This window comes from Cupressus sempervirens, chromosome 10 (assembly GCF_028749045.1).
Source record: "Cupressus sempervirens isolate cs-2001-9-10 chromosome 10, ASM2874904v1, whole genome shotgun sequence".
In the NCBI taxonomy this organism is placed as follows: Eukaryota; Viridiplantae; Streptophyta; class Pinopsida; order Cupressales; family Cupressaceae; genus Cupressus; species Cupressus sempervirens.
In genome coordinates, this window is record NC_143127.1 from 381,914,106 (window position 1) to 382,058,284 (window position 144,179).

General features: G+C 34.7%; 1 protein-coding gene across 6 annotated transcripts; it reads left to right on the forward strand.

Annotated features, from left to right (window-relative positions):
• Positions 1-17,924: 17,924 nt before the first annotated feature.
• On the forward strand, positions 17,925-118,681 carry LOC149534269 (uncharacterized). 6 transcript variants are annotated; one of them, XM_089806793.1, is made up of 9 exons: positions 17,925-18,108; positions 21,160-21,310; positions 44,549-44,617; positions 44,902-44,931; positions 65,146-65,178; positions 117,212-117,282; positions 117,668-117,749; positions 117,884-117,962; positions 118,076-118,681. In XM_089806793.1, the coding sequence occupies exons 2-9, from the start codon at positions 21,209-21,211 to the stop codon at positions 118,360-118,362; spliced, it is 753 nt and encodes a 250-aa protein (XP_089662919.1). In that variant the 5' UTR covers positions 17,925-18,108; positions 21,160-21,208; the 3' UTR covers positions 118,363-118,681. The 6 variants fall into 6 exon arrangements, with proteins under 6 accessions (XP_089662919.1, XP_089662922.1, XP_089662924.1 ...); XM_089806796.1 differs by having other exon boundaries at positions 117,884-117,935; positions 118,073-118,681; XM_089806798.1 differs by having other exon boundaries at positions 117,884-117,976; positions 118,076-118,231.
• The last annotated feature ends 25,498 nt before the right edge of the window (positions 118,682-144,179 follow it).

The window sequence follows — 144,179 nt, forward strand, 5'->3', positions numbered from 1 at the left end:
CTTACAACTTCTCTTGTAGCTTATAGATATCTGTTCAGTCCTTAATTCTGCTTGGCCTTCATACTTTTCAGCTCTAATAGCTTGTTCACCCTTCAAGCATTCATCACCTTAAGCCTTCTTGCTTAACATGCCATTGTAGACTCCTTTCTTAGGTCACTTGATGAAGCAAAACCCTTGACTCCTTGTATCCCTTAGGTTATCGCACATGAAAACCTTACTTCATGACCAACCATTCCTATAAATAGGAAATTGAGATATTTTGCCACTCATTCTCCATCATCCAATTTAGGGTTCAGATGGATTAGGTAGGATACAATGTATCTACCCCATATCTCATATCTCTTCTAGAAACTTCTCCTAAAATCCACTTTGAATTCACCTAAAAATGGTTTACCTTAAATTTTGTGCTACCAACTCATCAACCTTATTTTCCACTTGGTTCAGAATCCAAGAAAATAAACTTATCGGTTTAGATTCATCGAATCTTCAATCTTTTGAATAATTTAACAACTATACATTATCAACCTTCTGATGTTTTGCACATACTGTGTTGCTCGACATCCACTGTAAAATTACTTGGCATGAACTAAAGTTTACTTGTGCTTGGCATTAACTAAACTTTACTTGGCATCAAATATTTTTGTCGGCATACACTAGAATTAACTTTTACTTGGCTCCAACTAATTTTTTGCTCAGCTTGTATTGACATTGCTTGGCACCTACTATCCACTCAGTCAAGCTCGACAAACAAACTTTGTGTAACTTGTTCTTCTAAACTTTCTAAGTGTAACCAACATTTGTGACCTTAAGTATATTATCAATACATCATATCATCACTGTCTTAATTGATCCTTGTACTTCATTACATAATCATAACTCAACCTTTCCTCTAGGTGCTATTGTTACATCTTTTGATCAAATCCTCTTCATCAATCAACTAAGTGATAGTACTTGAATCTTATAAGTAGTTGTCTTACCAACAAATAACAGGTTTGACATCAGTGACAAAACAATGGTTGAACACATAGTCTTCTTCAACAATCTCCCTCTTTCAATAATCTCTCTTAACAATGATCTTTTCAATCAGATCTCAACAATCTCCATCTTTGGCATTGATGGCAAACCAAACTAATCAACCAAATCAACCACAAGATAAACACCTTTATTCAACCAAACTGACTACGTTAAAATAGTAAGACAATACCAAAAATAAAACTTGTATTGATATCTCTCCCTCTATCAGCAACTTCCATCTTCTGAGTAGGTTACAATTTTTTTCTTATAGCTCCCTCTTATTATATCTCCCTCTTACTAGGTAGATTAGGATTTCTCCCTCTGTGATTATATTCTTCTTTGTCTCTTTGACAACAATCTCTTGATATCTCTGATATCTCTCTCTCAACATTTATACTGGCTTGATCTATCTTCCTCTTGATCAGTAAATCTCTCCCTTTGTCATTATGCATATTGGTTTGATCAATAGAATATATCCCTCTTTGACAACAATGCCAAAGACATATGCCAAAAACTTGTCATCTTAAACATGCAGATATAAGCTTTTTTAGTTTCTTCAGTTTCTACCTTTGTCACCTTGCTTGTGACCAATTTGAAATTTCAACTCTGTGATTACTTTAGGCAGCTCCTAAAGTAAGGTCCTCTGCATCGATGTGTAACATATGAACATTAGCTTGTTTGATGCAAGGCACTCCTCTTATTACTTATATAGCCTTTGATAGGGGTATCGCCCCTAGTTTAACTCTTAGATATCATGAGCATCCTTAGGTAATGCTTTTGTGAAGATATCAACAATTTGCTTCTTTGTGTCAACATATTCCATCTTCACCTCTTTATCTTGAACTAACTCTCTCAAGTAATGATACTTGATTGCACTGTGCTTAGTCTTTGCATGCATCACTGGATTCTTTGATATATTGATAGCACTTGTATTATCACAATAAAGTATCATTGGTTCGATGATCTCTTCCTTCATTCCATTGAGTAGTTGTTTGATCCATACAATGTTTGTGCAATTTATAACAACAACAATATATTCAACTTCAGCAGTAGATTGTGAAGTATAATTTTGCTTCTTACTAGTCCATGTAACTAATCTCTTGCCTAAGAAAAATGCTCCTCCACTAGTGCTCTTTCTGTCATCAATGTTTCCAGCCCAATCAACATTAGTATATGCTCTCAATTCAAAATTTTCATTCTTCTTGTAGTATAGATCAAATTCTTTCGTTCCTTTCAGATATCTCATTATTCTCTTCATAGCCATTAAATCATTCTCCCTGGGATTAGTAGAGAATCTTGCAACTATCTCTACAGATAATACAATATCAGGTATGCTATGTACTACATATTGCAATTTTCCAATCATAGACCTGTACAATGTTTGATTCACGTCAGCAGAATCATCATTCTTTGACAACTTGTGTCCTGTCACCATAGGTATACTTACTAGTTTGGAATCCTCTAATCCAAAAGTTCTCAATATTTCCTTGATATACTTTGACTGAGTGATGTATATACAATATTTCATTTGATTTTCTTGCAAACCCCCAAAAAAATTGATCTCTCCAAACATAGACATTTCAAATTCTTGCTTCATCTTATTTGCAAAATCCTTACATAAAACATCTTGACCTCCAAATATGATATCATCAACAAATATTTCAGATAACAAAATACCTTTGTCTTTCTCTACCTTCATGTACAAATTTTTTCTATCATCAGTCCTTTCAAATCCAATCTTCACAAGATAATTATGAAGTCTCTCATACCATATTATTGGTGCTTGTTTCAAACCATTTAGAGCTTTGTGTAATTTACATACCATGTTCTTAATGTTGACATCAAAAAAACCTTCTGGTTGTTCTATGAAATCTTCTTCCTCTAATATGCCATTCAGAAATGCAAATTTAACATCCATCTGATAAACTTTGAAACATTTGTATGCAGAATAAGCAAGTAGAGTTCTTACTCCTTCTGATCTAGCAATAGGGGCAAATGTCTCTCCATAGTCAATTCCTTCTTCTTGTGCATATCCCTTGCAAACTAATTTTGCTTTGTTCCTTGTGACTTCATCATTTTCATCTAGCTTGTTTCTAAATACCCAGTTGGTACCAATCACATTTTTGTCTTCTGATCTAGAAATTAGACTCTATGTTTTGTTTTTCTCTATTTGTTCAATCTCTTCTTCCATGGCTTTGTACTAGTCAACATCTTCTAATGCATCTTTTATTGATTTGGGTTCCTTCATGCTCAACAAACATGTTTCACTTCTCAATCTGTTTCTTGTCATTGGTCTAGCATCTTTATCTCCAATGATTTGATCAGCAGGATGATGTCTTTTGACATGCTTGGACAATCTTAGTTTAGCTCTTGTTTCTTCATTTTGTCTTTCAAATTCAGAATAATTGTGCATGTATCTGTTAGGTATCTCAGCTTCTCTTTCATGTGTACTGATATTAGAATTAGAATGAGCCTCCACTTCATTCTGTAACTCATCATCTAAATGTAGCTCGGTTCCTGAATGCAACTTGACATTCATAAGGTGTGACTCGATAGTCACTGTAACTTGCTATTGATTTGTAACTTGATTTGCAACATCTTCTTCAATAGGCATAACTTCATAAAAGTATACAAATGATTCGTATTCTTTTGGTTCTTTCATAAGTTTAGCCTTATACACTTCTGTATATTCATCAAAATTCACATTTTCACTTTCCACAATTTTGTTAGTGTTAATATTCAAACACTTATAAGCTTTACTTCTTGTGGAGTATCCTAGGAATATACCTTCTTCACTTTTGGCATCAAGCTTACCATTCCTAACATCTTTATGAATGTAACACTTGCTTCCAAATACCTTAAACTATTTCACATTGGGTGAGTATCCATACCATAATTCAAAAGGTGTTAAATGAGTACCTTTCTTGATTTGCACACAATTCAAGGTATAGATAGTTGTACTTATAGCTTTTCTCTAGTATTTCAAAACAACATTCTTCTCCATCACGAGTGTTCTAACACAGTCCATTATAGATCTATTCCATTTTGTGGTGGGGTTCTAGGGGCAAATGTTTATCTTTTGATTCCTTTGTCATATCTCAAACACTTCAAACTTTTACCTGTTTCCTTTTCAACTATTGCTAAGTACCACTTAAACATTTGGAAAGCATCGAATTTCTATTTCAGAAACATAACTGTCATTATCCTAGAATAGTCATCAAAAAATAACATTATGTACTTATCTCCCTTGTAGCTTTGCACATCAATTGGTCCACACAAGACATCATGAACAATCTCTAGTATTCCTTTAGAGGTATATGCTTTACTCTTAAAACTTGACTTTGTCATTTTGTCTAACTGACATTGTTTACACATTGCATTATCAGACTTCTTCAACTTAGGCAAACCTCTTACTTTCTTCATGTTACTAATGCTAACCAAGTTATCAAAATTAACATGACATAACCTCTTGTACCATAGCCATACATCATAAAATTTTACAACAAGACAAGTAGCATCCTCTATATCAAGATAGAATAGATTACTTCTAGTTTGATCACCCTTTCTAATCAGTTTCTCATTTGTGTCATATATCTTAGCAATCTTATTTTCAAACTCAACCTTACATCCCAGATTATTCAGTTGTCACACACTCAACAAATTATAGTTAAGTCCTACAACATAGTAAGCATTGTCACATAAAATATTATCTGTGAGTTTGATAGAACCTTTTCCTTTTATCAAACATGGTGCATCATTACCAAATCTTACACTATTTCCATCATAAAAATTCAAGGTAATGAACTTACTTTTGTCTCTAGTCATGTGATGTGAACATTCACTATCAATGATCCATCTACCGTTCTTGTTTACACAAGTGACACAAGTGCAGTTGCATCATCTTCATCAAATTTGTCCTTCATTGCAACATACACCACTTCATCATCATGTTCATCAAAATCATCCCTTGTTTCCTCTTCAACAATGTAGCAAGACTTCTTGCCTTTGTCTTTGTAATCTTTGTTGTCTTCATCTCTTCTGCTCTTGTACTTGTCACCACCTCTGTAATTATTTTTTGGACATCTAGCAGCAATATGACTAACCTCATTGCAATTGAAACAAATGATGGGTAACTTACCTTTGAACTTGCCTTTACCTTTATGGAATCTTCTTGCCAGTAGTGCTTCAAGTTGTTCAACATCCTCCTTATATGTATCATTGTCACTGGACATATACTTCTTTTTCTTCTTCTTCTTCTCATTAGGTTCCTTTAATGACACCTTAGCTTTGAAAGAAGATTCAATCTTTTCAGGTTTGTAATTATCAAAGTTAGATAGCTCAAAAGCAATGAGTCTACCTACCAAACCTTCAAGTGATAACTTGTTCCTTGGAATATATCTTAGTTCTTGAATTGTAGAAACTCTAATAGCATATATAGGTAACAGTGTTCTCAAAACTTTGCTTAAAATAGTATCATCATCTAGTTTACCATTTTCTCCTCTTATTGCATTAACTACATCTTTTATCCTGTCAACATATTGAGCAATATTCTCACCTTCTTCCATTCTCATATCATCAAACTTACCTCTGAGACTTTCAGCTTTGGCTCTAAGAACATTGGTGTCTCCTCCATAAATGGTAGTTAGGGCATCCCACATTTTCTTTGCACTGTCAAGACCTTTGATATCATCAAATTTGACATAACTTAGGGCAGAGGCAATCTCTACCATTGCCTGGTTGTGTTCTTTCTTCTTCCTCATATCTTTAGTAGTTGGGGCACCACCAGGATCAACATGCTCCACATAAATGGTAGATTGTGCATGATCTCCAAGTCCTCCAAGGTGTAGCTTCATCAAACTTTGCCATGTAGGAAGGTTATCTCCATTAAGCATGGGTACTTCTCTTTTTATCATCTCAATCTTTATGCTTCTAGTACTTTCGAACTAGTTCTCTTAAGCAGATGACTCTGATACCAATTGTTGGAATACTTTATAATAACTGAGAGTGGGGGGTGAATCAATTATCCAAGGTCTAGATGTATAAATAAAACTTTTCATAGCTTAGTGAACCCATAAAACATTTATACTCATGCATGCATCCATAAGATTATGCAATCACTAAAACTTGTAGGATACTGTCAAATCAACTTGTAGAAATGTAAAGCATGAAACATAATAGATTCATCAACACACTTGACATAATGATTTATGTGGAAACCCAATTTGGAAAAAACTATTAGTAACATGCTACTCTTTTCACTCTTCTGAAGTGATGCCCTGTGAAAGGCCAACCCTGTTAAAGGTTACAATACACACTGTTAAATGTGACCCTGTTAAAGGATTTCAATCACCCTATTAGAAGTGATCCTTCTTAGAGGACTTTAGACCATTCACTTGGAATGTCACCCAGTTAAAGGATTTATAAATGACCGTTAGGTCAACTTTAATCCAAAGGATTTTCCCTAAACTGAAACAATTGTTAGAGAGTAATAATAAGGCTTTGATCTGATACAACTTACAACTTCTCTTGTAGATTACAGATCTTTGTTCAATCCTCAATTCTACTTGGCCTTTATACTTTGTAGCTTTGATAGCTTGTTCACCCTTCAAGCATTCATCTCCTTAAGCCTTCTTGTTTAACATGCCATTGCAAACTCCTTTCTTAGGTCACTTGATGAAGCAAAACCCTTGAATCCTTGTCTCCCTTAGGTTCTTGCACATGACAACCTTGCTTCATGACCAACCATTCCTATAAATAGGAAATTAAGATATTTTACCACTCATTCTCCATCGTCCAATTTAGTGTTCAGATGGATTAGGTAGGATACAATGTATCTACCCCATATCTCATATCTCTTCTAGAAACTTCTCCTAGAGTCCACTTTGAATTTGCCTAAAAATGGTTTACCTTAAATTCTGTGCCACCAGCTCATCAACCTTATCTTCCACCTGGTTCACAAAATCCAAGAAAACAAACTTGTCAGCTTAGATTCATCAAATCTTCAATCTTTTAAATAATGCAGTAGCTCAACATTATCAACCTTCTAATGCTCGACACATACTACGTTGCTCAACATCCACTATGAAATTACTTGGCACGAACTAAAGTTTATTGGTGCTCGACATTAACTAAACTTTAGTCAAAATCAACTATTTTGCTTGGTATACACTAGAATGAACTTTTACTTGGCTCCAACTAATCTTCTACTTGGCTTGTACTAACTTTGCTCGACACCTACTATCCACTCAATCAAGCTTGACAGACAAAATTTGCGTAACTTGTTCTTCTAAACTTTATAAGTGTAACTAGCCTTTGTAACCTTAAGTACATTATCAATACATCACATCATCATTGTCTTAACCGATCCTTGTACTTCATTACATAATCATAACTCAACCTTTCCTCTAGGTGCTATTGTTACATCTTTTGATCAAATCCTCTTCATCAATAAACTAAGTTATAGTACTTGAATCTTATAAACAGTTGTCTTACTAGCAAATAACAAGTTTGACATCAGTGACAAAACAATGATTAAAACATATAGTCTTCTTCAACAATCTCCCTCTTTCAATATTCTCTCTTAACAATGATCTTTTCAATAAGATCTCAACAGAATCTGTCCAATTTCTCAGCGATCTATGAGAAATCTTTCCTTCTATTATTCCAAGTGTACTTACCATTATTAATGGGGATATCAACTAGGTTATTAAGGTCTATCCATTTTATGAATTTCAAAGATGCTTGGGGAATTTGCTAGATACCTCCAAATTTTTCATCTATATTCGTGATAGTATTGAAATCTCCACCTATAAGAATCAGTTCATTGCTGCGATTTTTTATAAGTATACTTTTTTTCTTCCCATTACAATTTTTTATCTCTGTTACGGATTGGGCCATAGATTTTTATTAGGATTAACTATAAGTTAGTCTTTATGCTTTTAATTCTGCTACTCATCCATGAATTGTTTGAATTTATAATATTTATATTTACTTTTCTAGGATTCCAAATCATTCCTAATCCCCCTGATGCTCCTCTAGATTCCTGTAAGTTGATGTTCTAGCTACCTAACTTCTTTCCTAGTTTAATTCCTTCTTCCTTATTCAATTATGTTTCTTGTAACATTATAATTTCATACTGGAATTGTTTTAAATTATGCTTTAGTAAACATTTCTTGCTAAATTCATTTAAGCCCCTAGCATTCCAGGTAGTGATCTTCATGCTGCTATGGGAAGGTTTTTCCCCTTCCCAAGTTTAAGTAACTGACTTATCTTTTGTTGTTCTTTTGCCTTCTCATCTGCTTCTCTTAGTTCTTTTAGAGATTTCCTTCCTTTTTTAGCTTTCCGACTGCCATATTTAGGGGTGCTTATCCCTTCTTGATTCATCAGAATACCTAAATGTTCTATGTTCTCTTGTGCATTTACTACACTTTTCGATTGCTTACCTTGTTTCATGTCTATCTCTTTGTTTTCTAATTCTATCATTATCTGATCAACAAGATTTTTCTGATCATCTGAACTCATATTAACTGCTAAATCTTGTTTATTCCTTTTTCGGCCCACATCTGTAACATCTCCTTGTCCTAAGCGTATTCTATCTTTGGTTAACTATTCCACTTTACTATTCTTATCTTCACCATCAATGATTAACAAATCTCTTATTAAATCTTCAAAAGTGTAATTATCTCCTCCTAGTTTCAAAACTCGCTGAAATAGTTCCTCTTTTTGTACATCATTGCTTTTATCAATATTATCGTGGTAAAAAACTTTTATCAATTCATTTGTTAATCTTTCCAAGTTTTCTTTCTGAGCTTCATCTGACATTGACATTTCCAGATTATCATTTTCTGACAACTCATTATTCAAGAAGTCATTAAAATCTTGTATTGGTATTCCTTTTATCTTACTTTGATCATTCTTTCTTGCAATGTGGCCACTAAGATTACTATTTGTAGATTCTTGTGTTGTATTTGGTGTCTACCAAAATTTGGTACACTTCTTGACTACCTCTTTGTTGGCTTCTATGTTTTCCTTTATAGACTCTACTTTCTGTAGCAACGGGGTCTCTAATACTTCTTTTGTGTGTATATCCTTACTACTCTTAGGTGAAACAATAGATAAGAGACCTTCATTTTCAATTTCTTCAATAGTGTTGGTAAAGTTATCCAAAATAAATTTTTTTGGGACATGGGTTCTTTCCCTGATGCTTTCTCATTCCAACCAATTTCTTCTGTCACCTTTGCTTTATGAGCTTTTTTTGGTTTCTTGTTTTTCCTTCTATATCTGTTTTTTGTCTTTTGCGTCCTAATATAGCCTATCTTAAGTTCTATTTTTACTCCATATCTCTTGTTGATACCTTTATTGCTTTGATCTTCATAGGTTGGTTCATTTCCCCACTGTGGATTAGTGCCTTGATTTTGTTTTATATCTGACATATCAATCACTTCTTTACTATTATTTGATATTGAAGACTTTTCCTTTTCTTTATTTTACGCTTTGTTTTCTTCTGTTTCTTGTAGATTTTCTGTAATTTCTTTCTGATCTTTGTCTCTGATATTATGATTTTAGTTATCATTGTTGTTTTTTCTTTACTTATTTTACCAACTTCCAACTCTACACCTATTTTCCTTGTTGTAAAATGACTGCACTTCCCTTGAAATTCTTTTTTATTTCTTATACACATCATAGGGAAGATGTCTTTAAGCTCAGAGGTTGGTTGCATAGTTTTAAAAGTGATATTTCTTTCATTATTTAATCTGATTATTTCAACGATTTTGCCTTCAAATCTATGAGGATTTAAGTTATAGATAGATCTGTTGGTTATCACCTTAATAGGTTGGAATTCAAGAGTATTAAGGTTGCAGTTAATAAAAAATTTAATGTTATTACAGTATTTGAATGAAGTGTCTATTCCTATCAAGTTTCCCATTGATGAACCTATATTCATGAGAATCTCTACATGTAAAAGTTTCAATGGGAGCGAATGAATTGAAACTTAAGTTGGAATGGAAAAGTTTAACAATTCTTCCTTAAAATCTGGTATCCATTCTAAAAAATTAACAGAATAACCATTAGAATAGCAAATAGAGGTAAAGAGAAAATCTTTTTTGACATTTTAATCCCTACACTGAATGAACATAACTCTTTCAGAATGGTGACATATACTTACCTAGTTTTGACCAAAATCCTGCAGCCAATTGATTAGATTGATCATATCTTGTTTTGGCCCATTCCATAGTGCAAAAACACTGAGATTCTTGCATTCATGCCACTGCTCTTCATTGTCTGGATTACTGATGATCAATATCTATTCTTTAGCTTTAGTATTGGATTGAGCAATCTTTTGAAGTTGACCAGGGTATTGAGAGGGAGAATTGGGCAAAATATTCTTGTGATGAGGGGGAATATATGTTCTTGGAAGGTTATGCAAGGGTTTGAACTTTGACGATTTGGGCTTGCAAAGATGTGATTCAAGGGTTTTGGGGAAATTCTCATATAGATTCTCAACGGGATCTGCCTGCTGGGAATACAGAGGCAATCTCTTGTGGGAAGCATATTTTGTCTGATTAAAAAATTGTAATTGATTGTCAAGGTTATCAATCGAAAAAATGATATTAGATTGATAGCTTGCTTGTGCCAAAGAATTTTCGACTTTATGAAGATCATTACTATTATCTGTTTGCTGATTACCCATAATCTTACTTGCCTTATTCACAATCAGGGCATTTTGGTTCAAAAATCTGTGAACTATGCTGATATACCCATTTGGATTTATCCCTGACCAAACCCCTATCTTCTCTGTCTATTTCTTTAGATAATTTTGATTAGTGGCACCCGGTGTATTATTTCTAATCTTGTGATTGAGATTCTTGTCCTGTACATTCACATGGTCTAGCTCATTTGGCTCAGCTAGAGCTAAAAACACATTATTTGTCTTTACTGCATATCTTAAATTTATAGACATAGAGCTGATGTAGGGGCTATTTTCGTCATGTTGACACCTATTTTCATTTATTCAATGTTGGCATAGAAGGATGAATTGACTATTTTTTATGCACATGCGCTCTAGGGTTTTGGCCATTCCTTCGAAATCTTGGATTAGACTACTTGCCTCTGCAACTATGTTTATTATTAAGTGCATAATTCATATTATTAACCTCTACTCTGCTTGCCATATTCACTAGATAATCTGTAATATGATTCATTTGAGCATCTAAAGAATAAATATTAAAACCCTAGCTGTCAATTTAAACCCTGTAAGTCACGAATTCAAAACCCTAGCTGTCAAATCATATTCTTCCGAAGATGCAAGATGCATGAATTTCAGATTTCAAAAAGAATCCATGGATAATACTTGCCGAGTCTAGTGGGAAAAAGCTTCAAACCTTGATGCTTGCAAGGAAATTTAGCTCTTGAGCATTGTATTTGGGCGGGAAGGTGCACAACAAGACTGCATAGTGGCTAAACACAACTCCTCGCAGCCCTGACTGTATAAAGCTTTCATTGGAGACAAACCTAATTTTTTCTACTATGTTAATCGCATGTGAAATTTGTTCACATTATTATTTGCTATTTTGAATCCAAGAAGAAGTTGATATAAATTTAAAATTTAATTTCCAATTTTTTATTATTATTAATGTTTTTTGTTTTCTTTATTTTCAAAGCTTCCCTAAATCATTGCAAGTATATGTTAGATAGATATATTAAAAATTATTCTGATTCAAAGCTTATTAAGGAAAGAATTGGGGAAGAAATCCTAAATCATTGCAAGTATATGTTAAGTGTAAAACCTTTGTCATTTTAAGCTATCAGTACAAATCCTTTGCCTTGGCATTCTATCAACTTAATATATTGAGCCACACATGTGATTTTCTCCACCATCTCCCCTTTCTCACTATCCTCAACTTTCAAAATCTACAAGTTTCTCATCACATAATATGATAAAATTAATGATTTCAGAAATTAAATACCTTGGCTTTGAAAAATCCAAAACATTAATTCTGTGCCTTATATCTATGGGTTAAGTCCCCTCTAAGAATATGGCTTAGTGGGAATTTAATTAACGAGGAAGAGATTTTAGCTCAATATCTACTTTCTTTATTTTATTTTCCTTTTCATGTCAAATTTTATACATTGGGATGTACATAAATGATATTTGAATAGTATCCGAAAATAATAGTAAATTGTGATTCTTGGAAAAATATTATTTAACAGGTCAATTCATTTAATGACCATATATAGTAAATATTTGACCAAATGAATGGGTCAACCCCAACTTTATCTAAGATTTTGACTTCTTTCAAATTTAATTTAGGAACTAGTTGATAGTTAAGAGTTTTTAGCTTGATATATATATTATTTTCTTAAAATTTTAGAACTTTTAGCTTTAAATCAAATTTGATTTGTGAACACTTTTTTCCTTATTCATAATAGTGGTGAAAGATATAAAAAGAGATTTGACATTAAAAGTAAACTACTTTGTGATGAGAACTTTTTTTTTGTTGCTCTAGAAGCCGTATAGTTATATGAATGGGTCAACCCCAACTTTATCTAAGATTTTGACTTCTTTCAAATTTAATTTAGGAACTAGTTGATAGTTAAGAGTTTTTAGCTTGATATATATATTATTTTCTTGATTTTATTTTTTATATTAGATTTTATATTTGATATTTGTTGACATGATATTTTAGAACTTTTAGCTTTAAATCAAATTTGATTTGTGAACACTTTTTTCCTTATTGTACTTGTCGTAGACAATATACTATTGCATTTAGTTGTTTCGATTTTTCAATTAATTTGCACCAATCACAAATGACAATTTTTATGTAACTGAAATATTTTTAAAGTTTTTTAATTTATTGATGAATTTTATATATTCTAAAAATTAATTTTCACCACTATGATTGGTTGTTTTGATTTTGTCTTATAGGACTCCTTTATTCAAAGGTAGCTCCATTACTCATTTCCATTACTCATTTTCATCGGCACAATTTTAGGAATGAATTGATAAACTATATTATGTTGACAACAATATTAAGTATTTAATTTTTTTATTTAAGATTTATTCATTTAGTTTTTACAAATACAACCATAATCTTTTTAAAATTTAATTTTCATTTTAAGACACATTTAATTTTTTTATTTAACATTTATCCATCTTGAATTTCAGAAACTGAATTTTATATTGAAACCTGCTCAAATATTTTTATATTGAATTTTATATATTTACCTAAAATATTTTTTTCTATCCAAATATTATTCTAGAAATCTTATAATTACAAATTATTAAATGAAAAGTAAATTTTTAAATAAACCTTTAGATATTGATATCTGTAAGAGAAAAGAAAATCTATTTTTAAGTAAAAGTGAAATTAATCACATATTTCATCTAAAAGTAAGATTTTAAATCTAGTTCTTTTTAAGTTGTTTGATTGGAAAATATATGTAAAGTGAATTTAAATATAAATTTAAAATTCTATATTGAAATAAGTTTTTTTAAGATTTTCAAGTTCTAAAACTAAGATAGAGTAATATATATTGAAGGAAACAAATAAACTTAAAGATTGTTTCCCTATTTAGTTTGAATAATTTTTTTTTAGAGAAGATGGTGTAAGATAAAACTCCTAGGCTTAGTTTTCCACTTCCACCAAGAGATTTCTCTTATCTCCTAGTATCCTATGCTTCTATAGGATCTCCTAATAGGATTAGATCATTAACTAAATCCTATTCACTCTTTACTACAAGAGTCACACCTTGAAAACTCCACCTTGGATGATCCACACCTTAATTTTGGTTCTCTTTCTCACTTTCACTTAGATGGATCTAAGTGCCAAATCCACTAAAACATCACAAATTTCAAACTTCATATTGGGGACCTTCTTCACATTGAATTCATTCATATTCCATCCCATTTTACTGATTTGGGAAGGTTCTTGGCTCTTAGGTTTATCATATTCAAGATTTCATCCAAAAGAGATCTTAAAAATAGGCCTATTTCTAGTAGCCGTCACCAATTAGTTTTTCCCCTTTTTAGAAATATTTTCCCAAACAACTCAGAAAAATAAAACCTGATTTGGATACCATTTTGGAAGTTTTAAAACTTTCATTAAGGTTTTTGGGTCTCAAAGTGACTGTACACCTCCTTCCTAATATCAAGGAGAAACAGGGCTAAGAGGCCTAGTTTCCAAGACAGCTTGTCTAGGATTGATGAAAAATTCTCAAAACCTATCCTAATGGACTGGTACGACTTCCCAATTCTTAGGATGGATAACTAACATGAAAAACTACCATAAAAATTCCTGGGGTGCTGTACTTCCCATTCCCCACATGAAATGATTTGATTTCTCACTGTCAAGCCTCTAACCGGGTATGTCAAACTCGCCTAGGGCCTGATCATAAAGCTAGCTTCCTTTCTCATGATGCTTCCTAAATTTAGATACAATACGTACAGAGGCCCCACTTGAAGATTCAACCACTTATTTAGTGTTTCCATGGTTGAAACTCATGTGGGAGCCATTTTTACAAAATCTATCACAGTGTGACCAAAAGAAAGTCCTGAACTAAAACAACTTGAAAACTATGATAAAACTACTCTATTAAACCCTTAACACATAAAATGAAAAAGTCTTCAAAATGACTATAGAACACGTCTCAACCACTGTATCAACACGTTTTTGGCTTCAAGTATGATTGTTCCTTCAAAAACCGAAATATCACTTCAAAAATAGAGTTTTCCAGCCACTTCATTAACTCAAACTTTTTTACAATATGCAACCAATGCTTGGAGATTCAAGACATCACTCCATTAGGTGTCTTCTCCACCATTCTAGGGCCTATTTGGTCGAAAATAACCTCCCACAATCAAAGGAATCTAAGGCTATCCATGTTGCATGGAATATTTGCAATAAGTGCAAAATGTTGTTATGACAACATTCTTACAACACTTGGCAACTTTGATAGATGCCTAAATCCTATATTATAGGCTTCTTATCCTCACATATTTTGAGGATCCAAGATCATTCATGATCATCATATTTATTTAATAACCATTAACCATTCTTAAGCCTAAGACATATTAATGACTCAATCTCACTAACTCCTAACATTAAGAATTTAAATAACAACTAACAAAGGCTATTTGTGTGACCTTAGTCTTAGTGACTAATTCACCTAGCCAACATAAAACAATACCTTCTAAGGTCCTCAACCAAATTACACTAACTTCTTGACTTGGCTAGAGTAAAGTACAAGCCAAAATTGACTAACTAGTAGAGGTTAGCCTAGGTGCTCCTGCACCAGAAGAGTGGAACTCAAATGAAATAGTGGAAAATTAAGAGCACTCTTTTTTAGCTATTTTGTATTTAAAAATTAATAGAATCTTGTAACAATTCAAATTTATTAGCAATTCCACACTTTCTTTATCCAATGAGATTAGCTTTCTACTAGCATTGATTAGAATGTAGATATAATTCAATGATGCTAGGAGTTTGTCCTGAAATGAACTACCACTTCATTAATTCCATTGACTTCCAAGGTAGTTTTGAACTTATTACTAGATTATTGTTTGGTTTTAACTTCCACAAATAAAAGTGAGGATTTTGGTGAGATTTATAAATTTATTATTTATTTAACTACTTTTCAATATTGAAATTAGATTAATTGATTTGAAATACTTATTTCAATAATAATTTTATCGTACATCTAATTTTTAATAATACATTTATTCTATTGATTAATTGTTATAATATTTAATTACTATTTCTATTACAATACATTCTCCGGCAAGTACATGCCACTACGTGGCACTTGTTCATAATAGTGGTGAAAAATAAAAAGAGATTTGATATTAAAAGTAAACTACTTTGTAATGAGAACTTTTTTTTTGTTGCTAGGGAAGCCCTATAGTTATATGAATGAATAAATATTTTGTAATGAGGACTTATTTGTTAAGCATATATTTAGTTTAGTTAATGGCTATTAGTTTTAATAATAATATTTATTTTCTTTCAATATTAAAAAAATTAAATCAATTTTATAATTGTAAATTAATAGATAACTTATTTTTTGTATTTTACAATAGATAAATTGATGGATCAACCACAATTGTTATGTTGTGTATAATAAATACTTGTTCTATATTGGGTTGCATAATGAATTAGTAATTGGATATTAGTAGTTGATGGACCAACCCAAAAATGACTTGAGTGAAATTTAATTTATTATAAAGAGATTTTAGCGTACTATTTCTTTAGAAAAAATAAAATCAACAATAGCACGAGGATAGTGTACATGAAATATTTAAAAATAACTTTAAAGTTAATATTTACTCACATAAATTATTGAGACTTATTTAACTATTATTAACAATTTAATTGATTGTTTATTCTAAATCTAAAAATTATTAGAAGTGTGATAATTTTTTCAAATTGTATAAGAGTTCATATAATGTTATATATATATATATATATATATATATATATATATATATATATGTATATATATATATATATATATGTATATGTATATATATATATATATATATATGTATATGTATATATATATATATATATGTATATGTATATATATATATGTATATGTATATGTATATATATATATATATATGTATATGTATATATATATATATATATGTATATGTATATATATATATATATATATATATATATATATATATGTATATATATATATATATATATATATATATATGTATATATATATATATTTTAATTATAAGATAATTATTTTGTTTGTTTGTATTATAAATTTGGTGGAGAAAAATGCAATATGGAGAACCTCTAGAAAAAAGGTTATAGATTACCTAATCATATAATTTGTATGATATGTAAAAATTGTAAATAAATTACTAACTTTCAATTATGTAAAAATAATTAGTTGTGATTGGTCCAAACCAATTCAACAATAGGACAAAAGCAATGACAAGTACAACAAGAGCTCTTTGAGAGCTGAGTCCTTGTCTCTAAGGAAACAAATTGGACGTAATATTTAAAATTATGGTTTTGAAAAGAGAAGTTATAAATTTTAGCAAATTTAATTTAGATTTTTAATTAATATTTTAAATTTTAGTTTTATAGAATAATGTGGCAACTAGCCATTGTCTGAAAATATACAACTTAATGTAATGCATTGTAAAATCACAAGATTTGAATTAATAGATTTTTAACTAAGAAATTATTTTTTTTAGAATTTTATTACATAAGTTAAATTTAGAAATTAATTTTTTAAATTTTTTTAATTAATATATACTAAAGTCTATATATATAAAGCAATACAATTCTTAATAGCAATAATATATTTTAATAAAAAAAAAATTAATAATTATTGATTTATATAAAACTAATTTTTAAAATAATTTAAAATATATTAACATTTTTAAAAATATTTTGAAAAATAAAAATTGTGATATTAATATTGACAAGACATTATTTTTGTTGTGGAAGATAAAAACATGACTTTTTGAGAAAGAACTTGTGACAAATATGCAAAAAATAAAGTTGTAAAGTTGTAATCATTTTATAAATATAATGAACTTGTGACAAATATGCAAAAGAGAAAGTTGTAATTAATAATCAACTTGTCACAAATATGAAAAAAATAGAATTATGATTAATGAATTCATTAATGCATGTTAGAAACTATTGTATTTTTTGAAATGGGAAAATAAAATAAACCCCACAAAAAATACAATAGATCAGTTAGAAAAAGGTAATAAATCAATATAAATTAATTTAAAAATATAAAATTTATTGAACTTTAGAACTTGATTTTTTTTGGGTTGCACAAATTAGAAGGGGTCAAACAAAAACATTAAAACACTAGTACTCTGCCTATAAGACTAATAATATATATTTCTCATACATACATGTTATACAATAGATTAGTAATAAATGTACGGGTTCTCTGCAAATTTAGGGAGTAGATTTGAGAATTAAAGTAGGAGAAGATAAATGACAGATTTGATGAGAAACGACACTGAACAGTTGATTGAGATTTGAGAAGAAAAATCAACTCAGCTGTCAGCGATAGGCAGTCAAGACAGGGCGGAATACGAAGGAAGTACAGGTAACTTTCAGCACTCATAAGTTTTGAATAATTTCAAAAAGCAGGGGCTACAGTAAGCCCGTGGTATACAGCCACGAAAATGCACTTTCTTACGAAGGAGAGGATTTAGAATTTTTTTTGAGAAGTTGAGAAAAGCAATGTAAAAGAAGTGCATTTTCGTGGCTGTATAGACGTTGCCCTATAGTAAGGACATTCTATCTCCTATTTCAGCGTTTTCATCTACCATAATATCTTGGAGAACAGCCTTGGAAATTTTGTAACTCAAATTGCATACAGTGTTAAGTCATGTCTTGTTCGATGAATCGAGTATCATTCCTACAGTGATTAATAGGTTACCACAGGAATAGGTGGAGTAGATACTGTTTTTGATATTGGCATTCCAGATATATAGGAAAAATAGATAGAGTGGATTTATATGTGAGTTCCATTGTCTGGGTTCAGTCCTTGGGTTATTTCTATTTTATGCCTTGCAAATAAGGAAAAGGCTCTAACGACCCTTGTAGATTATTGACTTAAAATGTCATAGATTTTAACTTATTTTAATACCATATTGCCTATTTCTCAAAAGGGCAAAATGTTTTATTTTGTCCTCCCTTAGTGCTGCTATCATCTATATGGCCCCGTTTGGTTGCTGGAAGATGAGGGCCAAAATTGGGTTATCAGGGTTAAAATCAGGTTTTGCAAAAAAAATATGGACGTTTGGTTGGTTAAAATTATACCCTGGTTTTCAATTTCATTTTCCAATTTTGGCCAAAACTGGAAGATGTTTTTTCCAATAAAAAGGTGGAATTCGAAATCAAAACTAAGTTTTGAATTTCATGACAGTTTTTTAATAATATTGTGGGGTCCACAGTATATTCATCTTCTGTGTCAACCAAACGGACCATTGTCTTTCCAAACCACAAAACCAGGCTGGTTATAAGATAACCTGGTTATGCGACAAATTCATCTTCCTAAACCAAACGGAGCCTATATGTATATGACACTGGAAGAAGAATAGCCCCTGTTAGATTTAATCAGGAAAACTGAGTATGCCTTGCATTATCAAGCACTTGTAGAACATTTTGAAATACATTGCAGGTATCAAGGAATGCCATGGAAGGAGATTATCAAGCTTGAGTGCTACAATGATGACAATCCTCAGACCTCTGTTTTAGATTGGAGGTCACAATCTCATGCTGACATTTATCTTTGCCATTGCATCCACTACTCACTTCACTATCTCGTAAAAATCCACGTGTATCAAAATTTCTTGAAGAAAATGAGTTCCGCCATTGAATTTATTATCTGCATATGATCATCATCAGGACTCACAATTGTTTTTTTTTTTCTTCTTTTTAAAGTGTTCCGTTATCATTAAAGTTCGGATAAATTACATCTCCATAGGCGGGTGTATAAGCCACTTCTTTGAACTTCATATTTTTGCATTGTAAAATTTGCTTTAGGTGTTTTGTAATTAATTAGCATCTCATCATCTTATTCAAATTCCTTTTTTATTCTTTGTAACAAGCTCGATTTTACATATAATGATGTGTGTATTCTGTTCTTCTGTTTAAGATAGTATGGTCCTGTAATTCACTAACTTTAATGTCTGATTCCTGTTACTATGATTTAATTTCACACTTGGTTATTGACATAAATTAAAGCAAACCTGTATATATTTCTATTGGCACAACCCATGGAGCTTCATCCTCATATCAGTGATTCTTTAGCAAGCTAGACCTTATGAGAATTACAATGTTATAATAAGCATAAATTCTAGAAGCATGGGTAGCAAAAAGGCGAGAATATATATTTCATTTAGCAGCTGGAAAAGTAGTGGATATTATAGATTTTTGGTCCGCTGCAATGAAGTTGCAGGAGTTGCACAATAACAAGCAATGACCTTGAAATGGAGCCATTATTATCCCATGAAATCTATTGTGGCTATTTTCTCCTACAAACAGATAATCACTTCACAACCACTGTTTGTGCTACAATCTGGGTGGATGATTAAGAAACGCTAAACTTGTTTGCATGGGATTTCTTGCATTTAAGAGGGCTGTTGTTGGGATGCTAAGGTTGGTCTGTGACTTTGTGTCTGTTCTGTTCCCTCGTCATTGGCTCCAATCCAAGTCATCCTAGTCATTTTTCAGCTGTAATTGGCATCTTTTATTGGGGGAAAAATAATAGGGTCTTAGATAGGTGCTTGAAGCTATCTCCCTTAGGGGCCACCCAACATAATATTCTGCCTCGACCTAAGGTTGTTGCTTAAGATTGGTCATGGATTCAAGAATTGCTCCGAGGATTATGTTTTTTGTTTAACAATGTAAGGATTCTATCTTCAATCCCAAGTGGTTTCAGGTAGCTCAGTTAGAGCAAATCAAGCATTGTACTAGATGATTCTTTTCCAGTGTAATTTATCTCATAGTTGTAGTAAGTATAGTGGAAAATCTATTTTCACATGCATCTCCCTCTTATAGAGGTCCACGTGATAGCACAATCTCTGTTGCAGAAACTGGGAAAATCTGTGATGAGTTTTATTATTGACACTTAGCTGTGATGCCAGTATGTTTTTTAGTCACTCTTTTTTTCTTAGGTTAAAATATGCAATTCTGTTTTTCTTTTCTCTAACTCCAACGCTTACTCTAATTTGGTTTTTATCAATTAAATAAAAATCTTGAATTTGTTGTTTGTTAATAATTTTAGACAAGTATATTTTGCTAGTAGCATAATTCTTTATTTTACCACCGATCTCTTTGTAGTAGTCTAATGGATATTGTTATTGTCTTAGCAATCTGTATGCCTGCGTTTCTTTAACACATCTTTTTCAGAGTAGCTTTTTTTGGCTGCAATGCTGTTTGCTACTTGTTACCCGAGGATCCACATCAATATCTATCTGCTGCTTGAAGTTTTTAGCTAGAATCCATATATTATTTTTTTGATGTATTCTTGACATTAATTAAAAAGTATTTTGCAGCATTCCTTTTTTTGAGGTAATAATTTTGGCCACGAGTTTCTTCTCCATCATTACTTTTTTCCTCTGCACTAATAGCAGATGTAATGCTGCAGATAGGGTGTATCCTCTTGTCAGCATTTAAGGCTTCAGCTACATAGCATCATGGAGGAGGACAAACAACAAATTCCAAGTTTAAGAGTTTCAAGACTAAGGCAGTCATATGCATTTGCAACACATTCACTCTTGAAAGCCTGTTCCAAGGAGGTCCTTATCTTCTATCTGCAATAATTGATTGTTTGCTTTGTTAAGATCAATTTTTATACATATGTTTTGAAGTTTTAATAAGTTAATGGGCTGAAATCTCATGATAAAATATATCATGTCAATTGTTTATTGTTGCTTGATGTTAATTGATAATTCTATAGAGTTCCTTTTGTAATCATAAGTAAGGTGATGGCATCCTCGTAGTAACGAGCCTAGCATGCCAATATGATCTATCCCATTTGGTAATTCAAATATTTGTATTAATAGAGAAAACAATAAATATAGATTTCAAGCCAACTTGTGGCCATAGCAATGCCACCCAAAAAAATTGCCTACTACCACTACCTATCTGGTACTTGTTACATGGAATTACATCAGATTATATCATTTGAACTATCCGGCAGCCTCCTTGCAGGAAAATTTGGGGATACCATCATTTCCACCCATTATAGAAGCAGAGGCACCACCTTTTCCATCCACGTCACCAATCACACCTCCAGGCTGTTGTTGGTTCCCAAAACCACAGATTGGAAATCCAAGAGCTTTGCCAATTCTCCAATAGGATCGCCCAATCAGTTCTAGCCAATGAATGAGAATAATTCAAATTCTCCTGCATTTCAGGCTTCGCTACACCTAGGCGGGTAGACCTTCACTTCAAATCTGATCACCTGGTTCAAAACTTTTCTATAATGAATTTAAACCTTTGCAAATTCTTAGGCTGACAAGGTCCTCGAAAAATGAAGTTAAATGAATGCTTGAAATGATTGAATGTTTGTGTAAGGTTATCAATAGTTTATTTGATGCTTGGAAGAAGGAAGTGTATAGATTTCTGACTTCAACTATAAATCCAAATAATTGAACTTCAATGATTTAAAAGACTAGTGTTTCTTCTTATTCGGGCAATAGAATCAACTATTGTGCAGATTATTACGTACAACTCAATGAGACAATATTTCATCAAAAATATCTTCAATTACAACTAAGCTTTGCAAAAGATACTTTTTATATGCAATTCTATGCTAGCCAAAGGAATTTAACTTCTTAGATAGGAAGTCCGATTAGCCAGAAATGCAGAAACTTTATGTGTTTCACACTATTCCCTGTTTATTGAATGCAGAAAATATCCAATGCAAAAAATAAAGCCTTGTAGGAAAAATTCAATAATCTTTTATTGATCATAAGAGATGAATCAACATTCCAATTGTAATATATTTGCCTTGAAAATAAACAAAAGGGACTCTTATTATTTTTATTTATTACTGAAATATAATATAAAAATCAATATTAAAGTCATGCTTTAATATTTACATTCCTCATTACAGATAATTATATCTCTTACAAATGCTTCTCAAGTAATGTCTTGTTGCCTATTATTATTATTTATATCAAATGATACAATCCTTATTTATATTTGATTGTATAAAGTGACGTCTCTTTTCAACATTAAAAGTCACATCCTGTTTATTGAACAAACTAAAGGTTTTGTAATTTAATTACAATAGACATAGTCATACTCTTCCCCTATAATAAATATTATTTTCTTAGTGATTCTTCGTGGATGATCTTCCCATGCTTTTCTATGGCCAAAGACATGGCAGTGCTCACATCCTCCTCCTATTTCCCTTTGACCTGTGTCTGTTACAATGAATCTATATTGATCGCTGTCGAAATGGGAAGCCAGGCTGGGAATGGTTTTTGTTACATTGAACTTTTGGCATAAGAAACTTTTGAAATTTTAAAACTCCTCCATCACCCACGAGTGTCGCCATGGATTTCCCTTTCTCAAGAATTAGAATATTTCAAAATACTAACAATGATGGTAGTCACTTGCTGACTGGGCAAATTTTCAGAACTATCGTATATCTTCCTTGTCAACGGGCTTCAATTCTGTGTTGGCAGCTGAATATCACCACTGCCCAATACATTTAATTCTTAGCAAATCTTTGTCTTCCATGTCATCGTTATTAGGTGATATGCAACTGAGACTCTTCACCGTCTACATCTGTATCATATCGCTGTGTATATTCGTGTTTCTCCATTTGCATCATGTCACTAAATTAATGACACCCAGTGGCACCTTCAGAAACCCGATACATTTGTTTACTCCTTTTGTGCAAATAAGACCCTTGATGTGGAGGATCACAGCATACACCCCATCCTGTTCAAACACGACATAGTTTATTTTGGCGTTGAATATAGTTAAAGATGATTTTGGGATAATTCTTTCCTCCGCTTTCACCATTTAAGGAATATTTGATTTAGCTTCATTGTTTTATGAACTTTCTCTTTCATTCGAATATTGTTGTTCATTACCGTCAAGAGTTCATACGATGTTCATTGATGTTATGTGACCTGTGCAATCCTTACTCCAGCAAATTCTATAATTTACATCATATATGAAAATCAAATCCTCTAAGTAAGGTTGATTCTAAGGGCTGCACAATTCTGGACTGTCATCTGTATGTGGAGTGACTTTAGGCGATCCCGTGTTTTCTAAGTCCTTATATCTTCATTGGTTTGATACCTGTTGTGCCACTTATCCATACAGAGTTGGGTAAGGTGCAACTTCTGCAAAACACAGAAGGCTATCGGACTCTTTATCTGCAGATGGTGAAGTTTTTTAGGTCACGGACACCTCTGATCACAGAGTTATGGCTGCTCCTACCACATAAGCATGAACACAAATATAGACAGTAGAATATAGGAAGCTCAAACAGCAACTCTAACTGCAGTAGCAATGTCTAGAATCTGTTGAAGAGGAACCGACGAAGATAACATGAAAATAGGAATAAATCACCAAAATCGATCTGAGAAAACTTGATAACAAATTCAAATCAACAAAGGAATGTAACATGCCCATTTCAGGTATGAATGATGTCTCCTGCTGCTGCAAAGTATTAAAAAAAGGTGGGTTTCATATAGAGTGTATTATAATGATATGTATTTAGGAGAAGATAGCAAAGAGAGTGTAGGAATACAGAGAAATTACTTGACAAAGGTGGGAGGAACGAATGAATATGCTAAACATATAAGGTGGATATATATTATGTAAGAGATAAGTGACGTGGGAGATAGAGGTACATCCAATAAGTAGCAGGAAGTGAAATAAACCAATGTAGGATATAATGGGAAAAGAGCACTAAAGGCTCTGCTGGGATCTAGTTGATCCTAGTAAAAAGATATGAGATGTTTTTGTGAATCTAGGCTCATCATCCTCCATCTTATTTAATGTTTTCTCTATTTATGTACTAAAATTGAGGCTTCTCACACCTTATATATTGCTTTAAATATGTACTGGTATTGTTGTGGCAGATAAAAGCAAGGCTTTGCAAATCTTCTTTAGTTTGTTAAGATTGTGATAATGGTAGTTTCAATGACTATATTCTCATCATGAATCTCCAACACTTTCTCAAATGGAGGCTCTAATCCTTTGCAAAAATTAGAGCTCCATCAGGTCCACCAACAAGGACACATCCACACCCGACACAACACCACCACCACCCGATGCAGAACCACTGCAGTCCTTAACTACTCTCTGATGCCGTTTTGCTTGAAGCTGTCGTTACCACCATCACCAATTGGATTTGAGGACTTAACAAGAGTAACCTTTCGCTTCCTTTTAACATCAACTCCTAAAGCATGAGCCTGTGCATGGGACTGCATATAGAACAACTTGCTCCACCCCATTCGAGCCATTGGTAAATGTACCTTTGCTGGTGTATCGGAAGACCAAACTAATAGGGGCTGTAGTTCGCCCAACCCACCACGAATGAGATGCCACGAGCATTGCCCCATGTGCAACCCAACCTCAATTTCGGCCCTGCTCACAATATCCTCCATACCCACACCCCATTTCGACTCTAGACACTCTTACTAGAGCTTCAACCTTTGAGTCCATCACCATTAAAGCTAATGCCAAGAACAGGGATGATATATCTAGATTTGATCAGGGTCTCCAGTCATGTACCAAATGTTCCTCTCTGAAAATTTGTTTCTTTGCCTCCTAGAAGACATCATCATCATTATACTTGAACACATTGAGGAGGCACTTCACAGTAATCGACCCTTCAAAAGTAGGGATCTGTCCCATTGTGTGCAGTGAGAAATTAGCCTCCATGCTGCTAGACCTAATCTCTGCAAACATCCGTATCTAATACTTGCTTTGCGGATGCAAAATGTGCGACCAATGCCAATTAAAACGAATCCAGTAAAGCTTCCAGAAGGACCACTTTCCAATAATCACTCCATCATTACTCGGACTTGCCTACGGGCAACTCACATGCCAACTTCACATTTCAGCCTGAAACCTTTGTCAAATCTGCCTCCATTTGATTATGGAGGGTGTACTATGAACTTTAATGTATTTGTAAATCAAGATTAGATGGGATGATATTCCCGTAGTCTTCAAAAAGTTCAAATTTGTCATTCAAGGAACCTTTTACTCCCACATTCGACAATTTGTCTGCCAAAGCATTTGCCTTTTTAGGCACATGAGAATCCTAAATTCTTCCACATTCTCCAATAAGCATCAAATCTGTCTGATATGCTTCAAGTACCAAGTGCCCATCTCCCCTTTAGCAATGCGATTAACCACCAATTGTAAGGCCCTCTCGAGGTGGATCTTGTGGGCCCTCAACTTCAGACCAAACAATGCTGCTTCAACAATAGTAAGACATTCGGCCTGGTTGTTGGTACTTTTTGCTACTCTCTTTGCCACCAAAGCCATGATACTACTATCCTTGCTCCTTGCAACGACTTTGACTCCCGAAGGGCAAGGATTCCCTTTTTTTACACCATTGAAGTTGATCTTAATCCATCTTGGGTGTGTCAGGCCCCACTGAATATTTTCCTTACCAGCTGGAAGAGGATTATCCCTCAAAAGCCCATTAACGGGCTCTAATTAAGTTTTTTCCCCCTTTTAAAAATAAATAAATAATTAGTATACTAATAGCTATTAGCTATAAAATTATATTTATAAGACATTACAAGTATTAAAGTATTTAGTATTAGTTAACTCATTCTACTACATACTTATGCTAAATTTTGTAAACATCTCTAATTAATCATATAAATGATAAATACTACACTAATACTATTGCTCAATATATATATATATATATTCGATTGGTAATGTATGTATATCTTACTAAATCAAAAAATTGATTACATAGCATTTGACAACAAGCCACTTCAAATGGAAGATTAAGCACACCACCCCGCAAGCCCACTCGAATCAACTATACTTTGAGACAACATCCCACAAAAAATAAACATCGTAGTCCACCAATTTTATGACAACCTATAGAAAGAGCATACAACACAACCAACAACAATCAATACTAACAAAATTGGGCATGCCAATGAACGAGAGTCAACAAACAAAACTTCAACAAGACAACCCTGCTCAGTCTTCAACACTCGCCTCTCCAACTCTATTTTTAGTAGGAGCTTCCGAAGATCCCGCCACCCCTTCGGAATGTGCACCATATGCATTGCCATTAGCCTAGGAGACGACCAAATGACTAGGGGCGGCGTGTTCTCATAATCGCCACTGATGAGCTGCCAAGGGCTACGGTTCATGTGAAGACCCACACCCACCTTCTTATTGGCAACAATCTTGGCAAGGCCACCAACTCATTTGGGTTCCAAATATGCATGAGAAACTCTCAAAGCCTTGTCTTTAGACAAACCAACCAACAAATCCAACTCTAGGAAGAAGAAATTTCCAAGTTAGTCCTGGGTTGCAAGTTGGATTTAAGAAACTCCTCCCCAAACATTAGACACATCACCTCCCAAAACTCCACATGGTCAAATTTAAACACATTCCTCATCCGCTCCACAAAAATTGCCCCTGTAAAACCAAGCAATTGGCCTTGTGATTCCAAGGAAAAAATTACTTCCATGAGAGCCCACACACTAGCAACAACCCCAACTACAAGACAAAATAATGGCTAAATGCCCTGCACAAATTCCCCAATTCCACCTAAAATGGTAGTCGAAGCGTACAAAAACACTTTCCAACACCATGAATGATGTCAAAACATCACATTACTCGGCACCAATATAGATGCATATTAGAGGAAATCCTGCTCCTGACATTACACATGCAACCACCTTATCCAAGAGTGTACTCATTGCCTAAAAGGCCAGCTAAAAGGTACAACTTCAACCTCTAGACTCATAAATCCTTGATGTTACAAGACTGATTTAAAAGTCCTATACCTCCATTGGAAGGCCATTGTTCCCCCAAAACCTCAAGTCTTCAGAAAGCGCAAAAATGTTCACTAATGACCCATTTGCCCCTACATTAGACAATTTTTCTGCAATTGAGTTGCCCTCCCGAAGGATATGGGATACTTGGAATTCGACAAAATCCCCCAAAGGTCTCAAATGCTTCGAATGTTTTTGTTGAGGCTCCATGTATCCATGTCCCCTTTGACTATGCCATTCACAAGTTGTCAGTCATCTTCAAGATGGAGCCTCTACACTCCTAGTCTTTTGGCAATTAGGATTGCCCCAACCATTGCCAAACATTCTGCTTCATTGTTTGTACCATCCCCCAACCTTTTTGTGCCTAGAGTGAGGGTTCTACCATTCTCATCCTAGGCCACAAAGCTAGTTGCCAAACTGTAATGACCCCTACCAATAGGCCACTAAAAACCTCTAATGCTAAACTGAGAAATTTTGTCAAACACTTGGCATGCAACTGAAGACTACTACTAAAAGTAATTGCTGAACATAGGAAATTGCTTAAAACCATATGCCATTCATATATCAACAATTTGCAACAATGCCATACATATTTCAGCCAATAATATGATCATCAAACCCTAGGTTGGCAATATAGATAATCTGAAAATTACAATACTCTTTCTCTTGCAAAATCCTAGCCTTCTTTTGATTCCAATAATGCCAAATGGCAAACAAAGACAAGTACAATGTAAAATAGTAAAGTGCTGAAGCTATATTTTGTACTCAGCTGAAAACATACATTTCTTAGAAAATATGCCAAATGCCAAATGAGAAGTGAAGAACCTGATTGTAGATGGCTGTAATAATTTTTACCAATGCTGAAGTTGCCAACACCCAAGCCAAAGTCACCCCAAATCTGAAAATGTACCTCCTTCCAAATTTTCGAAAATGTTTAGGAGTTTTGAAAAATTCCTTAAAAATAAATCATGGCATTTTGGAACTCCAAAATGCACCTATCTTTATCTCCTTGACAATAGAATTCCGATGCAAAAATACCTAGAATGATATGCTGAGTAATGAGGAAGATATGAACAAAAATGTGGTTCCAAAGCCCTATCCTGGAATTCTGAAAATTGGATCAGACTTGTAGCAAAAACGAATCAGCAGCTATAACTCCATGACTGAAAATGAATAGTCCTCAGAAAAAACCCTCATTCTATAATTTCGGGTTTGCTGAAAGAAGCCTCCTAAAATTTCGGATCTGCTAAAAATGGCTTCCTATAATTTTGGACCTGCTAAAAACGGCCTCCTATAATTTCGGCCCTGCTAAAAATGCCTCCTGAAATGCTGAAATGCTGAAAATGGCCTTAGGCCCAATGATGCCCTAGCTAAAGTGACTGTAGTATCACCTCCAAATGTGTAACCCTTCAGAGGATATCTCACCCCCTCAGTTATGTGAATCCAAGGGAGACTCCGTTCCCAAAGATCTGAAACCACTTGGCTCCATAATAGACTAGGTGATTGAATCACAATCTGATGTCAAGGGAGAAAATACAAACTAGATGATCAAATGCAAAACCCATAGGGTCTATTTATTCACTTTTCAGTAGCTTCCTCTAGAAGTCAGTTAAACATTCTAGAAGCATCCAAATATTCTTATGAAATAAAGTGAACTTTTATAAAATATTACTTTATAATAAAAAGTGCATCTCAACATCAAATTATAAAACTGGGCCCGAATAAAGTAACTTTACTTTATAACAAACGTAGGCCCACATCACTAATCAACTGTAATGACAAAATACTGCCAAATAGTGGCTGGTCGACTCTCTCCACATCACCACCAATCTACGAGAGCCTGTGATAGATTGATTCAGGACGCTAAACGATGTCAGCAAAAATGGGGACATGACAGTCCGCCCTTCCTGAAATTGCTTGTCCCCAAGCAATGACTGAACAATAAACCAATCAACCCACCTGGATCCCAAATATAGTCATGTACTATATTGCTGTCAATCAATGCAGGGTCTTGCGATATCCTCTACAATATAACCAAGAAGAATCCATGAATGAAGCTTGAATCACTACTCAATTGAACTTCAAATCCACTACTGCCATAGTCAGGAACCCACGAGACACAAACTCCCAAAATATCAGAACCCAAGTAGAGTGGACATCCCAAATTGCCGACACAGTAAATACCATCGACACATCCCACTGGCCTATGCGGAATGTACAATCCAACTCTGACACAATGGTGGACACCCTCAAATCAAACTGTACCAAGTACGGAGAATCCACACACTGTACACCTACTGCAATCAGCACAACTTTGCAAATCACTGACCATTGTCTCATAACCATAACTCCCATGCACCATTGATGGTGAGTAGACATCACAAGATAAACAGCAAGAAATAAAACCCAAACCAAGTCTACCTGCCATCAACTCCTCAGCACATGGATCAAATGCAAACTGATGAACATGCCCCGCAGTATAATGCTGATCAAAAGAACCAGCCTCAGTCAACAGCTCGCCATGCAGAGGTGATACAACCCACCGCAACTGATCACCAGCTAAGTCAGAAGATGACATAGCCAAAGGAGTCGAATCAATAACAACCGTTGAAGCATCACTCCCAAACTCCTGCTCTAAGTCATGTACTATCAAGCTGTCAATTGTAGAACCTATCGCCATGTCATGCCCATCACAACTCTCATCTCGTGGCGTCAAACTGTCCCATAACTGATGACAAGCACTAGGAACCAAAGTACATCTCCGTATCATCATCTCATCAACATGGTCATCAAAGGTAAATTTATGAGCATACCTCACAGTGTAATGCCGATAGAATGCACCAATCTCAGTCAGTGGCTTAGATTGCAATCCAGATGAAACTAATTGCAGTCCGAAGACATCGCCAAGGGAGTAGTATCACTAGCAGGAACCATGCCAACTACTAGCATGATCTCTGACACAACATCCCTAGTCTCCATGCCATCAGTAGTAGAGGCCATCACCATTTCAGGCATACCACAACAATCTGCTGCAGCACCCAACTCAATTGAACCTGACTCTAGTGGAAATGAACCCGATATGCCAATGCTAGTATCAAGGATGGATGCATCCCCATCTCCACTGTCTCTGACAATCTCGACCATGGACATCCTCAGATCACCAGACACCACAGCCTGTGACCTTACAGAATCTGGTAAAGATTGCAGTCGCTCTAACTCCATGGTCACTTCAGCCAAATGAAACTGTGACTCCTCAAAAGCCAATTGTGTACTCTCAAGAATCTCAGAAGTCACCTTGAGCTGCTGAGTAAGCTCACTCACTGCATCTTCCTTGGCTAATAATGCATCGTATGCTGTACACCCCCACTCCATAAGATAATCTCTGTCAGCTACCAACTGCATATAATTCTGTCTCAGAATTCGGATAGCCTCCCATAAAGAGTGGATCCTTGTCAAGGAAAGATAACTGCCTCCCTGCTCATCACTAGTAGGAGAACCCCATCCATAAACTGCTAACAACTGCAGAGCAACATCGAAATGCTGGCAAGCGATAGCAATGTCTCGCTCACTAACTCTCAGTTGACTAGACACATGATGGCACTGGCTAGACTGTCTCTTACAAACCTCCTCTGATGCACTGTCCAAAGGAGTATTCTCAAAGTTACTAGTCTCTAGAGTATCAACATCCACATCTTGCGAATCAACTCCAAAGCTCATATCAACATACGAAGTGTCAAAAACTGTAGCACCGCTATCCAATTCCTTTGTACCAAAAGAAACTGTCGAGGAAACTAAGTCCTCAAAACTGCCCATTGCATCCTCCTGGATGTCATCAATGCCAATATGATCCTAGGACTCATCTGTAAACACTGCCAAATATGAAAGATCATCAACACATTCCAGCAAGAATGGTTGACTGGATATATGAACAAAGCCCAACACTGGTGTATAAAAACTAATACCAATATCAGACAAGCTGCGGGCACAAGAAAGGACAACACCGTGCAATCTGCTAATCAAATCCATGATAGCACCCAAACAATCACTGCTACCAAAAAGTGATAAAGATCTCTAGTCAACTGAATCCCAAACACCAATATAACAATTTCGAGTCCATATCCGTAAACTAGAATCAGCTGGTAACTCAAGCAAACTCCTCACTTGAGTAATATGACTAATACCAACTAACTCCACATACCTGTCTGACACTGTCCCTGTATCCTGGATGTGAATGCAAGATGAACTCACAACATTATCAACGACCACATATGATCCGCCTACCGCAGGAAGCTGAGTATCAGGTGTGCAAGATGGTACTAAACTCAACTCTACGCCATGCTCATTCCCATGTCTTTCCAAGTCTTGTAATGCCAATGGAGTATTCACCAAGGAAGCTCGAGTGTCCTCAAGCTTGGGAGAAAGCTTGTCAACTTCCTTCTCCTTCCTCCTCAAGGCATCTGAATAGTCACCGGCAAGGCTAAGAAGATGGTCACGATCTGATAGAAGATGTAAATAACTCAACTTCATCGTTCCCATTCCTTTCCTAATCGCTTGTAAGTCAACACAAGAAGACTATGCCTGAACTCCCTTATGTCTGCCCTGTAACTGAATCATCCAGATGTGATCCTCTATCATATCCCGCATCCTGTCATGATGAGATAATGAAGTCACAATACTGTCTTTGCTCACCTTCAGCTGGCTGGACAAATCATGCAAAGTACTACCAACCTCAACCTCATGTGACAAAGCATCCAAATGTGCTTGGTACTCCCTCTCAGCAAAGCCATGAATACTCAATGTCTGCTCATCTCTACTAGGTATCTCACCATCGTGCACAACAACATCCTCAAAATCATCATCTAAACCCTCTACGCTGTAGTCACTGCCTGTTGTAACTAAACTATCTCGAGTACCTGTGACATCACCCTCTGACGACCTGTATACAACTGTCTCAACTGGAGTATCAAGTTGACCGTTACTATCAATCTACGTAATATCCTTTCCCACTACCTCCTGTGGCAAAGTAGAATTTGAGACCTTTGCGTGGCTGTAAGCTAGTTTCTCGAACTCCTCATGCAAGTTCTTGGTAATTGTGTCATCTGCCTTGTGAGAAGATTTGCCAAATAGAAATCCAGTCAACTTATCCACCTTAGCTGGGTTGGACAGCATGTCATTCATCAAACGGTGGTGCTTAACCAACTGTTCAGACATGTCATGGCTTATTTTCCTAAGTTCATCTCGAATGTCTAAATAACCATCCTTTCTACTGTTCCGACTCTGGATACTTTGTCTATCAATTGTCCAAGATCGTGTCCTCTAAGACTCTATACTATACTTGTCCATTTTGGATAAAGTATAGTGCTGATCACTCATACAAGACGGCTCTTACCCAACAGGATGGTAAGAAAACCGCTTTGATACCACTGTAATGACCCCTACCAATAGGCCACTAAAAACCTCTAATGCTAAACTAAGAAATTTTGTCAAACACTTGGCATGCAACTGAAGACTACTACTGAAAGTAAATGTTGAACATAGGAAATTGCTCAAAACCATATGCCCTTCATTTATCAACAATTTGCAACAATGCCATACATATTTCAGCCAATAATATGATCATCAAACCCTAGTTTGGCAATATAGATAATCTAAAAATTACAATACTCTTTCTCTTGCAAAATCCTAGCCTTCCTTTGATTCCAATAATGCTAAATGGCAAACAAAGACAAGTACAATCTAAAATAGTAAAGTGCTGAAGCTATATTTTGTACTCAGCTGAAAACATACATTTATCAGAAAATATGCCAAATGTCAAATGAGAAGTGAAGAACCTGATTGTAGATGGCTGTAATAATTTTTACCAATGCTGAAGTTGCCAACACCCACGCCAAAGTCACCCCAAATCTGAAAATGTACTTCCTTGCAAATTTTCGAAAATGTCTAGGAGTTTTGAAAAATTCCTTAAAAATAAATCATGGCATTTTGGAACTCTTAAATGCACCTATCTTTATCTCCTCGACGATAGAAATCCAATGCAAAAATACCCAGAATGATATGCTGAGTAATGAGGAAGATATGAACAAAAATGTGGTTCCAAAGCCCTATCCTGGTATTCTGAAAATTGGATCAGACTTGTAGCAAAAACGAACCAGCAGCTATAAATCTTTCCTCCACCACAATTAAGCCTTCTAAAGATGTCCTACAATCACTCCATGACTGAAAATGAATAGTCCTCAGAAAAAGCCCTCATTCTATAATTTTGGGTTTGCTGAAAGAAGCCTCCTAAAATTTCGGATCTGCTAAAAATGGCTTCCTATAATTTCAGACTTGCTAAAAACGGCCTCCTATAATTTCGGCCCTCTTAAAAATGCCTCCTGAAATGTTGAAAATGGCCTTAGGCCCAATGATGCCCTAACTAAAGTGACTGTAGTATCACCTCCAAATGTGCAACCCTTCAGAGGATATCTCACCCCCTCAGTTATGCAAATCCAAGGGAGACTCCGTTCCCAAAGACCTGAAACTACTTGGCTCCATAATAGACTGTGACTGAATCACAATCTGATGTCAAGGGAGAAAATACAAACTGGATGATCAAATGCAAAACCCATAGGGTCTATTTATTCACTTTTCAGTAGCTTCCTCTAGAAGTCACTTAAACATTCTAGAAGCATCCAAATATTCTTATGAAATAAAGCGCACTTTTATAAAATATTACTTTATAATAAAAAGTGCATCTCAACATCAAATTATAAAACTGGGCCCGAATAAAGTAACTTTACTTTATAACAAACGTAGGCCCACATCACTAATCAACTGTAAGGACAAAATATTGCCAAATAGTCGTTGGTCGATTCTCTCCACATCAGCACCAGTCTATGAGAACTTGTGATAGACTGATCTGACACGCTAAACGATGTCATAAAAAATGGGGACATGACACAAACATTCTGCTTCATTGTTTGTACCACCCCCCAACCTTTTTGTGTCTAGAGTGAGGATTCTACCATTCTCATCCCGGGCCACAAAACTGGACCTTGATGGTCCAGGGTTGTCTTTAGAGGTGCCATCAATATTAATCTTATTCAACCCCTTCTTAGGTGGATGCCACTTAATTTTATCCACTCTTGCCCACAGAGGTTTAACCCTCGAAGGCCCATTAATAAACCGTTTAGTACACACACGTGTATATATATATATAGTTTTATCAGTTTAATAATCTTTAAATAATATGTATTCAAATTCCACGTAAATATACCAAACATTCACATATGGATGAATCATGTATGATGATTAAAGCTAGAATCATTTATTTGATGTCTTTTAAATAAATAATATATAAATATATAATGCTTGTTAATGGGTTTTCTAGGGTTAATCCCACTACAAAAGATGTGATGTTCAATGGATGAAACTAGAGATGGGATGGATCAAGGTCAATTTTGATGGGTTTTCCAATGGTAACCTTGCTCCATTAGGGGCTGGATGCATGGCTTGGGATTTAGATTGAAATAGTTTGGTGATCAAAACAAAAAAATTGGCAAATGACATGAATAATAATGTTGTAGTTCAAGCAACTTTGTTAGCGGTGGATTTGGCATCAAGAATCAAGGTGGAGCAAGTACATTGAGAAGGTGACTCAGAGATCATTGTCAACACCATTGCCATTGGGCGTGCTCATTTATGGTGGATTGACAAAACCATTCAAACTATAAGGATGAAATTAGAAAGTTCTAAGAATTTGAAAGTATCACATATTTTCATGAGGGCAACAAATTGGATGCTTTACTATCTAAAATGACAATCCTATTTGTTGACAAAGTTGTCTTCAATATAGATGAAAATTTAGTGGAGTCGATTGTTGGTTTTACATTGATGACTTCACAAGGTGGTGTACGATTGATGTGAGTGGGTTTTTTGAGCACTTACCATGCATGTTTGAGAGGATGTTTGGATAGTGCATAGACAAAGATATCATAAATTGTGTAGTTTTTAAGAGTTTTTCATATTTGTCAAGTTGTTTTTGATTTTGATAAATGGTATTGGCAAAGTACGGTGGAGGTTGGCAAACTCAAGGTGAATATGGAGGTAAACTTCAAGGTTTAGAGCTTCAAAACAACGATTGTCCTTTCGGGGGCAATTTTCTGAAGGGTAGTTCAAAATCATTTTCTCTACAAATGACCCTTTCATTCTGATGTTGGTGCGGGTGTTGCTGGGTATGGATTTTATTGTTTCAAAATTCAAGTATTGTACAGACGCTGATGTTTCCTCAATGTTTAGTGCATGGGGTTTGGATATGGGCACTCATGTTGAAGTGAGACCCATTGTGGAGAGGTGGGAAGCTAGAGTAACAAGTTGGTTTGGAGCCAATTGTGAACTTGGCCAAGTTAGGTGTTGTCAGGTAATTTAAGTGTTATTAGTACTTATTAGTTGAAGGGTAGATAGTTGGGAATGGTCATGACGGTTGGTGCTCGCATCCCTTCGACCTTTATTGTCATGCCCAAAACTCTGGGCAAAAACACAACAATTTTTTTAAAAAGATAATAAACACATGTTCAGCACATACTAAATTGAATAAGTTATGGAAAGTTAAAATGAGATCGAAGTGAGTTTTCAGTTGTAATTCATAATGATGCAAAGTTGACATCTCAACCCTACCGCACCATGACGAAACCTTAGGTTTTAGTGCTACAGGAACACCTAGTTCGGGTTACATAATTTGGTTTGATAAAACTCTAGATTAAAGTGTGACATCATATTCAAGGGGACATTAGGGTTTCATAGTTCTTGGTTTAAAGTTGAATCAATATGTTTGACTCTACCTAAGACACATTAGGTTTGCCAAGATTCTATATATTCATTTTACAAGTTAAAACTATAGGTGTGCTGAATTGCATTTATACGTTGTTCTAGTAATATCTTAACACTGTCCCGATTTATAACCTAACTATTTAGAATTAAATCCATACATCTAAATATTCGTTATTAAATCGATTTCAATATCCATTTACCTTACAATAAAAAAACTATACCAATATCACTTATAAAATGCAACCCTTTAATACTTTTTAAATTTATCATTACATACTACTATCCTCACCTAATTTCTATCACCGAATTCTATTAAAATAAAAGCCAAACACAATTCTAAAAAAAAATCATTAAAATATTAACTATCCACATGAAGACAATTACTAACTAAAATAAGTTAATAACCTTACATGCCTAAGCATCTAGCCTCGTCACTACAAATTTAAAATACCTAATTTCAAACATCACCTTTATATTTAGACCTTTTTTGTAAGTACTAACCAAAATTACCAAATAAATTAAATCCAACTAAATTTAAACTAACCAACTATAATAATATTTACCAATTAAAGATTACTAACAAATCTAAACTTTACTAACCCAAAGTAATTTCCTAACATAACCCTAACTAACTAACTAATCCTAATAATTAAGCCTAACACACACCTACTCTACTTTCCCCCCCACATGGCAACTTGTCAAACTTTTTCCCCAAAGTCTTGGGGTGGTCCCCAATGCCTTTTCACTCTATCCCAAACCTGCATTTTTGCAGCCCAAGGTAATCATTGCCCTCCCCCCCTTGGTAAATGCATGAGTATGGAAAGAAATACTAGTAAGTTTGAATAACAAAAGAGTTTGTATTTAATATTTCAAAATTCTTTCCGACCTTTCACCAAAAGCTACGTCCAACATGGGGAGAGGAGAGGTGAGGTGGAGGTTAGGTGGGGTGTGACCTCATCCAAGTATATGAGGATTCATAAGTAAAAAGGTGAAGTTAGATAAAGAGAGGGGAGGCATTAAAGGTAAGAATGATGTTTTTTTTTGAAGTTTAAAAATTTGCCAAACCTTTTCCAACATCCACTTGTCCTACCAAGTCAAGTCCATGGTGGATACAAATCCACACATGACAAGGATGATGTTAGCACAATGGAGAGTAATTGAGTGCTTAGTTAAGGGTAAAGTTTTATAGGTGAGAGCTATTTGGAGAAAAAAGGTGGTCAACTGTAGATATTTTTGAAGGTTGATTTCAATTTCTTTATCTATTTCAATTTCTTTATTCAGTTATCTAATTTATTTAGGAAGCATCTTCAGAGAATATTCTCTGTTACAATGAGAATTAAAATTCTTTCCATACATTTTCTAGAGAGCATTTTAGCTCTCTTAAATAGATGAAATTTATAAGTTCTCTTTTCTCCTTTAAAGTGCTAGTTTTCCCATAGGAATTTTTAAATGGCATAGTGTTTTAATGTTTAGTCATTTTATTGAGTGGATTTGAAAATGCAATATTGATATAAATTTTATATCCAAGGTAGGAGTGAGTTTAGATGGTTTATATATATTACAACAGAAGGTAAAATTTGTTGGTATAATTAAATTTATACAAGCTAAGGTTTTAAGATGCGAGTAAGATGATCATATCTAAACCGAACATTGATTGTATCACATGAATTTATGGATGAATTATTACATCTATCCATTAAATAAATCATATATCCATATTCTATAATAAGAACTTTTGAATACAATGAATTAAAATGAAGATTTCATGGAAACAATAGAGAGTTTTCAACTTGAACTTTTGCAAGCAATATAATTGAAAGTAAGGTATGATTTACAATTTAATAACACTTGATCACATAACTTGCTTATTCCATACAATAACTGAATTTTTGATTTATCAATATTGAAATTACAACATTTAGACCATCTCTTTCATGATCATTCTCAATATGGATATACAATACAATAGGTGGTATAACAATGGAGAAACCTCCAATAACATGACATCAAGAACATTATTAGTGCTCCAAGAAAATCGGGATTGCTCCATCACGAGAACCTATCTAGACAATCTGCAAAACACAAAAGAACAACCATGGAGAGCTCACCTCCCATCCTATGCCCCGAAAGGCCACCTACCGGACTAGGAGTACTAGTAACCGACCGGGTGACATTCAAAATCCAAACACAATGACATGACACAACATATAATTTCCATCCAAGGTATGTGCAATAGGTTTCATAATGAACCTACGACTAGGGAGAAGGTGGATTTTTCTAGGTTGGAGATGTCAATCAAAAACACAAATCATATGCCTCTTCCAAGGCTACCAAATCACAAACTTCCATTTCTTTCTCTCCTTATTTCCCCAAAACAAACTCAGTTTTGCAAACTCAGTTTTGCAATGACAAGCAAGGGCCCATAACACCTTGCTTCCTCCCGCTTCTCATCATGAGAAGAAAATCTTCATTGACCTGGAGTTCAACTAAGCTCTTCTCCCATACATGGCCACTTCTACCTTATCCGAGGGTGAGTAATGCTAACACTCCCTTCATAGTTTCCCCAACAAAAAAAGGAAAAAAAAATGAAAAGAAAGCAAATAAAATCCACAATACTCATCCCTCACATGATACAACACACAAATACTACAATATGCAAGAATTTAACACATACAAGCAATGAACAAAGAGCACAACCATGGCAATGGAAAACCTACCTTCACAAAGGTTATGTCAATGAAATTTGAGATGAGCTAAATCCTCTTTTTCCTTTCGATTCCAAATTTAACTTCTCTAAATGTAGAAAATGGGTGAACACCTTCCAACTCTTCCTAGGGACTCTAAATAGCCTCTAAACTTATCTACCCAAAATAGCAATAACTCTAATCTTGACTTTAAGCCTCCTATGGTCTTCCCACTTGCCCCTATCATAAAGGAACCTCTTAACAAGAGTGTAAACTTGGTTAACCTCATGGAGATGGTCTATTTTCACAACAAAGGGAAATTGACATATTTTAGGGGTCATAAATGTTGCTAGGAAGTTCTAGAAGGGTGGAAAAGGTTCCCAACCCATACACATACCACTTGGACACTTGAATTACATTAATTTTAGCTTCTAGGATCAATTTATGACCTATACAAGTGGCTTGAAATATTTGATCTTCAAAATCCCTAAGGATGTAACCTTTCCACTAACCCTAATTAAGGGGAACTAATTCAGGTTACTAACTAATCAGTCTTAGATTAACGGGTTACTCTGCTAACCCTACATTGACATGTCGACACACATATGCATATAATGAGTGTCAAATGACACCATAATATTTACTTTTACATAACATTCGACACGTTACAAATTACAGAATGATACACATACGTTCAAATTACGATACAAATTAAACACTAGACAACAAGGTTCGAATCACTTTATTGGATTCAACCTTAGTCTTATAGTTTGCACATAGGGTCAATTACCAATTCTCTGATTAATTCCATGGTTAAGTACTCTGCACACTCAGTTTGAATATCAATAGTTCGATAACATCACATTCATATATTTAAACCATATTCGCATAATCACATTGATCAAAATATTAAAACATCCATTTAAATAACCTGTCTCATTTCTACAAACATATTTAATCATCACAAATCTCATAATTGAATCATCATAACATATTCATCAATTCGAATTAAAATACAGAAATAATCATCATAATGATACGTATACCCAAAACATCATAAACATCATCAATAAATCATACTAAACCATTTGAATGCATATATCCTAATCATCAAGGTACCGAAATTAACATCATCATCATAAGGTGAAACACCTCATATCATCGCTAGTACAAATCAATGTTTAAACAGTCAAACAATGTAATAAGTCTCGAATCACGGAGTATCAAAACATGAATGTATCAACTGATCTCAATTTCCATTAGGACACCTAAACCATAAAATGTTAATTCATATCCATCATTATAATTATTATACATAAGATAGCCATAATTTATCATGATGTCCTCTACATGGTTGCTAACAAGAACAACGACATTTCCCCATACCATTGCCTTGTTGTGCTCATATATCCATTCAAATCTCTTATAAAGGATTTAACAGAGAAGTTCATATTTAAATAAGTACATATGACGAGGGGTCTTACATTTATATATGTCAAATACTTGCATCCGATAGACATCATTATGATGGTTGGCATTGTCTTGTTTTTAATGAGTACTTTGTTGTGAAATAAATACAAGAATACTAAAAAATGTAACATAAAATAGTATATCAGAGAACTCACAGTTCCTTTATAGTAATCCCATCAATTGCTTTACAATGTATAACAACAAAGGTTTCAACAACAACACAACAATACCAACCACCATAGTGATGTCTATTAGATGCAAGTACATGACATATATAAAGGTCAAAGGGAAATGAGCTACTAATAACACTTAATTAACGACAACATCAAGGGTTGGATCCATTGATACCAGAGGAGACCGGATTGGCATCCTAGAATACGCTCACCATGTTCATCCTTTCTTTTTGTGGGGGGTAGTGGAGAACAAAGATCAAAGAAGAATCGAGGCAAAAAGGTAAAGTTAACAAAAACCTTCTCAAGTTCAAAATGGTAGATTTTTGGAGGCAAATTCTAGTTGTTGGCTAAGGCAGAGCTATGATGCTAGAGTGGGCCAAGGTGGTAGATGATGTGGGCATGGTCGTGGGAGGAATAATCCTTGAAGAATGAATGCTGGTGGGTGGTTTTGCACAGTGTGGTGGTCTCAACTTTGACATTCCGGTTGCTTGTGTGCGGTTTGACATTGTGTTAAGTGGTCAAGCAACATTTTGGTTCAATCTTGTTCTTTTGCTTTGATTATATACCATTTGCATTGTATATGTGTATAGGTAAATGATATGGGCATGGTCGTGGGAGGAATAAGCCTTGAAGAATGAATGTTGGTGGGTAGTTTTACACAGTGTGGTGGTCTCAACTTTGACGTGTTGGTTGCTTGTGTGCGGTTTGACATTGTGCTCGTTCCCCAATTGGTCGAGCAACATTTTGGTTCAATCTTGTTTTTTGTTTTGATTATATTCCATTTGCATTGTAATGTGTATTGGTAAATGATGTGGGCGTGGTCGTGGGAGGAATAATCCTTGAAGAGTGAATGCTGGTGGGTAGTTTTGCACATTGTGGTGGTCTCAACTTTGACGTTCTAGTTGCTTGTGTGCAGTTTGACATTGTGTTTGTTCTCCAAGTGGTTGAGCAACATTTTGGTTCAATCTTGTTTTTTGTTTTGATTATATTTTATTTGCATTGTATTTGTGTATAGGTGAATTTGGATAGTGAATTGCTACATTGTATGCATTGGATGATATGTCCTTGATGTTGAGGGCTTGTAGCTTCTAGGGTTTTGAAAATGGATGCCATATGTGCAATATGTATGTAATTGAGGACAGCGTGGCTGGTTAGGGTAGCAGCTGATGCTCTATTCTGTTTTGTAAGTTGAACACTTTGTACTATTTTAATAATAAACAAAATATTTTGCTGACCAATATACATACATACATACATATATATATATATATATATATATATATATATATATATATAATATAATTAAATAGCAAGTAATAATAATCTAGTCTTAGTAAATCTTTTACTTTTAGCAAAAGTTTAATCATGAGGTCCATTCTGCCCTTAGCCCAGATGGTATTGGAGGATGTGTCGCACTAGTGTATAAGCCACGTTAAAAAGTTGACCTAGTGCATTGCGGTTTATAGTGGGTGCTATACCTGATTCCTACAAACTAAAAAAATGAAAAAATACTTTGGTACTAGAAGTTTATTGCTTTTCTGAAGGGTTTAATGGAAATACAATTTTTTCATAATAGGAATATTGTAATACATAATAAGATAATCATATCTTAATAATATTTTAATTTGGATTACAATATAATTTTTTTAAAGTGGAATAATGAACAAATATGATATCTTTCAGTGTACTTGTAACTTTACCTATACTCCTCTCAAGATGGGTATGCTAGTTATAATATTTGATTGTTATTGTAGATAATGCAAAGATTTAAATCTAGATATCTAATGACACATGTTCTTTGGAGTGTCAAAGAAAGGGCCAGGTCTCAGGAACAAGGGTGCAAATATAAAATAAAATTAATTTTGAGAACTCAATTACATTGCAAGAATGAAATCTATGGTTTAACTCTTAAACCATATGTTATTATACATGAGCACAAGACACAAGGATTTCCTGTCTTATTCTTTTCTTGTTTTAGGTTACACAGAGAAGCAAAGGACACACATAAAGGAGTCCTTATTCTTTAAACATCATGAAACAAGGATTTCATTTTTGTAGTATTTATTTTAGGTCACATGAAGTATAGGGGTGAATGGTAGGCAAAAGATGAAATCTTAATTTGACCATTATTAATTTGCTATTTATGCAAGTTTGCATATAAACAATAAAAAAAGTTGATATATACATTTAGAACTTGAAGGACATTTTGTGATAAATGTGAAATTAAATACCAATATGCTGTTTTTAGGGTTGTCTAAATGCCATTAGCTTCTTTGGAATTTTTTTTATATGTGTAACTGAACCAAAACGTAAAATTATCACATAATAATATTTATCAGATTTAGCCATTTGGAAGTGAACAGTTAAATAAAAAATGCAAATCCCTTAAGATGAAATGTCATTGCTCACCTTGAAGGCTCGAAGGCTTCTGGCTTGATGAATGTTTTAAAAACTGTCTTGTCACTTGCTCTACCTTTTGCTATTGCTCTTCCTCTTGCTAATGCTCTCACAGTCTCACTTTTGTTGCCTTGCATGCACTCATCTTGTTATGCAATTGTTGCATTTGTAGCCTTCCTCCATGCTTCCAAGTTTTGATAGTGAGCTGGAATGAGTGTAAGTTGAATTTGTAGTTTTTATGGTATTGCTTAGGGTCTGTCTTGTACAATAAGAAAAATGTTTTTTTTGAACTGCATTTTGGATGTGATTTAAACAAGGGATGGTTGACCATCTCAAAAAAATTTGAGGGACTTTGGGGAGTTTCCTCGAACTCTCAATTGTGTCCTGATTTCCCCCAATATCTTCATTAGGAGATGTATCTTGGGGACATCTACTTGGTTGCACTAGTAACAATTGAATTATAAAATGTATGCTCTAAAATCTATAAGTTTATCATACTACTATTACGTAAGTTAAACAAACAAATTAAATTTCAAATATATTGCAATGGCATGGACTAGTCATTATACAACACTTGTTTGATTTATTGTTTTTGAGTCTTTCTTGTTTGCCTTATCTCTTGAAAGTATTTTTGATTATATGAGTTAAAGCATTCAAAGCACAGAGATATTCTTAACTACAGTTGACATAGAAGCATCGTAAGATAGACACTTCCATTAATGTCCATGGTACATAGTGGCTTTGAATAAGAATTAGTTTGTAGTTATCACTATAAAACACTTGTTTGACCTATCGTTTTGAGTCTTGCTAGTTTTCTTCATCACTTTAAAGTATTTTGATAACCTAAGTCAAGAATTTAAAGCACAGAGATATTCTTAACTAGATTTGATGTAGAAGCATGGAACGATAGACTCTTGCATTTACTTTGTTTCAGTGTCTATACATGTTGCATTAATGTCCATGCTATATAGTGGTTTCAAATCTGTATTGGTTTGAAAAATTATTAGAAGCTATCCCATTCAATGACCAGGTTGGCCTTGGTGCACTTGGGAATAGAAAATAGCATAGCTTTGTGACTCTAAATGCACAACACTCAAAATATAATGCATCTGTTTATCTTAACATTGGAAATAGAAAAGAGCTGAGGTTGTTCTCAGTACACTAGGCCTTGTGTAATGATAATTGGCCTGAGTAATATAAAGTATCACAAATCAAAGAATATTATAGATACCCATATTGCTTAGGGAGTTTTAACTGAGTCGCTTTTCTCTTGAAGCATAGGTGTACTTTGTTTACTTGTGTCAAAGATTACCATGTACTTTTTGATTATTCTTGTAGTAGAGCATTAATACGAGTCAATTGCTGTTGGTTAAAGATATTTGAGTGCCTAATTTTGCACGCAATTGAACAAGTTCAGTTATTTTCCATGTGATCTGTATGATACCATGTGCTAGTAGACTGAATGTTTTTTCTATAATACATTTGTATTATTGTAGGACTTCCTGAAAATTGTCTCATCATTCAAACAGTCTTACCAAGAAACGCTTTACCAGCTTTATTTGAAGGTGAGTTGTGTATGCTACCTGAACTATTTAGAAATAATCTGAAACATCATTTTTTTTGATTCACTACTTCTATTCGTTTGACAGAGAAGTGTTGATTCTTCTTTAAAATGAAATATATGGTACATTCTGTAGACAGTTTTGCATGCAATGGCATTATGGTTCTAGTTTGTATTTGACTGCTAATCTACAAAACTGTAAAAAAAGAAATCAACAATTTGTGGCTTATGTGACTTCTACAATTTATTTTCTAACCAGACATATCTCTTTTTGTTCTTAAACTACAGATAATTGCTTCTATGCATGAGAATATACAGGTATGCTTATGCATCACATTATTTTTATTGTTCTCGTTTCTTTTGTGCTCTATAGTATACGTTTATTCAATGGAATCAAGATGCTTGTACTTTCTTAATCACATTTCATAAAACTAGTAATCTTGAGCCATTTGTACAATTCAATTAATGGTTGGAACATGTTGTTCAACTTTTTACATCTCATGGCATCAATAGAGATTATCATATATCTCCTGTGTTATAGGCTAGTTAGAATTCACCGATGGCATGTCATCAATTCTTGTGAGCCACACATCCATTATGAGCATAATTATATTCAATGATGACAACAAAGAGCCAATAGGGGCTGTGGGTCCCCTGTCCAAAGTTGATCTAGCAAAGACCATTCAAGGTCGTAAACCACCAGATATTAACCCATAAATCCTTCTATATAGCCATATCAGGAATTAGACTGTTCATTGCATTTTAACTAAAGTAATATTGCTACTTAAATCTGCCACAGTAGATTAATGCATGAACTTTGGCTATCTGTTGTCAACTGTCTAAAGTTGCATATTCTTTATAGCCACCTCATGTTCTACAATTACTTTTCAAAAATAATCAAAGTGAGATTTCAGGGGCCAGAAATCCCCTGTGCAGTTAAAGTCGACAAAAAGTTGATATTATCAATAAATATAGCCAGAAATAAGGGAATCACTGCATTTTTGGTAAAGTTCTATATCTTATTTGTTAGTATTAAATATCATTGGAAACTATTTTCTTATACTTTGAAGTTAGCATAGTAATAAGTGTTATCAAAATTTTCAGATTTCATCAGCAGAATAAACAGTCCAGCAAGCAGCAGAAAAGAATAGGTGATATTGTTTTATTAAATATCAGACGTATAAATTAGGAAGATTGCAGTTTCTTGCAAACATATCATTCCTGTAATGTCCCCCACTTAAGTCGAAATTTAATAAAATAAAATAAAATAATAGTAAATAAAAATTATAAAAACAATTTATCACTAATTATATTATCATCAAATTAATGAAATATAATTAAGTAATAAAATATTAAAATATAAATAGATCTATACAATTCGATTGCATATTGACATTGTACGCCAACACTTAGTAAGGGTTAAATTGCTCGAGGACAAGCAATCTGAGGAAGGGTGGACTGTCATGTCCCCTACTTTCTTATAGTAGAATTTAATGAATAAATTGATAAAATATATCAGTAATAAATTTTATATTCAAAATAATAAGAGAAAGATAAGATATAAAATAGTAATGAACATAATAATATTGTTACATCAGTCATTATTGATATAATATATTATATTATAATAATAATATAATATATTACAATAATATGATTAGAACATCAAATATATGATTATATCTGAATTTTTATTATAATAAAAGAAAATATGTTATCAAATAATATTATTAATAAATAAACATAATGAAATATATATGAATGATATAATTAGAAAACACAAATATTAACCAATAATCAAGGTATTAATATAATAATATCAGTTAATAATTAATCTATATTATAAGTGACTCTAAGAATAGTCACGACTGTTCAGGAAAAGATGAATATTTGTAGGGAAGAAGAAAAGATAAGTGGGGGCGGGTTTCATGGAATTTTCAATAACAAAAGGTCAGACATATTAACTACGGAGCACCCTAGTAAGAGGATGGAGCACAATCTGCAAATCAGCCACATATAAGGAAAGACCAGATAATCTGATTTACTACCTCATGATCTACTCCATGTTGGCATTCAACTCTGCAAGATATAGACCTGATTGGGCACAAGGACAATAAGAAACAATACAAGGCATCAACAATGCAGGAATAGAATACGCAGGATTACTTGCCATACAGTCATGGCAGAAATTACAGACCAATCATTAGAATGAAGACACCGCAAGAGAGAGTCGGAAAGGATATGGAGGATCTAATCAGCAGATACAAGGAGATGGGAAGATATGATGTGGAGAATGGCCACAAAGAGACGTTTGAACAAGGAGGAGATTACAGGCAGCAAAGAGCATACAAGGAGCAGTTGACACATAAGCAACCTGATAGCTCTATATGCTATGCTCAGCAAGTGCAGTAGTACGCGAATAGAACAAAGAACTTACAGACATAGAACAATATAATAGACACTTTTATTGCTAAACATGATATGTGTGATAAATGACAGAGTCGTCTGCAATAGGAAGTCTATGGTAGAAATTTTTAGAACTGCCTGAACATACTACGGAGCTCGTAATTACATATGGAAGTCAGAGGAATAGATTGGTAACGAGAAGAGTAGAGGGCAGTGTTGAATAGATGGTTTTCATCAGCCACTTTCATTGAGCGAAGATGAAAATCAGAGACAACATCATTCATAAAATATAATCAGGGAAGACGGGGGAAATTTTAGGAAGCAGAGAATAGATTCTGAGCGTTGACAGTAGCAGCGAACAGCACTCAGTCCCAAACAAAGATGTACTGTATATATTCTGTGTAAAATTCAGTGAAGTTTATATATCTTCAGTAGTTTATAGTGTACACCCATGTGTATAGATAGTCAAACACTGTCAGAAATAATCAGATAAATATGAGGAGAAAATAAACTGAACATGGGAGATGACATAGATAAAAAAAAAAAAATATATATATATATATATATATTACAAAGACAGTGATGTAATACGATGGAGAGATATGAAGTAGAGAAAATAGCGATCAAAGTTGACCCTTTTGCAGTCCGTAGATAAAGAAAAATAGGAAAGACATTCCCAGTCAGCGACAAAGAAGCAGTAGCTAGCCTGAACAATTCAGCGAAGAGAAGACATTATTTATTATTGATTCAATTTCTTCCTATGTGCATCATCCTATCTGAATAAATCAGTTGCGAAGGTGTAAGTCTATATACAAGATGGTACATTTAGTTAAAAGCAATAGTATATAGAAGAGACAACGTCAGATGCTTTATCAAAGTTTTTAAATAAAGGAAAAGAGATCATGTATTTCATCATTTAAGGAAGTTAGTTTATTCGAGAGTGTTGAACTATATGATGAGGATTATAAATATTGGATGATTATAAATTAGAAGATATCAAGGATTACCAACACAAATGCATACATACTTGGTCATCTCATTTTTGGTTGCACTAGAAATATCAGTCTTAGCTATTCAGTGTGTCATACACAAGTAATATCATACAGTTTTAACAAAATTAGTAAACTATAACTGGTTTTGTAAGGGAACTGTCTAAAGTTCTTAAACAACCGGTCAAGGGACATCATAATTCCACAGAAATTAAAAACTCAAGTTGATCAAATAATACAAAATATTCCCAGACATGATAGTGATGCATGTCCGTGGAAGTTGAAATGAACAGCTGGATAAGGGCAAACTTACAGGAAAACTGAAAAAGTTCGTTGGATTTATTTGATTTTGGTATCCCTGCTTGTTACAGTCATAACTTCTAGCCCGTTTTTTGAAGTTCAAAGTGCATATATGTATAGAAAAGCTAGTTTATAAACTAAACAATTAGGGTTGAACTGTTGCATAAGCAAGGTACAATAGTGGCATTGCCAAAGTTCATTTTATAGAGCCTAAAAATGCAAAATACAATATGTAGAATGTACACAAAAAAATGTTCTGTCCAAAACTTGCACCTGGATGTTTGAGATGCCAGATCAAGTTTGTTAATGGACACCCCAATATTAAAATATGGTGTTTCTTTCCTTATATACCAAATAGATCATCGCTGGTTCAAACTCCTACAGGGATCTTAGAAAGCTGCTTTTTCCTTTATGTGGCTTACAGTGATCAAGGACAGGTGGACTGTGGAAGTGATGCAAGAGAAGTTAAGCTTTTTGAGAATCCAGATCCAAGCTTTTGTGTTGAAATCACATTTTCAGAAGTAAATATTATGATGAGTGAATTTTTCTTGTCCATGACAGAGAATATACCTGTTAGGATCTTTATCTCTCAAAATTCCAGCTTGTTTTGCATTAAGTTTTATTTTGATGTGAACCCAAGGGAAGAACTAGCGTTTGATAAGCCTGGTGGAGTCCAAAATATACTGGCCGCAAAGTCTCCACTTTGTAGAGGCAATGTTTATGTGCTGCTCTATGATGTTGGAGTCATACCAGAAATGAAGATAAAAAACAAACAAAATAAATGAACAAAAAAGTCAGCAAATTATCCTGGGAAAACTCTCCTACTTGAGGGAGAAAAACTGAACCACAAATGTGTCACTTACATATTAATGAAAGAGCAGAATACTGTTTTGCAATGCCTAAAACTGAAGAAATGATCATCGTCCTATGATCTGCGGACAATAGATGAAATACCCATTGGATACAATCACTCAGCAAAGAATATTGAATCAGCAACTTGAGTGCTCCTACATATAGATCGCCATACATCAAAGAACATCTATCTATGTATATCTATACGAATCCCTACAGGAAGAGTATATAAAATTACCTTGACTCTTCATTGTCTTGCTGCTACAAAGTGAAGACCCTTCGTGGAAGGAGCTCAAGCCATTGCAGATACGATCAAAATTCTTGAAGGTATCAGAGGAATTGAAGAGATGCTGCATGACTTGATTGTATCTTTGAGTTAGGAAGCTAATACCTTGAAAGAAATTGAGTGATTGGGATGAGATCACCAAATCTGATTTGGACACCATGGTCACATGTGATATTGTTCCATCTTGTGAAATGTTCTACAGATGCCACAGACTCATAGGCTATAAAGAAGAAACACTCAGAATACTTGTAACAAAGTTGTAGGCAGCCTTAGAAGGTTGTCAAGCAATAGAAATTGGGATTATGTGCGTCTTGGAACAAATGGGATGTTAGGTTCTTGATGAGCATGATAATTTGGTTGCAATTGAAGAAATGACTTCAAAATATACAATCAAAGTTAATGCTGATTTAGATTCTGAAGATTTTGATTCTCATACAATGAATAAGTTTGCTTTGTATAAATCCTTAACAAAGCACTTACAAGATTCTCTTGCGGCAAATTGCAAAGTTGTGAAATCAACATATGTCGATGGTGTGAGAATTGAAGCTATATCAAAGACAATGGAGATTTCAGATCTTCCTACAGTGCGTGATGTCATCATCAAGTTCAAGGCACTTAAAAATAATTCTTAGGGTTGTTTCACTTCTTTTCCATCTTTCTTCTTTATTTTACATTTGTAGATTGAAGAGGATGTATTACATGAAAATGTGTAATTACATGTAATACGATTTATATGTTCGTATGACGTGTAATCCAATAATTTCTCTTGTTAGTTAGACCGGGTCAAAGTTGGCTGAGTTGCTCCTACTTTTTCCTCCTTTTTCTCAATTCCTTTGCCTATATAAAGGAGTGCCCTCTCATTGTAAAAATCATCTATTATTGTATGCAAGAGAGCTCTGGAGAAATTGTGCAAGCATAACTTTGATTGTGTAGTGCTATTTTGAAAGAAAAGTGAATACAAAGAAACAATTGAAGCTGAACTTTGATTGAGTGCAATTGTTACTTGTGCAACTTAGAAGCTTTGACTGTGATTTGCATTTGTTATGTTCGATTCATGTGTTTTTCCCTTCTTGATAATTGAGTATATAGAGTTAGGAAGCAATTGGAGTTGAAGCTTTGATTGGGAGCGGCTATGGAGACATATAGACTAAGAGCTTTGACTATAGCTTGTATCTCTTTTTTAAATTCACAAAAATAGTTAGAATTCTTTACTTTTGGAAGTCTTTGTGCCCCAACAGTAAAGATTATTCTTATAGCGTAGATTAAGACCAGACTTATAGCCAAATTGTTACGCTTTCAGCTAGCCTTTGAGTTAGTGTTAGTTTATCGGTATCACCATTTACAACTCTAGATAGAAGTGTAATTCAAGGTTTCATCTTGCCCATTACTCGGTCCGTGGGTAAGTGGATTCTTTTTTGAAAGCTAAGAGGAAAGAATATTGGTAATACCCTTTCTAATATCTCAACTTCTTGCTTACCTTGAGTTGATCCAAGGAACAGTGAGAAGGGGCAGCCTTCCCTTTAAAGTAGGAGAGACTCTGTCTCACACGCTGTGGCTAGTCATCCTATTTTGTGATTGGATTTTACTCAAAACTGTTAGTTACAAAATAACCACCCAACACCCCTGTCATGGAATCTCTCAACATGACACCCACAATAGCTACACCCATTTGTGGAAAAGAGTTAATCACAAAATATCTCAACATTATAACATCATGGAATCACTCACACGATGTCAACCATGGTGACTCCCATGTGTGGAAAGAAGCATATACACAAGTGCCCATCATGAAATCACTCAATGTGATCTTGTCATGGAATCTCTCAGCATGATGTCCACCATGGCTAGTTCCATGTGTGGAAAGAGCACATCTCTAAAGCACTTTTACCTTATATTTTCCATCTTAGGGAAATATGCATTACAAGGGCTCTCACCTCATATTTCTCTCTCACAAAGAAATATACATTACAAGGGCTTTCACCTCATATTTCTCCCTCACAAAGAAATATACATTACAAGGGCTTTCACTTCATATTTCTCCCTCACAGAGAAATATACATTACAACAAATCTTCATGATGATGCTTCTCCCTCTGAAGCTCCAAGTACTTGCATTAACCTCTTGACCTCCTCGTTCAAGATTCCCTACAATGCTTGCCTTAGAGGAATGGTTTTTAATGCACACCTTTGAAACTTTTGACATGCTAGATTCCTGAACTATCCTCCTCGACCTCATCCAAGATCACCCTATTTTGAACAAGTTTGTAGAGCTACCAATGTCAAGTCTAGATTGAGTGTGTAATTCTGTTCTTTGCTATTGAAGATTTTAATTCTTTTCAAAGGACTTTAGCACCTGGCCTTGCAACAATGTTACTCATTTACTTGACTTTGTGCACAATAGTTGTGTGTATTGTGTGGTGTTGCACATGGCTATAGACCATACATGTGTGATGTTTGGGGACATCTACACCATAAGAAATGCTGCCATATACGTGCAACACTCGTTAACCTTTGTGCCACATGACATGATACTTACGAGTTTGAGATTTGGTGCCATACATACAACCCTTGATGACATTTGCATCACATGATATGATACCGTATGGGTTTGAGATTTGGCATCATCCCATCCACATATTGCATGCAATTGTACACATTGGATTCTTGTCAACATCTACTTGTAGCCTAACTCACTACCTTGTTGATATCCTATGTGTAATTTTATACTTTGTACATCATGCATAGTTAGGGAGGATTCAATAGATTCACATCCTAACCTATACAAATATTTTGCTTATTCTTTCAAAATAGAATGACATTTCTTCCATAGGACCTGCACCTATTGAATGCCTATTTGCTTTGCCTTTTTTTTTTCCCTTTCATTGGCATATTTTTGACTTTGTTTGGTACTAGGTCATACCCAAGGTTCATCTATGAGTTGGTTGGGATTCTAATCATTGGTACCAGAGCTAATTTTTTTCTTCATGCCTATTCAAATGCACACATAACAACTAAAGGAGAATGATACATTGAGTTTAGTTTTTGAGAATTCCAACAAACGCTAGAAGGAAAAAAATGGCCTATGACGTGTACCTAATGTCTTTGTAAACATTGAAGGATGCAAAGTGCTGCCTTGGAAACATGGCACTGTGGACCGGCACTTTAAGATCCCCCACACCTTATTTCTTGTTATTATAAATCGATGTACCAAACAAAGCCTCTTTAAATTTACAAAGGCGATGTTTTTAAATGAAACACTCATGAAATGAAAATAGAAAAGGAAACTTACTAAAGCAATTGAGATGACCATTAAAGAAACAATATTTTAATACCCTCCCTTAATGTTCATCATTCCACCAAGCTTACAAAAGACAATTTGCAAGTCTTTTGGTCACAACTCCATAAAAGGCTGTCCCCTCTTGGTCACAAATGCAAAGAGGAGGCTGCCTCTTCTTTAGAACACTTTTGCAAAATGAGCCTACTATAAAGGTCCTTGCTTCTGCAAAACTTTTGGAAATGACCATGATAACCAAAACCCATCCAACATGATGTCGGGAAACAAAAAACTACCCCTCATTGAAGCCAAGGACACCGAGAGTATCTTCTAAAAACTAAAACCACGATTTTGAGGAAAAAATTGATAGACCCTTGTGTAGACCATTGGCCCAATAACTCTAGGTGTAATCAAGAACAATTGTAGGAAATCACAATTTTTGTGGAAAAATAAACGCCAAACTCTCTAATGCCTTTTTTCAAACAAAAATGAAAACCCATAAATGATTTTGAGTAGAAAATTGTAGAAATCGAGCATTAAAACATCAACGAGTGGTTGAGACAAAACTTGAGATAGGGTGTAAGAATTTGCCTAAGGGCAAAATTCACCCAAGAACCAAGAACTCAAACACAAGCACACAGTAGACCAAAGAGAGAGAGAGTATGATCAGAATAATAATGTATTCAATAATTGATGCATGAGAGTACACTAGGAGTCCCTGAATATAAAGGCCTCAGGAGAGCTTCTAGAATGCATAGAAGTTAGCATCATGAAGTGTCATACAACCAAGCACATGTCCACCAGATATGGATTTTCCTCCATTAAGCACGGAAGTAAGTGCGGTGATGAGAGGATAAGCCTACAAGGGTGGGACACGCAAAACAGTGTTGTAGACACCATGTGCTCAAATAGAGGTGCATACACTTGTGTTGTCAACATGACAACTCACAAGGTTGCACAAACTCCTAAGTGTCTCATAAATAAAAATAATAAAATAATGCAATATAATTAAATAATGCATTAACCTAAGTAAACTTAAGTAAGTGTAAATAGTAAAGTACGTATTTACACCAACCCCCCCCCTTAAGTGCAAGTTAGGGGAATGCCCTGAAGCTTACGAACTAGGATGAAGATGCATAATGGGTCCCGGCTACTAGGCCATGTAAGGTACCCATGTACATAATGAAATGCAATCTCCCATAAAGCAGGGAAAGAGGGAAAACCTCATGGGAAAAACCCTCTCCCAAAAAGAGAGATAAGAGAGGATGCATCGATGGATGGAGTAATCAAGACCCCCCCATTACGACATACATCCAGTATATACAAAAGAGAATGAAAGAAGGAAGAGAGACAGAATAGGCTCCCCACCCCCCAAAAGAAGAATGCCAATAGGTGAAAGCTCCTCCAAGGAAGAAGTTGGTCCATGAATGCAGAAAGGTGTTCCTCCCCTTAGGAAGAAACAATGCCCAAGGTACAGTCCTGAAGATGTGTGCTAGCCCTGAAACCTGCTCAAGTATCCCTGTACTGATGTTGAAGTTCACCCCTTCCAACTGTGCTGAAAAGAATGAATGCAGATCTGTCAAGGATGTTTGTTGAACCTGTTCCACTGAACCATCTGCCTCCTCTACTGACAAAGAGACCTCCACTAATTGCTGTTCATAAGGATCCACAATCACGCCAACTTGTTCAGATTGATCATGTAGAGAATGGACATGAGGCTCAGAGTGAGCCTTCGCAACAACTGTAGAAGAATCATCATCAATGAGAAGATGTATGTCCTCAAGTCTGTCTCCCAAGTCAAATGAAACTGGAGCTGGAAGACGAGATGTACCATGCTGAGATGGACCTTTCACTGTGGCAATGTAAGCATGTGGACTGGACTGATGTGACCTCTCACTGTAACTGTTGATAGAAGCCCACGTGTCTGAACCTGTTGAAGCACTATCGCTGGTGTCACTATCAGTTTCCACTGTGTATGAAGTGCAGAGAGGAGTAGAGGATAAGCTGGGAGACTTTCCTCAAAATGAACATCCTTCTCCACAAAAATCTCATGAGTCTCTGGATCCATAAGTCTGTAAGCCTTCACATTGTCTTCATAACCAATAAAGGTACAAGGCTTAGGTGTCGGTGCCTTGCAACTCCTGGAAGATAGGTTTGCCCATGCTGGACAACCGAAGACTCTAAGGTGACTCATAACTGGTTTTCTGCCGCACCATGCCTCAAAAGGAGTCTTGCCATCTAAGGCTAGATGAGGAGACCTATTATGTGAGTAGCACTGCTAATGGCTTCAACTTCTAATGTAGGATCAAGAGACTTGGCCTTAATCATGCAACTTGCCATGGTCTTGAGAGTCCTAATCCTCATAGCTGCAACATCTGTCTTGTGCGGACTGAATGCGGGTGAGTTTTGAAGATCAATGCCCTCAATTCTGCAAAAGTTCTTAAGTCTTTTGTCAACATATCTGTTCTCATTGTCCACCCTTAATACTTTGATGGCTTTCCTTGACTTGTGTTCAACATGAGCCTTGAAGTCTTGAAGCTTGTGAACTACTTCATTCTTATGATGAAGGAAGAAGACCCAAGTGAATCTTGAAAAGTCATCAACAAATGCGAGTATGTAGCGGCCTTGGCTGACTAAAGTCACTGCAAACGGTCCTGCTAATACCATGTGAACTAGCTGAAGAACAACTGGAGCTCGAGAAGACTTCCCTTTATCATACTTCTCCTTGAGATTCATATCCACTGAACAAGATGAACACTCTCCCTTAGAAAAGCTGATGTTAGGTAGACCTTTGACCATGTGTTTTGAGCAAAGTTGCTGAAGAGAGCGGAAGTCAAGGTGACCAAACCGCTCATGCCATAAGTTGTTTGAAGTGGTAGAGTGAGTTAACAAGGCTTGAGAAGAACTCTTAGGCACAAAATGGGAGAAGGAATAAAGCCTCCTGTCATCATTGACTTTCCCAACTGCTACCAATGAATCATCTTTTAGACTTCGCACCATCACTGAATCAGGAAGGAACTCAACCTTATGACCATCTCCTAGGTGAGTGATTTGGTAAACTGATAGGAGATTGGAGCTTAGATTGGGAACATAGAGAACATCTTTGAATTCCCCATCTTCCATTTCTACATGTCCTTTCCCTTCAACTTCCATTTTTGCATCATCTCCCACAAAGATGTGTGGTACCTGTGACTGCTTCAATGAAGAAAAGTCTTGCTTTGAAGAACCCATGTGGTAAGAGGCACCTGAATCAAGTATGCATTCCGAAGAAGAATTTGAGTTTGCCATAAGTGCTTGACCTTTACCCTTCGAAGAGGTTGGAGTTGAATCCTTGGAAGTACCTGGCACTTGAATCTTATTCTTCTTGAGTAGATTTTCTAACTCATCGATTCTTTTTGTCTTGCAATGATGCTCGTCATGATTTGGCTTTTTGCAGTATGCACAAAAGAGTTTGTCCTTCTTGTCATTAGTCCCTTTCTTGTTTGAAAAAGAACCGCCTTGTTGAGAGGAGTCATGTTGTGTCTCAGATTGTGTTTTCTGCTTCCACTGCTTCTTGTTGTTGTTGCTTTTTCCCCCTTGACTAGATTTCTGACCATCACTAGCCACTAAGGCTTTGGTCTTAGATAACTTGAGAAGTCCAAAATCCACCAAGTGAGATTGTTCAATAATCAACATGTCTGCAAATCCATCAAAGGAAGGCTTCTAGTAAGCAGATCCCATGGTCAACTTGTGAGTATTAAAACTCGAAACAAGGTTGCAATTTTAGTAGGTAGTTTTTTCAGGATGTGATGTATCAATCTATCATCCTTTATGGGATTTCCACAATCGTTTAGTAGTGCCCTATACTCATTGACTTTGATGAGATAATCCTGAATTGTGTCATAATTTTTAGGATCTAAGAGAGGTAGATCATCTTCAATCTGAAATCCCTTTTCTTCATCCACTTTACCATACAATTGTTCAAGTTTATCCCAAGCTTCCTTAGATTCTGAACAATTTTTAATTTGAAAGAGAAGATCCCCATTTACACAACTTCTAATTACTCCTAAAGCTTGTCGGTCTTGACTTGTCCAATCAATGAGTTCTTTAGCATTAGTAGGTTTGGTAATTGTACCATCAACATACAAACTATGTCCTTTTTCCATTAATCTACTCCATGCAATATCTTTCCATGTAGAATAGTTGCGTGAAGTTAGAGGAGGACATTTAAAACCCATGCTGCAGAAATGAAAGAGCACAAAATAGAGAGATACAAAAAAACACAGTACTCACCCCCCCTTTTCACTCAATCAAAAGACCCCTCCAAAAAAAGATGCTTTGGCACTTTATAAGTAGTGCATTTACAATGGGTCACTTGTCAAAATGAACAAAGTGGTCTTTCTAATTTTGCTTTTACAACTGCCTTATGAGGCTTAAATCTGTCACTCAAGCACTGTAGCTTAGATTTACAACAATTCTGAAAAGAATGAAAGCTATACAATGCCAAAGAAGGCCTAATTCTGAAAGTGAGAAATTTGTCCACACAACCCTAGAATCTGACTTCAGATCTGGAAAGTAGACAAAAAAATACGCACTTTAAAAAAAAATAGAACCTGAAAAAGTGACCAGATGTGCCCGTACGGAGCTTCTGAAGTTGCAAAACACAGGATTATGCAGGTACAGTCGCCAAAAAATGCAAATTCTGCAAAATTTGTGCACCAAAACCAGAAAACAACACCACCATTAGAAAATTTAGAAAATTCAACCTGATTTCAAAAAAAATTGCACCTGAATCAGAGTTTGGATGACGAAGATACGAGCTCACAAAGTTAGGCTGCCAAACTGAAAAGCAATACGGAGAGGGGTCTGGAGGAGAAACTCTGAAGTTAAATTTGACGGTCAAACGACCGTCACTGTAGTTCTAGAACGCTTGGAAATGACGTTCAAACGGGCGTCAAATTTATCATCGTGAAAAGATGACGTCAACAAAAAAAGTGCCATTGGCTAATGTGGCAAGTGAGTCATCAGTCTGTACTGTATGGAACGTACGCATGGCAAAATCCGTACTGCTGACGTAGTTGTGCAACCCCGGTTCCACGGGTGACATGGCAATCTGGGTGGTTGCTAATGTGTACGAAATTAAATCGTACTACGTGTCAGGGAAAAGCTGACTGGTAGGTCCGCATGTCCAGCTATACACCCAGGGCGAGAGATTTTAAATACTTCTGCCGGGTCTTCGTTGTGCCGGAAAACTAAAAGCCAAGCCGTGAAACTTGCTGTGAAATAAAAATAGCGATAACTGGAATCATTTGCAGACTGCGCTGGGTTTTTTTTAAACGCATGGCCGGGAAGATTGCTGCCGGAAAGGCAAAAACGATGTCGGAGTTTATCCTCAAACCCGAAACAGAGACCAGGGACCGAAAAATCGCGGAACAGAAGCTAGAAGGGGCACAGCGCGGGCTATCGGAGTTGTAATACTTCTTCGGCGGGAAAGCTGAAGCCACGCCGGAAGTTTGTCGGCCGGAGTTCCTTGCAGGTGGTTCACAGAAAATCCCTCGTTGCTGGAGTGTTTGAGATCGTCGATAGCGGATCTTGGCCGGAACTTTGCTGGGCCCCGTCACCGGTTGGAAAACCCTTGTCGGAACTGTGATACAGTTGCCGGAAAAGTCGATGTAGCGGGCGGGATGTATGTTTAATCCCACATTTGTAGGGTAAGAGCACAATGCACTGTTTAAAAGTAAGAGCCCGCAAGGCTATAACCAACAGCAAGTCCTCGGATTGTAGGGTGTGGCCGGCTGGACTTTGCTATATAGCTGGGTTAATTTGCTGCCGGTGGAGGGTTGTTAAGTCGCCGGTCTCAATCGAATTTGGTGGCTCTTTGGTAGGTACGACCACTGCGGTTCCAAATGAATATACCCTGTGACTCAAATAAAATACTCTCCAATAATGGCAGATCCGGGGTGTCACTGCCCGGGTCTGCGAAAAAATTTTCTTTGAATTTTCGTAAATATTTGTGATGGAAAGTAAAATTGCAGAGAAAAATAAAATGTGCAAAACTGAATTAAATCAAATGAATCTGTGAAAAATGATCATACCCATACCGCAAATCGGGACCTCCGAGTTCAGATTTGCAAAAAAATTTTGCCTCACGGTCGACTTTGAGCCAAGGTAGGTGTGCTTATAGTCGATTTTCACCGGTTCAGCGTTTCGGACGCAATGGAGAGGTTAGATCTGGTGCTGGACACTTCCAATTTCTGCAGCACTCCGGATTCAGGCTGAGGTGTGATGAAGCAACAAGAGGTCCCAAACGACTTGTGATGAGAAAGTCTCCAAGCTCTGATACCATGTAAGAATTTGCCTAAGGGCAAAATTCACCCAAGAACCAAGAACTCAATCACAAGCACATAGTAGACCAAAGAGAGAGAGAGTATGATCAGAATAACAATGTATTCAATAACTGATGCATAAGAGTACACTAGGAGTGCCTGAATATAAAGGCCTCAGGAGAGCTTCTAGAATGCATAGAAGTTAGCATCATGAAGTGTCATACAACCAAACACATGTCCACCAGATATGGATTATCCTCCATTAAGCACGGAAGTAAGTGCGGTGATGAGAGGATAAGCCTACAAGGGTGGGACACGCAAAACAGTGTTGTAGACACCATGTGCTCAAATAGAGGTGCATACACCTGTGTTGTCAACATGACAACTCACAAGGTTGCACAAACTCCTAAGTGTCTCATAAATAAAAATAATAAAATAATGCAATATAATTAAATAATGCATTAACTTAAGTAAACTTAAGTAAGTGTAAATAGTAAAGTACGTATTTACACCAACATAGGGATCAACATACTAAAACCCAAGAATCATTTTGTGTAAAAAAGTTGTATAACCCCCCACTAAGAAAAAAAACCAAACATTTCATATTGACAAACACTAGAAAATCAATGTAGGATTTTTTAAGGGAAAAAATAATGAAAAGCCATGTAGGATGCAGGTAGAAATTCTTTATATGTCACCAAAATGTGGACAAATGATAGACCTAAGCCACAAGTAAGTCAAGCACATATTGCCAAACATAAGAAGGTGAATTCAATGAGCAAAAATTGTCGCATAAAATGTGTAGAGCCTAACACTAAAATTGTGAAGGAGCCGTCAAATGAGAGAACAAACGTGGAGAGATGGGTGTGAACATAAATAAATTTGAAAAACACAATAGCACAAAAATTAGGATGAACTCCACGAAAACATCGTGTTCTGCAGAAAATGCCTGGAAGAAAACAGATGTAGAAGCAAAATGTTTGATCCTATAAAAGCCCTCAAACACAATTGCTAAAGAAAATTGCAGGCTCACATGAACCGAACACATACACAAAAACCCTTCTTGTAGCTTTAAAGGGTACAAAGTTGTTTGAGAGTCAACAAAACAAAATGTCATGGATTTGCAAGTGTAATCCCAAGAAAAAAGCCCGTCTACAAACAAAGATGGTTTGAAAAGCCCTCAAATTTCTTAAAAAATCCCACAATATTTCAATAATTTTTTTTGTAAAAAAAGCAAGAGGTGACGAATTTTTACTAAAAAAAATCACCAAATTCTAAAATATTGACCTACTTTGATACAATGTAATGGTAATTGTGTATCCAATAATGAAAACATAAATACATTATCTAGGCAATTAATTTACATAGTATGAGAGTGGCTCGATGGGTTTCTTTAAATTTTGACAAATGTGATCCCCCAAAAATACCCTTGATTCTACCCAAAAAAATGGTTTGAGAAGCCCTCAAATTTCATAAAAAATCCCACAATTTTTCAATTAAAAATTTTGTTAAAAAAGCAAGTGGCCACAAATTTTTATTTTAAAAAATCACCAAATTCTAGAAAACCCCATTGACCTACTTTGATACAATGTAATGATAATTGTGCATCCAATAATGAAAACATAAATACATTATCTCCAAATTACGTTGCTTAGCATGAGAGTGGATTGATGGGGTTTTTCAAAATTTAGCAAATGTGATCCCAAAAAAAAACCCTTGATTCTAAAAACAAAAATGGTTTGAAAAGCCCTCAAATCTCATAAAAATTTCCACAATTTTTCATTTAAAACTTTGTTACAAAAGCAAGGGGCCACAATTTTTTATTTAAAAAAAATCACCAAATTTTAAAAAACCCCATTGACCTACTCTGATACAATGTAATGGTAATTGTGTTTCCAATAATGAAAATAGAAATACATTATCTAGGCAATTACATTACATAATATGAGAGTGGATCGATGGGTTTTTTTCAAAATTTGGCAAATTATGACTTTCATGTTATTAAAATCAATATAGTAACAAAAGAGATGAAGGATTCTTAAATAGATTTATAGGGATGATGTTTCTAAGTGAAACAATTGTGAATTGAAAACAAAAAGGAAACTTCCTAAAACAACTAAGATGACTATTAAAGAAACATTACAATATTTTAATGTTCCTAAATAACATAGTAATCCTTTCAGACTTAAATTGAATCTAGACATTCCTATGTTTTGATGCTTCAATGAATGATATTTGAATTTGTTAGCTTCAAACATACTTCTCTATCGACAATTTCATTGAGGTTGAAAAGACTTCCATTGTAGAGTTTAAAATGCCCTTTTTGATGTAGTGCTAGAAGGAAGCACTTGATGTACAATGCAATAAGGATCTGCAACAAATTTTGGCTTAGGATACCTTTTTCAATGCTCTACAAGAGTATTTTGTACCCTCAAACTTTATGAGGATGAATATATGAAGTTTTAATGGTTGCACCAACATAATGAGTGTCAGCCAATGATTATATCCAAAACCATGGTACTCAAGTGTGTTTGCATGAGAACCTTATTGAGTGACATTTATTGCTTAAATACATTAGTGTACCATCATACTTTATTTGCGCTAAATTGAATTCCTACCTTCATAAAGTTTGGTTTGAATATTTTGCAACACATCTAAACTTGAAGCCAAGGATAAACATAGGCAAGATCTTTTCCTATCGAAGAGCAAGAATACACATTAATTGAGTTACAAGCCTTTTGTGTAGAATCAACATAATATCCCTTCACAAAAACAATCTCAGTATTCCAAACTAGTAGTGCATGTCCTCACATACACCAGATAGGGAGAAGGGTAAGAAGTTGCAACAAGTTGATAAATGGTTTTATCATCACAATGTATTCTACAACGATTTGAATGTTGTAATTACACAAGCCACACCAAGCTTCTGAAACCCTATTTTTTAGGATAGTTGTCGTAAGGCAAAGACATTCATGTTAGTATATAATGTATTTTCAAGTATATAGTCAAACCTATGCAAAATATTGTCAGTTTTGACATCACGTCTCTACTAGTGTGCAACATTCTACTTGGAAGACCATTATTATCTGATTGGAATGCTATTTTTCTTTTAAAGCTGCAAACATATACAATACACATTAAAAATTGACACTTCACCCTTTACGAGTCAACACTAGAAGACAAACTAGGTTTGGTTTTTGCCAAGCAATGTCAGAAGACCATTGGCTATACATAGAAGCTCATGCTTCTCACGACCTACATAGGGGAACTTACACTAGTCAGCATATGAGACCTAGCAATGTGTGTGAATGCATAGGCATTGTTGTATCGACAATTGCTTGGCAAATTATTGGAACAGTATGGATATGTTTTTGAAGAATGCAAGGGTCTTCCTATATTGGGCTGTGTCTTGGAGCTACTTGATCAATGCAAGAGTCAACTAGCTCTTCTCTATGCATATCCTTGGTAGCCCTTGTGCCCAAGAAGGATGACACAATACTTGGACATCAGCTATTGCATGCTCAAAAATTCTTGGACATCGGCTATTGCATGCTTAACAGTACTTGGACGTCAACTATTGCATGCTCAACAAGATCAAGGCGAGAAATAAGTATCCTCTATTGTAAATGTAGGACCTGCTATACCAGATTCATGGCATGCAATACTTGACCGACATTGAACTCAAATTAGAATATCGCTGGCTACTAGCTTAGATTGAAGGTACTCAAAAAAAATTCAACGCTCAAGAAGATCTTGTGATATCCTGCTTACTGATAAAGATCTTGTTGGATTGTAGAGAAAAGCAGCACACAACAAAGTTGGATACAATGGAGGAAAGTGAAGACATTTTTAAGGAAACAATTAGTCATCATTTTGATACCAACTAACCTTATTGTTGCTAAGATGTTGCACAAAAAAGAAAATATCTTCTGTAGCACTAAATATTGTGCAACTAGTACATTCTTGTGCACAACTAAGACGTTATGTTGCAGTTACAATCTTCATGTGTAGCAATTGTGACCTGTTGCACTACAATTGAGAACTGTTTTGCAATAATTGTGAACTAGAGTCTGGAATGACACAAACTCAGTAGCCCAGATGTCACCTTCACCAAACTTATTGGATCATTTACAACCTTCTGCAGTGGCGGTCAACTTCAGATATATCTTTTCTGCATCTACAATGATGCAGACCCACACACAAGGGATGCTAATGTCACGCATGTCCAACATGCCTACAATAAAACTCTTTAAAATTCTATGGGTCATAGTCCTTTCCTGACATGTCCTAGATTCTAACCAGTGGCACCCTGTGACATATCTTAGTGTGCAGCATCTGAGTCCCAGTTGCATGCACAGGAATGGGAAGTTGACAAGGAACAAAAGGTAATTGACAAAACATTCAGGATATGTACCAGCAAGTGAAACAGATACTTACATGCCAGCAATAGAAATACAAAGAGCACTGTGATGTACACGGCACATTTCACCCATTTCAAGTTGGTGACAGTCTGGTTGCAATTGTAGAAAGATTCCACCTAAGGACGGCATCGGAGGATAAAAGCTTTGTGCTACATTCCTTAACACCATTCTTCATGCAACAAGTCTTAACACTTTTTCCTTGATCTTCCACAATGCTTGGGCTTGCATGTAGTATTGTGCTTAACTCCTTAAGCCATAGTTTCAGTCTCTTCAGGAGCCAGCTGCAGTCTAATATTGTTTAGAAGCAAATCTTGTGCATTCACATTTGATGGGGAGAGATGAAGTCTTTGGCACCTAAACTGTTCCTACTTGCCATGGTGCAATCAATTGTTTCATTCAGTCAAACCGAGTAATCTGCAGATTGGGCAAAGTGGCACAGCCTATAGCAATTGGGTGTGCAATTTCTTAAGCTCATTTTCGGTGGCTCAATGCAATGGGAAAGATTGCTTCTTAATAGGGGGAATATGACGTCCCTAGCATCATCAATGCAATAATATGTTGCTAAATGTGCAAATTACAGTGTTTGCAGTGTGCACAATTTCTTGGAACACTTTCTGCACAATACTAGTGTGCAACACAAATGTGCATAGTATGACGGTTGACCTCACATATCGCTATCCTTGACCCTGGTTTGACCTCAGGTGGGTGACATAAGTGGGCATCTACACCACATGAAATGCCACCACACAGGTGCAAACATGGCAGCTGTGTACCATTGGACATTGACACTGTACGGGTTCGACGCTTTAAACCATATTTGCAGAATCCAAAGCAGTATCTGCCCCATTATGCTAGAAGTTCTGGCCATGTTTTGATCTGGTTTCAATCTCAAGGCCTTTTTATTTCTATGGAAATGTTGGGATTCCACCAATCAGAAACAAAATTTGTTTTGTTTGTTTGTTGAGGTAGTTTGTTTGCTTGTGCTTGTCCTCTTCCAATTGAATTGTCCTATGTTTATCTGTGTCCACTTGTATTTGCCCATCTTTTGTGTTTTTGTTTGCTCCCCATTGTTCTCATGAATAATTAGCTACTGCTTTTGTGCTTAACTATATTGGTTTAGATAGAAATTGGCAAAACACATGTATACTCACTACTAATAGATTATTTTTTCCCTTATCATTGATAAATTGTAAAGATAAGTGCAAAAGGTAACATTCTCACCTTGGATGATTACCGTGCAACAAGTGGGCTCTCTTCATGTTTATAATATCTGAGGAGGCAAATATATCAGTTTGATTTTGCATGGTGTTTTGATATTGTAAGGTTTCTTCCAATTTAATATCATATCCTTGGAAAATTGAGAGCAAAAAAATATAATATTGCATTATTTATTTTGTTCAACTTCAAATTCGGTATACCATTTGCTTGAGGTACGTTTTTTTTTGAAAGTGAGCTTGCACACTTCCTTGAGAAGTAATCTTGACTATTATTGCATACCAGAATGTATGCTACTTTGTTGTTGCAATAATTGGATTGTCATGATCAGATAACCTTCTGGTAGAGTTATCACTCTACTTTATAGTCTTTGGTATAAAGTTATGGTTATGAGTGGTCATAAATGCATTTGCAAATATTTTAATGTCACGAATTTGAATTGTGCAATTCTTAATAATAATAGTTCACAAATTCCTAAAATGCAGGATGAATTTGAATCTATCTGCCAAGAGACTCAGGTTTGATGCTGCTAACTTTCATAAGTTTTCTTCAGTTGGCTGTAGAGAAAACGTTTCTAATACATTCATGTCCAATTGCCTAATTTCATTCTGCTTGGTGCAAATTTCAAAAATGAGATTTAATTTGTTCATCATCTTCAATATATTATATAAAATTTCTCGGTGTGGCACCATGTTTGATTTGTTTTGGGTTGATAACCAATATTTTGGGAATCGCTTCTCAACCTAAAAAGTTTAACAAAGCCTCGGGTGGGGGGGAGCATTGGGAAATTCTATTCATGGAAACTGTCTGGCTTTGATCTGTGGAAAAGGATTGTGATTGAAATTTACCTGGATATCTCAATGTGCAATTTTTCAACATTAATAGGAATACAAATTTATTTGTGTACTGATATGATATACTACTCAAACCAATACATAAGGTGGAAATTTTGATATTTGTTATATCTTTCGGCTGCCATTTACATCTTTAATTGTATTTGTAATGTGTGTATTCTTGAATACATGTGCATCATAATGCTATAAAATCAATTATTCACACCTTCTATTCTGCTTCTAACATGTGAGTTTTTTCCTTATACTAATTAAATGGTGTAAGAAAGAATAATACTGGTTTATTAAGATGTATATGACTGGTTCCCCTTCTACTTGCTGTTGTCTACAAGAACTATGCTTGCAGTTAATTGTTCAGGTAAGTTGTAATTTTTGTTTTAGTGTGCTAAATCTGTGAAATAGTTGCATAGGATGAAATCAATAATCAAGTAGAAGATTAAAACAAACATGGAAAGAGCTATTCAACACAAGAATTTGCCTAGAAGAAACTTATTGTTGGAAAATTCCAATAGATTGGGGCTATGCCTCCTCATCTTCCGTATCACCATGCAAGAATTACAAGCCAGTTGCTTTGATTGAGTCTCTAAGAGCAATGCAGGACTTTTGCAACACTTTTACAATACTATTCAAACATGCCTTGCTCCAGTAACTGGGCTGCTCTATATTATTATGTTTCTACAATAATTAATGTATGATCTGAAGTGGGACTTATTTACAAGTAAATGTACAATGTAATTCTGGGCAGACCTCAAGCATCAATTCCGGTGTAAAAATGGAGGAGAAAACTGAGTCCTGCTCTGGGCATTTGGAGTTATATATTTGTCAAAAGTTAAGGTAAATATGGCCTGATATGTGACTGTTTTTCTTGTTGCTTCAGGAAAAATATAGAAGGGGGCAATTTCATGTGGAAATTGGGAGCTAACAAACTCTGTTATGTCCCCTTTTCCAATTGAGTTGAATCCATGGACCTGAAGCCTACTGTTGTTCCCCTTAGATTGAGAGAATTTACAAAGGAATAATATAATAGCAATTTATTAAAGTGTCCAAAATTCTTATAAGCTACAATGTTGAAGAATAAGGACACAAATGATTATGATTACTTAAGACCAAAAAGAAAATAAATATCATCAATTGAAAATATTGAATATTCAAATAAAAGAAAATTAATTACCTTGAAGGTAATTAATCATTTAAAAAGAAAAGGAATGAATATTCAAAATAAAGAAGTATTTTTAAATTACTTTTTAGGGTTGGCTCAAAAAAACATAAAAAGGATACAATTGGGAAAAAGCAAATCATATATCTTTGCAAAATTTTCAAAAACCCTTGTGTAGTGCATTTGGTTCAGCCTTCTTCCTTGAGGACAGAAAACCTCTCAGATTTTCAGAAATAAAAGGACTAAAATCTTGTTGTTTCCGGAGTTGACTTCATCCAGGGGCCAGAAGTCAAAGTTGGATTTACAGTTGGAATTTATAGGTTTTCCAGGTTGCAGCAGATCTGTGAGAGTTTTTAAAGAAAAAAGATTTACTATTTGATTTTGCAGGTTCTAGTAATTTTGAATGAATCATAAGATTATTTTATTTGTTGGCAAAATAAATTCAAACCACCTGTACCAAAATTTCCTTGATATGCTGTACACTGTCAATGGAAAAATGTGTGGGAGGTTCATGGCTGGTCATCCATTCAAGTAAGCCAAGTGCACATGTTAAAGAACTGGAATCACCAAACAAATTATGAAGGAAGATGTTTTTTTATTCATGCAAAGAGCATTGGTAACTGGGACATAGGTGTCTTTGAAAAGGGCAAGCACACTACATAGAGGTAATCTATGAGTATGAGGAAGCAAAGAAATTTGTGGTGGTATATGAGAAGGAAGTAGAGGCAGCAGTTCTCAAAGTAGAGAGGACTCACTTTAGTTGCATTACCAAGTTCACTCCAATACCGCCTGTTCAAAGTTCGTAGAGAGTTGAACGGATATAAGGTGACATTATTGATTGACAATGAGGAAACCCACTACTGTATTGATAGGAGCTTGGTTAGACAGGGATTACCTGCAAAAGAATTTTAGGGATTTGATGTCACAGTGGTGGAGAAATACCATACCATGCACTAGGAGGGTTAGGGGTTTATACATTACACTAGCTTCATACAAAATGTTTGATGATTTCTATGTAACTGGTACAAGGAATCCAAATCTAGCATTAGGGGCATAGTGGCTTCATTCCTTGGAGAAATATCATAGAATTTCAAAATCATGCAGCTGAAACTCCATCATGAACGAAGCTTGTACTTGTAATTTATGGTGAGGCCAGTGGTGCTTGTACAATGTTTTTAGCTAAGAGGATGGAAAGGGAGAACTAGAGTGGGTTGAACAGTGCCTTGTGAGGGGGACTAACACACCCAAGGGTTAAGATCTTATCCAATTGAGATATAGAGAATTTGGGATAGCTCTCTCTTTTTCATGAATATAGTGGTAGCTACCCTTAGGTAGCAGTTTGCTAATAAAATGAAAAAATAAACAAATTTTGGATAGACATGGGCATTGTTTAGTGACTTGCCTTACGTATTGCCTCCAAATGGAGGATTTGAGCATATCATAGATTATTTCAGCTAGGTTCTAAGCTGGTCATGGTTTACTTGACATTGTCACTCGAGAGCTCTCATGGAGGAAATTGAGAAAGCCTTTAAGGAGTTGTTGGAGATAGCATTTATATGCCTTATTTCTAATCCCTTTGCCTTGTGGGTAGTGTTTGTGAAAATGGAGGATGATAAAATCATAATGTGTATAAACTACCATGCATTGAAAATGAAAACCATTAAGAATAGGCAACTAATACCCTGGATCGATGAACTGATTGATGAACTATATGGGGTAGTATATGTTATAAAATTGACTTGAGGTTTGGGTATCTCCAAACCAAGATATTAAAAATATAATATCATCGCTTTCACATAAAGATGATTATTTGCAAGATATCTATGAGAACCAACATAACTTTGAGTCTTCAAGAAGTAGATGAATTAAAGGTCTCATAAATACAATAGCCAACAAGCTACACAAAATTCAGCTAGTTGTAAAAAAAACTAGAAAACATCAAACTGGTTGAGGCGGTTCATTAGAAGAAGAGAAAAAGAAAAGCCAAGTTATTTAATCAAAACCCAAAAAGATAGTGATATTAAGAAGTTTAGAAATGAAGACAATTGAAAAAGAAGTTGCTGAATCTTCTTCTTGTAGAGCCAAAACTTTTGCTAAAATTATTCTGCCAAAAGTCAAAGAACACAATCTGGCTACTGTTGTCCTGCATTTTGTCACCACAAAATGTAGGTAACAGTACGAAACTTTTCCAAGCTAGTTTCGTATTTCTCTAAGCTTATTTCATTATTTAATTGGTTTGTATTGATCAATCAAACAACACCAATTGATATAATGAATCATTTTACTGGAGGCTTTCATCAAGTCCTTTTCATTTTCTGTTTGTCGAGCCTATGCTTGATTTTTGAGGCCTTTGTTATCCTTTTCTTTGCTTTTGAGTCTTTGTTTGTTAGTTTTTAGTCCTTTGGTTTTGCTCAAGTCATGACTTTCAGTTTCCTGTTCGATTTGATCTAACCTAGAGCTTAATCAGAGTTGGCAATCGAAAGATATAACCATTTTAGTGCCCAAAAAGTGGACCTTTTTGATGCAACAACACAAATTAAAAATATCATGTTATATTTTTAATTTGACATTCACTTTTTGAAAAATATAACTTAAATTCACTCTATGTTATGTTTTTTAGTTACTTTATCAATTAAATTTTCACGTAAAGTAACTATAGTGCACTTTATGTTATATTTTTAAGTTGAGTTTACTTTTTGATTTTTCACTTAAGTGATATACTAACTATATAGTTCAATTTAATTTTTAGTATTTAAATCAAATGCTCTAGTAAATATTACTTATTAAATGATATTTACATGTTATATTGATATTATGATGTGTAAATATAAATTATGCCCCATTTAAGTAATATTTTAATGAATTTAAATTGACATGTGCTAATTAAATCACTTAAAGTCATCAAAAGTGGACATTTTTCATATTATTGCATGTAAATTTCAACTTAGAAGTATAAAGTCATCAAAAGTGGACCTTTTTGATGCCATTGCATATAAACTCACTTGAAATGTGCAATGACATAAAAAAGGTGAGCTTTATAACTTAACTATGCAATTGCACCAGAAAGTTGAGTTTTCACTTAAAACATGCATCTACGTTAAACGGTGAGTTTTACAGTAAAAGTGAGTTTTTAATATATGCTTTCACCTCCAAAAGGTGAGTTTTGCATCTTAGCATGTTTTTAAAATATGCATTGACCATAAAAAGGTTCGTTTTGCATGAAATCTCATGTTCTTGCCCTTCTAAAACCCATTTTGGAGAAAAACACATGCAAAGAACTCTAAAGAACCTGTTTTTGAAGATTTTGATTGACTTCCTTTATGGTTTTTCTTGAAATCTTCTCCAATAGGGTCGTTTTTGCTATTCCATGGGTTTTCAAACAATGAATGTGGATTTCTCTTGCTAAAAAACGATTTTTTTAGTGCCTTTCAAGGGCATGTTTTTGAGAAAATCACCAAAAATCTTCATTTTTGGATCACATTTTGGCAAGAGGAGGAATCGATTTGACATTTTTAGTGGTTTGCATTGCATCTTGGCTCATGTTTTGGTGTTTGAAAGTCAAAACGTTTTTGTTTCATGCCTTTAGAATCACGTTTTTGCTAAAAATGCTCAGAAAATTGGGGTTTTTATCCACTTTTATGCATTTTGAGGTCACTTTTTGGCATTTGGATCCATGTATTAGCATTTGGGGAAGTCATTTTTGCATTCACAAGTCAAAAATGACTCAAAAAACATGTATTTTTTGGCCACGTTTTTGGCATTTGGATCCATGTATTAGCATTTGGGGAAGTCATTTTTGCATTCACAAGTCAAAAATGACTCAAAAAACATGTATTTTTTGGCCACATTTTTGCAAAAATGGCCCAGATTTTTGCATAAAAAGTCACATTTTTGTTCAAAAAACTAAAAAAATGGCATTTCAATCCATACATTTGGATCAAGAGGGATCGTTTTTGAGTTTTAATGCATGCTATTGTCTTTGGAGACCAGCTTTTTGGCCTTCTCATGTCAACTTCGACCACTGAATGCCCATTACATGCAAGTATGGAAGATGTCAAATATTTGTTTGTAAATCCGGATTTGGAGGGGAATTGATCTTCAAGTCTATAATTCTTGCTATTTTGGCTCATTGATCTTCAAGTAAGTGGACATTTTCAATCGTGTTCATTAATTTGTGCCTATCTTGCTATTCTATTTTATATTTTAGTTTGAAGTTGCACATTTGTCCGAATGTATGCCATGAAAAGTGCATTTTTTCTTTAAAAATGATGAAAACTCTCATTTTCACACTTTTGGAATTTTCCCAAATTCCAAATTCGAATTTGCAATTGAAAGCAACTTGCTTGTTAACATGTTTGAGTTTAAGACCAAAGGCATGTGTTTATTTTGTGCTTGTCTTTTGTTGTTTGCTTGTTTGCTTTTCGATTTTTCTTCATTTTGGAGAAGTTGCAAGTTCTTTCCCAAGAACTTGGTCATGTTTCACTTCACTCCACCTTCCATTTCATGCAAAAGCATCATCACATTCTATTTCCATCTTTCTATGTTACAACACTTCGCATCTCATTCGTCAAATGCGATTACATGTTTTTCATCTCATTCATCATCCGCACGTGTATGTAATCTCATTTTCCACTTCCATTTTCACTCATCTCACTTTCCGTATCCACTCGCATGATGCGATTACATGAGAAGTCTTACATATAATTGCATCTCCAAAACCCGTTTTTGACTTAGTCACTTTCTGAAAAGTGAAAAATGTCATGCATATTTTCTTATGTACTTTGACTTTACTTTTCCTCAAAGGCATCTATAAAGTTCACTTCGCCTCAAGTTACATTGCATTCATTCCTTCCATGTGCACTTACACCTTCATGCAAATACATGTTATTCCACGTCCCTTGTCATTACACTTTTCATCTCATCTGTCATCTGCGCTTACATGTAAGCTCATTCTCCATCCGCATTTGCATGTCATCTCATTTTCCAGTCCTCATTACATGTTGCATTTACATATAATTCACTTTACGTGTAATGACATCCAGAGAACCCATTTTTGACTAAAGGTCACTCTTAAATCCAAAGTTCTCATTTGCACGCATTTCCATGCGCTAAGAACTTTATTTCAAAAATAAAATAAAAACAAAGTTAAAGGTGCCGATGGAAAGTTATTCCGAGTTTATGTCCGAACATCATCGAGAAGGTTTTCAAAGTGTCAGAGACTCCAGTTTGTGCTGGTCTACAAAAGGAGAATTCACGACAACTCGAATGAGAAAAGATTGATCACATCAAGATTTCAAATGACAACGGACAATTCATCAAAGAAAGTTAGAGGTTATCAAAAGACGCAAGACCATGGTTATCAAGGTGAATGCAGTGACACAAAATATAAGAACTCTTGATCTTGTGATCATTCGGGATAGCATCGCCAAGTACAAGGCCCTTTAGAACAATCCCTAGGATTATTTTATTTCTCTTCCATCTTTCTTCTTCTTCTTATTTCATGTTTTTAATTGAAGAGAATGTATTAATGTGTAATTACATGTAATACAACTTACATGTGTAATTACATGTAATTTGAGTTGCATGTGTAGTTGTATGTAACCCAATAATATATCTTTTAGTTATATCAGGTCAAAGTTAGTTGAGTTGCTGTGATTAAAGGCTTAGCTGTGAATGGTACAAATCTGTCATGTTGAGTGATTCCATTATTATTAACAATGAGTAAATATTTCTCCCAGTGTCATGTTGAGAGATGCCATGAAAACTATTTGTGTTTTCTACAAGTTTTTATGTTGAGAGATTTCGTGAAATTTTATAGGATCGATGTCATTAGATTTTATCATTGACATTTTGGTTGCAACCTTGTGTGATTGATCAACTAAAGATCTCTCTGGCTAAGAGGGAGTGTTGAGGATTGTAGTTGTGATAGAAATCTTTACCTTTGGAAATATGGACATTATTACCATTATTGTCACCTTCAGCTGAAAAAGATACTTATGTTTAAATTGTAATATTAAATGTAATGACGTGTCATTTGACATGCATTGAGGAATGAAAATACTTAAAGTTGTATTTAAAATAAAGAGTTATATTATGGAAAATTCAAGAGACCTTTGGTTGTAATGTGAAGAGTCTCTTCTTGAGTTATATATATCACATCAAGTGAAAGACATTGTACACTTGAATATTTTATTATCAATAAAATGGTCTTTTGTTGTGTTTGGTTGGGTTTTTCCCTTCATTTTCGAAGAGTTTTCCTAGGATAATTCTGAGTGTCTCTTGCATTTTTCTGATTATTCTTGATTGCTGTTTATTTGATTTCTGGGCTAAATCTAACACTTCTAACTAACTATTTTGACTTATTCAAAGTTGAATGCCTAATGCGATTGCAACTTGATTACATGTTATAACTTTGCACGTGATAGTATCACATGCAATTAAATCCTTTTCCATCACATGTAATAAGTCAATTACAAATAATAGATACATGATGTAAATATTGTAAGTGCCTTACAAGACACAAATTCTACTACGTTAAGCTTTATTGGTCTTCATGCTGCTACAAGACATCCAATGTTTTACAATTATTGTGTTCAAGTTTGGAGGAAGCATTTCGAACTAGAATATGAATATGCATCCTTGATTGTTCTGTTGAGTGTTCATTGATCTTTTTTAGCTTGAAAACATTCTATGCTTGTAATCATTCTTTCACCTCCTTGTAGGCTTCATCATGTGATCATGCTTGTTTCATGTCCTCCTTTCTTCTTTGCATGCATAAAACCAGCTCTTTAAATGGGGGAAAATATTAGAAAGGGGGTTGTTTTGGGAGCATTGCTTATGGAATATGGCTGAAAACTTTGGGGACATCAAATGGGTAAATGCGTTTAAGCTCAAAATGTGTGCTTATATAGTGGAAAACCCAAAAATGGGTTTTTGGTGGTGAAAAGCATGTGCGAACAGTAAGCATTAAGTAATGCAAATGAAGGACGAATGAGTAGCAATTGGGTAACATATCAGAGGCATAACACACTTTTATAAATGTAATTCTTGATATTTTATCCAGCAAGCATATGAGAAATACTTTCAATCATAGGGCAACCATCTGGAGGTTTATGAAATGCATAATGGTGGGATTTATACTTGCATTTGCATGAGGGGAAATGAAGAGCTTGCCTTTTCCTTTAGAACGAGATCTTACCCTGACTGCATATGCAAGTAAGTGAGACTTTACATATGTGATTTAGAGAAGTAGATGGAAGAATAGAAGAAACAACTTGACTTATACAAAACAAATTCAAATCTGAAAATGGAAATGATGAGACTTGCATACACAACATAACAAATACAACAAAATCCTTAAAAAAAATAACAAGGAACCAAATCCTTTTCTCAAGAGGCAAGAGAGAAAGTCTTTTTAAACACTTGTGAAAAATCTGAAAATGCAATCAAAGAGATATCTTGGATTTAGAAAGATTGTAAGATGAAGTGTTATATAGACTTTGAATCTTGACTCAATCATTGCAAGAGATGAGTCAAAATTCGTAGCTTGCCAAGTGTAAGAAGTTAGAGCAAAAAATTGCATTCTTATAGCAATTGTTTTGACCAAGCAATGTGTAACATGCAAAGAATTTGAAAAAATGGCATCCAAAGCACATCAAGTGATTTAAAAGACTTGAATGGAAGTTAGGAAGGATAGGAAATGCCTTCAAACTTACCTTGATCCAAAGACTTGTTGTTTCAGAGCAAAAACGTGTCCTAGATAAGTTGAGAAATGAAGAAAATACTCTACAAACTCCCTTTTTGAGTAGCCCAATGTGTTCTTTGGGTGATTTTAGGCAAAAACAACCGACCATAAGAAATGACCAAGTATTGCTCAAGATATGAGCATTTGACGGCTACAAAATTCTTTTTTTTTGAAGAAAACCGCCCAAGAAAGTGAAGTTTGAGAGCCAAAAATATGTGGTTTTGGGCTAAATATCACCACTATTAGGTGTTTGATAAAAAAATCTCATGTTATGAAGTAAAAATGCACTTTTGGCTGCATTTACATGTTTAAAACATATGCAATGGCAGGAAAAATTACCACTTTGAATTTGAATGCTCTACAAGCCATAAAAGTAGGTTTTTAGAAGCCATTTGCATATTTAAATGATACACAAATGGGTCTAAAATCGCCACTCTTGCTTAAACGCATTTTTAGAAGTAAAAAAATGTTTAAAACTTGATGTTATTGCATGAAAAATTGCCACTTATGATCATTAAGTGAAAAATGGATTTTTTCAATGTATATACATGTTCTTTTAGCATTTAAAACACATTTAATGGGGTAAAAAATCGCCACTTCTAGTTTTGACCTATAGAAATGGGTTTACTTTTACCAAAAACATATGCAATAGGGTCCAAAAGCACCACTTTTGGTTAAGTGAACACTCACTTAAAACATGCATTTACATGTTATAATAACATGTAAAATAATCTCAAAAGTCCACTTAAGTGGCAATTTAAAAAATGCATAAGTAATAGGTTTAAAAAACTACACTTAAATGCATTAAAACATTAAAAATGAACTTATATGTGCAACAAAATGTGTAAATGGATTAAAAATCTCCACTTATATTGATTTAATAAGTTTTAAATATGCAAAAGCATATTAAAAACCCATTATGCACATGAACATATGTTATTGCATTTAAAAAGTGCACTTTAATGATGCTGGGACTTACAATTTATTGGAAGTGGATTTTCATATAGTGATTTGTATGTTGATATATGCATTGAATAATTAAAACCCCACTTAAATGCATTTAAGATGTCTTATGTGATTAAATTTAATATTTAACTATAGTTTTCAATAAAGTAACATGAATAATAGACTTGAAATAGGCTAATTTCATAAAACATAAAAAACTATGGTCAAATCAACTCAAAATGAGTTGAAATTTGAAAATGGACCACAAAATCCACTTTAAATATTAAAGAAAAATTTTAATTATGTTTTTACTAATTAAAAACCCAGTTTTATGAGGTTTTTAAATCGAGATATGCAATTGTCCTTAGAAGCCCCACTTTTTCCTTTATAACTTGAGCTAGACAACTCTGATTTTGACAAAAGTTAGCTCAAAACAAGCGGAATTTCAAAGGCTATTCATCTAAGGCAAAAACAAATTAAAAACTATTTACAATACAAAGAAAAACAAAAAAAGTACATGAAAGTTTGCCAAAAAATCGAGTGTTTGCACTTTGTAGTTAGAGAAGAAAAATTCTTACTAGGAAACAATTTTGGATTCAACTCAATGGAAACCTTAAAAAAAAATGCATAGATAGAGCAACACAAAGTACAATTCAGGTATAACGAATTGTCTTTATGATACTTTATGAATATATTAAAACTAAGAGGACACACCTACGAATCCATAAGAAAAAGCTGTAGGGCTGCCTCATTTTTTTGAAGTCAAAATTAAGGACAATAGAATCTGAAGGTAAGCACAAGGAAATGCTAAGAAAGCTTGTTGATGCTCTTAATGGGGAGGAAATATAAGGAAATAATATGGAATTAGCTCTAGATATAACTATTGCAGTAGCAAATAATAGAAAGTTGAATCTTATTCATAATGAAAAGGAGAAAGATCATGCAGACTATGTCAAGGTCAATAGAAGGCATGATAGAAAGTCCTTAAGTGAGCTTAGGAAAGAGAATGCACAAACATTAGATTCTTAAACCAAGCAAAGATTACTACCCTGTGTATAGGGAAGGGGAAATACCTTTCCATTGAGTTACAAGGCTTATTACATGGAATGTTAGGGGCCTTTATGCCCCTAACAAATGCCTCCTTAAGCATTGTACTGGGTTCTTTGAGGCATATATCTTTATGTTACAAGAAACCAAACTAGTGTTATGTAAGCGAAAGCATTAACCAGAAACAATAAGCTTACAACACAAATTAGATGCAAAGAAATAATAAGAGAAATAATGAACAATAACAACACAACCAACAATACATAGATATATGTGGTAAAATCTTGACAATATGTCAAGGAAACATCCACGGGGCAAGTATTGGTAACTTATTGCTTAGAAGACTCTCAATTGCATCTCCAACTTCAGTTGCTGCTGCAATATTTCTCTTGAAAACATTATAATATGTCTTCACAGAGAAGAAAGATATATAACCTCTTGAAGATAAGAGAAAAAATCTCGACATAGAAGAAAACTCGATTTATTCCTCAAAACACTTAAAGTTTCCTTTAAAGATAAAAACTATTCTTTTTCTAAAATTGAGAAAGATTGTTTTCACAATCTTGTTTTTCTGATTTCTTCATCGTTGTCATTATCTAACAATCTCCACCTTGACAACAATTTACCTAATACTTGCCCAAGCCCATGTATCACCCCTTTCGCAAACCAAGAGAAGCCACACTCCACTTTAGCTTCTCTGCCAACATTGGTTTAGTAAACATATCTGCACAATTTTTAGGTGCATGGACATTTTCAAGAGATACTCCACCTTCAATAACCTATCTTACAAAATAGTACTTAATCTCAATATGCTTGATTTTACCTATGACAAGCTAGATTTTTAGCCAAATGGATAACACTTTGACAATCACAAAATATATTCACATTATCCTGCACTTTTTCAAACTCACCCAAAAAACCCTTCAACCGAATTGCCTCTTTACATGCATGTCAGAGCCATATATTCTACCTTAGTTGTAGATTGAGCAACTTGGAATTTTGACATCCACCTAATTGCTCCACCTACAAGAGTAAAGACATAACCTGATGTAGATCTCCTTTTATCCAAAACACATGCAAAATCAGAATCAACATAACCACACATTGAATTGCTACAACTGTAATAGGTGATACAATAATTACTTGTGCTTCTAAGATATCGAAGCTCCCATTTCATTGCAGCCCAATGCTCTTTACCTGGATCTTCCATGTATCTATTGACTAACACCCATTGCATGTGAAAATATCTGGTCTTGTACATACCATCGCATACATTAAATTTCCTACTACATATGCCTATGGTACACGAGACATACAATCTTTTTCTTCCTTAGTACTAGGACATAAACTTGAAGAAAGCTTAAAAAGGAAAGCCAAAGGGATATTAATAGGTTTCACATTTTCCATACCAAATCTGATGAGAATCATCTCCACATATATTTCTTCTGTGATAACCAAAGCTTACCATGTTCCTTGGCTTTGTGTATCTCTATACTCAAAATTTGTTTTGCTGCTCCTAGATCCTTCATATTAAATGTCCTAGCCAACAGAGCTTTCAACTTATTAATTTCAGCCATGCTCTTACTTGCTAGAAGCATATCAACATATAATACCAAGATAATGAATAAGCCATTTTCTAAACTTTTAAAGTAAACACAATGGTCATACTCACTTCTTACAAAGTTTTGGCTCACCATGAAGGAGTCAAACTTCTTGTACCATTGCCTGGGTGATTGCTTTAGACCATACAATGATTTCTTGAGTTTGCAAACAAATTTCTTGTTGCGATCTTGAACAAACTCTTATGGTTGTTCCATATATATATATATATATATATATATATATATATATATATAAAATTCCTCATCCAAATCTCCATGTAGAAATGTTTTTTTAACATCTAGTTGCTCTAACTTAAGACTAAGTAATGCAACTAATGCTAATACGATCCGAATAGAAACAAGCTTAACAACTGGTGAAAAACCTCATGACAATCAATACCTTCTTTTTGAGAATATCCTTTTGCTACCAGCCTTGCTTTGTACCTGTTAATTTTATCATCAATACCCTTCTTCAGTTTGTAGACCCACTTGTAGCCAACAACCTTTCTACCCTTTGGAAGTTCTACCAAGTCCCATGTCTTATTCTTCTCTAAGGCATCTGTTTCTTCTTTCTTTGATATTTCCTATTTAGCATTACTCATTGCTTCTTGAGAACAACATGACCTTTTAGGAGGATTCTTGACTTGTGTAGATCTCCTAAGAGATGGTTGTGGTATTTCACAGTTTCCTGTATGTTTTCTAAATTTGCACCTTCTTCTTGAGAGAGATCTTCTTGCTCTTTTTTGTCTGTAGAAGTACGAGTTTCCAACTGAACTTGTCGATATTGAAGTACTTGTTCCTGTTCCAAATTATTTTCTACAAAATCTGATTTTGTTAGAGAGGATTCATCAAATACTACATCTTTGCTAATGACGATTTTGTGGGTAGTAGGATCCCACAATCTATATCCCTTAACTCTATCACCATAGCCAACAAATGAGTATTTCTTGGATTTGGGGTTTAACTTAGAAGGCTGATTGGTAGAAACAAGAGCATAAGCATCACAACCAAATATTTTCAGATTTGAAAAATCACATGAATGACCAATCCATACCTCTTCAGGAATCTTGCAATCTATTGCAATTGATGGTGGCTGATGTACCAGATAACATATTCTATTAACTGCTTCTGCCCACAACTCTTTCTGCAATTTGGCATTACTGAGCATACTTATTGCTCTCTCTAGAAGATCCCTATTCATATGTTCACAACACCATTTTGCTAAGGAGTGTAAACCCTGGTTTTCTGTCTTTCGATCTCAACTTCTTTGCAATAATTCTAAAACTCTTAAGATGCGAACTCGCCTCCATTATTTGTTCTCAAATACTTGATTGATCTGCATGTTCTCTTTTCAACACAAACTCTAAATTGTTTGAATACACCAAATACATCAGCTTTACTTTTAATAAAAAAGACCCATACCTTTCTTGAGTAGTCATCTATAAATTTCACAAAATATGACACTCCTTCAAAAGAAAGTACAGGGGATAGACCCTAAACATTTGAATGGATATAGTCTAGAATACCTTTTCTTGTATGACTACCAGATTTAAACTTCTTTCTTCATTGCTTTCCAAAGACAATGCTTTTTAAAAATTCAAATTCAAAGAGTTTAAGTTTGGAAGCAACTTATGATTTACTAGTGCCTTTAGCCCTTTCTCGCTCGTATGACGACATAAACAAGGAGATTCGTCGCTTTCTGTAGATATCATTGTTGCATGACTTACATCTGTACTTCCTTCTAGTCTTTAAAGTTTTCTAACTTTTGTAGCCTTCATTACCACTAAAATCCTGTTGGACACTTAAAGAACTCCACCTTGACATGAGAATTTATAACCACCAGAATCAAAAACACCCAAGGAAATTAAATTCCTTTTCAGTGTTGGTACATGTCTTACCCCTGTTGATGTCTTTACAATACCATCGAACATCTTGATTCTAATAATCCCAATCCCAACAGTCTTAAGAACAGGAAGCATTTATTTCTCATAAAAACAACACCTCCATCAATAGGCTGTTAAGAAGAAAGCCAACTTCTATGTGGACACGTGATCAAAAGCACCCAAATCTAAAATCCATTCATCTTGATGTTGTAAGATATTACAAACATATAGGACTTCACCAACTGTACTTGAATTTACCTCAGCGACTTGCTTCCTTTTTGGATTTATCATTCTCTTCCTTTGTTGGATCTTTTCCAACAATCTTTCTTGAGATGCCTTGCTTTATTGCAATATCAACATTTTCCCTTACTCTTTTTGCCTCGACTTGGATATGGATTTATCTCTCGAACCTTCCCCTATTTTTGTGGAATGACCTCTAGTCACCATTGCTTTCAGTGTGGAGGTTTCTATATTAGACTTCTTTCGCACCTCTTCAAACAACAAAGCTCCCACAACAAGATCAAATTCAAGGGAGTTAGTTGTACTAAAACTAATGGAAGTAACTAAGTGATTCTAGGATTTAGGCAAAGAACATAACAATGTAATTGCTTTATCTTCATCTTCGATTTTTACATCCATAGTACTCAATTGACAAATTAGAGTATTGAGAACATTTAATTGATCAACAATTTTTATACCTTCCTTCATTTGTAGGCTATATGGTTGTCTCTTCAAGTAGATTCGGTTTGTCAAGGATTTTATCATATAAAGATTCTCAATTCTACCCCATAAACTTACAACTGTATCTTCTTCAACAATATTAAAGAGAACCTTATCTGCCAAACACAACTAGATTGTGCTTAGGGATCACATATCCAAATCTTCCTAATCATCGTCTGCCATATTTATCGGTTTCTTTGACTTCCCAGCGAATGCCTTATGCAATCCCTGCTGCACTAACAAATCACGTATCTTGAGCTTCCATAGCTCAAAGTTATTTTTGCCATCAAATTTCTCCATGTCGAATTTTGCATTTGAAACCTTTTCCATTTGATGCTGCAAAAACTCAACAACAAATTCTAATACAGCTACTATAAAAATGAAATTGTTCTGATACCACTTGTTACGTAAGCGGAAGCATTAGCCAGAAAAAATAAACTTGCAAAACAAATTAGATGCAAAAAAATAATAAGAGAAATAATGAACAATAATAACACAAGCAACAATACATAGATATATGTGGTAAAACCTTGACAATATGTCAAGGAAACATCCATTGGGTAAGTATTGGTAATCTTATTACTTAGAAGAAACTCAATTACATCTCCAACTTCACAGTTGCTGCTGCAATATTTTTCTTGAAAACATTAGAATATTCCTTCACAGAGAAGAAAGATATATAACTTGTTGAAGATGAGAGATAAACTCTCAACATAGAATAAAACTCAATTTATTTCTTAAAAAACTTAAAAGTTTCCTTTTGAAGTTTAAAAACTGTTCTTTTTCTAAAATAGAGAAAGATTGTTTTCAAAATCTTGTCTTTTCTGCTTTCCTCATTGTTGTCATTATCTAACAACTAGGTAATGAGGAACTTTAGGAGCTAGGGAGGAAGGTAAGGATCTGGGTTCTGCAAGGGGGACCAACCAAAGGGGCTTCAAGTGGACTAGGTATAACATGGAATCCTAGAACAATATCCATTAAAAGGTATAAAGGTGACAAGATTTGAATATGAGGGAAAGTTAGAACTATCAAAAGTAGCTTGAACTTTATTATGATCAACATGTACGGATACATTCCTCTTCAAGTGAAGAGAATAGTGCTAGAGGACATAGAGGATTTGTTTGAGGCTTTCCTAGATCAGAACTTTATAATAGCTGATATCAATGCGATCCTCAACCTTAAAGAGAAATCAGGAGGTATAGTCAAAGAGTCTCAAACCATATTTGAGTTTAAAGATTGGATGTTTAGGTATGAGTTGATGGAGATTAGATCAAATAATTGCACCTATACTTGTAACAAGAGGTTGGGTTATAGTCATATAGCGGAGAAGTTAGACCAATTCTTCTTCAAAGGCAATTCTATCACCTTTGGAAACTTGGAATCCTTGTTTTTACCATTCTCAGGTTTTGACCATTTTCTTGTGACTCTTAACTATTAAAGATGATTGTAGGCCTAATAGAGGTCCCTTTAAATTTGAGAATATGTGGTTCAAGGAAGGAAAATTTATAGAAACTCTAGAGAAATGGTGGAAAGAAGAACAATTTGAAGGTTCTATTGGGTGGATATTTTGCAATCAACAGTTTTGGGTAAAAATTCAATCGCAAAATAGGATGACCAGCCACAACGTGAGAGAGAGAGTCACTCCAATCTTAAAGGGAAGGCTCCCCCTTCTCACCGTTCCTTGGATCAACTCAAGGTAAGCAAGAAGTCGAGAGATTTTGCAAAAAGGGTGTTACCAATATCCTTTCTTCTTAACTTTCAAGAAAGAATCCACTTACTTGTGGAGCGAGTAATGGGCAGGATGAATCTCTAATTACACTTCTATCAAGAGCTGGAAACAGTGATACCGATAAACCTTCACTAACTCAAAAACTAGCTGAAAATATATCGGATTGGCTCTAAGTCCGGTCGTACTTCTATATGGAAAAACTTTACAATTAGGGCACAAAGACTTCCAAAAGTAAAGATAGCCTAACTATTTTGTGAATTAAGAAAGAAATATAAGCTACAGACAAAGCTTCTAGCTATATATTTCCACAATTGCTCCTAGTTAAAGCTCCGGCTCCAATTGCTTCTTAACTCTTTTATATTCAATTATGAAGAACACAAGATAACATGAATCAAAGATAATGTATGTGAATTACAGACAAAACTTCTTATTCACACAATTAACAATCTCACTCAATCAAAGTTAAGTCTAAATTGCTCTTTTGTATTCACTTTTCTCTCAAAATAGTGCTACACAAACAAAGTTCTGTTGACACAATTTCTCCAAAGCTATCTTGCGTACAATATATGATAAAAGATGATTTTACAATGAGGGGGGCACTCCTTTATATAGGCAAAGGAGTTGAGAAAAAGATGGAGGAAAAAGTGGGAGCAACTCAACCAACTTTGACCTAGTCTAATTAAAAGAGAAATTATTGAGTTACATGCAATTGCACATGCAACTCGCATTACATCTCTTCATGCACATGTAAATCGCATTACATGTAATTACATCTTTTTATGTAATTCATCCTCTTAGACCTACAAACATAAATAAAAACAAAAATAACAATCTTAAAGATTGTTTTTTAGTGGCTTGAACTTGATGATAACATCACACACTATAGGAAGATCAACAATCTCCATTGTCTTAGATATGGTCTCTATCCTCATTGCATCTGCATATGCTGATTGTAAAACTTTGGAATTTGTTGCCAGAGAATCTAATAAGTGCTTTGTAGAGAATTTATACAGGACAAACTTGTTCATTGTGTGAGAACCAAAATCTTTAGAATCCAAATCAGCATTGATCCTGATTGTATATTCTGAACTTGCCCTTTCAACTACAATCAGATTACCACATTCATCAAGAACCTGGCATCCCATTTGTTCCAAATCACAAGTGACACCTATTTCAACTGCTTGGCAATCTCCAAGGCTTGCTTGCAACTTTGTAATCAACTTCCTCAATGTTTCGTCTTTGTAGCCCATAAGTCCTTGAAATCTGAAGAAATTTTAGATGATGGAAGAATGTCACATGAGACCAAGGCATCTAGATCAAATTTTGCAATCTGTTCCGAGTCATTGAGAATCTCCTTCAAACCATCTACTTCTTGAGTCAAAGAAGAAATTGAGTTTTGCTCCATTTCATTCATCTGTTTGACACGCCTAAGAATTGCAAATGTTTCGGTGATGGCCCGAACTACTTCAGAGATGATTTCTCCTATCCAAAACTTAGTAGCTTCAATCGGCTTTCTTTCCTTGGATCTTTGAGACATAATAACAACAGTTTGAGAAGATTGTTGCTGAATCACTTCATTTAGGCGAGAAACCTCTTGTTTGAGTTGATTTTTCTTCTCCCATAATTCATGATTGCTTTTCTATACATTAGTTGATGCATCTTGAGCAGCTTGTAAACAACTCAAATGTGATTGTTTCTCGATTTCAACCTTAGTGAACTTGTAATCAGAACGAGTAAGTTCTTCAACAGGTTTGTCCACTAATGACTCAACAACTTCTACAAATTTGGTTTCATTTGAATCAACCAAGGTCTTTGAAACAATCTTATCTTTCAAAGATTTGGACTTAGTTTTCTTCACAGGGAGATTATCCAGTGGTACAACCACTTTTCTTCTCTTTGTTGTGATCTTGCTCAACCATGCAGGCAAGCTGAAACTTTCATTCGTGGAAGCAGGTACTGTGGATACCATTGGCATTGATCCTGATTGTATCTCTATCGTGATTGAACAAGTTTCAATCTGCACAGCTGAATTCATAGGCGCATGATGAGAGGATTTTTTCATGAAGAGCTCAAAGCCTGTTAGAGACGTATCAAGCTGAGAAACTTGACACTTTGTAAGAGTTGGAGAATCCTCAAACACATTTCCCAAGTGTTCATATTGTTCATTTGCCAAAATGAGAGGAACGATTGAGGAAATAGGAAAAGCCAATGTATTGACTTTTGAAACCGGAATAGAAGGTGTGAAGACAGTGGAAAATGAATCCACATCATCATCTATCCCATCTAGAAAGGTGCTTCATGCATGGATGGTGCATGAGTTTGTACAGGCCTTGGGGGACATATGATCATGACTTCCCCTTCATCCTCCTCATCTTCTTCATTTGATTCTATCTCTAATTCCTCCTTTGACTCTTCTTTTGATTCTGGAACTAGTTCAGGGATCTGAGATGATTTAGATCCCTTTTTGCCCTTCAGTTTGAATTTAAAGGACTTCTTCGCATCAGAAGAAGAAGCTCCATCTTTCCCTATAATTTCTAGCTGTGACTTCCTTCTAGGAGGGCCAAAGCTTCCACAATCTGAACCCAATTTAGGATTAACCATTTTTAGGCTTTTAATTTTCAGCCACTTGTTGGTGTTGGCCAAAATGAATTGAAATCTATCTAGGATAGATGTACCTTCTTTCTACTGCCATTGAATGGGAAAAGGACATCTTTTGTCGAAACTAGCCTGATGAAATTCTGGATCAAGAACATTGTCGTCATCTTCGATTTGGAAATCTGTAGGTATCTCAAGCATGTTAAGATTGATGATTTGCTGCAAAGTTAATTTGCAGTAATCCATCTTCATTATATCCAGCTCTATCCTCATATCAATCCAAACATCCTCGATGTGATGAACATGTGTGAAAGCCCTCTTGATTTAAGAATTCATCACTCAATAATCAAAGTCAAATCTGGCTTTGAACTTCTTCAAAGTGATCAATTGCAACTTTGCTTCCATATTCTTTGCTTTTTGCACAGAGTTGATCGAATAGTTACCAATTGCCAAAGGTTTGGCGGAAGAAATACCGAAACTAGGCCTATGCAAAGTATGCTGATTGGATTGTACTTCCATGAGTTGTTTGGCTAACTCCATCAAAATAATCTTATCAATAGCATACCTAGGTAAGGTATATGACTCACCTTTAAATTATCCAACTCTCAAGTATGTAATAGTTGGAAACTGGATAAAGATACAACCATATTGATTTACCTTTTCCCAGGCTTCACCAGATACCCTTTTTATGGATAATTGTCTATTGAACAAGCATCGGAAATGCCCAAAGAAAGCATCCTGGACTCTTCTGTAATAGAATTTACTATTAGCCAGAGTGATCTAATCATAGCGATCCCAAACTGGAATTTGAAGATGATCTCCTTTGGTTGAAAGACTAGAGAAAGATCCCATGGCAACAACAATGTAGACAAGGTAGGAGTTCATGTAAAAAGGCACCGAAGTCCCTACGTTGAACAATTGCTGGCAGAGTGCAGTGTTAATCAACTCTCCCCAAAAAATGTGTTCTTTGTTTTTCATGATCTGATAGATGAATTTGTACATCCATGGCTCGAAATTAGTGGAATCTTTAAGACCGCAAACTCTTCTGAGAAGAATGATAAGGTCTTTGTATTCTTGCTTGAAGTTTGACCTATGAACGGTCTTTGGCCATCTTGAGAAGTTGTTCCTTTTATTATCTAACCAGTATTGATTAATATACTTCTGATAATTTCCTTTCTTCTCATTCCAGCTTGACAAAGATGATTCTTTGGTTAGATTTGCACACTCTGCATTATGCGGTACCTTGAAGATTTGCTCAATGACTTCTAGATCGAGACTAATGATAACCTTGCCATCAACATCCTTGATTGTTTTCGATTTCGGGCTGAAATGTCTTGCACATCCAACAACAAAATCAGGTTCCATGGCAACCATAGGAAATGCAGATACCAAGTGAATATGACTTCTCTTGATGCACTTCATCTCGTGGCCAACATGAGTTTCTACTCTCCGCAGAAAATCAACCATGTCTACGTGACCGATCTTTGCATCTAGTACGTTATCAAGAATAGATACGACTGATGATGGAGTTGCCTGAGCCAATTTTTTATCAAATTGATATTTCATCTTGCTTTTGGATTTTGATGGTGAGGGCATCTCTTGTGCTTGTGCTGCAACACAAAAATCCCAAAAGATAAACACATCATCAGAGAAAATTGCCATACAAGTTGATTCTCAATCAGCAACAAAGGTTCGAATACAAATTGGAAATAAAAAGATCTGACGAAATGATCTGAAAAGAGAAATCATATACATAAGCAGTGAATGGAAATGAAATGTGGATGAAAATGGAAAATGGAATGTGGAATGACGCTTTCGTATGAAATGAAAGATGAAGTGAAGGTGGAATGCATGGGAATGCGTGCAAATGAAGGTTGCTGATTTTCAAAAATGTGACTTAGGTTTTCAAAACGTCATTTTATGGAAAATGGATTACATGTAAGTGCAACATGTAATAAGGGATGAAAAATGAGATGAGATGTGAATGCGGATGGAGGATGAGCTTTACATGTAAGTGCGGATAACAGATGGGATGTGGAATGTAGAAAGACACAGAAAGTAGAAAAACATGTATTTGCTCATGGAGTCGTGAGTGCGCATGGAGAGATGAAAATGGAAAATGGAAGAGGTGAAATGAACTTTATAATCACCTTAGTGGAAAAGTGAAGTCAAAATACATGGGAAATCATGCATATGACATTCTTTGAATTTTCAAAAAGTGACTTTAAGTCAAAAACAGGTTTTGGAGATGCAATTATACGTAAGGCTTTTCATGTAATCGTGTTGTGCAAGTGGATACAGAAAGTGAGATGAGTGAAAATGGAAGTGGAAAATGAGATTACATGCATGTGCGGATGATGAATGAGATGTAAAACATGTAATTGCATTTGACGGATGTGATGCAAAATGTTGTAACATGAAAGATGGAAATGGAATGTGATGACGCTTTCGCATGAAATGAAACAAGAACAAGTTATTGGGAAATAACTTGTAACTTCTCCAAAGTGGAGAAAACCAGAAAGCAAGCACACAAAACACAAAAAGTTCAAAAGAAAAATGCACCTTTGAAAAATGACTCAAACATGTCAACAAGCAAAGCACTTCAATATGCAATTTCGAATTTGGAGTTTAGCGAAAAACCAAAAACATGAAAATGAACCATTTCATCATTTTTAAAGGAAAAATACACTTTCCATGGCATAAATTTCAACAAGTGGCAATCATTAAGCAAAAATGTTCTTAAAATCAACAACATAAGCACAAATTAAATAGCAAGAAAGAATATGTCCACTTACATGATGATTAAGTGCCAAAAATGGACGGGAAAACTCCAAATTTGAAAATTTCTTCAAAAAACATGGACATTTTGAAACTTTTCCAAGGGAATCCGTAGAAAGCAACAAAAGAGGTGTTTTTAATTGCTAATGGAAAAAACATGCCCTAAAATAGCTCAAAATCCCAATGTTTTTGGTAAATACATGCATATGGGACATTTTTCTCCAAAAACGTGATTCTTCAAGGCATGGAATGAAATCTGTTTGACTCTCAAACACTAAAGCGTGTACCAAGATGCAATGAGAACCTCTTGAAAAGCCAAATCGATTCCTCCTTTGGGCAAAATGATGATTTTTGATGATTTCTTCAAAAATGTGCTTTTGGAAGGAGTTAAAAATCACGTTCTTTAGCAAGAAAAATCCATTTTCATTGTTTGAAATCCCATGGATAGGTAAAAACAACCCTATTGGAGAAGATGTCAAGAGAAACCATGAAGGAAATCAATCACAATTTTAAAAAACGGGTTCTTGAGGGCTCTTTACATGTGTTTTCTCCAAAAATGTGTTTTAGAAGGGCGTGAACATGAGCTTTAGTGCAAAATGCACCTTTTGGTGACCGATGCATATTTTAAGAACTCCCTATAGTGCAAAACACACCTTTTGGGAGTGCAAGCATGTTTTAAAAAATCTCCAAGATACAAAATGCACCTTTAGTTGGTTATTGCATATTTTAAAACATGTCTTTAGCTTGAAAACTCACTTTTTGGAGGTGAATGCATGTTTTAAGTGAAAACTCACATTTTGGGTGCAATAACATATATTTAAGTTATAAAGCTCATCTTTGTGATGTCATTGCACCTTTTAAGTGAGCTAATATGCAATGGCATCAAAAAGGTCCACTTTTGATGACTTTATGCTTCTAAGTTGAATTTTACATGTAATGACATGTAAAAGGTCCATTTTTGATGGATTTTACATGTAATGACATATAAAAGGTCCACTTTTGATGACTTTAAGTGATTTAATAAGCACATGTCAATTTAAATTCATTAAAATATTACTTAAGTGAGACAAATTATATTTACATATCATATCAATAATATAACATGTAAATATCATTTAAAAAGTAATATTTACTAGAGCATTTGATTTAAATGCTAAAAATTAAATTGAACTATATAGTTAATATAGTCACTTAAATGAAAAATAAAAAAGTAAACTCATCTAAAAATATAACATAAAGTGCACTATAGTTACCTTAAGTGAAAATTTAAATGATAAAGTAACTTAAAAACATAACATAAAGTGAATTTAAGTTATTTTTTTTCAAAAAGTGAATGTCAAATTAAAAATATAACATGATATTTGTAATTTGTGTTGTTGCATTAAAAAGGTCCACTTTTTGGGCACTAAAACGACTATATTTTTTGACTGACAACTCCGATTAAACTTTAGGTTAGATCAAATTGAAGGGAAAACCGAAAGTCATGACTTGAGTAAGATCAAAAGACAAACAACCAACAAACGCACACTCAAAAACAAAGAAAAGGATGATGAAGGCCTCAAAAATCAAGCATAGCCTCGACAGATAGAAAAACCAAAAAGATTTGACGAAAACCTTAAGTAAAAGAATTTGATATGTGAATTGGAGTTGATTGATCGATCAACATTAAGCAATTGAATATCAAATTCAATTTAGAGAGATGCGAAACTAGTTTGAAAAAGTTTCGTACTATTACCAACATTTTGTGGTAACAAAAAGTAGGACAACAGGTTCTAAGGCCTTTGTATGTATGACAATATTGAAGGCCCTAATCCCTAGAAAAGAACAAGCATCTAGTTTGGATGACTTTAGGCCCATTTTCCTTTGCAATACAATCTATAAAGTCTTAACTAAGTCACTGACTAATTGGAAAAATAAACACCTTCCAATCATCTTCGCGGATAAGAAAACAGGGTTTGTCCCAAGAAGGTCCATATTAGATGGGATCATTAGAGCACAAGGAGCTATCCACTCAATTTAGCATAATCATGAACCCAACAACTTATTAAATTAAATATTAAAGAAGGCATATGATAAGGTGGACCAGAGATTTTTGTGTAGTTGTTTGATGCCTTTGGATTCTCAAATCAATGGATTAATCTAATCTTTGAGTACAAATCTACACCACAAATGTTTATCTTAGTTAATGGAACGCCAAAAGATTTCTTTGATATCTCTAGGGGTCTATGGCAAGGTGATTACTTACCACCCTTCCTTTTCATTAGTATGGCAAAGGCTTTAGGTAGGTCGATCACGAAGGCTAGAGAGCAGGGAGAAGTTAAAGGTATTAAGATAACAAGTGAATTAGAACCAACCACTCATCAACAATTTGTAGATGATACTATGCTCTATGGCAAGGCTAAGGCTAGAAAGGTTAGAAGTATTAAGATGATATTAGAAGCCTACTCTGTGGCCTCGAGACAATCAATCAAGAAGGATAATTCAAACATTTTGTTCTTTAACACAAGAGCAAACACAAAAGAGAAAATGTGCAATATCTTGGACTTTAGGAAAGGTGCTTCCCAACAAATATTTGGGTGTCCCTTTGGACAAAGGTATAAGGAGTGGCAATCTATGGAATAATGTACAAAGTAAGGTGGATAAGAGGGTGAGTCATGGAGAGGCAAACGTTTCTCCTTTCTTAACAATGCTTAAGTCTCTTCTCTTCTCTCTCCCTTTTTATCAAATATCCTGTTTTAAGATGCCAATAGAGATAAAAGAAGATGATTTAGAAGTTTAGGAAATTCTTTTGGCAAAGGTCAATAGAAAGCAAGAATGTTTCTTATAGCTTGGGATAAACTTTGTAGGACCAAAGAAGGTGGAGTAAACTTAAAGAATGTGAAGGAATGTTAGTTGTTGAATCTATAGGAATCTGGAGCTCAAATGGTTTAGAATTCTTAGATACAAATATTTGGAAGAATTTGACAGCCTTAGCATCTTTGGACATGCAAACTGTGATATCCCGAGTTTGATAAGTATATTTTAGATAAACTAAATAATTGATTAAAAGAGTATATTTAATAGAATAACTAAATGATTATGAGTAAATCAATAATATATCGATTTAATCAAATGATTCATGTAAGGGGATCAATTGTAATAATTAATCCTTAATCAGAGTTAAATTAATAATCAAATATTATTTTATACATACTCTAAATAATAACCAAACAAATTTTAATTAACAATTAATGAACTAAATAAACTAAACAAGTATTGACATGAAAGGTCATGTCTCTTGAGATGGGTTTGGGCAATATAAAATCTATATCATTCAGACCAATCGATGGGGAAGAAAAGGTGTTATTTAGGATATCCGGCAAACACTATATTTGGATCATCGAACATAGCAAAAAAATAATAATTCCACACCCATAAGACATCAACGATATAAGGAGACATCCAAATCCTAACGAAGGAGAGAAGACAAGCAAATACGATCACCTCTAGCAGAAGGTGATATTGAAAACAAAGCAATTACAATGACATAATAGGACAAATAAAAATAAATACTATTTCATAAGTTGGCGGAACTAGATGGATTGAAAGGAAGGACAAAAACAAATAATAAATCCAAACAGTATGGACGGCTAGCAGGCATCGAAGCATAGATCCATCGATGATAGGAAGACGACAAACGATATAGAAGACACAAACTCTTTCCTTTGTGGACGTGTGACCAGTAAATAGAAAGCCCACAAAAATAAATAGACACTTATAATAAAGGAAGAAACCAATATAGTAATGCACGTCATTGCACATAGTCACTGGGCAGGGAATCGAAGACAATTGTTGCGTGAGCATCATCAGGACGGTATGCAGTCAAAAGTAATAGAAGGGACATAATATAGCCTTACCAAAATCTTAGTCATGTCAGAAGACATGCTAGAATAAGAAAGGAAGGCCACGTAACCATCAGTTGAACACAACAAATAAATCCTACACACCTAAATGTGTAATGAGACATTTGAAGCATTGTGAACTGAACTTTGCAATCCGCAAGTAAGGGATACATCTATACATGATGTCAAGAATAGTGTGGTTTGAAATAAGAAAGGGACATATATCTTTATACGCTATATATACTTTCCTTCCAAAGAATAAGAGGAACATCAAAGGAAAGAGCCATGCAATCGTGATCGATGATGTAAGAGTAATAATAAGAGTTGTTATTATTGGATGTATATATATTAAACTAGAGAGATCTAGTTATTGAGACCAAGTAAGAGCTTGGTAGGGTACATTCATTCGAATGTCGAGTTTCTGTAAAGAGAACTTAGGAATTAGAGGGCATTCTTGATTGAATGTCGGGATTCCAAATTGGGACTCAGAGAGAGATTTATGGAGAATCTCTTAGAGAGAATATATGTTGTAGTGGTCAAACGTATGCATATGTCAGAGATAAGAGACTTGGTAGAGGTGGGATTTGTACCAAGTAATGTTTCCAAAGATCCCAAAGAGGCTTAAGGAAGATGCTCTTTTAATGATAATCATCTAATCGAGATATAGTTCTCGTTAGAGGGTTAGGTGGTTTGAGAAAGATCTCTTCCGAGGGATTAGGAGGGGTAATCTGGGTAGAATTTTAGATTAATATTTACCAAGTCAATTTTTTTGATATGTTTTACGTGCAAATTTCGATATTGTACTAATAGTTTGTTGCAAGGTATAGCATTTGATCCTAACCCGGAAGTGGGGGCATTACACAAACCCTCCTAGTCGATCTAGAATTTGGAATTTTATCAAGGAATGTAGAAGTCTCATCAAAGGTGGCATCTCTTGGAATATTGGGAATGGGGGTTTAGCCCTATTTTGGGATGATTCATGGGGAGGCTACCCAACTCTTAAATCCTTGTTAGAGGACCAATAGACAATTAATACTCTCAAAAATTAGATAGGTGTTCTTGTCACTAGGGTTGGATGAGATTCTCCTAGTGGGTTTTAGGAACAAACTTATGGGAATTTTAAGAGTCTAGATTAATATTGCCCAACCATTAGGTAGATAAGATTATTTGGGCCTTGCAAAGAATTGAGAGTATAACACTAATGATGGCTATAACACTCTCTACAAGAAGAAACAAGTAAGGCAAATCAAAATACCAATGAAGTTGAAGTTGTGTTGGGGTAAGGAATGCTTTCCAAAAGCATGTATATTTGTATGGGAAGCATTGCATAAGAGTATTATCACTACTGAATGGTTTAGGAGAATGGGTTATTGAGGTCCATCTAGATGCGTTTTATGTGAAAAGGAGGAAGAGTTTGTTAACCATTTACTTATGAATTGTGAATATTCTAACAAGTGTTGGCTTTGGCTAATGAATAAACTTAATTGGAAAACAACATTACCAACTGATGTTATAGACCTCTTTTTAAGGCCCATGTACAAGAGAAATGAGTTATACAACAATCTTTGGATCATAGCTCCCACATTTTTACTATGGGAAGAATAGAAGGAGATAAGATAAGATAATGATATTAATGTCCAACAAGAGACCAACAAAAGGTCTAAGGGACTGGAAGATACAACAGGGAAGAAACACAACCCAGCAGGAGCACCAAACGGTGTCTGAGAAAGAGCAAAACAAGAAAGCAAAGAAAGGGAATAACAACAAATGAGAGGACTAAACATCCTTTCTCAGTACAAAGAAGGATCTTTAAAGATAAAGAGATAGGACGAGATTAACTCATTAACAAAATAGAAGCTTCCATTGTTGTAGTTGATAACATATACGTGCTAAGTAAGACTAGGAAAGTATTCACTCAATGGGAACGACAAGGTTTGAAGATACCACTTTAGTCCATTTTCTCAAGTGGATTATGTCTAATAGAAACAAAGTGAGGGATTGTTGTTTCCTTTAGTGTGGGGGACAAATGCAGTGATCTAGCTCCAAGTATGTAGAGATCCATTGCTACCTAGGGTTGGTATATTACTTCTTTTCTAGACTTCCCTTTTCGATGTATTAAAGTAGGATATGTTTTTAAAAGTATGTTTAAAATTTGTTAGGGTTTATTGATAAGATGGTCGATCCATATTTTTCTTCTTGAGATCTTAGAACTTGTAGAAATCTCTTACTTCATGCCTTTTCACTCGTGTGAAGCCCTTGATACCGTCATTACTTTTAGCCTTCATTGTAGGCATTTTTCGGATCATTGTTCACCATTTTTTATGGGAATTTTATGTAGGAGGAGACAAGTGTGACAAACTAGCTTGTACATATAATGGACTACCTTGGAAATACAATTCTCATTATTTCTTTGGTCATTCAAGCATTATTAGTTATATACATGCTCTTATTGTAATATCTTTATTTGTAGTTTTATATATACAAAGTTTTCTTTCTTAGATATTTTTTGAAATATACGCATCTTTATTTGTATTTTTATATTTATATATCATATTCTTGGATTGATATACATGGATTTTTCATGATGGTTTATGAAAGAGGGATCTTCAAATGTATATTCTAGAACAATAATAATGAGGAATACTGCCATTCAGTGGTGCAAGTCTCCTTACTCTACTAGCAGTTGGCAATAGATCCATAGTTTTCATTGGTAGGTTGTTGTTTGGAGGTGACATCATGCATGGAGGTGACATCACGCATAGAGGCTTGGTGGAAGATAACTTCATATTTTTCATATTTATATTGTTAAATATTTCTAATGTAACATCTAGCCTAAGTCTACAAGCATATTGAAAAATGGATAGTACCTCAGTTAGTCTAGTTAGGGTTTTAAAAGCAACAAGTTCATTTAAATAGATGTTATCTCTAATGCTCAATATGTAAATGAGGATTATTGATTCTTATCTTATTCTTGCTAGTCTAGGGTGGATTTATCATATTTGTAACTTTGATTTGTTTTCCGGACTTCATAAGTCTCAGGTGAGATCGAAGGTTTCCTTTACTCCGTTCGTCCCTATTGGTGCCCACACAAAACAAAGACTATACTCAATTGTAATTTATCTTAATTATAATAAAATGATTTGGCTTTGGGCTTACACTGATAAAAAAATTATGTTTTTCATTTTTTATGTAAACTTAGTGATTGTTTTATTTTTTAATATTTGATTTGTATTTTCAAATCTATAATGATTTCAATTTTATGTTGTAATGTCAAACTATGATAATTTTGTTGATATATTACTACTATTTTTTAAAATTAAATTTATATGTAAGGCAAATTTAATGCTTTTTTTTTGGAATTTTTCATCTTCTTGAAATTCATTTGAATTTTATTTTTGTCGAACTTGAACTCAAATTCGAATCTTGTGGCTTAGGTTATCATCCACTAGTAAACAAACAAAAAGAGATTGTTAACAAGTGGATTGAAGGTTACTTGAGAAACTATCTAGAAGGACAATAGATACCTTGGGTTAAGTGGCTCTACATGGTAGAGCATTGTGACGACACTACATTGGGGTACCATGTTAAATTTCCTTTTGACTTGCCCCACTTCGGATGATGAAGGAATATTGATATTGGTACCTCAGAGTGCCTTAGATGCCAAATGAAAGAGGTTAAGGAATATTCCACTCAGAGGATTTGATATGATGGATGGATCATCCTAATGAGGATGCCACATGGGAGAGTGCAAACTTTCTTGAGCATCCTAGCTTGTGATTGCTTGAGGGAAAGCAATTTCAAGAAGGGCATACTATGATGTCCTTGATTTTAAAGTTGAATTAGTAGACTTGAGTCCTATCTTTATTCTCCATAGGTTGAAGGGTGGATTTATAGAGGAATAATATAATAATAATTCATCAAGCATCCAAAAAGCACATAATGTTGAAGAAAAATGACAAGTTACTATTATTAGTTGTTAAAGTAATTATGTAATGTTTCTATAATACTCATTCAATTAGGATATGTTTGTTTCATAGTTACTTCTTGTTTAGAATGTTTCTTTTTTGTTTTAGAAAGTTTGCGTGTAATCTCTATTTTAGGAGATTTCACCTCCTCTGTAATTAATTTCAATCTATATTATCATTTCATGGTATCAAAGCAGGTTTAGTTTTCCAATGATATTTTCTTAAAAAAGTCATGAAAGTTGTTTTTTTAATGAAAAATGTGATTTTATTTGTTATCTATTGTAGGTCTTAAATTTTTTTTACTAGATCAAAAAACTTGACCAAGAGTTTCTTCAACTTGGTTCTTTTTTTGCTCCTTTTTGCTATGCAAAGTCTTGTATTTTGCCATGTGAAGGATTTCTTTAGACCTCAGGTTTGAAGATTGATGATTTTATGTTTGTAATGGATATGTATTTAAGTGTGAATATTTTTGATGGGTTTTTGAGTTTAGGAGAATCTTGCAATTTGTTTCTCCACACAATAGCTCAGTTTTTTTCTTGCGCAATGTTTGTTTTGCATGATTTTTTAAAATTGTGGGTCTATTCAAGGTCCTTTTGCTACTACACAAAGTCTATTGCTTTCCAGATTCTTTTGCATGACTTTTTTGGCAAAAAAATGTGGTTCTTTCTTTACTGGAGGGTTCTTTGGTTTTTTCTACAAGAAATCATACATGAATTTTCCAAAAAATAAATCGTGGGTGGCTTTCTTTTTAAAATTTTTTTGGTTGGTAATAGGATTATATTTTATTAATATAAGAGAAATTTACATCCACATCAAGGTCCATAATCAACTAACTAAAAGAACCATCAAACTATTATGCACATCTTACTTAAACTATCATTACAAAAGAGCCTCTTTCATAGGCTTATAGACATTACAGAGCACATCAACATTCCTTTCGTTGGCATACATAATCTAAACTTCTCTTGCACATTGCCTTCATCACACCACACAAGCCCATCGTAGAGAAAACGATTTTTTTGTACGACATCCAAAAATCATTGTTTCAAAAACCGCCATCCACATCTCCCATTGTCATTCCCACCTGCTCCAAACCATTGACCATCAACCAGTTTGACGAATTTATGATTAAAATCTTTCTTCAAAAATTCTATCACCTACATTCCTCCACTTTGCTTTCTTTGGGATCCTCACAAAATATCACTTCACCTTCAAAAAAATCTCAAACCATTAATCAATTATGTGGAAAAACCACTTGCAACATCAACCTTTGTCATTGCGGGATAGCAAATTGTTGCCTTCGAGGAGCCATTGAAAAATCCACGACATGACAACCATTATTTGCTTGAAATAAGCGAATTTCTTCCTTCAACTATGCCCAAGCTTCAGCAATTTCCTCCTTGTAGGCCCTTTGGTTTACTCTCTTTGGCCACCAAAGAAAGGAAAACCTACCCACTTCATTCCCTTCCTCTTCGTTTGCAAAGCATTCACAGTAGTTGAAATCGTAGCTTGGAAAAGGCCACTCCAGCAATGACTCAATCCCAACAGTAAAATTCTTGGGGAACAAAGCCTCCACCACCTAGTGCACCATTGGAGTGTCCTTATTCAATTATAGCCGCCAAGCCATTACCAATTTATCCACATCCTCCTGCACTTTCCAATGGTGAGTCACTTCTTGTAACAAGTGGCCCGACGTTCATTGAACAACTCTTATCACTCCATCCATCGAGCATAATAACAACTTCAATCTCTTCTCTGTAAAAGGCCCTAGTAGGGATTTTTGTTGCCGATGTGTTTTGAGTGTAAAAGTCGACTCCATGACTGCAAATTCCACATACAACCACCTTCCTTTATGCCAAAAAACACTTTCGTCTTCATGCTATAATGGATCCGCGTAATTAATGACTGATAGTCCTTGCCTGTCCCCATCTATTCCACACCCTCCATCGTTATTTGTAAATCTTCCTCATTCAATAGGGAACTCCTCTGTCCTTCTAATCATTACCCACGTCATCATTCCTACCCCTTATGAATCTAAAGGATTGCCAATGACCTTTTTTTAATCAAAACTCCCTCACCATCCAAAATGAATATAAACTACTTAAAAAAGAAATCATTCCAATGGTCACAATATTTAAATTGCCCTTCCCCAACTTCTTGGAAATTTACAACCCATTTTGACAAAGTATCAGCCTCCCCATTTCCGTCTCTATAAATATGACTAACCTTGAAATCTAAAAAGCTTTCCAGCTCCGTTCTAAGAGCCTCCACATAGTTTTCCAAATGCCATGCTTGGATTTTGTTTGATCAGATGTCTTCAACTACTAATAAGGAATCCTCCTCTAAATGAAGCCTTTGCACCCCTAATTCCTTCACACATTTAACCACCATCATTAGAATCTAGATATTTAGATCTTAGAATTTTTACCCACAATTGCATCGGGCTTCTATATAACTACCAAACAAGCTTTGCTCCTAAAGCTACATTCATCAAACAACAATCTCTCAAGCCTGCTCTATACTGTTTTGCCCTACAAATTTTGTCTCATGCAAGCAAAGTAAGTTTATCCTCCTCCCCTACACCATTCCAAAAGAATTTGTGCATTTTTCGCTCCACCATTTGGATCACTTTTTCAGGGATGTTTAGGCACATCATTGAGAAGATGGGAACTATAGACACTATAGATTTAAGCATTAGGATATGCGTTGCAAATGTCATCTAATGCCCTTTCCAACCTTCCATCCTCTTTAAGCACTTCTCAACCAAACCTTTCCGTAGATCAGCCTTATTTCTCCCTTCAAATAGTGGGATCCCTAAATATCTACTTGCCAAAGCACCGTTCTTGATGTTTAGGATTATGCTTATGGCCCTTTGTTTACAGAGAAGGGTTTTAAAGAAGAAGATTTCAGATTTATGCCAATAAATTTTCTGACTAGAAGCCTTCCCATACAATTCAAGCATCTACTTCATCACCCAAGCTTCCCCTGTTAAGAAGGTGTCATCCACAAATTGGAGGTGGGAGACAGTCTCCAGTCCATCAACAACTTCCTTCCATAGCTGATCACTCCAAAACCTTTAGAAGAAAGCCTTTATCCGCCTCATCATAGGCCCGTTTAATGTCAAGTTTCACCATCATTTTTTCTATTTTCTTTAACTGCATAGAATGAATCATTTTATGAGCTATGATCCCCCTCCATAGATAGAGCGTCCTGGAGAAAACCCACTTTGTTTAGTGGATATTACCTCATTCAAACCCTTTTTCAGTCTGTTTTCAAGAACTTTTGCAATGATCTTATATAAAGTATTGCACAAAGCTATGGGTCTGAAATCCTCAAATTTATTAATCTCATCTTTTTTAGGCACCAAAGCTATAAAGGTGTTATTCAAATCCTTAAGCACAAACCCAACCCTCCTAGACTCCTCCACCACCTCCCAAATTTCAGTTGCCAAAAAGTCCCAGAAGGCTTAGAAGAACAATGTAGGAAACCACCAGGGCTTGGAGCTCTGCCTCTTCCTAGACCCCAAAGGGCCTTTTGCACATCTTCTACAACCACTTGTGCAGCTATCATCTTATTATGCTTTGCAAAGATCCTGTTTAGGATGCATGAAAGCACCCCATCCAAATCCATCACCTCCTCTTGTTCGTTTGTCCCTTTCCTTTTTAAGAAAGCTGCAACTTCCTCATTTATCTCCTTTCCATCTTGAAGCAATCCACCCTCCATGTTTTCAATCGAAAACATCTTATTATGAGCTATTCTCATCTTTATCGAGTTGTGAAAGAACTTTGTATTCCTGTTACCTTTATTTAACCATATTTCTCTTGATTTCTGTCACCAATAAATCTGTTCTCTTGCCAAAACCTCCTCATATTCTTTACTAAGGGTTTTCTTTCAAAATCCTCTTCCTGCATCCCATTCCTTATAACTTTTTCATTGAGTTGCTTTAGAGAAATTTCCAGCTCAAACTTCTTTTGAAAAATAGTTTGGAAGTTTTCTCTATTCCAAAGTTTCAACTTCTCCTTTAAAAATTGCATTTTTTTAAAGAAGATAAAGGCCTTATTCCCTTCAAAGTTTGGGGCAGAAGACTACCGATTCTCGATCAACTCTTTGAAACCATCAGCTTGTAGCCACATTTCTTCAAACTTAAAGGGACATTTGTCAGGAGCAGAGTCCTCCTGCATTTTGAGTCCAATTGGAAAATGATTAGACCCATGGATAGGAAGGATTTCAGCTTCAATAGTCTAATTAGAACTCGCTCAATCTCCTGCCAATAAAAAATCTATCAAGCTCTCTGCAATATTAACAAAACCTTGTCTTTTTGTCCATGTAAACTCTTCTCTCATAAAAGGAATCTCAAACAAACCATTTCCTACCACACTGTTTGTGAAATCAGCCTGACTTGCTGATCTCCACCCTCTTCCACCTTGTTTTTCTGAGGGATTTAAAATTTCATTAAATCCCCTCCGAACACAATCATCTCATTCAGCACCTCTAACACCCTAGAGAGTGACTGCCACAACACCCTTTTTCTCGATCTTGAGTAGGTCCATATATATTTAACACATTAAATTCCATTCCTAATTGCTTTGAGCCCACCTTAAGCCAATGCTAGTATTGTGCCTGTTGCATCATTAACACTGAAGCTGACTCCTTCCACATAACACATAGACCTCTTGAAGCACCCATAACTCATGACCACAAACATTTCCATCTTTTAAAATTCTCGATCAACTCTTTGAAACCATCAGCTTGTAGCCACATTTCTTCAAACTTAAAGGGACATTTGTCAGGAGCAGAGTCCTCTTGCATTCTGAGTCCAATTGGAAAATGATCAGACCCATGGATAGGAAGGATTTCAGCTTCAATACTCTAATTAGAACTCGCCCAATCTCCTGCTAATAAAAAATCTATCAAGCTCTCTGCAATACTAACAAAACCTTGTCTTTGATTTGTCCATGTAAACTCTTCTCTCATAAAAGGAATCTCAAACAAACCATTTCCTACCACACTGTTTGTGAAATCAGCCTGACTTGCTGATCTCCACCCTCTTCCACCTTGTTTTTCTGAGGGATTTAAAATTGCATTAAATCCCCTCCCAGCACAATCATCTCATTCAGCACCTCTAACACCCTAGAGAGTGACTGCCACAACAACCTTTTTCTCGATCTTGAGTAGGTCCATATATATTTAACACATTTAACTCTATTCCTAACTGCTTTGAGCCCAGCTTAAGCCAATGCCAGTATTGTGCCTATTGCATCATTAACACTGAAGCTGACTCCTTCCACATAACACATAGACCTCTTGAAGCACCCATAACTCATGACCACAAACATTTCCATCTTTTAAAATGCTTGTTCATAACATCAAAGTCATCATTTTTAATCTTAGTTTCCTGCAAAAGAACAGCAATCAACCTCACTTGATCAATACGACACTTGATCAAGTGAATTTTGTTAGGGGCAGCATTCCATGAAAGGAGCTTCATCACCTCTAGGAAGAGGCATTACCTCTTCCCGATTTCAGTTTACTTTGACCCTTAGCACTACTAGCAATTTGGATCAAAAGCATTGATTGTTCTACGACCTCTTTTCTATTTTTTCCCCACCTTAATCTTTTGATCTTTCCTTCTGTTTGTGACAAAGTTCTTTTTTGCATCAGAACTACATCCTCTAACAGGACCAAAATGTCCTCCACTTGTTCCTCATCCTCATTCATCTCAAAATCTGTCTCCTTTGACTCTTCACTAGAATCTCTTTCTGAGTTGAAGGAACCTTCTAAATTCCTAATCGTGGAAATTTCAATATCTCTTACTTGAGCCTCCTCTTGCCCATCATCAATGTTCCTAGGCATCAAGCAACCAGCCTCCAAATATTCTAGACATTATAGGAACTCCTTTGGCTTTTCCATCCTACCTGAGAATCTAGCCTCCTTGCTCAGTGCCTTTTCTCAGTCCAAACCTTGTTGTGGGGTGCCCAACATGTTCTCCACATTACTCTCTTACACGAGTTTGGCTCTCTATTTCAACATTCTCAACCAACCTGTCTTTCTCCACACTATCCCTTAGCATGCCATCCACCTTAGTGAAACCATCTCCTTGCACATCCTTCCCCCCATTAGCCTTTTCCTCCTTATCTTCTTCTAAGGTTGAAACCATTCGATGATCGTCCATCCTACACATTTCCAATCCTTCCTTCCTCAAGTTCCACCCCTCCTTAGTAGATCTAGCATGATCCTTTAGCACTATTGCACACTTCCATTTTGCTGCCTTTCCTAACCTTTCTCAACATATGACTTCCTTTTGTTGAGAAAGCAATTCAGAGAGAGCAATAACCTTCTCTGAATGATTTTCTTCTTCCAGCTCCTTCTGTTTCCCCATAAGATCACAAGCTTCTAACTCATGATCCACACTCAAGTTGCTCACACACACATGAAGTTCCTCTTCTATGGATAGAGCCTACCTCCACACCCCTTCCGAAGAGTGTAGCTCCACCATCTTTGCTAGAGGTGACATGCATTCCAAAGGATGCAAAGGTGAGGAAACACTTGTAAGGAAACCTTTTCAACCATTTCAATGGCGTTAACAAAGGATCCTAACTTGTTCCCTATAAGTTGATAAGAGTGCTCATTCCAATTTTCTTGAGGGAGATTCCTCAATCCTATCCATATAGGAAATGCTTGAAAGGCCTCCTTTGTAGGATCAAAATTTGGCTCCCATTGCTTCATATAAAAACCTTTTCCCTCCAGAAAGTAGGGGCCACTATTTAGGATCAAATCTCTATCATGAGCGTTGTCAACGGTAATCATGCAAAAACCATTTTCTAGAGTTTTAAAATCTTTAACTCGACCCCATTTCCTATCACACCAATCTCTAATCTTCTTAGTAGCAGGTCGTTCCTCTCCCCACTTGAGAAAAAAGACATGGCTTTTTAAAAAACTTACCAATTCCAGCCATGATTGATTCTTAACTTTCAGGTTGTTTACCATGCATTGCACCTCTGTAGGGTCAACATTCATTTCCTCCATCTGTTTCTCCACAACCTTTGCTCTCCAGAACTTTTGAGCAACTTTACTAAAGTCCACTGACCAACTAGATTAATTGAGGTGAACCGTTGCACCGGGTAGGGTCTTTGCTGGTTATTTTTGTCTCTCCAATCCCCATGCTGACCCAACCCTTTCTTCTCAAGTTGTTCCACCAATCTGTTTTCCAAACCCCTACGCCATCTTCCAAAAGGCTGCATGCTCCTTGAAAAGGGTCATTAGGTTTTCCATTGAGATGCATAAGAAAAACCTTGGTGTTTCTTGAGCGACCCTCTATTTTCTTTTTGAAATTTCCTCCTAAAAGCACCCTGTGCATGGCCGCTATAGCTCTTCTTAAACCCTAAACCTCCTCGCTCCACCATTGCTTTGTTTATTATAATATATAATTGTGAGGGGCTTTCTTTAGATTTATGAGATCATGGTGTTTTATTGGTTTTAGGCAAATGAAGGCTTTTGCTGTTTTTTCATAAAATTGTGTGATTCCACACCTTGCAGTGACTTCTCCCCCTAAGATCGCATTCTAATCAACTCATCACCTCATTCTTCATAGCTGTTACCTCCATGCGGGTTACCAAGCAAGTGTTGGATTCCCAATTGTGGTCTCCCAAGGTTGTGAGAGTGCACAAGTCCTCCACTCAGCAACGACTTTCTTCATTCATTGCTTCCATGGGTTCTCAGAGACATCTTGTGTAATATTCCCTGTCTTTTGGGCCCTTAATGGAGTTCTTAGCTTTACATTCTCTGAAGGCAAAGTGGAGAAATAAGGAGAAATGAATTAAATTAAAGTTAATAAATAAATAAATCTAAAGGTGACTTTATATTTAATTAATTTAATTTTCTAGAAGCACAACCAATGATTGTATTGGAATGGGGGAAGCTTCTAGAGAGTGTATTTTCTAGAAGCACAACTAATTATTGTATTGGAAAGGGGGAAGATTATAAAGAGTACAATTAAATAATATTTTATTTATTTCTAGAAGGGTGAAGGAAAAGAATAAATAGAGGTGAGAGCTTCATTGTTAGGCATCCATTATTTGCTTATTTGATTTCTTTGAGCTCTAAGCAAGGGTTTCAGCATTTGCCACTGGAGAACAAAGTTCTTTTGTGTGCCTCCATTTCAACTGGTGAAACACCTAGTGAATTTGGTATTGGGAGGACATCATATGGGTGTTCTATTCGAGCATATTGGTGAAAGATCTTCCATAGGGTTGCAGCTATTGGAAAAGACAACTCAATCTTTTCATTGTGCTGAATTTGTGGCTTAGGGCCAGATTGTGGAGTACAATTGAAGGATCGAGTCAGATATTGCTACAGTGTTGTTGCTGCTATAGTGACTCGCTAAAGTAAAATCTAGATTTCTTGAGCGGTTTCCAGGTTCCTATCTGTTTCATTTTGCATTGCATAGAGGATAGATTTGAATATCTTAGGGCATGTTTAAGAATTTAGAAATCATATGTACTCTGATTTATATTAGAGTTTTACATCAGAATTTGTTTCCCTAATGTCTTATTGTTGTAGATGCATATTTTCTCATTTGTAACCAGTGTTATATGTTTAAAAAAAATACAAAAACATTTGCATCTTCATTGTTAGATGTTTTGGAGTTCTTTACAAGCATATTTATTAAAGTTTGGCATTTAGAAAGAAGTTAGAATTTAGATCTGCAATATATCCCTTGTTTGCAAAGTGTTTGACGAAATTCTCAGGTTAAGAAATCAGGAAACTAAAATCAGAATTGCAAGGGATATTACATTGGTATCAGAGCTTGCTTGCAAAGTGTTTGACAAAATGTCAAACAATTGAATTAGAAAAGAATTTGGTGTTTCATGAAGTTATAACCGATTGGGATTATTACATCTTGGGGTCTCTTATCCTACGGCCTATTCATCAATTCTAGACTTTTTCCCAATCGATCAGAATAGCTAGCTTGTTGGGCCGTTTGATTTGGTGGCTTCCTCTTGCTCTTGCTTTGGTTCTTGATTCTTTTCTTTTTACTATGTCTTTCTTCCGGTTACTATTTGGTGTTCTAGCTCTATGCTGGGTTGCTGCTCTGTTTCAGGCAGTCCCTTAGACCCTCTTGTTTTACTTTTGTTGGACAATAAAATTATCCTTTCTCTATCTGCCTAACATTGAGGGTTCGACGGTTTTCCACAAGAACATGGTATTGTCTTATTGTAATTTTTTTAGGTTTTTTGGATAAAACCATTTTTCTTGCTTGTTGTTTTATGTCAAATGGTGGTTTTTTGCAAAAGATTTTGACAATTTTCTTTACAAAATTGTGGGCGTTTACGCTTTTGACAAGTTTTGGTAAAAATGTTGTTTGTCAGAATTGTGAAGACTTTTGAGGTTGATCTTGGTGTGTCTAGATAAAGTGAGGGATAGCTTTGTTACCCAAGATCATGTTGGAAGGATTATAGTAAGCTTGGTCATATCTAGAAATTTTGTAGAACCAAGGAGGGCTCAAGAGTAGGCACATGTCACAAAGCGTTTTTAAGAGAATGGGACAACCCTCTATGTATTCATCGCCATTAAGGGAGGTGTTAAATTAATTATGTAATGTTAGTAGAATGACCATCAAGGGAGGGTGTTAAAGTATTTATGTAATGTTTCTATAATGGTCATTCAATTAAATCTTTTCGCTTAATACTTCAGTTCTTATTTATAATATTTCTTTGCTGCATTTCATTTCTATTTTAGAAACTTTGCTTCTAATCTCTGTTTAAGGAGTGTTTGTCTCCTTCGTATTTAATTTCAATCTATCAATTATCATTTCAAGTTTGTGCCAAAAAGCAAATAAAAATCATTGAGTGAAATTATTGAATATTAATTGCCAAAAAATTAATAAGTAATTAAACAAAAGAAAATAGATGAATGTTCAAAATAAAATATTTTTTATTGTCGGTTTGGAAAAGCATTATAAATGAAAAGATTGGAGAAGTCAATTCATTCTATCATTGCTACATTTTCAGAAACCCTTGGACAGATCATTCGGTTCAGCATTCTTCTTTATGGACAAAATCCCTCTTGGATCTTCAGGAATTGGGAAACAAAAATCTTCTTATATCCAGTGTTGGCTTCAACCAGAAATTAAAATTGAGTTTACAAATGTAATTTACAAGCTTCACAAGGTTGTAGTTGTTGTCCTGCATTTTGTCACCACAAAATGTTGGTAACAGCACAAAACTTTTCCAAGCTAGTTTCACGTTTCTCTAAGTTTTAATTTGTAATTTAATTGTTTAATGTTGATCAATTGATCCATTTCAATTCATATATCAAATTGTTTTTCTGAAGGCCTTTCTCAAGTCTTTTTCATTTTGCTTTCTATCGAGCCTTTGCCTGATTTTTGAAGCTTTCATCGTATGTTCTTTGCTTTTGAGTTTGTGTTTGTTTTTAGTCTTTTGGTTTTTCTCATGTCATGCCTTTCATTTTCCTATTCGATTCGGTCTAACATAGAGGTCAATCGGAGTTGTCAGTCAGGAGTTATGCTCGTTTTAGTGCCTCAAAAGTGGACATTTTAGGTGCAACAACACGAATAAAAAATATGATGTTATATTTTCAATTTGACATTCACTTGAAAAATATAACTTATATTCACTTTTTGTTATGTTTTTAAGTTACTTTAATTTTAAATTTTTAACTTAAAGTGACTATAGTGCACTTTATGTTATAATTTTAAGTTGAGTTACTTTTTAATTTTTCAATTAAAGTAACTATATAGTTTTAGTTTAATTTTTGTTTTTAAAATCAAATGTTTATTTAAATGTTACTTTAAAATGATGTTTATATATTATATTTCATAATATGATAAATAAATATTGTTTATGACCCATTTTATAACATTTTTATAATTTTAAGTAAATTAAATGACTTAAAGTTTTCATAAGTGGACATTTTATATGCAATAACATGTAAAATCCATTAAAAGTGGACTTTTTACATGTTACTGCATATAAAGTTTACTTTGGTGGACCTTTTTGATGCTATGGCATGAAAAGTGAAGTTTTTATGCGTAAACATCTAAAAGGTGAGTTGCATTTTAAAAATTATACTTCCTCCTCCAAAAGGTCCGTTTTTACCTATGAGCATGTTTTAAAATATGTAATGGCACCCAAAAAGTGCGATTTTGGAGAGATGCATATTTTAAAATGTGTATGTGACTCAAAAAGGGCCGATTTTGGAGAAAGACATGTTTTTAACACATGCATTGAGTTTCCAAAGGTTTTTTTTTGAAGAATAACATGCTCTTGCCTTCCAAAAACCTGATTTTGATCATAACTTGAGATTTTCTCAATGGATTTGCATGAGATTTGTTCCATTGGAGACATTTTTGGTTGGTAATGATTTCTCTTGCTTCTAAAATGAATTCATTAACCTCAAAAACGTTTTTGAAAGCTTCATGATAGATCACGTTTTTGGAGAAATTTGCAAAAAAAATTCATTTCTAATGCATGTTTTTCCTTCCAACCAAATCAATTTGGCATATTTTGAAGGTAACATTGCATTGTAGTTCACATTTTGGTGTTTAATTATCAAAACGTTTTGATCTTGCAACATGATCTCACAAGCATGAACACTCAAAAAGGTTGGAATATGAAGCATGAATGGGGCACGTTTTGGCATCTTCTAACAACTTCTCCTTACTTGTTGCCCTCTCCCATTCGAATTCATTAAGTTGGAAAAGCTTAAGTGTTTGGGAAGATTTTTTCAAACATTAAAGCATCTTTTCACTTCATTTTTGGCACATGTAAGTGGAATCTTTCTTTCTTGCTTTAAATTCATGCTTATTTTGCTGATTTTATGCATGAAATTACTTGATGGTTGCCATTTGTGAAAATCTTTGCTATGGAAAGTGCATTTTTCCTTTAAAAATAAGATTTTGTTCATTTTCATGTTTTTGGTTTTTTCCCAAGTCCCACTTTCGAATTTCAGTGTTGAAGTGCATTGCATCTTGGTATATTTGAGTCATTTTCCAAAGGTACCTTTTTTTTTTTTTTTTTGTGTTTTGTGTTTGCTTGTTGGCTTTCTCCACTTGGAGAAATTGCAAGTTCTTTCCCAAGAACTTGTTTTTGCTTCATGACATGCGAAAGCATTGTCATATTCCACGTTCCATTTCCATGTCACAACACTTCATCTCTCACTCACCAAAATGCGATTACATGTTTTCCATCCCATTCGTCATCCGCATATGCATGTAATCCTATTTTTCGCTTCCATTTTCACCCATCTCAATTTTTGCTTCCATTTGCACGACACGATTACACGAAATGTCTTACGTGTAATTGCATCAAAAAGGTCTGATTTTGATTAAAAGTCATATTTTGAAAAGTCAAAAAGATGTCTTTTTCACCTCTCATGTACTTTGACTTCTCTTTTTCACCAAAAGTGACTATAAAACTCATTATCTCACTTCCATTTTCCATTTCCATTCCTCCATACACATTTGCGCCTCCATGAGCAAATACATATTTCCGTATCTTTCCATGCTTTCCATCTCATCTTTCATTTGCACTTACATGTGAAGTGCATCCTCCACCCGCATTCACATCTCATTCCACCTTCCATCTCCCATTACATGTACTCATTTTTCATGCAATAATTTCTTGAAAACACTAAGTCACTTTTGAAATCAATAATTTTCATTTGCACGCATTCCCATGCATTTCACTTTCACACATTCTCATTCCATTCCATTTCATTTCATCTTCCATTTTCTCACTTTCATACCATTTCATTCCGCATTCCATTCATTTTATTCGGTTTTTTGTTCCATTGCATATGCATATGCCTTCTCTTTGAAGTTACTTTGTCGGATTTGTGAAGTCTCCAATCCATTTTCAAATCTTCACTGCTAATCCGAAATTCAGTTGTATGGAGATTCCTTCTAATGATGTATTTGTGTTTTGGGCTTTTTGTGTTGCAGCGCAAGCACAAGACATGTCCTCGCCATCCAAATCCAAAGGCAAAATGAAATATCAATATGATAAATAATTGGCTCATGCAACTCCTTCTTCAGTCATACTTATTTTGGATAATGTGTTGGACACAAAGATTGGTCATGTGGATGTGGCTGATTTTCTACAAAGAGTTGAAGCTCTAGCTAGTAATGAAATGAAGCGCATTAAGAGAAGTAACATTCACCTGGTATCTACGTTTCCTATGACGGCTATAGAACTTGACTTCATTTATGGATGTGCATGACATTTTACTCCTAAGACAAAGACTACCAAAGATGTTGACGGCAAGGTTATCATTAGCCTTGATCCTAAGGTTATAGAACAAATATTCAAGGTTCCGCATAAATCAGAATGTGCTGATTTGACTAAAGGATCATCATTGGCCTGTTGGAATGAGCAAAAGGGTAATTGTCAGAAGTATGTCAATCTTTATTGGTTAAACAATAAAATAAACAATTTCTCCAGATGGCCAAAGACCATCCATCGGTCAGATTTCAAACAAGAGTATAAGGATCTCATCATCCTTCTTAGTAGGATTTGTGGCCTTAAAGATTCTATTGATTTTGAGCATGGATGTTTAAGTTCATGTTTCAAATTATAGAGAATAAAGAACACATCTTTTGGAGAGAACTCATTAGTACTACGCTTTGCCAACAAATGTGCAATGTGGGAACATTAGTGCCTTTCTATATGAATTCTTATCTTGTTCACATTGCTGCTGCCGTGGAGTCTTTCTTTGGTCTTTCTACCAAAGGAGACCATCTTTATGTTCCTATTTGGGATTACTATGACCAAATCACTTTGGCAAATAGTAAATTCCACTACAGAAGAGTCTAAGATGCCTTCTTCAGACATTTTTGGTGTTTGTTTAGTAAGCAATTGTCTATAAAAAGAGTATCTGATGTAGCATGGGAGAAGGTGGACCAATATGGCTGTATTTTTATTCAATTTCCCGATTTCACATACTTGAGAGTTGGATATTTCAAAGGAGAGCCATATACCTTACCTAGGTATGCTATTGATCGAATCATCTTGATGGAGCTAGCTAGACAACTCATGGATGTGCAAAGTGATCAACATTCTTTGCATAGGCCTTGTTTTGGCATTACCTTGGCTAAGCCTTTGACTATTGGCAATTATTCAATCATTTTTGTGCCTAAAGCAAAGAACATGGAAGTAGAGTTGTAGTTGATTACCTTGAAGAAGTTCAAGGCCGGATTTGATTTTGACTATCAAGAGATGAATTCTCAGATGAAAAGAGCCTACACTCATGTTCATTGTATCAAAGACATTTGGATAGATACGAGGACAGAACTTGACATCATGAAAATGGATTACTGTAGATTAACCTTGTAGCAGATAATTGATCTTAATATGTTGGAAATCCCTTCAGATTTTCAGGTTGAAGATGATGGCAACATCCTTGATCCAGAGTTTCATTAAGCCAACTTTGATAAGAAGTGCCATTTTTCTATCCAATGGTAACAAAAGGAAGGGACATCTATCATGGATAGATTTCAATCCATCCTAGTAAACACCAACAAATGGTTGAAAAGTAAAGGCCTTAAAAGAGTAAATCCTAAGATGGGCTTGGATTGTGGAAGTTTTGGTCCTCCTGGCAGAAAATCACAATTGGAGATTATAGGGAAAGATGGTGCCTCATCTTTTGATGCCAAGGGTTCCCACAAATTCAAATTGAAGGGCGGAAAAGGAACTAAATCATCTCAAGTTTTTGAACCAATTCAAGAATCAATAGAAGAATCAGAAGAAGAATTGGAAATAGAATCTGATAAAGGAGATTCAGATGAAGAAGGGGAAATCATGATCATATCTCCTCCAAAGCTTGCACAAGCCTGTACGTCTTCTATACATGAAGAGCCCTTTTTGCATGAGGTTGATGATGATTTGGATTCATTTTCCACTGTTTTCACTCCTTCCATTCTAGTCTCAGAGGTTAATATCATGGCTCTTCCTATCTCCTCTGCTGCTCCTCGCGTCCCTGCACATGAACAATATGATTACTTAGGAAATGTGTTTGAAGATTTTCCGACTCTTACCAGTGGTCAAGTTTCCCAACTTGATACATCTTTGACAGGATTTGAGCTTTTCATGATGAAGTCTTCTCAACATGTTCCTATATCTCCAGCAGTACAGACTAAATTTTTCTTAGTCACTACGGATATACAATCTGGATTAATGCCAATGGTTTCCACTGTACCTGTATCTTCAGATAAAAGTTTCAGCTTGCCTGCATGGTTGAGTAAAATAACAACAAAGAGAAGGAAAGTGGTTGTTCCTCCTAACAATCTTCTTGTTAAGAAGACTAATCCAAATCTTTAAAAGATAAAATTGTTTCCAAAATTTTGGTTGATTCCGATAAAACCAATTTTGTTGAGGTTGCTGAGCCCTTGGTAGATAAACCTATTGAGGAGCTTACTTGTTCTAACTACAAGTTTACTAAGGTTGAAATTGGAAAGCAATCACGTTTGAGTTGCTTGCAAGATGCTCAAGATGCATTGGCTAATGTATCAAAGAGCAATCATGAGCTTTGGGAAAAGAAGAATCAACTGAAATAGGAGGTCTTTCGTTTGAATGAGGTTATCCAAAAACAATCTTCTTAGAGTGTTGTTGTTATGTCTCAAACGTCTAAAGAGAGAAGGTTGATCGAAGCTGACAAGTCTTGGATACAGGAAATCATTTCTGAAGGAGTTCGAGCCATCACAAAGACATTTGTAGTTCTTAGGCGTGTCAAAGAGATGAATGAAATGGAGCAAAACTTAATTTCTTCTTTGACTCAGGAAGCAGATAACTTGAAGGAAATCCTTGATGATTGAGATGAAATGGTGAAATTCGATTTGGATGCCTTGGTCTCATGTGACATTCTTCCGTCATGTGAAATGTTCTTCAGATTTCAAGGGCTCATTGGTTATAAAGAGGAGACATTAAGGAAGCTGATCACAAAGTTGCAGGTGGCCTTTGGAGATTGTCAAGCAGTTGAAACAAGTGTTACAGATGGGATGTCATATTACTGATGAATTTGATAATCTTATTGTAGTAGAGAGTAAATTCAGAATGTACAATCAATATCAATGCTAATATAGATTCTGAAGACTTTGGTTCGCATACAATGAATAAGTTTGTCTTGTATAAATCCTTGACAAAACACTTGTTAGATACTACAACAACAAGTTCCAAAGTTGTGCAATCAGCATATGAAAATGCAGTGAGAGTTGAAGCCATATCGAAGCTATGGAAATTGCTGATCTTTCCACAGTGCGTGACATCATTGTCAAATTCAAATTCAAGGCACTGAGAAACAATCTCTACGATTGTTGTTTTTTATTTTTATTTCATGTTAATAGTTGTAAAGTATGCATTACATGAAAAAACATAATTACATGTAATGCGAGTTACATGTATGTAAAAGGATGTAATGCGAGTTGCATGTAACCCTTTATTTTCTTCTGTAGTTAGACTAGGTCAAAGTTGGTTGAGTTGCTCCCACTTTTTGCTCCACCTTTTTCTCAACTCCTATGCCTATATAAATGAGTGTCCCCTCTTTGTAAAATCATCATTATTTTTATGCAAGAGAGCTCTAGAGAAATTGTGCCAGCAGAACTTTGCTTGTGTAAGCACTATTTTGGGAGAAAGTGAATCCAAAGGAGCATTTGAGACTTAACTTTGATTAAGTGAGATTGTTATTTGTGTGAATTGTAAGCTTTGTCTATAATTCATCCAAGTTGTCTTTAGTTCAGGTTATCTTGTGTTATTGGTAATTGTATCTCGTGAATTGAATAGAAAAGAGTTAAGAAGCAATTGAAGCCAGAGCTTTGACCATGAGCAATTGTGAAAGTGTATAGCTAGAAGCTTTGTCTGTAGCTTATATTTTCTTCTTAATTCGCAAAATAGCTAAGTATTCTTACTTTTAGGAGTCTTTGTGCCCTAATTGTAAAGCTTTTCCATATAGAAGTACGACTGGACTTAGCGCCAAACCGGTATATTTTCAGCTAGCCTTTGAGTTAGTGAAGGTTTATCGGTATCACTATTTCCAGCTCTTGATAGAAGTGTAGTTAGAGATTCACAATGCCCATTACTCGCTCCATGAGTAAGTGGATTCTTTCTTGAAAGTTAAGAAGAAAGGATATTGGTAACACCCTTTTTACAAAATCTCTCGACTTCTTGCTTACCTTGAGTTGATCCAAGGAACGATGAGAAGGGGGAGCCTTCCCTTTAAGGTAGGAGCGAATTTGTCTCACACGCTGTGACTAGTCATCCTATTTTGCGACTAGATTTTTACCAAAAATTGTTGGTTGCAAAATATCCACCCAACAGTAGTATCAATCAGAATCTCAAATAAAAATATTTCTATTCGATTTTACAGATTCCATTAATTTTGAGTATTCGAAGATTATTTTATTTGTTGGGAAAGAAAATTCAAACTAGCTATACCATTTTATCCATGATCTGCCATACACTGTTCATGGAAAAATGTGTGAGCAATTTATATCTGGTCACACATTCAAATAAGCCAATGAATGCACTCAAAGATGCACTGGAAGTTTTGGAGGACTTCGATAATTAATAAGTTTTTCTGCTAGCTGGCTCTACCAAGGAAAACCCAGCTGCTAATACATAAAGGAAAATAAGTACATAAGAAGATAGATTGCTCAACTTGGAAAATGTGACATGAAAAGCAGAATATTTCTGTTAAGCAAAAGCATATGGTTGTGTTGAGTTGATTTTGTTAGGGCACTGGGAAATTCTCTTGAAGCAATTTGATTAATCCCTTTGAGAGGGATCAATCTAAAGGTCCACAAACTGCATCCTAATTCTAGATTTGAAACTTGTTTTGTAAAATCTGTTGGATAACATGGAATGTGAGCCTGATTCTCAAAGGGATTCCTAGAATGGAGACTAAATAACATCTTATAAATGGTAAGTTTGTTGATGTCCATTCATTTTTTGGCACACTGAGCAATTTTATAGGAATCCTCATCCATCTATATCCCTCCTAGACCTGAACAGGTTGTGTCATCATGCTAATTGTATTTATGAATGAATACCTGTTCTTGTTTTTATTCTATCATACTTTGTATTTAATTTATAGAGAAACCACTGAATAAAAAGTAAAAAACAAATCTATAAAGAAACTGGTCTATTGCAAGATTGATCCGATTTGCACAAATTAAACAGTGTCTTTTGAAACAATATCCAAATCAAGCAAAAAGAATACAAAACACTGCCAGAAACTTGAAATACAGTTGGAACTGGTAAAATAGTCTTCTCAGTGGCAGCTACACTTCTATAAGTTCACTTCTTTCATGCGTTTGAACCTCAACCTCCTTGCTATCATTAGTACTATTGTCACAACCACTCATGGTTTTAACTTTTTTCAGTTAAGAATTGAAAGGAAAGCTGCAAGTGATGCTCTTCCCATCTGGTAAAAAAATTGAATACATGCAAATGAATTAAAAAAACAAATGTAACATGAAGAACTTACCTCTAATGGAGTGAATTAGATGCTAGAGTCTCCTTTTTCTACTGTTCTCTTGTCTTTCACTTGCTGCTCTTCACCTCAAGTTTGCAAATGTCAAATTGAGAATGTTTTTCTCATTTTTCATTGTTTTGATAAGTGAACTAGGTTTAGATTTTGTGTCCCATCCATCCCTTTTAAAAATTGAATAATGTTTAAGTAAAACTCAAGACATTTCTGGGTCACAGCACTCCTTGAGACAGCGAATGCCCTGATTTCTCTTGGTCATCTTGGGCACGACAAGCCTGTCTTCTGTCATTTTTGGAGTGTTTGAGGGATGGCCTTGATCTTTGGCATTGATTGGGGAGAGGTGGGCTGTTCCCAAGGCATCCTTGAATCCCTGAAATGTTCCAGGGACAGGAATGGGGGCACTAGGACAGGGGAGACATCCCCAATTGTCAAAAATTTTAAGCTGTTTTTGAGTGAGATGATGGAAAAGATTCCAACATATTGCAACTATGTCAAATAAATTACCATCTGTCTTGTAGATTTTGAGTAAATCATTCTTTCTTTTATATTGCATCAAAGGATGGAAGAGTTCTCTTCAAAGGAAGAGAATTTAAACATTACACTAGTGACTATAATATGATTTATTAGAAACTATGCCTCACAATACCAACTCTGCTTCCCTGGATACTAAAATCTTTTATGTAATTTGATGCAACAAGTTCCACTTTATCTTGTTTATATAATTGTAAAATATATTTCTTTTAGACAAGCAGATGCCGCGTGTAGGATCCATCCATTCAATCCTGTCTTCTTCCAATGTGTTACTCAAATATCTCTCATACAGATTTCCTCTTATTGAAGCTAACTTGGGATGTACTTACTTTGGTTTTCTGCTTCATATGGATAGTTTGCTGCATTCTTCAGTTGCTTATAATGACGTTTCAAAATTAGTGTGTTGTTGGATGAATAATTGCTCAGAGTGGGTAGGATTGCCAAATATATTTCTGGAATGCCACTGAAGTTTTCATTGGACTAAGAGACATCTGTTTTATTTTTTTGAAGTTGTTATAGTCTATGTTCCGTAGGGATGCATCACTGATCCTCCATCACCCATTCCAAGATTATTCTCATTTGGAAATATTGTTCCTAGGACTTTTGGGGTTCATCTAGTTGTCTATTTATTTGCATTACACACTCTAAAAGGAGACCTAGTGAATTATAATTTTTAGTACAAATGTTGAGTGCATTACCGGTTATATGATAAAATAGATACCCTGTGTGTTAAACTGTGCTCATGGTTTGGCTAACAAGATTTCATGATTCAAGATGAGCTTCAATATCTGCTCTCCTATGAAACTTGGATGGGAATGTTCTAAATGAACATATGCCAGGCAGTATCTATCATCCTTATAAAGCCTTTACGAATTTTGTCTCAAACCTTGAATATGTACCTGATTCTGCACAATGCATTTATCATATTTCAAGAACCTTTTTCTGGATGTGACTGTGCTTGATTTTTCCTTCCAACATGGTATCCATTGTCATCTCTCTTTGGGTAAGTTTTGGATCATCAATACATTTTTGAATTAATATTGCCCCCCCCTAAAATTTGTAATGGAAGAGGTATTGAATCTCATTTTGTAGTTGTTCGGCCGAATCTCATATGTCCTGTGATCCTTTTGCCAAATAATTCCTGCACAGTAGACTTTATTTTGGTTGTACAACTTTTTCCCAGCCTTCCATAAACTTGTATTAGAAACGTTTATCAGATTGTGGGTATGGTCCAAAAGACCTTCCATTCAAAAGTTTCCCTTCCAACCCTGTTATTATTAAAGAAAGGTTGTCCACCCCGTGGATGCTTCATTTCTGTACCAGTACACATAATCTCAAGCAGTCTAGTCTTCATAATAACCATTTTCCATCAATGCTCAGCAAGAACTGAATAGTCCAACATGAATGAAGGATGGATCTTTCTGGTATAGCAAATGTGTAGTAAATTGAATGAGTTGATCACAATAGAGATCCTCCAGAAAATTAAAAAATTAGACTTTTGACAAACTGTAAGCATTTCTTAACCTTATTGATTAGGATCTTGTTAAAAACTAAGACTTTTATTCAAGGCAAGACAACTTTTTTTGATTTGGTACTTAAAGTGACATGTAAGATTTGGCTACAGAGATAGCTACCCCAAGATCAAGATTACAGAGAACTCAGAAGATTAATGATAGAATGACCAGTAAATGATACAATGCAATGAGATTGGAAGAGATGCTCAAATAGAGTGAGAGGTGAGAAGGATACAGCACCGAAAGACGTGGTTGTACAACCAATGTAGCATAAAACAAGATGTAGTCATATGTGCACATCACTAAATAGGGGAAGTACAAGTCACATGATGTACAATCTAAGTTAGCTACCTTATCCTATCCTAGGTGTATAATAATGTAAACAAACTAAAAATAAGAATAGAAAATAATGCACCAACATGGTGACATCCTCTTTCTGCATCATTCCATCTATCAGTCTTAACTCCACTTCTTAACATCATCCAGTTGGCCCCGGTAAATACAAGATAAATGAAAGTTAGTGGCATGGAAAAGCAGGTGGAAGAACTATTTTGTTTTGTCAAAGAAAAAAACTCTGATTTCTAACATCTTTCTCAAAATATATTTCTGCTTTCTTCAATAAATATGTAACCTGTGATTTTCTGCTGGCTAGTTAGTTCACTTATCACTTTTACCTTCATAGTCATTTTATTCAGGTTTCAGGTTCTTTTTCCGGCCAATAATTTTATACTCTTGGAGACAACAATGTATCTTTACTTTCTTGATCTTTTGAATGGTATAACTGCATAATACCAGTTACTGTGTTTTGTGCTTCATATAAGGTCTACTTGTAACAATACTTATTGTTTGGTGATGAATTAATGTATTCTGCTAATCTCACTTTATTAAGGTCGTTGCATGGTGACTAGAATCATGCAATGATTGAGGTGTATAACATCTAAGGATATGGTGACTATGCTGTATGATTTAATGATGTTGTTTGAATGTCCAGACTGTCACTCATGTGAGGCTCTGTAATTTAACAAACATTTTTGTATTTCATTATTTCTTAAAACATATAGTTTGCTAGAAATTTCCATGGATTTCTCATCAGTTTTTCCTGTTAACACGTAGGTAATGGTGGCGCTAGGAACTATCGAGCAGTTGATTGAAAACAAAAAGTTTGATGTTCTATGTGAAGATAAGTATGTCTATCTTCCTTTCAAGAATATTTTTGCTCTTTGTTATTGCTTTTGGAATCATGCCTTGATGCATCTCTTGTTCCATGCATATTAAATATATAGTTTACAAAGAAAAGGATGATTAATGATGATCAGTAAGAGGTATGGTAAGCATATATAATTAGAGAATCAGATTTTAATTATAGGGATACAAATTACTTCATCTGGGTTTAATTTATTCCCATAATTCTAGTCAAAAGAGACTCGTTCATGAAAGGTTCTCTAATGTTTTTCAAATCTGACATTAAAGGTTTTAAATGTCTTCAACATACATTTATTAGATATCAAGGTACATGTATCCTTTTTATAACAGGAGAGTTGATCAATTATTTGTTGCTGTGTAATACAGTACCTCAGTTAATGACGTGAGACAAGAGATTGCCAGGAGAAAACTCAGTGAGATACATTACTTGAGAAATATGTTGGAGAAGGTAATTGGATCTAAAAGTGGTACTGAGTTTTCTGTAATTCTTTAATGAAAGTGCCAGTTCATATGATTTTAGTGCTTCATTTTCGTCCATATTAAATCTTGCTGCATTTAGATTGAGTGATTGCGGTGCTCCAGGTGCAGGAACAAAATGAAAAGGATGAAAACAAATTAGAAGTATTGCGAAAGTCAGGAAATGATCTACCCAATGCTAATAGTACAGTTTTTAAGGCACATACTTTTATCGTTGTCTTGTTTTTGCATTTATAGGACATAACTTATAGGCTTCCTTGCCAATTTATATTTTTTTCCATTTGTGGTTTCCTGCAGTTGAAAGAATACAATGGGGCTCTTCAACAAGTATCTCAGAGCATGAAATCACTATAGTGTATTGCATTATAATAATGCCTTGCATGTTGAGGCATGCCTCTCTATTTCCGTGTGCGTGTTGTGTTCTGCAGACTTGTTTTGAACCTGCTAATGTTCCTTGGGACTTTCTGGGTGTACCAGGGTCTTCTTTGATAATTTTTTGGCTGATTAATTGGTATTATGGTGAAGGGCGACTTTACTTTTCCACCGTGTTTCCTTTAAGAGATTTGTTACTGGATCTTCTGTGAAAGTGGGATCCCTAAAAGAAGCATGGAGGAATTCAGTATCTTAGTTTTTAATTTGCTTTGTAGAGTGACAATGGGAAAGATCTGGAGATTGTGAAAAGAAATATGTAAAAGATGCTTATCAAAGGCTTGATGCAATAGGATCGCTTGAACTAGTGGAGAACTGTAATCGATTTGTGAATATATATTATGAGATTTAATTTATTCTCTTAAAGTAAAAAAATATATGTAACATAGCTCATTGGAACCTCGGGAGTGAATTTGAATGTCCCATATTATTTTTACGAATTCAAAGATAAGATTATGGAATCTATGAGAATTATATTGCGATGCCTATGACGTCATAATGGGAACTAATATTCAGTTGGAAAAAATAAAATATAGAGAAAGTGTGGACAACTATTTGAATGGATTTGATACCATTGCTCCGCAATTTTGAAGAGTTTTTGCTTATCATGAGCATATATTCAAGATAGTGAGATGATTTCAGCCCCAACACTGAAATTGATTTGCACCAAATTTTTGAATGACATTTGGGTTGTGGTTTTGTGTGAACTTAAGTGATGACATAATGCAATATGAGGAAACTTAGTTTAGATGATGTTAGCACTAAGGGAAACTTAGTTACATGATGTTAGCACTAATTAAGATCATTTGACGATAATTAGTCCCTGCCTTATAAGGCAGGAAACTAATGTTTCCATTTGTCCCCTACCCCAATTAATTTATGTCAAACAATCGAATGGTATATTCTAAAGTTTATAAGGATTGATTAAAAAATTTCTATTATCACCTTAAGACAGGGAACTAATGTTCCCATTTGCCCCCGGCCAATTAATTTATGTCAAACAATCAAATGGTATATTCTAAAGTTTATAAGGATTGATTAAAAAATTTCTATTATCAGTATTTCTCATTTTCTGATTGGTCCTGCGACAATTTCCTGGGCTTTATTGTGATTTTCGAGAACAGAAAATTTAGAAATTAAAAGGTGGTGCTCTGAGGAAGTTTCCAGAGGGCCTCTCCTCACTGACCTGAGGTCTATTATCCCGCTGCAGTCATCACCAATTAAATAGATCGTCTCATTATATCACCCGCAGAGGTATAGGCCAGAGATGGAAGGAGGGAGTGAAGGGAGAGGTGGCCATTACCAGGTAAGCCATTACATAGCAGGTGCAAACAATGGGCCATGAGGGCAATCAAAGAGGTTCAATGCCTGAGATCAATAGCCATGCCCGCCTGCTTGCCCTGCCAATCTCTAGTGGCACTGAGAAGCAATCAGCAATACAAAATGATAATAATTCCTCCCGCTCACGTATTCATGCTTAACCAGGTATGTGCAGCACTATAACCCTTCTCGCATTTGAGCAGCACAATCTCCTTTCAATTCCACCTGTTGTTTGTGATCCGTTCTCTCACAGTCCAAATGAGAACATGGTCTCTGAAGTAAGAATCTCCAATTGCAAAGACCAGATTTGGCTAGGCTCCTATGATACAATGGAGCAGACATGTGCTTTCGACACTGCCACTTATTGTCTGCAATGATCTTGCACAAAATTCAATTTCCCCAATTTACCACCTGCCATTTCTTCTGCAATTTCCCTTTCTGCTCAACAACTTCGGTAGGCTGCAATCAATTATTCTCTTTGCAAAATTTCCTCTATCCAAAACACAAGCAATTTTTCAGAGAATGGTACTATGCCTCCACCTCCACAACCATCAAGATTGTCTACGAAGTTTGAAATAGGAGCATCAAGTGAGGCCGTTGAGTTCATTTCAGAAGAGGTCCATTTGCCAGGTCTTTCATGTTTGTAAATTTACGAGGAACTATGCAGATGAAGTCATCTTCCATGTCTGTAAATTTTTGAGGAACTATGCTGATGATTTCATTTATTCTTCTGGAGGACTGCTTCAGATTTGACGGCTTCTGCAGTTCAAATCACTACCTTGTAAAGATACTTTCCTAATTTATTTTCTTCTTCCAACCAGCACTTAGCTTCTGTAAATGTCTAATAGAAGTTTATGAGAGCTTCTAAGGGCTTTTACATCTTATTTATCGATCCCGTAACACGTTGCCTGTTAGCGTGGCATCCTTGAATATAAACAATTAATTTCACCAATTTTTATTTGCTTTTGACGACGACTTTCACCTCAATTTAGGATCATACATTCTTGTTGAACAAGAGACGCAATGCATCATATTTGCTGCCCAATGCATAATGGTTGTAGAGGTGTAGATGAGTGAGAATAAGGTTAAATAGTTTTAAATTAACATTGTGAATGCATTAATTTTTGCCTACAAATGTACTTGTGATATGATAGGATGGATCATATTTTGTTGTTAAGTTTTCGTGTTATATTATTATATATTTGGACATTTAAGCCCAAGAATAAGAGGCCAAAGTACCCTATATGGCACTAAGTACCTAATATCATACTACGATCAATACATATGCTTTAGAAAAATTTGCACCTTCTACATTGACAACTTAAAATATGTGCAATGAGGAAAGTTGTCCATACCAATATTTGGATTACAGAACTTGAAGAAGTGATGAACCATTTGGAGTATCACATTATATGTTTAAGCATGTTATGCATGCTACTAGAGAATCATAAGTAGTTGGAAAAACTCCCCCAATGATCAATACATATAAATTTGATGTTGATGAATAAATATGATGTAATAAATAAGAAAATAGAATATAACTATTTAATTTTAATACATAGTTTATAAAAACTTAATAATAATTTACATATATTTTAGAATTGAATTATTTATTTTTTGTGGTTATTTTCTTTAGTATGTTTTCTTGATGTAAAATATAATAATTAATTTAATATTAAAATATATATTTAAGTTTTAAATATATTCAAACTAAATGATAAATTGTTTAAATATAAAATATTATTAATAATAAATGATATAATTTACAAATTGTAACACTTGTCAATTATACATATTACAAATACTATTATAAAATATAATTAAAAAATAATATTGTTTAATTTATTTGTACAAAAGTAAAATAATAGTAATAATTTAACTACTTTTTATTAAAAAATCAAAGTTTTGAAAAAAAATTAGAAATTCAAATAGAAAGATATAATATGTTGAAATTATATTGTTATGGAGAATTAATATTGATTAAACATGTGTGAGGTGGAAGATAAAATGATTGAAAAAAATATATCTTATCAACTTGTCACAAATGTGGAAAGGATAAAGTTGTAATTAATGCAAGATGAAGTTGTTGGAAAATATTTGTATTTTTGTTAAGGAAAATTATTTTCTCCTCCACCAAAAATAGTATGGACCAATAGAATGAATGAAAAATGTGATTTATAAAATAATGAAAAATTAAAAAAAGATATAAACATTTGAAGTTTCATATAATGTTTTAAATTGTTTGATTTGATTGGTCAATGTTAATGTTATATTAGCACTGAATGAATGCATAAGTATCCCTGCCATTGCCATAGGCAGGAACTAATAATAATATTCCACGAAAGAGAGCTTTTAAAAGCAAGTTTCAAAAATATCACAAATAATCTTTTATTTTAAAGCATAGAATGCTTTGATAGGGATAAAACGAGACTATTTGAACAAAAGAAGTTTTCTAAAATAATGGCATGTACAGTTATTCCAATTTTATAAACTACAACGATATATTTTTAAGGAATAGGAATATTGAAGAAGTAATTTCAGTTTTTGTGTAATGTCATTCACATGGGTAAATGGGTAAATGTGTTTATGAATAAGTATACTCATTTAATTATTATTATTATGTTAATGGGCCCTTGGTCCACTAGTGAAATTGAATGGCTCATAAAGAGCCCACCAGGAATCAAGTCTTGCTAAGTGCAAGGCTCTGACACCATAAGGGATGAGGTTGGGATCATATGCCCCGAGTGATTTTGATGGTGTGGATGCCCCTTAGTCCTTTGCTCTAAGCCGAAGAGGTTTCAGGCACATGTGATCCCGTTATGGGTTCCTAAATCTTGAAGTGGTGGTTTGCAGGCCTCATGCCTCGCAGGTCTGAACCTTCCATCAAAAAATAAAATAAAATTATTATTATCATATTTTACATAATTCAATCACATTGGGAATGTTAAATCAATAATGAAATTAAAATTTACAAATATTTGAATGTGGAATTTATATTATGAATAGTAGTGAGAGATATATGTATATGAGAAGGTAAAAAAATGGAAGAACCTAGGAGTGAAACCGTAAAAAATTAGTAAGAAAAAACCTATTTTTTAATGAGACTCTTTTGAACAAAGTAATAACTAGAGAAAATATTTGTTTTTTTTTTTTGATCGATAAACAGTCAAGGCCATGATATATTTTATTAATAAAAAAAAATAACAATAGCTTACTCCGTTCAAACGGGCACTGGTAGGAAAGAATGGAGAAGAAAACCTCCATTCTAGCGCAGGACCGAAGTCCTATATTATTACATCTTATAAAAGGGGCATACCCCAGTGACCTATACATTAGATATACATAGATACCGTTCTTCTCATGTATGAATACACATCGACAGTTGATTCCATTCAACCTTCATGAAATATCTACTATAAGAGAGAGGACCGATTTGATACATCCTATTTACATAGAAATATTGTTGTCCTCAGGATGGTCCTCCTTGCCTGCACCCTGCAACATGATAGTTCTACCAAAGGAAATTTTCTAGCTAACTAAACATCAAATGAAGTTAGAGTGAAAAATTAATAAACATAATCCGGTCAAAATAGTTGAATTTGATCTCAAATTGGCAAAGCTAGAACAAAATATGCAATGATATTTAAGAGACTACATTCTATTCTATCCATATTACAACTCTCAAAACTAAAGAACAGACCAGAATACAGACTAAACCACAACTTGAATAAGAAACTAATTAACATAACAACTAAGAATCAAACAGGAAGATGATAGAAAAAGCCCTATCCTCCTATACCCCCTAAATTAAGCTCAAAGGAGATTTACAAACTTAACTTTCCTCCGAATCTAGAAATCAAATCTCATAGATATAGACTAACATAATCTAACCTAGTCAGGAAAGCTATATCAAAACTAAACAACCAAGGAAAAGATCCAACTAACCTATCAAAATTTCTTACAACAATAACCAATTCAAAATTGCAGTGCTACTCCCAGAGGAACCATACTACATAACTCGCTGACATCTATGATAATTAATTTGAAGAAAGCCCATACAGAATTCGGGGTTCTACCCAGTTATGATTCTGGAGACTACCATCTAAATCCGCCCTGAGATCATCAAGCAATATTCCTAGCATCAAATTTTTTTTTTTTTAAATCCCTCTTTATACTACTACAGAAAGGGGTACCTTCTAAAATTTTGATACAGAGCGTTCCCAAAGCTTACATATCCTAAACTCGACTAAAGAAATTCATACTAAAAAAGGTCTAAGAGCTAATATTCTGATAAAAAATTTCAATGAAAATCGAGCTGGACATATCAATTAAACATATTATTGATGAATGGCGCAAAAGGGCAGAGACATAAACACAACCAAGCCCAAGACAACGACATTAATTCTGATAGCCAAGAAATATCAGGAGGCGACATACAACTATATAGTTTTGTGAAGATACTTTCCATTCTACAGTTTTAATCCTATAAAGGGAGTAAATACATACTTGAATCAAACAATCCCCACTCCATGTTATAGGATTACGACTATCAGACTTGCTATTTCTCAAAACAGAAAACAAATGTCTGCACCCTTAAACCAAACATAATGCAAGCTAAGCTGCGAAATTAAAAACCCCAAGTTCCAAAACAATCTTTGTCAAATAAATAAGATACAGGGGATCATCCATAAAGTAATTTAAATATACGACAAAGACCCCACATTCTATATATATATATATATATATAAACAAGTTCTGAAAGTATTTATCACATTAACATACTCTAAATACATCTAATGTAACTATCTAGACAACCCCTGGTGAGTAGAAGCATTCAAGACTTGCCTTAATCCTTATTGTATCTATACGGGACTAGACTTACTGCAAACTATATACCTAATCTATAACAAAATTGGCCGCAAGCACCACCTAAAGATCTACATACCTTATATTTGCGAAAATTAAAAGTCCAAGCCCTAATTCAAAATTCAATTCTCTTCCTCCCTGCACCTTTCTTGTTTCTTCCATGAAACCATGATCACCTCTGGGACATCATCAGATTCGTCCACATTCATGTAAGGAGGCAGTTCAAATGATGCCCTGTTTCTACTTGTCTTAACTGTATTCACAGTGCAGAATTCTAGCTCACTGAGGTCATCAAATATCACTTTCGGCTACACATAAACCTTGTGTAAATTGAGGTAATCTGTGACCCATTTGTTGTTTTCCTTTGCAACTATCCTTCTCCAACGTAAAATAAAATTAACACTGGCCTCCATTCGCGGCCATTCCCTATAAAATGCCAGGTTTTCCTCGACTATGAGGGATTGTCATCGAGGGGCCGTCTCCAAATCTGTAGAGCCCAATGGTTCCCTCATATATCTTTCAGGCAATGGAATTCTGAATTTATCATCAATGCTATAAACTGCCTTCTCCACTCCTTTCCTCCACATTGGGTCAAAAAGTTCGAAGCAGAGCCTTGCGATATCTTCTTTTTGAGTTTTTGCCTTGATCATTACCCCTATGAAGGAGCCAATTATGGAGCTGTTGGTTCTCCAAGTAGCACTGTAGTAAAAAACTTCTTCTCCAATAGCTCTGATTACGGCGAAGCGAGTCATATCATCTACCTCTCTAAGCAAATGATTCCATCTCTCTGGTTTGACCTTCCCCAAAAAGGCCATTGTTCTATTTTCAGTTGAGTGAAAAACATGGATATTAGTCTCCATTCACTCTGAGATTAGGGAGTTTGAGGATATCAATTGAAAGATCTCTGTAGAGACTAACTCCACCAACATCTATCTTAATTGAGATCCATCTTCACCTCTGCATCTACAATACTCCTATTCTATTCTTTAACAAAATGAGTGAGATTATGGCCGTCATTATGGCTTTGACACCTATCCCTACTTAATGAAGCTTCACATGTAAAACCCCTTACCTCATCGTACTCGAGTAGCATGGCATTGATAAATATGGATATCGTTACTAGAAGAAGAATCCTGTGAGTGCCTTCTAATGATGCACTTTGTACATAAAACTGCAGTGGGGTAATATCTTACTTAAAATGGATCTTTTAGTATAGGACTTAAGAGGGATGCACATGAGAGCCTTAATTACTACAATACCTTATGCACATAAGATTCTGAGTTAAGTAAACTCTTAATATTCCTATTTATGATAACTTATTTTAATGGTAATTAAAGTCTATAAATTTCTAGCTACTAAGATGGGAAGGATCAAATCTATAAATTACACATTGTATTTTAAAATTGAAATTCCATCCGCACCCTTGTTAGCTAACTTGTCAGCTTTAATATTCCCTTCTCTAAAAATATGAGTAATATGAATTTCCTCGAAATTATCCAATATCATAAAGATTTCTTGAAGCTTTGAATTTAGCACCCAATTTGGAGTCTTTTTCTTATTAACCACATTGAGAACAATTTGAGAATCTCCTTCTATAATGATCTTGGACAATCGTAGTTTCTCGCAAAATTGTAATCCTTTCTCTAAAGCTACTAATTCAGCTATGTTGTTAGAAGACGGAGGTATCGGTGATGCCAACTTGGCTAACCATTTTTTGTGTTCATCATTGATAATGCAACCAATACCAGCTATCCCTAGATTACCCCGGGCTGCACCATCAAAATTTAATTTATACCACCCTTGAGGGGGGGGAGTCCATTTGCAATTAGCTCTTGCCTCGTTGCTGTGTGTGTGATGAACTAAAGGAGGGTTGATAATGGCGGGCCAATTTTTCTTCATCAACCCATCCCATATAGAGAATGAGCCTTCTTTTGATGATTTCTTAAGATGAGCATTTAGCACTTCCACTATAGAAGCTTCTAATTTTAATAAAAACCTTTCTATGGTCATTGATTTTTCTTGAAAAATGTGTCAGTTTCTTTCCTTCCACAATTCCCAAGCCACAATCGAGGGACTAATATTCCAGAGCTTGATATATATCCCACCTATAGAATTTGTGGGCCATGAACCGAGCAACCCTTTTACAGAATTTTGCAAAGGGGAAGTCCAACCGAGGTGAGCCCTAAGCCATTCCCAACAATTGAGTGCATAAGGACAGTTGAGGAATAGATGATCTACATTTTCATAGCTCTATTTACATAAAATACACCAATGAGGGCCTATAATACCTAATCTTGATAACCTATCTACAGTCAAAACCCTCTTTTGTAGGACTAGCCATAAAAAGAATCCAACCTTAGGAAGGCACACTGCATCCCAACACAGATTAAGCGGGATTTCAACCTTAGACCATTTCTAAGATTGAATAATAGAATTATATCCTTGTTTCACACTATATAGGCCATCCTTTGATCCTGCCCAAATAAGGTTATCCGGCTTTGCGACTTGTTTGATATTTCTGCTGGAAATGATCTTTTTGTAAGCCTGAACTAGGTTTGAATCCAATTCTATGTTGTCCAGTGAACGCCATTTCCATTTTAGGACCCCTTCTGAAGCTTCTTTTATTTTATAGTCCTTAACTTTACTACCCCACAAAGAGGTCAACCTTTGATTAAGAATATAATTAGTAGGGGAGGATTCAATCAGAGGAAGTCCATCCCACGAGTCTTCCCAAAACATCGCTTTGTCACCAGATCCAACATCCCAAGTAAGGAATTTACTAATAAGACTTCTACATTTGGCCATGAAATTCCAACATTCTGATCCTTTAGGGAGTTTATCCATTCTAAACAAGGATTCCGGGTCAGAAGGGTTGAGATATTTGTTAAATAAGATTTTGGCCCATTTTTTATCTGATTCCTTATATAGTCTCCATATAAGCTTTGCTCCCAAGGCCTCATTTTGCCATTGGGGCTTTTTGATATCTAGGCCCCCAAGCTCTTTTGATTTACATATGTTATCCCATTTTATAAGGGCCATTTTCTTATCTTCTCCTTTATCTTTCCATAAAAAGTTCCTGAGTTTGGATTCGAAAGATGAAGACATCCAATTAGAGAGAGGTAAACAAGCCATAGGGAAAATTGGGATGGCGGAGAGGTCTGAACTGATCCTTGTAATTTTACCTGCCTTAGAAAGCCAGTTATTTTTCCAACTCCCAATTCGTTTATCTACCTTTTCCAAAGTGTCCTTCCATACTTTGGATTGCTTTGATCCTTTCTCCAGGGTATTTGCAAGGAAACTGGCCTTTTTTAAAACCCATGATCCTACATATCATCTTTTCCATCTCTAGTTTGGTATTCAAAAAGAAAATCTCAGATTTCTCTTTGTTCACTTTTTGTCCCGAGGCCTCCATATAGGTCTGCAAAATATTTTTATAGCCCAAAGCCTCTTGAACTGAGCTTTTACCTGGGAGGATTGTATCATTTGTATACTGTTGATGAGTTATGTTGGGGACATTTCTAGTTATAGTAATACTTGAAATCCTTCATCTCAAATATGCATCCGAAATAGCCCTTCCAAATGCTTCATCCATAATGATAAAGAGGAAAGGTGATAGCGGGTCTCCTTGTCTAATACCCCTAGAAGTCTCAAAAAAACCTTCTAGGGTTCCATTGACGAGAATTTTTTTTTTAGACATAGAGATAAACTTAAAAATTAGATTAATCTATTGGTGAGAGAAGCCGAACGCTTCTAATACTTTACAAAGGAAGCGCCAATCAACTATATCGTATGCCTTCTGTATATCTAGTTTCATTAACATACATGGTTCCTTATCTCTGTTTGCTGAATGAATAGTTTCCTAAATTATAAGAATGCCATCCAAAATGGATCTCCTTGTAACAAAACCTGTTTGCTCTTCTGAAATTAGTTTTGGTAGGTATTCCTTAAGTCTGGAAGCCATAATTTTCGAGAAATTTTTGTAAATTGTATTACATAAAGCTATAGGGCGAAAGTCACTAGGATGTTTCGGCCCTTCCTTATTAGGAATCAGTGTGATAAAGGAAAAATTTATTTCTGCCAATAGTGATCCACCATTACGTGATGCTTCAATGGCTTTCCATAGGTCTGTTCCTAAAATATCCCAACATTTTTGAAAAAAAGGCTTGAAAACCATCGGGCCCTGGCGATTTGTCAGGGTTCATATTAAATACTACATGACGCACTTCTTCTAGAGTGATTGGGCAGTTGAGATTTTTATTATCTTCAGGGGTAATGAGTTTTGGAATGAATTTGAGCATATTGGATTGTGCTATCCTATTTGATCCTTCATAATTGTTGAGTAATTTCTTGAAATGGAAAACTAATGTATCTGCTATTTCTTGTGGATTTCCAGTTTGCTGACCCGAAAAGTTAATAATACTTGTGATTCTTGACCGAGCTCTATTATAAATGGTTGACTTATGAAATTTTTTTGTATTTCGGTCTCCCTTGTCCAACCATTTCTCCCTTGACTTTTGCCTCTAAAAAATTTCCTCTTTTGAAAGTATGTCTTCTTGTTTTGTCAACAGTTCTTTTTCTTAAAGGTATTTCTCATAATTCATACCATATCTAATAATTTCCTGATTTAAATTATTTAATTTTCTTTCTATCTCCAGTTTATCATTAAAGATATTATTAAAATGTTCTTTGTTTCATCTTAAAATGTTTTCTTTTACCATTTTAAGCTTAGATACAAAAATGAACATTTTAGAACCCTCAAAGTTTGCTTGTACCCACCATAGCCTAATTTGTTCAATAAATTTTGGATCTTGAAACCACATTTTTTCACACTTAAAAGGATTTTTGGGTGGTTTAGATGGTTTCGATATTTCCATACGTACTGGAAAATGGTCTGACCCTGCAAGTGGCAAGATGGGAGAAACGAGATTTTTATTATATTCCAAAATTCTACCTACTATGACAAACCTATCTAACTTTTCCGCAATGAAAGCATGGTCCTTCCTTCCATTATTCCATGTAAATGTACCATTGCTTAATGGAATTTCTACCAAGCTATGTTTATCTATCCAAGACTTAAATTCCATCGAGGGGGATGAAAGATGCTGTACTCCTACTTTTTCATTCAAATTGGTAATGGTGTTGAAGTCACCACCCATTAAGACATGGCTATTTTGCTGATTATATATCACCATACTTAATTCTTCCCACACCTCTTTTTTCTTAATTGGACAAATAGGTCCATATACATTAATTAAAATAAATTTAATATTAGATTTTAAACTTTGTATGCTTACACACATCCAGTTAAAGCCATTATCTAAATATTTCAGTTCTATTTTTTTGGGCTTCCAAATAATACCTAGACCACCCGATGCTCCCATTGCCTCAACAAATACTAAATCCCAAAGCCCTAGGCTTCTATTTAATTTGGAACTTTCTAACTTGTTTAATTTAGATTCTTGTATTAAAATAATTTCTGAATTAAAATTATTGAGGTATTGCTTAATTAGTCTTTTTTTACTAGGGGCATTTAGACCCCTAGCATTCCAAGTTGTAATCCTCATGGTGCCCTGGGAAGGCACTTCCCCTTCCCCATGTTTAGAAGTTCATCAATTTTCTTCTGTTTCCTGCTTAGTCCTTCTATTTCTCATAATTCCTTCAGAGATTTCCTTCCTCTTTTTCCTTTCAACTTTCCACAAATAGGGGAACTCCGTCCTTCCTGATTCATACATAAATCCAGTTCTTGCATATTATCATCATAATCATGCACTGATGATAATACAACATCTCCTATTGTTTGGAACTCCTCTTCCTCTATTTCTCTGCAAATCTTGGTCCCAATCTCTTCTTCAACCATTGTTTCCAACTTGTGTTCCTCTCCATTTCTTTCTGATGTTCTATACTTCCCTTTAGTAGTTTTTGATTTATTCCTTCTTTGCTTGTCCATTTCCATAGCACTATCTTCCATCTGAATCTGAAGTAGATCGCTTCGAAGGTCTTCAGCTGTATACTCCTTCCCCCCTAGTTTGATGATTCTTTGAATCAGTTCCTCTTTCTGGAATGTAGTACTATTATTTATATTATCATAATCGAAGGCCTCAACCAGCTCTTCTGATAGCTATTCGAGCTAGTTATAAACATTCTCTGGTACTTCTGCTTCTTGAGTGGGCTGTGAGTCCTTATTTAAGAAGTTCTAAACTTCTACCAATAGTAATCTATCTGAGCTTATTTCTTTCCTCAGTCTCTCTATCTTACTTTCCTCTAGGGTGAAGGGTGAAGTTGGCATATCACTGGGTGTTTGCCAAAATTTGGATGTTCCTTCGGGCCTCTTATTTCTAGGTGTTAAAGAATCTACCTCAATAATCTTATTTGTTGTTTGTTGCATTGCATCCTGATTATTATCCCGCACTGTATCTTCTTTCAATTTGCCTTTTGGAGATGAAAAGAGAAGGTTGTTTTCTTCTACACCTATGTCAAAATTTCCTATTATTTCTAAAACTTTAGCTTGAGAATCACTGAGTTCCTTTTCTTTGAAATTCATTTCCCCTATTTTACTTGCAACTTCCTTAATTTGGTTTGTTTCCCCTATTTGTTTTGGGATCAAAGAACAACTGTCTTTTTCTTTCCCTCCAGATCCAAGCATCTTTTCCTGTGATTTCTTATCCTCGGACTGATTGTTGAGTTTAAAATATGAATTGTATATGAAATTTTGTCTTGCAATGTATCCTTTATTGTGATATCTCTGATGATAGTCACATTATAATCTGAACCAATGTCCTCCATATTTCCAGCATTCTGCTGTATTTGTAGATTGCCATCTTTTCCATATTTAGTCTTACCTACATTCCTTTTCTTCTTGTCCATATCCTTTTCCTTTTTTCTTTTTTGTCTTTTTAGGATAACATCATTAGCCTCCTTCTCTACCTGTTCCATGGGCTTAAGTACTATGATCGATTTAATCTTTCTTCTTTCTGGGGAGTGTTCTTCTGATTCCCTCCCTTCCTTTTGATTGATTTGGACATTCTGCTGCTTTGTGAACGAGTCTTGTTCTTGAAGTCTTTTAATCTTCATTATTCTTAGCCAGGGATATTTGCTTCTAACATCCGAAGTTAGGGGATGTATCTTGGGCATGATCTTATGTGCTTCATCAAATTTTAAAATGTCAACTATTTTCCCTTTATACCTCTGAAAGAGGATATCATACTTAGCCTTATTGGTTATGAATTCCTTTTTAAATTCATTTGGATGATTTAACTTCACATTAATAAGAACTTTGACAATGTTACAACAATAAAAGGATGCATCTATACCCTTTACCTCTCCAACTACAGAACCTAGGGCTTTAATAATATCCTCTTGACAAAGTTCCAGAGGTAGAGAAGGTAGAATAAACCATGAAGGCATCAAACAATCTATCTTTGCTTCACTAAAATTCTGAGACCATTCTATGAATTTAACACAATAACCATTGAAAAAGCACACAGAAATAAGAATAAACTCTTTTTTCACAGCTTCATCTAAACATTGAATATAAAGTACCTTATCCGAAAAACGTGATATACTTACCTGTTCCTCCCAGATTTCTTCCAACCAGTCAGTTAAAAGAGGGAGATCATGTTGAGGATCATTCCAAATTGTGAATAATCCTCCCTTTCGACATTTGTCCCACGAATTATCAATTTCTTTAATTGATAACCTTGTTGGTTCTTCCAAATCTTTACCCAATCCAGCAGATGCTTTAGGGTTTGGTACCTCTATCTGTTTGTGGCTTCGTCGGTGTGGAGGGATGTAAGATAGGGGCGAATCTGATTTGGGGGGTATCTTTGACATCTGGGGTGTAGCCGAAAATTGCTGGCTATAGGGTTTAGTGGCAATCTCCGTGCGCACACATATTTTATCAAGTTAAAGATCCGAAATTGATTATCCAAATGCTCCAGAGTGAAAAATTGGTGTCGATTAACGGGAGAATGTACCTCTGTGCCTTGAGATAGATAATCTGATTTGGGTTTGTACCATGATTCATCTGCTTCCCTCTTTTGTCTATTTGGCTAGGAGGTTCTTCATCAAATTTGTTTAGGATTTCAAAACTGTTACCTAGTTTGATTTTGAATTGATCGCCAAGGTTATTTTGAGGTGCTCTATGCTGCCAATTTCTACCTTCAGCTAGATGCGATCCTTTCCATTGCTTTCCTTGACCGTATGAGCTATTTTCCCAATGTTTTTGCAGAAACTTCCTCCTATGATTCTTTGTTGGCTTTTGGAAATTCGACATTATCGCAGAAGTAGAGAAAAATAAATGATTATTAACGATAATATAGAGAAAATATTTGTTGGATATATTATAAATTTGTAATTTAAAAATTAGAAAAAAAAATCATTGAGTGATGAGTAAATTTCATACGTCATACATATAGATTTCATACTGTGTATAGGTCTTGTAGATCAATTATATATATATATATATATATATATATATATATATATATATATATATATTTGTAATCAATAATTATAAATTAATGATAAAAAATAATATTAACATAATTTTTCCATTAATTTTCTTTTTGCCTAAAAGAATAGAAGTGGGGTGAATATGACTATATTTTGAGAGTTTCTATTGACAACAATACCTTCTTTGACACTGGGAAATAACCTTGCTAGCCCATTGTACCAGACTATCAATCTATGTTGGCCAAACTAGAAGTTTCTAGTGACCAAAAATAAAAAATCAACCTTCTTTTTTTTGGTAAAGGCAAGGACTCTAGCTCTGTCAGAGCTCTTGTTCTTTTATAATGATTTGTGTGATATATTTGTTTGGGTCTAGGGATTTTTTTATTATTATATTGCAACCATATCCATTTATGTCACTCTTGATATCAATTTTTGAGCTCTCTTTTTAAGGGTATCATGGATTAAAAAAATCAAGAAATTGAAAATAAAATGTGATTAAATCAACCATGGAAGGCATTCAAATCATGTTAGTAAAATTCTAATCACGATCAATAAGGCTATTGAAGTGAAATGTATATACAAAGTATTCAAATGAAAATACCAAACACAACTTCAACACATCTTTTTTTTTTCCCTTTGTCTAATTTGATATGTTGCTCTTTGTTGATATGTGCACAACTAATAGAACAAAATGTAAATATTAATTCAATAGAACAATAAGGGTACTAGAAAATATTGGATTTTAGAAATGAGAGAGAAGAGCCCAATTTATAAACTTTAAATTTGAAAACTAATAAATATCAGTAAGGAAAAGCCAAGGGACGGTAAAATAAAGATAAAACACAACATAATGAACAGGAGAGGAAAATTAAACATTTGTATTTAATAACTTATTCTAAATTTGTAAAAGAAAAATAATATGAAAAGACAAGTGGGAAAGAAGGGGTAAGGGAAAATCATAAAAATCTACTTACTATTTTTCTCCAAAATGTAATAGTAAATAAATTGCAATATTTTCTCTTCAAGATGGAATTGAAAAGTCAAATAGGGGAATATGAAAAGACAGGTGGGAAATAAGAGTTATAGTAAAAAAGTAAATAATAAACACCCACTTGTCAATAACTTTCAAAATGACTAAGAGGTAATGGAGCACCGTTACAATGCATATTTAATTGTGATACACAATGAGAGAGGTCATAAATAAATAAGATTTAATTATGTCAAAGGGGAAAATGGTAGGACATATGAGAATTAATTATATTATTGATCTCTTATGGATGAACTAAGGACTTTAGTTAAATAATTGAAAAAAATATTTAATCAAATAAATGATGATGATTGATGAGCGATAAAATCCACATGGTCACAAATAGATCACAACATGACAAAAAAAAAAGGATAAATCAAAATAATTAAAATATTCTAAATTTGATTTGAAATGATGGAAATTGATGAATGGTGAAGAACGAATTCACAAATATAAAGACAAGCTAGAATAAAGGGGGTCATAGGCATTTACCAGTTTTACATGTCTACATTTGGTCCTCTTTGAAACAATGTGATTCTAAGCATTATTGCAAAGAAAAGAAAAATCCATTAGAAAATGACTCAAATCAAAAAGTTGGATGAAAATTTGAAAAAAGGCCAAACTTTAAAAAATAATGCTAGGAACTCAAGACCAAGACAAGGTTGACTAAATGGAAATATGATTAAACAAAGGAAGGACACAAGTCAAGCGAACTCAAAGGAAGGACACAAGTCAAGCGAACTGTAAAAACAAAGCCAAAAAAAGAGAACACAAGCCAAAAAAAAAAAGAAAAAGAAAAAGAAAATCCATCCTTGCTCTTCTTTATGAGTGCATTATTAGTCTTTAGTATAACAAATTGAATGTGTCACATCACGGCACATACAGACTAGAGTGATCTTGTGATCCATTTTGTATGAGATCAAACATGATGTAGACAAAGAGTGATCCAATCTTCTCTAAAAAATATGTATATAAAAATGTTGAGGAATGTCCAGTAGTCAACAAGTAAACATGCCAACACAGACACCTAAGATGTAGACCCAAAACTTCATTAAAACATCCTACAAATAAAAGACAAAACTAAAAATAAAAAACCGTGATCCTAGAGTAGCATAGGAACATGGTGACCAAATGAAATCATAAAATTAGAAAAATAAATGACCATGAACTATCCTAATCACTCTCATCACTTAGTGATATCCTTGAGTAGCATAAGAACATGTGTAGAAATGAAATTAATGAAAGATAACATTTACTAAACCAAGTAAGCCAACAAAAAGTCAAATGCAATTTTTCAAAGGTGATAATTTAATAATAGTGATTGATGTGTTTGGTTTCAGTAAGGACACATTCTGCATGACACATGATAAATAATGACAATGTCTAGTTTTGGGAAGGACACATCTTATATAAGACAAAATGAAAAAAGATCAAATAATTATGATAAACAATGACACATTTTAACTGAATGGATTATTAACATGATTACATTAATTTATCAATTGATACATGATTTGTGAAGCACATGGTTATACATCGCCTAATTACGTTTGTTGAAATGTCTACCTTGTCATAAGGGACAATGTATTAAATATGAAATGAAATGACATAGAGTTAGAAGCCAACACTTGATTACTTTGGATTCTTTTGGTTTCTTACTTTTGGTTTTTATAAGGATTTTTATGGTTTTTATAAATTATCAAGCTTTATAAGATTTATTTAATTATTAAAATTTCAAGAAAAATGTATGTGTTTCCCATAGTGTCTAGCATCAAAGACATTATGAATGGACAAATGGATTGGTAGAATGAAAATGAATGAAGGATGGTGGCAACTTTCTTATGGCATTAGAGATGATTAGACTCCCAAGGACTATCTAAGAAAGGGGGATTATATTATTTTTGCAAGCTAAGGGACATAACATGACATGATAAGGTAATGACACGGTGCACTAAATTTGAAATGCTAGATATGAATTGGCATGCCAAGAGGTATTTATTTTCATTTTATGTCCCTATTTTATATTAAGATCAAGGGATGGATTTGGGTATGACAATGATAGGACACGAAGAGATAAGCAAGCTCAAAAGGAGGGATAAGAAATATAAACTAAAGATTTAGATAAATACCAACTATAGGGGGTTATATGGAATGAAAATAGAACTAATAATAAAAACCAAAAGGGATATGAAAAATATGAAGTAAAAAAAACATGATAGTTATGAAGATCCTTAGACTTGTCAAGACCAAAGATGGAAAATGAAGGACAATCACAAAGAAGGATGATGGGTATGGGGGACAAAGGATAATGAAGGAAGAGATTGATATGATATAACATGATAACTTAAATTGAAATTGCCCTCAAGAATGAAACACAAGATGCTCATAAATTATGCATAACACCTATTTATCAATTTTTCATCATGGTACTTGTCCAAAGCACTTGTTTGCTAGGTTTTCACTAGTAGATGATTGATTTTTTTTTTTTTTTGGATCTTATCAAAAAAAGAAGAAGAATGCATAACATGAAATGGAAAATGACTCAAGCATCTTATTCTTTGGATAAAACTCTTGAATTGTATATGTAAAAATGGACCATAGATATGACTTGTACGATCAAAGACGTTGGTATGGAAATGACAAAGAGACATGAAATAGATGATTAGATGGAACAAATTTAAGGATTTATGGAAATGATTGGATAGAGTGGATGAAAGGATGAAACAAATCTATTGGGTAATGAAGGGGTTTAAGAAAACATGGTTTTGAGTGGATGTAAATGTGGGCTAGAACGACATTAACACACACCTTGAAGTGTGGTGAAGTAATGAAGCAAAAATATATTTTGGATTGTGGGATTTCAACATATGAATAGATATGAATTCTAGGATATAAGGACCCAAAATGGATATGGATGGTGAGAGACGTTGAGATGAAGAGATATCAATTTTGGATGCCATATTTGATTTTCCTTTTGGAAGTTGTTCTTTGAGGAGTAGTTTGGGAATCCACATGGATTTTGATTTTTTGTTCTTTTGTGGATCCTTAGAATTTATTTCTTGCACAAAACTCTTAGGAACCCGTATAGCTTTTGAATTTTCATTTTGTTTTTAGTGGGATTTTATGGCCCTTTAGATTTCTTTTCTTTTTAGATCATATGTTTCTTTATCTTTACATGTTGAAATGAGACATATTGATCCTTAACAAAACTTAGATCGATGAACTTATTTATTCTATCCTTTTCATCCAAATACTTGCAAAATGAATGTCATTCATGGGTGGATATTAATTATATGACAACCTTTTGGATGGATGAGAATGCCATGGAGATCTTTTGGGTTGATGTGAATGATGTGGATTTTTTTGGATGGATAGAAGATCCTCAAAGACGTTTTTTCTAATCATGACTCATAAATGGGTAAATAGAATGCAAGCTAATAGATGAAAAGATATTGTTGAGTGCTCATTTTGCATGATGCTTAATGACATAAATCCTTTCAAATCTCTCTCTTGGAAAACTTATCAATGACCAACTCCAAGATTTTGGATGAATGTTTTTCAACTTGCTGGGAAACTCGATTGAAGATAAATGTGTATGTTCACAAGGAGGCCTTCGCTGGTACTTGTCAATTTGTAGACATGTTGCTGAAATGTAACCACAAAAGAGATATTTTTTTTGTATTTTCTATTTTATGATGATGCATTTTATCGAAGTTACTATATCAATTCCTATTTTAACCAAGTGTTTGAAAAGAAAATAACAAAGATAGAGTAACAAGAGATTTCAATCAAATTATTGAAAGAGAAATTCCTAATGGACATAAGCCAAAGTAATACATTTGCAAATTAAATTATCAAAAGGATTTGGTAGGAAACCAATGAAATTAGGAGAAGTGCTTCCTCAAATCCACTGATGCAATTGTTGATGGGAACTTTAAATGAAAACCAAAAGATGTCTCACGTTTCATCAAATCGCAAGGCCACAGAAAGTGCACTCACACAAGAAAAAATACTATGTAATAACAAAGATGATCCTTTCTCCAATTCATCACAACAAAAAATTTCATTAACATAAGGCAAACACCATAATTAAAAGATCGCACAATTATAACAACACAATAAAACTATTAGCTCCATTATTATTTATGAACATGCATTAACAAAAATAACACACTCTGGAAAGATTTACTACACTTAGAATGAGAGCACCAACAACATATATTATTACATCAAAATAATAACCTGGAGTACATGTTACATCCATGTATTTAAAAGAAAATGTCTCTTCTATTTGTGTTAGGAGTGATAGCTCTTCTATTGTAAAAGCATGCTAGAAACTAATAAAATAATGCTATTTACATGTAATCCGACTCTCTAAATAGTGCTAAGTAGGTCACCACCCTTTTTTATATCAATTAATGGGTGGATTAGCCTTTACATGACTTGAAAGTATAAAAGAATGAGAAGATAAGAAGATAGAAGCCATGAGATGATTTGGAAGTCTCTAGGAGCTCTAAAAATAAAAGTTTGACCTTCTCTAGGTGTCTCTAGGAGTTGAATTGCCGTCAAAATGCATTTTTGATGCATGGAATACTCTAAAGTAGCAACTGACAGTTAAATATCAATGCATCTATTCTTCTTCAAAAATATCAATGCAGCTTTGAGAAAAGTGCATTTACATACCTTGGTGACAAGACCCAAAATTCAAAAAATTTGTCTAAGTGTTGAAACTGAATTTTCAACATCTTGGTTTTCTTCCCCTTTATACCAAAATGATGTCTGGATGTTTTCTTTTGAACTTATCTATTATCTCCGCTACTTTTCTAGCTTCTGGGAAATCCAATAAATCATATTTACTCTTAACTACTTGTTGGTAGTTACTATTATTTTGGTATCCACAAAATCCTCAAGCTTTGTATCTAGTTCTAACAATGCTTCTTTAGTCTTAAATGCTTGTCGCACATCATTTATTGAACCACTGTTTTAACTGAGGAAATCTTGTTTTTCGAATCATCTTCAAAAATCTCAAGGATAGTGATCCCTCCATGACCTCATTCCCCGACGAAAGCTTTTCTATCCAATTTTCTAATTTATATAAATCTTTTGTAGAGTATATCTCCATGAACATCGAGTACCTTTTCCCTTTGATAAATCTGAGTGCTTGCAAATTATTAGCCCAAGTACATGCTTCATCCATTAGCCCAAAATCTTGGTTTATGATAGAAACCAATTTTTTGGTATTATTTTGGATGTTTTGTAATAGGTTCAAATTTAACTATATTATTTGTATTCCCGTCACCTCAAAAATATGATTCCATTGTTGGCATGCGTTCGAAAATGAATCCATTTTTGGCCCTGCCTACTTCTTTTCCAATGCAACTCCAAGAGCGATCTCATGATTATCCAGGTCTATTGGTCCCACCACTTCATTCAAGTAACCTCTTAATAGCTCATTGTTCTTTCACAACATTATTAGCTTTGAATCATCCCTATTTAAGTGTGAAACACTTTCTTGAGGCCCTTAGTAATCAAGACCTTTTCTGTAGCCACCGTAGGCTTTCACAATATCACCTCCTTCATTTATTAATCCTTTGGATTCAATTCTTTAGTGTTAGCATGAGGAAGGGGAATGTCGATATGTGCTAAAAGGTCCTGATATTGATTCTTCATAATGAATGAAAGCATTCTAGCATCACCATTAGGTGGCTCAAGCTTCTTTATCATTTTTATCAGTTCTGTCATCCCCTCCTCTTCAGTGAGTTTCATCTACTTCTTTTGTCAAAACATGACCTCCTTCTTCAGCCATGATGGTTTTATCTTTAGAGAGAGTTTCTATATTATGTTGGGCTAAGGACCTAGCCTTTGTATTTGGAGGAACTTATTGCCTTTCTTCTGCTATATGTCCTTCCTTAGATACTTCATTGGCATGCAACTCTATATATTATCCTTCCTCTATATTCTGACTTTCTATTTTTGTTTGGATTGTTAGAGGAGGTTGAGCTACTAACCCTTTATCCACTATTACTGTCATGTACTATGCTAGTGGTGGAAGAATGTCGAGAGGTCCTTGAGGCAGAGGAGGTAATTGATTCCAATCCTCTCCTAACAACTAATTCCTTGGAGTATCTCTTATCTTCTCTCCTACCATCTCAGTTCCTATAGACATGAAATAAAAATTTGAGAGGTCAAAATGTCCACTCCTTCACCTTCTAGTTCTACTATCTATTTTTTTTGTTCATCTTTAGAAGTTTCAACTTGGATAGGCTCCCTAGGGATAGATGGAGGTGTTTGAGTTGAGCTTCTTCTTCTCTCCACCTTTGTCGTCGTAGTTGAGCGAGTTCTTTTATTCAAGGGGAAAAATTTTATTTGATCCCCTACTTCCTCATCATCCACTTCAGAAATAGTTTTGGCACATATGGGGAGGGAGTTCTCTTCTTCTTTAATTTTCTTCCTTTTGCACATATCAATTGCTTTTTGTTCAAGCTCTCTTAGACGTCGATGGGGAAGCTTCTTATTCTAAGGCTTGGGGAGGTGGAAGTGATTCCTATTGTTAAGGTTCTTATTGTTTCTCTTGCTGAGCTTATTCTGGCATTTGTTGGGCTTCTTCTTGCTTAGAAACCGGTTCTGCTTGAGCTTCTATTTCTTGGGCCTCGACCACTTTCTTTCTTTCCCTAGGGGCTGCCCTTTTCTTCTCACCCTTTTCTTTTCTGTTCTCAAAATAATCGATATCTAGCTTGTTCTGGTGTACCATTTCCAACCTCATTGGTGATTTATCAAGGTAGGTTGGTATAGTGACTTTTGTTCCTTTTCCTTTCTTTGGTCGGGCTATAGCCTGAAGAGGTATGGTTTGGGGAACTGGATCCATCTAAAATGGTTTCTTGATCCATTCCCTTGTAAGTTTGACTACATGTTGACCCCGATGATCCATGTCATCATTCTCCTCACACCCTATTTATATGTTCATGATAGGCCAATCATAAATCTTATCCCTATTGTATGAGGCATCCATTATCTCATGGACATCCTTGTCCCAAGCCTTTAAGGGTATCTCCATGTTTAGCACTTTTTATGCTAGGTGTAGACTCATTCTAAAATAGACCCTAATATAGACATCATAGTTATCAAACACATTCATCCAATGATCCTCCAATGTTACCTCATATATAAATTTATTCCCTACCAAATGTTGCACCATCCCATATTATCAAAATATGGGCGTAGATCCTGATAATCTTCTAGGAGATATTTATCCCATTTTGAGTCAAAAGTAGAAATATCTTATTTCTTCTTTACCTCGAATGCTCCAATGGTGATCAACCATACTCATGTTTTCTTATTTTGTTTCTTCACTCTATCATATGCAAAAGTGAGTTGACGAGCTATCTCAAGAAGTATGAACCTATCTAAAGGGTACCATCTACTCAGAGATAAGTATATGTATTGAACTAGATGTAGTAGGCATCGACTTCACTTATCCTTGCAACAACCTCTATTGAAATCCTCTTGGCATAGTCACCTTTGATAAACCTAATGATGGAAAATATGAAACCATCATTTACCACCCTATATTCCACACTTTGTAGTGGGAGCTTCTTCTTCACCAACTATGGATATACTACACAGGTCTAAGCATTTGCATCTTGCATGCTTCCTTTTGTGTACAACCTTGGGTAGTTAGTGGTCCTTGCTACCAATAGATATACCATGTAAGAAGTCATGTAAAAGAAGGAATCATTCTTCACCGTGATCAGTTGCTCATCCAAATTGTCACTTAGGATAGTGGCCCAATCAATAGGCATCTTTGTTTTTTGATGGATTTGATGAAGTGCACCATCTATGTCTCCAAGTGACTTACTGTGGGAAGGCCCATGGCTCTTCTAAGGAGAGCTATTGAGTAGCCAATATCTATTAGTTTGTGGTGACTGATTAGGAAAGTATTGTACATACTTCATAAATTCTTTGGGCCATGGCCGACGTTGTGGCCGACATATGGCTGACATGTTGTAACCCTAAATAGCATAAAATACTTGTATAAAAGGGCTTAGGGTTAGGTATTTCTTTTCATTAAGTTGTGATGCAAAATTGGTTCTTGCGGCAGTATTGAGTTGTAAGGGATTATAGATTGTAATCAGGTTGTAATCACTGGATTGTAATAAGATCGAACTTTCTGTTTGGTGGATGTAGCCCAGGGATTGGGTGAACCATGTTAAATCTTGGTGCTTTGTGTTCATTTCTAGGTGATCTATTATTTACTGTTATTGGTTATGTTTGCATGTAGTTTTTATTTCTGTTCATGGTTTTACCCTAACAAGTGGTATCAGAGCGAGGTTGTCTGTCAGTTATCCTCTATAGGAAAGTCTCATGGTTAAGTGGGAGTCTCATGGTTGAGTGGGAGTGATGGCAGATGAGGGTAAGCTGAGGGTTGATAGGTTTAATGGGCAGGAATTCTAGTTATGGAAGATGCTAATGGAAGACTATCTTTATTAGAAGGATTAATGGAAGTTGTTAGAAGGAAAAGCCAAGAATCAAGGATCTATGTCAAATTATGAATGGGATCTTTTGGATGGAAAGGCACTTAGAAACATTATGTTATGCCTGGCACCATCAGTGGCATTTAATATTACAAAAGCGAAGATGACATAAGAGTTGATGAAAACCTTAGCGACACTGTATGAAAAGCCCTCTGCTTCAAACAAGGTATTTCTCATGAAGCATTTATTTAATATGAAAATGGAAGAAGGAGGATCTGTTGTAGATCATTTAAATGAGTTCAATACTATTACTAGTCAGTTATCTTCCATGGGTATCAATTTTGATGAAGAAATTAGGGCTCTCTTGATTTTGTGTTCTTTACCTGAAAGCTAGAATGGCTTGGTAATGGCAGTAAGTAATTCTGTTCTTGGATCTAGTACCCTAAAATATGATGATGTGATTGGTGTTGTTTTGAGTGAGGAAACTCATAGGAAATCCTCAAGTGGAGCTACATTAGGAAGTGCTTTTAATGCACAAAGTAGGGGTAGAATGACTGAGAGAGGAAGTAACTCTAGAAATTGTGGGAAATCAAGAGGAAAGTCAAAGGGGAAGAGGTCTCAATCGAGAGGACCAAATGACTGCTGGTACTGTGGGAAACTAGGTCATAAAAAGAAAGATTGTTGGAATCTAAAGAAAAATGAAAGAGATGAATCAGATGGAGACAAAGAGGCAAATGTGGTAAGTAACAAATCTGAAGAGGATGCTTTACTTTTGTCTTTAGAAAGTGTTGATGATTCATGGGTTTTAGATTCTGGTGCTTCATTTCATGCTACACCTCATAGAGGTTATTTCATTGATTATGTCCAAGGGGATTTTGGGCTCATTTATTTGGGGGATAATGAACCCTGTTAGATTGTTGGGAAGGGAAAAATTAAGATTAAGTTGTAGAATGGGAATCATTGGCTACTACATGAGGTAAGACATGTTCCAACGCTAAGTAGGAATTTAATTTCAACAGGGCAACTCAGTGATGAGGGTTTTGTAGTTACTTTTAATGATAAAAATTGGAAGGTTTCAAAAGGTTCCCTTGTAGTAGCAAAAGGTGTGAAAGTAGGCACCTTATATCTTTGTACAAGTCATATTGTTCCTTCTACTTTGTTCAGGAACAATTGCTGCAGTTGAGCAGGGAGAACAAATAGTTGCTGTAGATTCTAATACAACACTGTGACACAACAAACTTGGGCACATGAGTGAGAAAGGTATGAAAGTACTTCATTCAAAGAAAGTTTTACCAGGTTTGAAATGTGTTAATATGGATTTCTGTGAAAGTTGTGTGTATGGAAAACAAAAGAGAGTGAGCTTTGTAAAGACTGGGAAGGAAAACAAAAAGGAGAAATTAGAGCTTGTGCATATAGATGTATGGGGACCGGCTCAGGTATATTCCCTTGGTGGCTCTCATTATTATGTTACATTTATTGATGATGAAACTAGAAAAGTATGGGTTTATTTCCTTAGACAAAAATCTGATGTATTTCAAACTTTTAAGAAATGGAAATGCTTGGTTGAAAATGAGATTGGTAAGAAATTAAAATGTCTTAGATCTGATAATGGTGGTGAGTATTGCAGTCATGAATTTGAAGATTATTGCTCCATTTATGGTATTCATAGACAAAAAACTATTCCAAGGACTCCACAGGAAAATGGAGTGGCTGAATGCATGAACAAGACTATAATGGAGCGCGTAAGGAGCATGAGGTTGCATGCTTGGTTGCCCTTACACATGTGGGTGGAGGCTGTCAATACTACTATATATTTGATTAATAGAGGTTCCTCTAC

Coding starts and splice junctions, on each gene's coding strand:
- LOC149534269 (XM_089806793.1), top strand. CDS start 21,209: ATGGAGGAGGACAAACAACAAATTCCAAGTTTAAGAGTTTCAAGACTA. Junction 117,283..117,667: donor GATGTTCTATGTGAAGATAA/GTATGTCTATCT, acceptor TGTGTAATACAG/TACCTCAGTTAATGACGTGA. Junction 117,750..117,883: donor TGAGAAATATGTTGGAGAAG/GTAATTGGATCT, acceptor GCGGTGCTCCAG/GTGCAGGAACAAAATGAAAA.